General features: G+C 38.5%; 2 protein-coding genes, 2 long non-coding RNA genes and 1 pseudogene across 7 annotated transcripts; 3 read left to right on the top strand and 2 right to left on the bottom strand.

Annotated features, from left to right (window-relative positions):
• The first annotated feature begins 13,893 nt into the window (after window positions 1-13,893).
• LOC131220665 (uncharacterized) lies at window positions 13,894-15,079 on the top strand. The gene is made up of 3 exons (XR_009158768.1): window positions 13,894-14,027; window positions 14,286-14,390; window positions 14,859-15,079. It is a non-coding gene; the product is annotated as an uncharacterized LOC131220665 (long non-coding RNA).
• Window positions 15,080-70,091: 55,012 nt separating this feature from the next.
• Window positions 70,092-71,224, bottom strand: LOC131220664 (uncharacterized). 3 transcript variants are annotated; one of them, XR_009158767.1, is made up of 5 exons: window positions 71,108-71,224; window positions 70,946-70,985; window positions 70,443-70,824; window positions 70,301-70,352; window positions 70,092-70,212 (listed from the first exon to the last, which is right to left on the bottom strand). It is a non-coding gene; the product is annotated as an uncharacterized LOC131220664 (long non-coding RNA). The 3 variants fall into 3 exon arrangements; XR_009158766.1 differs by lacking the exon at window positions 70,092-70,212 and having other exon boundaries at window positions 70,219-70,352; window positions 70,946-70,991; XR_009158765.1 differs by lacking the exon at window positions 70,092-70,212 and having other exon boundaries at window positions 70,219-70,352.
• Window positions 71,225-76,559: 5,335 nt separating this feature from the next.
• Window positions 76,560-86,013, top strand: LOC131221860 (uncharacterized). The gene is made up of 2 exons (XM_058217156.1): window positions 76,560-76,650; window positions 83,255-86,013. Exon 2 carries the CDS (start codon window positions 83,255-83,257, stop codon window positions 85,523-85,525), a length of 2,271 nt encoding a protein of 756 aa, XP_058073139.1. The 5' UTR covers window positions 76,560-76,650; the 3' UTR covers window positions 85,526-86,013.
• Window positions 86,014-106,690: 20,677 nt separating this feature from the next.
• Window positions 106,691-107,337, top strand: LOC131220314 (small ribosomal subunit protein eS19-like; annotated as a pseudogene).
• A 4,681-nt stretch (window positions 107,338-112,018) lies between these two features.
• On the bottom strand, window positions 112,019-114,425 carry LOC131221858 (uncharacterized). Of its 2 annotated transcripts, XM_058217155.1 has the most exons (2): window positions 114,136-114,425; window positions 112,019-113,926 (listed from the first exon to the last, which is right to left on the bottom strand). In XM_058217155.1, the coding sequence occupies exon 2, from the start codon at window positions 113,896-113,898 to the stop codon at window positions 112,291-112,293; it is 1,608 nt and encodes a 535-aa protein (XP_058073138.1). In that variant the 5' UTR covers window positions 113,899-113,926; window positions 114,136-114,425; the 3' UTR covers window positions 112,019-112,290. The 2 variants fall into 2 exon arrangements, with proteins under 2 accessions (XP_058073138.1, XP_058073137.1); XM_058217154.1 differs by having other exon boundaries at window positions 112,019-114,423.
• Window positions 114,426-144,179: the final 29,754 nt, after the last annotated feature.

Here is a 144,179-nt window from a genome sequence, read left to right as displayed (position 1 = left end):
CCAGTGACGGCATCTCGCTGCACAATTGAAATGATAATAGAGCTAATATAAATGCATGGAAAGAATATATCAACTTAATAATCACTAGTAACTTCTTACCATGTCTTGACGAAGTTGTGTAAATGACTTTGAACCAGCTATGTGATTCACTTTCATCTTTCCACTGTTCGCAGAATTTATTTTACTCCTCTTCTAAACATATTATTCATAATACATTGTTATTAATTATGAATTTAATTGTTATCTTAAGATATCATAAATATATAAATATTACCTAAAAAGATTCAGACAAAAATCTCTCGTAGAGTATCCACCAGTCGTTAATGGTTATGTGTGGCAGTGCGGTCAGTATGGCCTCCTCGTGGCTCTTGCATCACTTGTACCGCTGGTGTAAATCACCGTGGTACTCCTTAAACCGCTCCCTGACCATGTTGTCGACGGCATGAGAAATGTACGGAACACTTAGATCCAAGATAAATTTATCTTGCAATTTCGTAAATAATGGATTAAGGCAATAAACTTATTAAGAAAATAACTTAACCGTAAATAAACTTTTATAAAATAAAATTTAATTTATTAAATTTTACCATAAGGCGCTGACAGATGTGCTACCACACATCATCTGTCACGTCTGCCCAATGGGGGGTGGTGGTGGGGATCAGAGATCAGCATAAGATATTGACCTTCGATGTAAACAATCTGGCATTGTCCCCAGCAGGTATAAGGCAGTCCTGTGGGAACTCTACAGTCACCCTACCCTCACGCATAAGTCTCTGTAAAACTAACCCATGCGTAGGTCCACGTCCTCGTCGGCTGGTCGACGATGCTATCACAAAAGAAATATGTAAGTCTACTGTATCAATAGAAGTTTTTAAAAGAAATATATGTCTAGACTTATATGCAGTGCTCGGTGTATGCGCGACTAAGGGATCAGACGCCTGTGATGCAACATGTGACGGTGATGCTATCTCCGACGCATCACTGGTGGAAGGGGTAGATCCAGTTCGCGAATGACGTGATCTCTTACCTGGTGCCATTACTAGATATGTGCGAGGTACGAACTTATAAATTTATACAATGTCAGTACCTTAACACCTTCTGAGGAATTTTCTTACGCTTGACTTCATTATACTTCCACCTAGACTCTCCGCATTCTGGACACTCTTCAATATTTTCAAGCTCTTTCCAATATAATACACAATCATTTATACATGCATAAATGAGGATTTAACCAAGGCCCAAGTCTCGCATTAAGGATTTTTTCTCGTAATGGGACTTAGGGAATGTCTCACTGTCCGGTAATGCTTCTTTCAACAAGTCAAGCAACATGTCGAACGATTTGTTACTCTAATAATTTATTGTCTTTAAATGAAGTAACCTTGTAAGAAAATTCAACTTAGAGAAGTTCTCACACCCCGGATAAAGTGGACGTTGCGCATCCCTCAACAACCTACTAAACTTTTTTGATTTTACATCACCCATAGGAGGAATATCTTGACTACTACTTGTTCTTAAAAAATTAGTATCCGCAATTATTCCCCTGAACACATTCTCAATGATATCTTGCATTTCGTCAATGTTTTCATCCTTGTCATCTGGCACAATTGGGTTAGCAAGTACTTACAGTGGCCTCAACTCTTTGGTGGAACTCTTCACCATGTGGATCCACCAAGTATAACCTTAGTCAATCCCAACTATGAACAAATCGTCTTCTATTTTGTCTAAAGTCTTATGAATCATTTTCAAGCATTTTCAACATGGACACCTAATCCTATTGCCTGAATCCGCCCGATTACGCGCAAATTCCATGAACTAGTTTACCCCTTTTATATACTCTAGGCCAAACTTATTCTTAACTCGCATCCAACTCTTATCCATCTCTACAATGAAAAGATTAGAGTCAGTTTACAAAAATAAGTTTAAGATTATAGGTCGAGGTTATAGGGTTAGGAATTCAGGTTCGGGTTCGGGTTCGTGTTCAGGTTTAGGTTTAGGTTTAGGTTATAGGTTTATGTTATAAGATTAGGTTATAGGTTTACGTTTAAGTTTAGGTTTAGGTTATAAGTTATATGTTTAACTTTAGGTTATAGGTTATAGGTTTAGGTTTAAGTTATAGGTTATAGGTTTAGATTTAGGTTATATGTTTAAATTGTAAGTTTAGGTTATAGGTTTAGGTTTAGGTAATAGGTTTAGGTTTAAGTTATAGGTTATAGGTTTAGGTTATAGGTTTAGGCTTAAGTTATAGGTTATAGGTTTAGGTTTAGGTTATATGTTTAAATTATAGGTTATAGGTTATAAGTTTAAGTTGAGGTTTTAGGTTATAGGTTTAGGTTTAAGTTATAGGTTACAGGTTTAGGTTTAGGTTATATGTTTAAATTATAGGTTATAGGTTTAGGTTTAGGTTTAGGTTATACGTTTAGGTTTAAGTTATAGGTTATAGGTTTAGGTTTAGGTTTAGGTTATAGGTTTAGGCTTAAGTTATAGGTTATAGGTTTAGGTTTAGGTTATATGTTTAAATTATAGGTTATAGGTTTAGGTTTAGGTTATAGGTTATAGGTTTAGGTTCAGGTTTATGTTATAAGTTTACATTTAGGTTTAGGTTTAGGTTATAGGTTATATGTTTAGGTTTAGGTTATATGTTTAAATTATAGGTTATAGGTTTATGTTTAAGTTATAGGTTATAAGTTTAGGTTTAAGTTTAGGTTATAGGTTTAGGCTTAAGTTATAGGTTATAGGTTTAGGTTATATGTTTAAATTATAGGTTATAGGTTTAGGTTTAGGTTATAGGTTATACATTTAAGTTTAGGTTTAGGTTATAGGTTTAGGTTTAGGTTTATGTTATAAGTTTATGTTTAGGTTTAGGTTTATGTTTAGGTTTATGTTATAGGTTTAGCTTTAGGTTTATGTTTAGGTTTATAGGTTATAGGTTATAGGTTATAGGTTTAAGTTTAGGTTTATGTTTAGGTTTAGGTTTATAGGTTATAGGTTATAGGTTATAGATTTAGGTTTAGGTTCAGGTTTACATTATAGGTTTAGGAATTCGGGTTTGGGTTCAAGTTTAGGTTTAGGTTTCTGTTAAGGTTATAAGTTATAGGTTATAGGTTATAGGTTTTAGGTTTAGGTTTAGGTTATAGGTTATAGGTTATAGGTTTAGGTTATAGGTTTAGGAATTCGGGTTTGGGTTCAGGTTTAGGTTTAAGTTATAGGTTATAGGTTTAGGTTTAGGTTTAGCTTATAAATTAAATGTTATAGGTTTATGTTAGGTTATAGGTTATAGGTCTAGGTTTAAGTTATAGGTTTAGGTTTAGGTTTAGGTTATAGGTTTAGGCTTAAGTTATAGGTTATAGGTTTAGCTTTAGGTTATATGTTTAAATTATACGTTATAGGTTTACGTTTAGGTTATAGGTTTGGGTTTAGGTTTAGGTTATAGGTTATATGTTTAGGTTTAGGTTATAGGTTATAGATTTAGGTTTAGGTTTAGGTTCGGGTTGACGTTATAGGTTTTGGTTATAGGTTTAGGAATTTGGGTTCGGGTTTAGGTTTAGGTTTAGGTTTAGGTTTAGGTTATAGGTTATAGGTTTTGGCTTAAGTTGTAGGTTATAGGTTTACGTTTAGTTTATATGTTTAAATTATAAGTTATAGGTTTAGGTTTAGGTTATAGGTTTAGGTTTAGGCTTAAGTTATAGGTTATAGGTTTAGGTTTAAGTTATATGTTTAAATTATAGGTTATAGGTTTAGGTTTATGTTATAGGTTATATGTTTAGGTTTAGGTTTAGGTTTAGGTTTAGGTTTATAGGTTATAGATTTAGGTTTAGGTTTAAGTTCGGGTTTACGTTATAGGTTTTGGTTATAGGTTTAGGAATTCGGGTTCGGGTTCGAATTTAAGTTTAGGTTTAGGTTATAGGTTATTTGTTATAGGTTTAGGTTTAGGTTATAGGTTTAGGTTTAGGCTTAGGTTTAGGTTTAGGTTTATAGGTTATGTTATAGATTTAGGTTTAGGTTTGGGTTTACGTTATAGGTTTAGGAATCCGTGTTCGGGTTCGGGTTTAGGTTTAGGTTTAGGTTATAGGTTATGGGTTTGGGTTTAAGTTATAGGTTTAGGTTTAGGTTATAGGTTTAGGTTATAGGGTTCGGGTTCGGGTTCGGGTTTAGGTTTAGGTTATTGGTTATAGGTTTAGGTTTAGGTTTAGGTTATAGATTAAAGGTTATAGGTTTATGTTAGGTTATAGGTTTAGGTTTAGGTTTAGGTTTGGTTTATAGGTTATAGGCTATAGGTCATGATTCATTTTTTGGATCGGACTAGGCATAGCACGGTTCGGACACCGAACCTTGCATGAAAAATGAAATATAAACTCGTGACGAAGTGTTGATTGAACGCCCACCATTAAAAACTTCTTGGGGCGAGGGAAGTTTTGGATCAAGTAAAAATATATATTTTTTTTCCTTCATCCAAGTTTATATGACATAATCAACTGGCTATATGCCAAATAACCATTAAAATGTGGCCTATGATTTTTTAATGGTGGAAATTCAATCACTACTTTTTCCCATGGTGTGGTCCACCTGCGGCTTAGATCTACCTCATTTTTGGGATAAAGCCCTAAAATTTTCATAAACATGGGCCTGCTCCAACAAATTCGAGCTAATACATAAACACGGTCTGTTCGAATGGCCAGGCCACTCTAATACTGTCCATTAGAAATGGACAGCTTCATCATGGTTATAACAGCGGTTCCCACCTTCCATGGACCCCCGCTCAACATCCGGATAGCTCCGACACACATCCGGGTCTGCTCCATCAATTTCGAGCTAATACATAAACACGGTCCTGTCTAAATGGCCAGGCCACCCATATTGTTGTCCATAGGAAAATGACAGCTACTCATCATAGTCATAATAGCAGTTCCCACCTTCCAGGGACCCCCGCTCAATTAAATCCTAAATTAGTTACCCATCTAAGGTTGGATAGATTGTAATACTTTCACATTCCCATTTGTTAATCCACGGTGAAAATTCGGTAGCATCTCCCCATGCCTCTCCAGATAAGTTGATCTTACATTATATTCTGATGCCAAATATCTAAAGCAATGTAAAGATATTTGGCATTGGATGCGGAATAGAAGAAACAGATCCAAAGAGAAATGAAGAGATGGACTGCGGATCAGGCATGAACATTTAAATAGATTATATGAAAGCATACTATCCACCTAACCTTAAACTGTCCAAAATGTGACAATTTGAGCGATTTCTATGCCACCAAAAACACACCATATCTATATATGGCCCTATAGAAATCCTCAAACGGGTAACTAATTATCTAACTTACAAATCACAATTACAAGTCACAACTATAAACTAACTAATCACAATAATAATTAAGATAAAAAATGTAATATATAAGCTCATTAAGGTTTGTAAGGACTATTTTAGGCAATAGAAAGCAATGAAACAATATACGCATTTTATCTTCATACTGAGAATAGAAATACAATGCTAAGTAAACAAACATTTCTAAAAAACTTTTATGTGAAAGAAAAGCTCTAGAATGTAATATCTTAAATTAACTAATGACAATTGCATTTAAGAGTTTTGGATCGTTGTGATTTCTAATTTGAAAGGTGAACAAGAGACTGCGTATCTGATGAATGGATTAGATCTCATACATATTCTACCAACATGGTAGTAGTTATACTCTATATGTTAACCAAGTTACTTCCAACTCTCCTCGCCCTCCGATCATACTTTCGGTTCCCAGATCCACTTTAACCGTTCTTATGTTTGGCCTAAAATACAAATTAATTTTGGAGCCTACCATAATGTCTTTATGACATCCAATCTATCCATCATTTGTACACCCTTATATTCTTATCCAATCTATCCATCATTTGCAACCTTTATATTCTTCTTGATTCCTAAAAATCATACTGATCAAAAACTCATGTGGACACATCACGGAATTATGGTCCGATGGAAATGCACACCATTGAAAACTTTCTAGATTGTGTGTGGGACTATCCATGTCTTGTATATGACATCTAAGCCATTAAGAAGATGCATCCATTTAGGATGAATAACAACCAGAAAGGAAATCAAGATTTTCAAAACTCAGGTGGGCCACGAAACATGGTCTTGAAGGTTGAAGGTTTTATGCACTATTTTACATATGGTGTGGCACACCTATGTTTTGGATAAATGCGTACACGATGGATAGATTATGTGTCATGAAATCATCACAGAAGCCCCACACGTACATTTCTACATTAAACATAAGGTACAACTAATGTAGAGAAGGTCGCAGACACTTTCATGTCCATGGTGATTTTGGAATTCCTATTCTTAAGTAGAATTTCCAATATGGGGATGTTTTGTGTGATTTCAATTTTTGGTCATTCTACTAAGGGTAGAAATCCCAAAATCATAAATTATTCTTCTAATGGGTTGAGCCAAACACAGATCAATTGAATCGTGCATTCAAATGATCTCCATATTGAAACCACCTTACACTCAATTTGAGTCAAAAGAAACATAACTGCATTTTTGAGGGCTTCGTCCTCATTATAATAGTAGGACACATTTTCATCATTTAAAATTGAGTGAAAAGCTGCACTTGTGGCTATACTAATTTGTGATTTTGAAATTTCTACTCTTAGTAGATTTCCAAAAATCACAAAATGGGGATGTTTTGTATTGTATTAGGAAAAAACAAAAGATTTCTTTCAAATCCACATGAATATCATTTAATTATTTTTGGATTTTCTACTAATATTGTAAGAGTAGAAATCCAAAATCACATATTAATGTGCAAGTAAAAAAGAATGTAGTGTTGTTGTCGACTTCAAGTTCTACTGCATTATGTTTTTAAGGATGTTGTATATCTAAAGGCACTCAAAGATGGATTTGTTGTATTAACAAGGTGTAGTTAAGTTTGCTTATTTTCAACTTTTTGTTTATAAACTGAGGTATATATAATGCTTGGCCTGAGGCTTTCTATGGCCTGTTTGGGTTTTCAACTTGTACAGGTGGGGCCCATGTTCAGCGAGATCCCAGCCGATGGTAGGATGGGCCTTGGTTTAGACAAATAATTCCTCAGATTGAATGATTTTAGCTACAAACATCTGGTTTTCTTTGGTTGAATATGATGTTGCTTCTTTTTCTTTCTTAAATGTCTATTTGCTGGATGACAAGCCAGACAGGATCAACTCATATGGGATATTTGTGTTGCATCATCCAAAGTGGGTCCAAATATCATATCAGTGGTTTGGATCATGGAACCATTGGGACCCACTTGTACAAACTAAAAACTTGAGCATACTGTACTCACTGTCGCACTGAGCATTATATATTATCTCTTGCAGAACACATCTAGCTACTAAAAACACCGGAATGCTAATAAGCAGATTGCTGAATAAAAGTTCAATGCAGCTCTTCTTGCAGCACCTGTGGCAAACGTTTATGCTGATTGAGGGTATTGATCTTGGAGGCCCACCAAGTGGATAAGCTATGGTTGAAACAGTGATAGGACAACTCTTTCTTTTCTTTTCTTTTTTCCTTGGTGAATATGGACTGTTGCTCTAACTGTTCTTTTTGCAAGCCACTGCTACGATGAACCAGAGTTCAATCCCCTTGCTTTGTGAGATATGGCCTGTCCATGTGGTGGCCCACAATAACAATAGATTCGATTGCTATGAGGAGGGAGCCGAATATAAAATTAATAGGCAGTGACCTGCATATTAATATTCCTCTAAAAACATACACATGAACATAAACATTCCAAGTTTTCAACAAACAACCAACTTTCCATGTAGAGAATTATGCATTTTGATCAGACATGCCTACGACGATTAATATATAAGAGGTATGGATTTCTCAAATCTTAGGAGTCATGAATGTGTCTGGAATTTCCAAATGAAAGGGATTCTATCTACATGTTTTGGTACTAAAAAAGTTCTTAGAAATCCAGTTCTTTTGTTTGGATACTTCGAAAAAGTTCTTAGAAATCCAGTTCTTTTTTTTGGATACTTGGAAAAAGTTATTAGGAGAGCAGAGGCTTTTTTATCCTTTTCAACAATAAAACGGTTAGAAGAGAATGTAGTTCCGAAAATCTTCTAACCCATCTTAAATATGAGAATCATAAAATGGGCAAATTTTCGGAATAGGAATCCCCAAATCCCCAAATCTCCAAACCCCCAAATCCCTACCCCTCACGGCGTGGGTAGGGCGTTCGGCAACGGTCCGCCTGAGAGAGTTCAGAGAGAGAGAGGAAGAGAGATACAGAGAGATAGAGGAGGGAGAGGATGCGAGAGAGAACTTGAGGTGGGTGGAGAGATCAGAGAGAGGAAGAAAGAGACAGCGAGAGAGAGAAGGTGCGAGAGAGAGAGAAGCTGCGAGTGGGTTTCTCGCTGGCTGGGATATCTCATAGGTTATATGCATTTTTACGTACGGATGGACGAGAATGCCCCTCGGTCCATCTATTTTCTATGGGCCCCACTATGATGTATTTGTTATATCCACACCGTCCATCCATTTTGAGATATCATTTTCAGTCATGAGGCGAAGAATGAGGCAAATATATAAATATGTAGTGGACCCCACCAAAGAAAATAGAGGGGAGAGTGATTCCCACCGTTGCACCTATCTTAAGGCCCATCGTAATTTTTATTTGAAATCCAACCTGTTCAAAAGTTTAAAAAAAATAAATGAAACAAGGGAAAACACATATATCATCTTCATATAAAACTTTTGTGGCCTTTAAAAGTTTTTAATGGTGGGCGTCGTTGTCCCACTGTTTTCTGTGCTGGGGTCCACTGGAGCTTTGGATGTAAATCGTTCTTTGGATATTGCCCTAAAATAATCTCTCCAAGTGGATGGAAAGTGTGGATATAAAACATACATCATGGTGGAATTAGAGGTATATAAATCTCAGGTGGACCACACCACATGAAAACAATAGTGATTGGTTATCCATCATTAAAATCGTCATAAAGTCAACTGTACTATTTATTTGACATCCACTCTGTTTATTAGGTCATACAGGCCTAGATGAAGGGGAAAAACAAAAATCATCTCGATCCAAAACTTTTATGGCCCCCAAAATGTTTTAAATGGTTGACGCTCATTCAACACTGTTTCATGTAATGTGGTCCATTTCATATTGGGATATGCCTCATTTTTTGTCTCATGCCATAAGATGATCTTTAAAAATAGATGGATGGCATGGATTGAACACATACATCATGGTGGGGCCCGCAGAGCACCAACCACCAGTCATTGGATGGTGTTAGGGGGAGCAGCCAATCCGTTCCCCTTATTTGTGGTGTGGTCCATTTAATCTTTGGATATGATTCATTTTTAGAAAAATTCTCTAAAATGATCTCAAAAAATGGATGAACGGTGTGGGTTGATCCCAAATTTTCAGTAAATCTGAAAGTCAAGTGGACCATGCCACTTGAAACAGTGTGAAATAATGATTTCAACTGTTGATACCTTTCATGGGTCCACAGTAAATTTATTTGACATCCAACATGTTCATAATATCAAAAAGATATGAATGAAGAGAAAACACAAACACATCAGCTTAATCTAAAACTTCTATGGCCTCTAAGAATTTTTTAATGGTAGATGTTTAATCACACGGTGTGGTCCACTTGGGCTTTTAATATGCTTTCTATTTCTTCTTTATACCTCAAATTATCTGTTAACATAGATTAATGGAGTGGATAAAATAAATAAACAATGGCGGACCGCACAGAATTTACTCTAGTAAGGGTAATGAGTAACTCACCTAAGGGCTTGTTTGATTTCTTATTGCAAGTGTAAATAACGAGTGAATGGGTAATTATGAACCTTTCACCTGTTTAGAAAATTTTAGAAATTTCTGCCTTGAAAACCGTTTAAAAGTGCTAGTTGAAATTTTTGAACCTCATTGTGACATATATGACATATCTATTGTAAGGCCCGTATCATAGTCTGTACCATTCCATAGGCTTCCCTAGTCCTTCCGGTCGAATTCCAGCAATCCTCAATCCGTATCCGATGTTTGCAGGCCATCCTAAGTCGAGTCCTGCATATTAGAGTCAACTTGACTTGAAACTTGTATCCCTGCGACCGCGCCGTTGCCATGGTTCTAACGCCGTGACTCGCGCACTGATCCGATACCCAGGCCAGGAGATGTGGGCTCACGTTCATTCCGAGGAAACGCCGCGTGTTGTAAATTTTGAGAGAATTTCTATAACCTGTCACCTCAATTAATCAATTAATCAATCCCATCAAGGGTCAAGTACATATCAAGTACACATTACCTCACAACCCATACCCTTCTTACACAAATTACCCCAAAAGTCAACAAATCTCTCACCTCACATACCCCTCTCTCTACTTACAACCCCCCCCTCTCTCTCATTTCTGAAACCTCCTAAGCAACACCCAACATCCAAGCCCTCTCTCCTAAATCCAAGTGTGGTCCACCTGACACGTGTGGGTGGGGCCCTCCTTGATGTATTTATTCTAATCCACCTCGTCCACCCATCCAAAACGGTGTGGCCCACGTTGATCATGCCTTTTAATCGACGCCGTCCATCTGTTTTATCCGGGCCATCCAGTGGGCCTGGATGATGAGAAAACAAAAATATCAGGTTGATCCATAATAGGTGGGCCATGTGGGACCCACCTTGATGAGGTATATGTCCACACCGTCTGTCCAACGCTAGACGTAGCAGACAGTAGAGGTGGCTAATAGTGAAGTGTTAACTGACAGTGGGGTGTAGCTAACAATGAAGTGTGAACTGATGGTGGAGTGTACCACCCAGCTAATCCTTTTCTTTCTTTTAAATATAATATAATAAATATTATATATATATATATATATATATATATATATATTATACCATCAGGTGGGCCACGTCTATGTGGAACCCGCCATGATGTTTATGTTGTATCCATATCGTCCAGCGTCCAAGGACACTGGACATCAGCCATGTAGTATAAACTGGTAGTGGGGTGTACTCGCCAGTTGCAACAGCAAAATAAAATAAAATATTTTATATTATATTAGTGCCTATGAGGAGGGTAGCCCATCACGTGGGACCCACCTCTGCTTCTCTTTTTTTTTAATACTACAGTGTACAGCAGCAGCTATGTAGTTGTCGTACTACATCCGCCAGGAACCGTGGGACCCACCCACATCGTCTATTCATTTAGATGGGCCACAGCATGATGCATGTGATGGTGGGACCCACCCCACGTGTGGGGATACCCTTGATGTATATCACTGTCTAGGCCGTCCAGGGCCTGGACGTTGGTGTATATATATATTATATTATATTATATTATATTATATTATATATATATATATATACATGATGGTGGGCCCTATGTGGGACCCATCTCTGCCTTTCTAAGTGCAGCAACTACACGTACAACAGCTATATGGCTGCCCCTTTTGACGGCAACAAGGCCGCAGGCCCCACATCTATGTATGTATTTCTACGCCATCCACTGTTTTGACGATGGGGCCCACCATGATGCATACACTGTGTCCAAACCACCTAACCATATGGAGATATCATTTTATGGCATGAGCAAAAGAATGGATTAGATCTAAATTCCAAGTGGACCCTACCATTTAAATAGTAGACAGTGGCATCCACTGTTCAAACTTCCAAGGGCCACGGTAGTTTCTAATAAAACTGGTATTTATTTTCACTTCAGCTATCTCTATATTAACTTATGAATAGGTCGGATCTCAAAAATACATAAGGGTGGGCCCGATTTGATATACATGAGGCCCATTAGTGCGACCCAATTTGATATACATGATGCCCATCGGTGCAGCCTATTTGATATACATGAAGCCCATTTGAATTGGCCCATTTGACTTGGCACATTTGAATCGGCCCATTTGTTTCGACCCATTGAATCGGCCCATTTGTTTCGGCCCATTGAATTGGCCCATTTGATTTGGCCCATTTGATTTGGCCCACTTAATCAACCCATTTGATTTATATGAGGCCCAATGAGACGTATGTGAGGCCTTTGCATGGATCGAATATGAAGTATATGAAGCCCATTGCGATGTGAGATTCCATCATGATGTATGTAATGATGTTTTTGGCGGCCACTCCTTGGGAGTAATGTTGGTTAAATGTCCACATTGGTGGACAATGATGGTTGAAAGTGCTCATTGTGACCTTCCCTTAGGCCCTTTGTCAGGCTGATTCCGATTCCGATTGTCGATACCGATTCCGATTATCGAGGTCGATTCTGATTGTCGATACCAATTTCGATTATCGAGGCTGATTTCGATTGTCGAGGCAGATATTGAGGCCGATTGATGAGGCCTAATGTGATGTATATGTGGCCTGTGTTTGAGGCTCATTGTGATGTGCATTCAGCCCATGTTTGAGGCCCATTGTGATGTGCATTCAACACATGTTTGAAGTCCAATGTGATGTATATGCGGCCCATATTTGAGGCCCGTTGTGATATGTATTGAACCCGTATTTAAGGCCCAATGTGATGTATAGGAGGCCTATGTGATGAGGCCCATTGTGATGCATTTGAGGGCCAAACGATGGAGCTCATGATATTGTATATTAGGCTCATGTGAGAGGCCCATCGTGATGTATATTAAACTCTTAAGTGAGACCCATGGTGTTGTATATTAGGCCCTTGTGTGAGGCCATGAGTCCACTATATGTTAGGCTCTATGCGAGCCATTCCTTAAAGGCAATGTTGGTTAAATGTCCACATTGTTGAAGCCGATTGTTGATGCTAGTTATTGATACCGATTATGAGTATGTGATAGCATAGCATCATGATACATGCCCATACGCATCATCTGCATATTTGTTATGAGATGTGGTTGACCATTGCATATGTCATTGGGCAGGTTGTTATGAGACTCCCTGATAGGCAGAGGTTGTCTCACATGAGCGCACGCTATTCGTAGGATTGATGCATGACTGGATTGTATGACTCATGCATCTTACATTATGTGTTGTGATTACTATACGCCCTAGCAACATCAGGACCATAGCCTCCACAGGTATATCATAGATGGCCAGATGAGACACCGAAAATATGTTACTGGCATCGGGCCGCCATAGATGGCCCTAGGTAAAAATTCCTGAACCCTCTTAGTACCAGAGGACGCCCTAACGTCGAGACCGATTAGATATATGAGCGCCCGAGTGCCGAATACCAGGAGACCGCGTCTCCCACTGTATCGTGGTCGGTTGGGAGGCGGTGTGGCCTTACCCGCCTGAGGGAGTAGTCACAGCTAGGCTGACACTACCAAAAAAATGAGCAAAGGCTACGGACTATCTGGGCTTGTGACTACGGAAATAAACCGTAGTTAAATTACTATGGCTTTAATCCGTAGCTAAAAGTGACACACTCTATGGTTCATATCTAGAGGTGGGCGATCCCTTAAGGGGCTCTATGGGCCCAACTCAATGTATATGTTTTATCTAAGTCGTCCATTCATTTTAACAGCTCATTTTAGGACATGAGCCTAAAAAAGGAGGCAGATCAAGGCTCGAGTGGACCACACTATAGGAAACAGTGGATATTAAGCACCTACTGTTAAAAATTTATTAGTAATGGTGTGGTCCATTTAGTCCTTAGATATGACTCATTTTTGGGATCATGTCCTAAAATTAATTGTCAAAAATTAATGGATGGCGTGGATACACCACATACATCACTATGGGCCCCACAGAGCTCTTGGTAGGAGCGCTTGTCTCTAGTTCCGTGCGGTGGGTTTAATACCCAGTCTGTGCCCAAAAAGAGCCCGCGTGGTTTTATTTTCATTTTCATTCTCGCGGGCTCTTCCGTTTCTCTACCCCTCTCTATCTCTCTCTTATGCTACGAAAATCTGAATGGAGAGCTCTCTCTCTCTCTCTCTCTCCATCTCATGCTATAGCAAGCTGAAAGGGAGATGGTCTCTCCATACAGTGAAGAAAGAATATCATGCTAACAGAATCTTTCGAAGCTCAACCAGCCACTCCTCCACTCTCCTTCTTACTTTGGTACTCTCTCTCTCTCTCTCTCTATTTATTAATTTCTATTTCGCCCATGGAGAATTTGGGGGTTTGTGAATCTTAGGAATTGGGGAGTTGTGGATTTTGGAAATGGGGGAATCGGGGATTTTAGGAATTGGAGGATATTGAGGACTTTCATATCGAAGGAATTTGGGGAAATTAGAGATTCGTGATTTTCAGCTGCCAAAATCTAATGTGGAATCTTGATCTAATGTGATTTGTTTCCTAGAAATAAATTCTTTACAGGTTGCCAAATGATCCCTTAGGGGTCGATTAGATGCCTGTAGGTTTGGATCTTCAGAGGTTGCTCAAGTGGCAGATCCTCGAGCAAAAGTCTATGCAATTCCTAAGGTGTTTGGATTCCCCTTTCCTCCCATATAGTAAGGAGTTGTTTGAATAACCATATTATGGGAAGAACAAATCTGATGTTTTTATGAATGTGCTAGAAGGGATGGGTAGATTCAATTAACCTCTCAGCTCTCTAATCAACTTTTCAAGAAATCAATGAGTTGTGGCAAGCCTGTTGCAATTGATAGTGGAGGTATTACAAGATCCTGCACTTTAGCGAATGTTGGTTTCCTAACTTGCAGGATTTTGTGAGTGGGGCCATGGTTCAGTGGTCCAGGTCATTGATCTGATGGTCCCCAACATGATTAATTGGGAGATCCCAGACCTTTGATCTTTGGACTGTTTTATTTGTAGGCCACTGATTGAAGGGTTTGATTTTCCAATTCAGTAGATTTCTGAGGTGTCCTCATTCTTCATCTGATCAACATTTTGGAGCAACTAATGTTTGATCAATCTATTTCTTACTGGCAGGCGTCAGTTCTGCAACCGGCTCCACACACACAACACCGACTTGAAGGGCTTGAAGTTTGAAGCTAGAATCGTGAAGTGCAATGGCTTACTCTTCTCAATTGATTCACTAGTAATATAAAATGGTCTATTTCTTTCATCTTTCTTAATGTCACCATCTATTTTGATCCTCTTATGACATTGCAATTTTTATTTTCATTTTCCCTGAGGATCTGCCACCTGAAACCAGCATGAAAATTCCCTGATCCATGTTCAAAACACAGAATTATTGTCAGCCCATATGATGCAATTGGTGACTTTAGCTTAAACACAGAGAAACAAATATGGTGATATATACATGAGGCTGTTGAAGTTTAAGGAACAGAAGTCTTAGAATTTTTTTGAATGACTATAAAGATATTTAAATTCAGTTTGTCATATAAATAGCTCAATTCATAATCATAATCATAATCATAATTTTTTTTTTTTTAAATTTTAGTTGGTTGTCCAAATGATTCTTGAACTTTTATTGAAAATGATACTCTTGTCATTCAATATTCAAAACCTTTGCCCGTACTCCAGATTTTTTTATTCAGTAGCTTAGTCAGGTCAATGGTAAGCTCACCAACTTCATAAAAGAATCAGAGATTGAAAGGTAGTCAGTCAGATAGTTTCTTTAATTTTCTTTTTTCATCATAAATTGATACTGAGTTTAAACTAGCCATTACATTCTCTGGCTCATATATTTTTAACTGTGGAAAACAGTCTTAGAATCTCCATCATACTGTATATATGTAGTTTCTCTTTCACTTGTGAATTTATTTCTCTACCTAGTTTTAAAACTAATGAGTTCTTCGTACTAATTTCATTTAGCATCTCTTGGTATCATCAGATTTTGCCTCCATGCAGTAACATCTACTGCATCAAAGTTTCTACTGAAATGGTTGTTTCAGTACAAACATGAGCACAGACAATGATCGGCCACTATCTCTTTGGGACGATATCAAGTTGTTTACATGCAATGGATTCATGACAAATTCCAAATCATCATCGGACTTCTTGAAGTACATACTAGTTCATGCATACATACAAATGCCAACATCATTGTCGTCATTATCATTGACATCACCCGACTGTGTATGGTCGCTTAACTTGTTCTTAATGTTACTACAGATTTCTCAAACCTTATACAGTGAGACAATTCAGCAAGTTCCACTTTTTCTCAAATTGAATTTGAAACCTTCAGTCTATAGAAGAGGAGGCAACCAAATTGTTGTAATTCTTATGATGTTTCCATAATGTTCATAACAATGGAGAGGAAAAATCTCTAAGCATGTTAAATACAATTAGAGAATCCTATTAAACAAGTTATATCAGCTAACTTTTCATATTCATTCCTTAGGAACCTTCAGCTATCAAATGTTGAGATTATATTACCAGATGTAAATGATCTTCTCTCATCTTAAAATCAAAGCTTATTGTTTGAATCATGGGGATTGAACCAGGAATACTTAAACCTTATTTGTTTTCGCAGCATATGAAGAACTATGAGTTATTTCTAAAGAAGATATCCAAGTGGATGAACCATGACAACCTTCTTTTTGTGGAACATATATGCCATAAAACCATGGCTTATGAGTACGAGGTATACTCCCAAGTCATCCATCAAGCTCTAGGCTTAAATGTCACCATTGCATAATTTTAGTTTTTATCTTGAATTTGATTTTTTTTTTTTTTCATCATTCATTCCCATTTTCTGTTAGCAAATTACTATGCTTTGTGTTTGTGCCCCCAATTTGAACCTACTGTGATAAGATATATCACATGTTAAATCTTGTTGACCTCCTTTGCATGCATCTTTTACAGCCGATTAGAACCTCTTACAGTTGACCACATTCCACCCAATCCATAACCTTTTTTTTTTGTGAGGCTAGTCCATAACCAAATTTGTAATAGGTACAACTAAAAAAAGGCCTATAATCCAATCCCAACTCTAGTTAGAACGTGCCCTTAATCATTTGCATTGGGAATTCAATTGACAAGTATTTTAATATCTAAAATGCCCAATTATGATGTTTAGATAATGAAGGGCATGAAAATTTTTAAATGTCCACTAGTCATTGTAATACCCAAAAAATGGTCACTAAAAGAGGATAGCATTTCACTGCAATACCCACCAAGGATTTTCCAAATCTTGTTATACGAGCATTGGACCAAATTGATTTTTTAAAGAGTGAAGAACAATTAGTTAAAGGTGCGAAGACCACATGATGGAGGGTCTAAATCAATGACTTGACCATTTTTAGTAAGATCAAGTATAAAACATTCACTTTCGTATGCATTTATTAGAGGTAAGGATTATTCAATTGAAGATTTTTTTAAAATTTTTTTTACTGCAATCTGTCCAGCATTTCTTCTAGATCATTAATCTTGATCTCTTGATGGTATGATCAGATCCTAATGATCTTTGGGCCCTCTTGACATTTTTTCATGTTAAACATGTCCATAAAAGCTGATTGGAGAATGGAACACTAGTGGTTGGATTTTTATACTAGTCATTTTTTTACCTATTGTTCATGCCTGGATTATGTGAACTGTGTGATCTTTTGAAATGTAGGCTAGCAATTGTAATACCATGGCATCCATCGAACAGACCTGATTTTGTACAAGGCTCCAATATGTGAGGCTTTTGTATTTGGGTAAACAACTATTTCTGTGATGGACTCATGGACACGATGTTTTCCCTCTTAGAATTGGAAGTTCTCATCAGAAGCATTTTACAATGGATTCATGACAAGATTTCAGTTGTTCATCATCAGGCGGATGTGCTCATCAATGCGCCACATCTATGAAGAAAATGGATGGTTATAAATACTTGATCAGTGGTCCACATTTGATGTGCTACCACATGTTGATCTACTAATTGGCCTTAGGCATCCCATGAATAATTGCTTACTAATCCCATTTCAAATCAATCATAAAACTGAAAACTATTAGCAATATTTCTATCAATCTGATGTGTACATGCTTTTGTTATTTGTGTTGTTAGAAATATTGACTGTTGAGTTAATTGCGGATCCGTCTTTTACAGTTTGACCACTAGTCTTCAGGTAGCTTAGATTTGCAGCATGGGAGTTCTGAAAGTTTAAATATGAGAGATGTTAGACAAGGTTCAAGCTCAGGTTCAAAAGTCACTAGGGGAGTATGTGTAGCATGCACTTCCATATAGCAAGATTTTTCTAACCTGAGAATGGTTTTTCCTCCTCGATGTAAGTTCTGCTCCTGCCTCTACTAGTCTATTTGTACTAAACATATAGCTATAGTCCATGCCATTTGGATTTTTTGCTTCTTTTACCAATACATTTTCTTTTGGCAACATGTATCCAATCACCAGTGTAGTATCTAACATGCATATGAATTTTTGGCTGGAAAACTTTCTTCCTACAGCTTTGCATGTTGAGTAATCAACCTTAGTCCGAGCTCTCCAGTTAGGTAGCAAGTAGCAGTTTGTCCTCCATGCTTGTAAGTTTTACCATTTTCAAGGAAGATTAAAAAACGAAGCATTCATGAATAAAATGAGCGTTCTTAAAACATTTGTGTAACATCTATGTAGTCTCTGTGTGGCATGAGGCCCACCCCACCATTTGTGTGGCATCTAATTAACCTATCCAATAGGATTGCTCTATAAGAATTGGGGTTTTCATCTTTTGATGATTTTTCAATTGGGTTGGGATGGAAATGAAATAAAGATGGTATCCATCTTTCCAGATGAAAAACACTGACAAATGAATGGTATTTCCCATTCACTGCAAGGACAAGAAAACCATGAATATCATACATTTCCTTAAATGAAAAGATTTAGTACAAGACATTCTAAAACCTGATTTGCTTTGAAAGTTTATAACTTGTATGGAGATTTCTTACTCCATTGAAGCACCAGAAACATGGATTGTTGCATCAAAGAAACAACAGCAATCATGCTAAAGGTCTGTGGAGATTACCATGTTGTGTAAGTAAATCCAATTCGTCAAGGTCTGTGGAGATAACTTTTTGGCATGTATGCTTGCAGGTAGGTGGATAGTGTCACCGTTCAATCTGAGCACATGGCCACATGTGTAAAGAATGGCCCCGTTTCAATTAAATGTATTCGAATATGTGAAATGTCAATCACACAGCCATACATGTAGTGAATGGCTCCATTTTAATTAAACGTGTGCAAATATGCAAAGTGCCGGGTATTGCTAGAATTGTATTCGACTTGAATTAAATTGAATATCGTGTAGCCCTAGGTACTAAATCAGTTGGATTATGACCTGATCTGAGAAGATTGGTTTGACTATTTAGCCACCTATTGTTAAAGCGATCAAGCATTTATGAAGGAATGGGTTAGCCATTCCTACGCATCCTTTTTTACTATTTACTACGCGCATATTGTTCAATTGTGCAGGCTGAGGTTGAAGGCCAAAAGATTACATGGTTAACACCACATGCCCTACATCAAGTCTTGACTGATGGTGTGGACTTCAATGTCATGCTAACCTTTTTGGAATTCTATGAGGTAAGACTATAATGGGCACTGGTGCACCTTATATGTTAGATTTTGTTTTCAAATGCAGTTGCTATTCCCCATCTTATACTTTTACTTGGTTTATTTGGGGCTTAAAATATTGGCGGATGGGTTTTGTGAGGAGCTTACCATGAGGGCATTTGTTCATGTGGGGTCGACTTGTACAGCCTGCTTTTCTGCCTTTTTTTCCTCGATGAATGATTACTTCAGAGTTAAAGTGAGAGAGTGCAAGTACCAACTATAGAAAGTTACAGAGCTTGTACAATACAAAGAGACACTCCAAAGGGTATCTCTTTAGCTAATGAATAGGCAATTCATGTGTCTTACAATACATGAAAAACCTACTGATAATTGCATAAAATGTGAAGTGAAGCCGCAAATGATTCGGGTGCAGGAGTGGGAGGCATCTATTAATGTTAGCATGCATAAATAGTTCAGAAGTGGGAGTGGGAGTTTGGAAATGCAATTCGAAGCAGGAGCAACACCTAGTTAGAATGATCACGCAACTTAGTTCTTACCTTATAACTCTAAAGATCTTAACTCTAAACTTCAATAGCTTGTTCAATGAAAAAATTTTGTATATTACCTATCATCGTGTTGCTAGGTCTACCTAGATGTACTTCGAATTATTTTGTTAAATGCAAGAGCAACTCAATGCATTATGCCTATTAAACAGTAAACAATATGCATAAGATAAGTGTTCGATGCATTTGATTCGCTAAGAGGATCTCCACCAATACTTAAAATTATCCTAGAGAAAATTGCAGAAAATGAAGAAATGAACTATGAGGATTGTCTGAGGAGTTAGTTTTCCTAAATTCTTCTGTAATGGAAACTAACTAGGAGACTGACCTTCCATTGTTTGGCTACAAGTGTTGCATCTACTTCTGTTCCCCGAGGTTACTAAGAAAATAGAGGTGCAAGTACTTGATTCTAATATAGACATTCATTGGTCAATATAAATATTAGTGAGCTCTGGAGAATATAAATTTCTGATTTTTTTTTTTTTTACCTTACAAAAAAGAGATGAAGATTTTATTTTTAATTTCACTTATGCAATTGCTTATCAAGAGATTAATATTATCTGAAAGCTGTCTCCAAAGTAATGGTGTGCATCTGTATTAGAGAGAAGTACAGAAGCCTCCAGTACCTTTCCCTTTTAGATGTCTTAAAGCTTGATTAATTTGAAAAGTTGACCATGCAGACAACAAAACCAACAAGTATATCATTAGTCATCAGTTAGTTCTAACCATTTAATCAATATCATTTCATATCCTAACCATTTAATCAATGTCATTTCCTGGTGTAGGAGTCACTGGCTAAGGCATCATAATCTGAGACATGACCTTCAAGAACACAGCAGACCCCAAAATGTCACAAGCAGTCACCTTCCGATCAAACTCCGACCTCTCAGTCTACTATCGGTGTGGATTCCATGGTTACCAAGACACTCTCTATGCTCACTTTCTTTTGATTGAATGATTATGCATGGTTACTAAGACACTCTCTATGGTTACCAAGACACTCTCTATGCTCACTTTTTTTTTATTAAATGAAGGATTGTAATTGATTCATTATTGAATGAATGATTGTAATTGAATGAATAAATGATTATAATTGATTCATTATTGAATGAATGAATGATTGTAATTAAATGAATGAATGATTATAATTGATTCATTATTAAATGCATGAATGATTGTAATTGAATGAATGAATGATTATGCAGGTGGTAATTGATTGAATGAATGATTTTATATATTTTTTAAATGTAGGCAATGGCTACAGATATTAACCATAGCTGGTACTCTGACAACCGTATCTATTATAAAATTCGGCATATTACTATGGATCCAACACTACTTTTAGCTACTAATAATATCTGTAGCTGTAGGTACTTTTGGCTACAGAAATATTTGCTATGGATTAGATCTGTACCTATTTTAAGCTATGGCTACGGATTAAAATCGTAGCCATAGGTTTTAGACCTATTGGCTTGGCACCTATGACGACGGTCGTGCTACGGATCTAATCCGTAGCCATAGGTCTATGGCTACGGATTAAATCCATAGCCTTTACCCATTTTTCTAGTAGTGTGAGTCTAACCAGTTCCTAAATGGATCCGCTATAGACGAGTTGGGTAGGCATTGGTATACTGCTAGTAGGCTGGTAGTGAGGTCTTTTCTAGTCGCTAGGCTGCGCGGCCTGTAAAGGCGGTAACTAGCTTGGAGTGTACTAGACCCTGGTGATGATCCTAGAGATGTACAGTACTAATTTGTGGAGCAGGAGTAGCATACTCAGCATTATATTCATTCATTCATTCATTCACTATCCACTCAATCTAGTGGTGCGCAACTAATTGTTATGTGTACTTTCGCAATGGCCAGGATTTTGGTTAGGGCGCGCGACTAACCTGAGATCAGGAGTTTACCACATTGAGTCCGACTATCCAAATTTAGGTATGGGACTAGTTTGGATGAAAGTTCCTTGTGATGGACCCCTTAGCCTGCGATACTACGTACTATCATCCTGACTTCACACTGCAGCTTGGTCATTTCATTCGCACTACATATTGCATATTGCATTACATCCACAGGCATATGACATTTTGGATTGCTATGTTTCTGCACTTATATGGCCTAGACGGACTTAGCAGGATTTACATATTGCATTGTACCCTCAGCATCTAATATTTGGCTCTCTATGACTCCTCATTTGTATAGTTGATCTGTGTTGCGTACTCTGCTATTATATGATTTATAAACTTACAGTATTTCCGCTTACTCTAATATTGTATGATTCATAATCTTGCAAGTAATTCTAATATTGTACGATTAAGGCATTGTATTGAATACTTGACACTTATCTTGTGCACACACTTTCATCACCCTCTAAGCTTTTTATAAGCTTATGCACGATAAATGCATGCAGGTGGCGTTAGGTCATAGTAACAGTGTTGAGCTTGGAGCGTGAAGTGGTTTTCTGCAGCTTTGAATTTGATATATGTATTTCCCTTTCAGCATTGTACTCAAATGATTATATTAGTGGATATGTGATGATGATATTGCCTTTATGATTTGGGTATACTTGTGGTTGTGCTTCTTACGAGATAAATGTATACTGAAAAATTCTCTTTACAAGATCCCAGGATCAAAATCTGGCGTATGGACGATGGGAGCTGAGAATGGGGTACTACGGAGGCTGTCGGCACCGAATTCGACGGTCGAAAATTTTGTGAGCCCAGTTTCTAAATTTGAGGTGTGATAGAAGATGGTATCAAAGCATAACTTGGGAATACCTGAGGATAACATCACATATCTGCTGATAGCTACCCTGCACTCTATGGTTGTTGAGAACTTAGAATGATTAGATCCCCGAGTTCGAATAACTTAGAAACGTCCTGATATAGCTCCCCATCATGTATGCATTCGAAAGTGCTCAAGGATAATAGGCCCTTGTTCCTTCATGTAGGATATGACACCCAAGCAAGTAAGCCGAGCGACTTCCGCTTCCCCGCTTGAGATTCCTGTTCCCCCACTTGAGACTTCTACACCCCTGTTCGAGTCTAGCATAGCACCAACCATGTCTATGAGTGCAGACCAGCTGCAGCTGATATTGTAAGCTATAACTGCCATTTTTTAAGGAGAAGGCCGGAAGAGGCGGGCGCCCTCCGGTAGCTCTCGACAACGTCGACAGCAGCAGAGACACGCAACCTACCAAGCCGCCATATTACTAGTAGGACCTTCGGCACCACCTCTGAGGCAACTTCCGGTGCCTGTTATGGATGCAGTGGGATAGGACACCGTAGGTGGGTGTGCCCCCGACCGCAGCAGCAGCAACAGCTGAGGGCACCAGTAGTACCTTCTGCACATTTTCTGTGTCAGTTCATAGGTACTTACTTTGGATGCGGTGGGATAGGGCATCGTAGGAGCGAGTGCCCCAGTCCTCAGCAGCAGCAGCAGCAGCGGCGGCGACAGTATCTGCTGCTGAGATCCCAGCAACAATAACAAAAGCAGCAGGATCCTTAGGCATCAGGAGTCAACGATGATTCGTGCAACTTGGCCCCTGCATCATCTTGCTAGATTGCTCATGGAGGAGAGGTCGTGGAAGTAAGAGGCTGAGATTCGCGAGTGTTATCCCCATCTCCTTGTTGTTTGACTACACTCGTATGTTATGTTTCTGATTTTTCATAGTGAAACAATTTCCCCTCTTTTATAAGTTATGTTTATTTATGACGTTAGTAAATTTTGAGGATAAAATTTTTATTTGGAGGGGAGAGTTGTAAGGCCCGTATCATAGTCTGTACCATTCCGTAAGCTTCCCTGGTCATTCTGGTCCAATTCCTGGGAATCCTCGACCTGTATCCGATGTTTGCAGGTGATCCTAAGCCGAGTCCAGCATATCAGAGTCGACTTGACTTGAAACTTATACCCTTGCAACCGTGCCATTGCCATGGTTCCAACGCCATGACTCGTACACCGATCCGATACCCAAGCCAGGGGATGTGGGCCCACGTTCATTCTGAAGAAATGTCGCGCATTGCGAATTCCCAGAGAATCTCTACAACATGTCACCTCAATCAATCAATCAATCCCATCAAGGGTTAAGTACATGTTAAGTACACATCACCTCACAACCCATACCCTTCTTACACAAATTACCCTAAAAGTCAACAAATCTCTCACCTCACCCATCACTTCATTACCCATCCCTCTCTCTACTTACACCCCCCCCCCCCTCTCTCTCTCTCTCATTTCTCAAACCTCCCAAGCAACACCCAATGTCCAAGCCCTCTCTCCCAAATCCAAGTGTGGCCCACCTGACACGTGTGGGTGGGGCCCTCCTTGATGTATTTATTCTAATCCACCTCGTCCACCCATCCAAAACGGTGTGGCCCACGTTGATCATGCCTTTTAATCGACGTCGTCCATCTGTTTTATCCGGGCCATCCAGTGGGCCTGGATGATGAGAAAAAAAAAATATCAGGTTGATCCATAATAGGTGGGCCATGTGGGACCCACCTTGATGAGGTATATGTCCATGCCGTCTGTCCAGCGCTAGACGTAGCAGACAGTAGAGGTGGCTAATAGTGAAGTGTTAACTGACAGTGGGGTGTAGCTAACAATGAAGTGTGAACTGATGGTGGAGTGTACCACCCAGCTAATCCTTTTCTTTCTTTTAAATATAATATAATAAATATATTATATATATTATAGCATTAGGTGGGCCACGTCTATGTGGGACCCACAATGATGTCTGTGTTGTATCCATATCGTCCAGTGTCCAAGGATGCTGGACATTAGCTGTGTAGTGTAAACGGGCAGTGGGGTGTACTTGCCAGCTGCAACAGCAAAATAAAATATTTTATATTATATTAGTGCCTATGAGGAGGGTAACCCATCACGTGGGACCCACCTCTACTTCTCTATTTTTTTAAATACTGCAGCGTACAGCAGCATCTATGTAGCTGCCGTACTAGGTAGCCAGGAACCGTGGGACCCACCCACTTTGTCCATCCATTTAGATGGGCCACGGCATGATGCATGTGACGGTGGGACCCACCCCACGTGTGGGGATACCCTTGATGTATATCACTGTCTTTTTTATGGTGGTATATATATTACACATGATGGTGGGCCCTACGTGGGACCCATCTCTGCCTTTCTAAGTGCAACAACTACACGTACAACAGCTATATGGTTGCCCCTTTTGACGGCAGCAAGACCGCAAGCCCCACATTGATGTATGTATTTCTACGTCATCCACTGTTTGGACGGTGGGGCCCACCATGATGCATACGTTGTGTCCAAACCATCTGACCATATGGAGATATCATTTTATGGCATGAGCAAAAGAATGGATCTGGTCTAAAGTCCAAGTGGACCCCACCATTTAAATAGTGGACAGTGTCATCCACTGTTCAAACTTCTAAGGGCCATAGTAGTTTCCAATTAAACTAGTATCTGTTTTCACTTCATCTATCTCTATATTAACTTATGAATAGGTCAGATCTCAAAAATACATAATGGTGGGCTCAATTTGATATATATAAGGCCCATTGGTGCGACCCGATTTGATATACATGAGGCCCATCAGTGCGGCCTATTTGATATACATAAAGCCCATTTGAATTGGCCCATTTGACTCAGCACATTTGTTTCGTCCCATTTGTTTCAGCCCATTGAATCGGCTCAGTTGATCGGCCCATTTGTTTCGGCCCATTGTATTTGGCCCATTTAATTCAGCCCATTCGATTGGCCCATTTGAATTGGCCCATTTGATTCGGCCCACTTAATTAGCCCATTTGATTTATATGAGGCTCAATGAGACGTATGGGAGGCCTTTGTGTGGACCAAATATGAAGTATATGAAGCCCATTGCGATGTGAAATTCCACCATAATGTATGTAATGATGTTTTTGGCTGCCACTCCTTGGGAGCAATGTTGGTTAAATGTCCATATTGATGGACAATGATGGTTGAAAGTCCTCATTGTGACCTTCCCTTAGGCCCTTTGTTAGGCTGATTCCGATTCCGATTGTCGATACCGATTCTGATTATCGAGGTCGATTCCGATTGTCAATACCAATTCTGATTATCAAGGCTGCACTACCAAAAAATCGAGCAAAGGCTATGGAAGTTGAAAGCATTTAGCTACGGATTAGCTACGGATTTAATCCGTAGCTAAATCCTAGTTGATCTGTAGCTAAAGCGTAACCCCTCTCCTAAACGGTATTAAACATAAATGGTGCTTATGGGGCTCCATGGGGTCATCTAAGCCGCCCGTTAATTCTGATATATAATTTTAGTAGATGAGCTCAAAAATTATATAAATTAAATGTTTAAGTGGACCACACCATAAGAAATAATAAAAATTAAATATCTACTGTTAATATGTTGTTGGTTTCCTTACAGATTAGTTCTGACTCATTTTTTGTATCAGCGTTTAAAATAATAATGTAAAATTAATGGATGGAGTGGATATATAAAATACATATCCAGTGGGCCCCATGGTCCTAAAAATCAACTCCCAAAGGGTCGTCCGTCATGCGCCCTTTCAGAAACTCCCTTAATGGAGTTGCATACTGAGTTGTATGCTCTTATTGTACTGAGTATACTCAATTGGGCCCACCGTGAATGCAATTGTCGTATCCGCTCCATCCATCCATTTTTTTCAGATCATTTTAGTGGTTGATACCAAAATTGAAGTATATCTAAAACTCAAGTGGATACATACCATAGGAAACCGTGGGAATAATGATTTCCACCGTTGAAACATTTCTATGGCCCGTAGTGATGTTCATTTGTCATCCAACCTATTCATAATATCACAAAGACATGGAAGAAGTGAAAGCACAAATATCATATTGATCTAAAACTTCTATGGCCCCCACGAAATTTTCAATGGTATATGTTGAATTCACACTGTTTTCGGTGGTGTGGTCCATTTGAGCTTTGGATATGCTTCATTTTTAGGCTAAAGACCTAAAATTACCTTCTAAAATGTATGGATGGAGTGGATAAAATTTACGAATGACTGTGGGACCCACAGAGTTTAGTCAGTACGCTTAAGCGTACTGCGTTACTCAGTACACAATCCTCTTCCAAAAGGCCCTCAAAACCTTTCCGTCCGCCATTTTCTCCCACGCGCAGGTAGACGAAAACCCATCTGTCCATCTCTCTCTATCTCTCTCTTGCACTCAGCCTCTCTATTTCCCTTGCCCTCTCTCGATCTCCCGCTCTCCCTCACCCTCTCCCTGTCTATTGGCCGCATTCCCCTATCTCTGTTATTAAAACCCCCTTTCACCGCAAGAAGGAGAAGAAGAAGGAGAAGGAGAAGAAAAGGGACGGTAAGTTTCTCTCTCTCTCTCTTTACTTCTGAAATCTATGGTGAATTTTTTTTTACACACGCACACACACCCCCACACACTCACACCACACGCACACACACCCTACACACGCACGCCGTGGGATTTCACCGCTGTGGTGATTGAATGCCCACCATTAAAGCTAAATACAGACCACTGCTATAATGGGAGGGCTTGTATTGAGGGGATTTTTGGGTATGGCCCGTCTGATGGGTTAATGGTTACTGCTAAGGGCCAATGCGAACCGTATTGGCCTATCTAGTATGGTTCATATTGGCCAATGCGAAACCGTATAAACCTAATACAATGCCAGAAATGCATTGCAAATAGGACGCCCTGAAAACTAATTTTTAAACACTGGTGTAAATCTCAAGTGACCTATATGACATGAAACAATGTTAATTGAATGCCCACCATTATAATTACACTTGGCTGCCTTGAAAGTTTTGGATCAAATTGATATTTGTTTTTTCCCTTCATCAAGTCCTTATGACCTGATCAACAAGTCGGATGTCAACCAAACATTACAGTGGGCTGGAGGTTTTTAATGGTGGACATTCAATTACTACTGTTTCCCTATGGTGTAGTCCAAAACACCTACAAGATGGTCTGCCTCACAGGGCACTAACCAGTAGCCGCCACATGGCTATACCAGTGTCATCTAAAGCCTTGCCAGATATAAAAAACATTATATTAAAAAAAATGATGAAGAGAGGGTTTTAGGGCATCCCTTTAGTGTAGCTGGAGAACTTATTGGTTGCTGCATCATCCTAACTCACTTTTTTGTAACTAGGGCTGAAAGTCCTAACATTAGGCTGGGCTCGGGCAAGATGTATTGGGTTTGGTCTCAAGCTTGGGTATATAAACACCAACCTGATAAAACTTGGGTCTGGCTCAGGTTGAGGTATCAGGTTGCCCGAACCCGATCGATATATAAATTATAATTGAGTGCGGATTGTCTTTCTTGAAGGCACATGAAATTTTTGTCTTAATATTGATATTCTTAATAGGAAGAATTTTTATTTTTATTTTTTTAAAAATTCTCCACTCTAAATATTTTCTATTCGGATTTCTTCCTTGTATCCCTAGCTATATAAAATGATATGGCTTCAGGCGTGCTGTAATTATATTGAATCTCTCATCTCCCAATTACTTGTAATGGCGATCTATAAATATATGAGCCCTTTCTGACCTCATAGGGTCTCATTGGTCCATGCCATTTCAGATGACTTGAGCTAACAAAGTATGTTAGATTTCTCTCTACCAAATAAATTGCATGCTACACAACATAACTTCTAAAGGAGTAGTTGTCCTGTATTTTACCTTGTTTGTTTAGAAAAAAATGAAGCTTTTTTATTATAAATAAATGAATATATAATTAATAAAATCATAAGTATAAAAAATAAGACGGGTATTGAAATATAACAGATTAATTTAATAACAAAAATTTTAGCATGTATCCACCTGACCAATCTGACCCGACTTTCAGCCCTACTTTGACTTTTTTACATTTTACAGAAGTAAAAAGCATCCAAACGGCCCCTACAGAGTTATAAACCTTTTAAATGAAAATCCTCAAAAGAAATCTCTCTCAGTGTCTATAACTGCGGATGATTTATTTTTTGTTCGCGCTGGATGGTAAGATTATTGGCCTGTTATAATGAGTCTTGATAGAAAAAAGAAAAAGAAAAGAAGGGGTGTGATGATGTAATAGAAAGGAAGAAGAGAGAAAATTGGAACATGCCTAGGTACCCCGCATGGTACCTTGGGTTTCTTTTACTAGCTTGGAGGTAAACATTTTCGGCTTTTATTCGAAAAATCAGGCTGTTTCAACTCCTAGTCTGGCCACTTATAAAATTATACCTAAAAATTCTAAATATACACCGTATGGTCCACTTCAGTCTTGGAATAATACAATTTTTGGATAGTTTTTTTCATCATGATGAGTCAATACTATATGAATGGATTGGATGCAGAGGAAACAGTGGTAATTCACCATTAAAACTTAATGTGGGTTGAAGAAATTTTGGATAGAGTTGATATTTGTGTGGTTTCTTCATCCTAGGTCTTTGTAAGCATTCCATTGCCCTTGTGTGGTGAAGTTTTTAACTGGTACGATCCATCATTTAGCTTGATATATTAGAATTGCATGCGAGACTTTTCATCTATGCAAGTGGTTTAAGATTTTTCTTATAAATTACATTATTAATTTATTGTAAAAATACAATGATTGCAAACTCCTTAATACATTGTATTTGGTAGATAATATCTGTATGGGTCCAATCATCTGATAGCACTTCCTTCATTCCAACTTTTGAGGAAGATGGTGCATTAGGTTAATTTTCAACTTTAATTTTTGGTAAGGTGCAGGTTGAAAATGGACCCGTTGGTTAATCAAGATTTGGTTGTAATGAATAGAGAGTGGATGACACTAAGTTTCCCAGACCCACGTTTTCTTTCTGGAATCAGAAGTTTTTCAAAGTTTGTACAAGAAAACCTTCCTGGTAGAGAATTCGTTTGTTGTCCATGCACCACTTGCAGATGTGCACGTTTTTTGGTTTCTTATGATGATATGGAAATACATCTAATGAAAAATGGATTCGACCCAAGCTATAGGGTTTGGAACATGATGGGGAGCATGTATCACCTAAGTGTACTGTACGTGAATCAAGTTCCCAACAATACCATAGTGTCTTGAACTTAAATGAGGTTCACAATGCGATTGTTCAAGAACTTGGTAGTAATAACCTAGATGAAGTTGTATAGGATGAGCCCAACATGACCCCTATAGTTGAAGGCGTCTTTGGAGAAAATGAAACTAATGAGTTTGAAGCAAATCTTCGAGACGCAATGGCTGAACTATACCTTGGGGCCCAAGATTTCACTGAGCTGACTTTCATTGTACAGCTTTTCAAATTAAAGGTGAATCATGGATGGAGTGAAAAAAGCTTTACAGAGCTCCTTCAACTACTAAAGAAGGTGTTACCTTCCGGTAACAAGGCCCCAACTAATACCTACCAAGCGAAGAAGATCATTACAAAGTTGGGTCTTGATTATATGAAAATCCATGCTTATCCAAATGACTGTATCTTATACTGGAGAGAGAACGAGATGAAAACCATTTGTCCAAATTGTAAAACTTTTAGGTACAAGACTGAAATGAATTCTGAGAAAAAATAATCTACAATACCTAGGAAGGTATTAAGGTATTTTCCATTAATACCAAGGCTACAAAGAATGTTCAATATGCCATGGTTGGAGAAAGAAATGTCTTGGCACTCAACCAGGAAATTTCAACATGAAAAGATGGAGCATCTAGCTGATTCTATTGCATGGAAGAATCTTGATGACAAGTATATATATTTTTCAGCTGAGCCTCACAATGTTCGATTGGGTTTGGCTACAGATGGGTTTAACCCATTCGATACTTTCAGTATGTCGCATAGTTCATGGCCCGTTATGTGTGTGACATACAACCTTCCACCAAAGCTTTGCATGAAACCTCAGTTTACTATGTTGACTTTTCTCATTAAGGGACCGTGACAACCAGGAAAGGATATTGACGTTTATTTATAACCATTGATTGATGAACTGCAAAAGTTATGCCGAGAAGGGGTCACGACGTTCGATGCATACCATGAAAACAAATTCAACATGCATGCCGTTTTGCTTTGGACAATCCATGACTTTCTAGCATATGGTAACATTTCTGGTTGTAGGACAAAGGGTAAGTATGGTTGTCCTGTATGTGGTCCTAGCACAGATTCTTTACGACTCCAATATGGAAAGAAACATGTTTATATGGGCCACAGACGATGGTTGGCAATGTTAGAACAGGCTAGGAAGGACACAAGTGCTAGCACGTTCACAAAAAAAAGTGGAGATACGACGTCAACCAATCCGTCTGGATGGGATTAAGGTCAAAAGACAAACCGCGAACTTGAATATGCAATGGGGGAAGACTGGGAAGAGTAATATAAGGGGTATTGATGGAGGCTGACAAGAGCTAGCGGATGATGTTAAATCACCGTGGTTCTTCAAACGGTCTATATTATTTGATCTGGAGTATTGGAAAGATATTCCCGTGCGTCACAACCTTGATGTCATGCATATTGAGAAAAATATGTGTGAAATTCTTGTTGCCTTGATGTTGAACATGCCTGGCAAAACCAAGGATAATGCTAATGCACGCAGGGACGTAAAACAATTGAGAATTAAGAAGTGTCTATGGCTAAAAAAGAACAATGGCAAGGTGATTCAGAAACAAAGTCCTTTCTGTCTAAGAAAAGAAGAGAAAAAACTTTTCATCCAGACTTTACATGAGTTGCGTGTTCTGATTAGTTTTAGTACGAATTGGAGGACCATTGTAAAGGAAGATTGCGTGGATTTAAAGAGAATGAAGTCTCATTCTTACCATGTGTTGATGCAACATCTGCTCCCAGTTCTCATCCAGCATGCATTCAGGGATAGAAAGGTCATTCGTCCTATAATTACAAGCTTTTGCACCTTCTTTAATGCCTTGTGCTCGACAACCGTAGACCTTCAAACACTCCTTACTCTCGAGAGGGGCATGGCTAGGACGTTATGTCAGCTTGAGACTATATGCCCGCCATCGATATTTGTCATTATGATGCATTTATCAATCCATTTAGCTTACGAGGCTCACATATATGGTCCTGTATACTATCGATGGATGTATCCATTCGAAAGGTACGTTGTGAGCTTAATAAGAATAAATCGGCTTAACATCTACATTTGCATGTATATATAATCTATCATTAACTTTGTCAAGTTCATGAAGACATTCAAGGCCTATGTTCGTAACAAGACATGACTTGAGGGTTGTATTGCAGAGCAGTACATCCAAGAGGAGACAGTTATATTCTGCAACCAATATAAAGGAAAACATAAAACAAGCCTACTAGAAAAGCTAGAAAAATGGTTTAACAGAGTTATTCCAAGACTACGTAAGTTGGAAGATATCGTTGATGATGACCTTAATGATGACGATGTTGGTCCAGTAGGTTCGGGTCAAAGTGTTATCCTAGCGGGTATCGAATACGAACAAGCTCGTAGATGGGTACTAAAGATTCATCCCAGCTATGACGAGTGGGAATGGTATGTATAATAAGCTCATATATATATATATTTATATTTATATATATATATATATATATATATATATATATATATATATATATATATATATCTTCCTTACTTTATGCGATTTCAATATAACAATGTTATCGAATATCGCGTAGGAAGCACAAAAATTTCTTGCAGCGATGCTATAAGAGGACCAACAGGGTGCCTAGCGAGGACGAATTTATATCTTGGTTGAAGACGCAACCAGAGTTCATTGAATTTGACGATAATGAATTTAAAGATGTTATGAGAGGACCTTTAGCTTTTTCTATGCAATACAATAAATATTGTATTAATGGTTTTCTCTATCACTAAGGACTATGAGGAGAATAAAACGAACCAAAACAGTGGGGTTAGGACAAAGGGTATGACAACCTTTCGATCAAGTGCTAAGGATATCAATACAGTGGATGAAAATCAACCTTACTACGGAGTCCTTCATAGAATTATCCAATTGGAGTACCGAACAGGGTACAAGCCCATCCTATTTAAGTGTGATTGGGTGAAAGTGACACATCATGGTGTTTCTTTTGATGTAGAAGCGAATTTGAGATTAGTATATTTAGTTAGTCTTTACAGTTCAGACAAAGTCGGTGACGAGCCCTTCATTCTTGCAGAGCATGCCACGCAAGTTTTCTACTCCAGAGATCCAAAAAATCCTGACTGGCATGTGGTCTTGGAGGTTCCCAAAAAAATTTTGTCGAAAAAGAGACGTGCGTTCTATCGGAACAATTAAAAGATGTAAGTAATGCCGATGTAGGACCTGATCTCACCTTGTTAGCAATGGTTGATGAGTTGATATTCAATGAATCTGAAGATGTCAGTGTTGTGGTCGAGAAAACAAAGAAAAGAAAATGATCGAAAAGAATCTACTGATTTGTTTGTATTTTCTAAGCATGTAACAGAATGATATTTATTGGAGGAAATCTAAACAAGGTTTGGATAATATAGTGATTTTTTTATACTTTATCTGTGATCTAAATTATTTCTTAACCATTAGCTTTTTTTTTCTTTTCTTATCTTTTCATATTAGGGAAGAAATAGGCACATGGATTCACAACCAGAGGTATTGGGTGCGCAGGTGCTTGGGAGTACAAATTCAAGCAACACCAAAGGTAATAAGATACTTCTCCTTAATTATATATGTAAATTTCCTTTTCCTTATATATTGACAGTAATCAATGATGTGTATATATAACTTTTATTCTTTTTATTAATTGTATCAGCTTCTTCTTCATCTAAAAAAAGAGGCATTACTAGGGGGGTCTCTTTACTTGTGCCACCTAATAGGAAAAAAGTCCTAAAGACGAATGAATTCGGACAACCGAATGAGGACTGTTCCGATCACAGAGACTTTGCATCGCATGCCGGTGTCCTCACCCGTTCTCATATTCCGATCATATACCTGGACTTTTGCCAAGTGCCTCATGAACAAATTCATATGGTCACAGAAACATTGTCACAGTTTTATGAGTTTGAGGGTCAAAGTTGGGCTGCAAGTCTTGATTACGTTACAAAACGCATCAATGAAGTATGGAGGAATTATAAGAGAAGATTGACTGCAAAATATATTACAAACAAGGATCCTATTGTTGTAAGAGATGGTCCTGCACCCCAGGTATCCCTATGGAGGATTGGAGGGCCTTCATGGATCAACATACCACCAAGGAATTCAAGAGGGTAAGCGCAAGGAATAAAGTCAATCGGGCCAAGCTAAAAGGACCTGCGTGTCTTGGGAGGCACAGCATGGCTGTTACTCGCCATAAGATGGTATGTATTTAAAAATAGATATTATAGTTTAAAATTAAATTTAAATTTGAATTATTATTTATCTAGATCTATTAATGTTGTGTATTTGAATGATATGTAATGTGCCAAAGGTGATGGAGAAGAATCTTACTTCTGATGTCGAGATAGGTAAATGTGAAGTCTTCTTAAGAGCCCACATAAGAAAGGACAAAGTTGTCCAATATCCTGACCTTGCTGTAAGTGCATCCCTCATACCACTAACTAATACCCTTATGAAAAGCCTCTGTATAACTTTGAATTATATTGCAATCATTTGTATTTTTTCACAGGAAAAACTAGATGAGCTTTATAGTAGCAATCCTGCTTCTAGGATGACCGGCATGGATGATGCCCTTACAGAGGTACTAATAAAATTTAAAAATTACTTAAGTTTTATGGTAATTATGAATATCCTAATAACTTGATTGACAATGTTTTACAGTTGGTTGGTTCTGACAATAAAGGGCGAATGCGGGGTCTAAGTTGCTCAATAAGCAAGGTAGGACTGAAGAAGTCAGCCCCTACTCGTTCAAAGGTAAAGAATATGACAAAAGAAAAAGAGAGCGTAACTCAAGAGTTATCTCAGGTGAAGAAAAAATTTGATGGTATGACTCAAGATATAGTTGAGATGAAGAAAACATTGGTGGATATGCAGAAAGATAGACAGTATACTCAAAATCTCTCATCACCAACAGTCGCTAAATCTACTCAGGCATCATCGCTATGCAAGTATAAATTTTTTACTATAATGAGCTTACAATTATATTATAAACGCTAACAATACCAATGTCATTTTATGTGTAAATGTATCCGGATATTATATATATCGGTAAGAGATGCGACTTATTTGGTTTTGGAAAATGTGGTGTAGTTGCTCGTGGTGAAGTACACGAAGTTAATCCAAATGCAACTATCCATTGCGAGTCGTTGGAGGATGGAGCTTTTGTTGTTATCCTGACTGAGGTTATACAACCTCACGCTCCTTTGTGAAAAGAAGATGGGTTCGCATCCACACTTGGAGAGGCCAGTCCAGGATCATTTGTGCAATGGGGGAAAGAGGCTTTGAGAATTCAATAATTTGAACAAATTTGGTACTGTATAATTGAACATGTGTTGTGTACATTTTGAACTAATTTTGAACTTGTTGTGTGCATTTTGAACTAATTTGGCACTTATTTTTTAATTTTTTTAATATTGAATGAATTTTGTACTCTATATTTGAACGTATTTATAGTCTTAGGCTCCATTTGGTCATCACATTAGTATTTATGAAAATATTTTTTTTTGAAAACCAAATGGAGCCTAAGCCCTTTTTTAACTCTGCCAATGCAACTCCTTACATTGCCAGTCCCAAGCCCAGGTAAAGGAAGAGGGAGAAGGGCTTTAGAGTGAATCGTCAACTATGGAGGAGATCCTGAAAATGCAGTGAGTATCTTTGGTTTTATGGTTTTACTTGTACATTCTATATTGATTGCTCAAGCATGACGGTTATGCGCATTCTTTCAGGTGGATGTTGCATGTGGGAGGGTTGGAGCTGCATATTTCAAATTCAAGCATCTGGTACGTCTCTTGTCAAGAATGCACATGTGTAGTTCATCAAAAAATACATTATGTGATATCATGTGCATGATATCTATGTTATAATTTTCCTCATGTATTTTGCTTAAAATCCATGTTTATGCATGATTCTCATGCATTAACATGGATTTGGGCCAAAAAAGATCGAAATGAAAAATTAGAGAAAACAGAAAAAATTTTCTTTTATAAAGCAAGTATTTGGGGGCAAGTGGTTATGTATTTGCTCCATTAAATTTGCTCAAAATTAATGGAGCAGACTCGAATGTGCGTCGAAGCTATCCGGATGCGCGGGGTCCATGGAAGGTGGGAACCGCTGTTATGACCATGATGAAGTTGTCCATTTCCTATGGACAACATTGGAGGGGCCTGGCCATTTGGACAGACCGTGTTTATGTATTTAATCGAAATTAATAGAGCAAACCCGAATGTGTGTCGGAACTATTCGGAAGAGCAGGGGTCCTTGGAAAGAGGGAACCGCTGTTATGACCATGATGAAGCTGTCAATTTTTTATGGACAGCATTGGAAGGGCCTGGCCATTTGCACTGGATGACCGTGTTTATATCTGTATTTGTAGGGACCATACCCTTAGCCTAAACCAAAACCTATGACCTAAAACCTTAACCTATAACCTAAACCTCAACCTTAACCTCAACCTAAACCTTAACCTAAAATCTAAAACCTAAACCTAAACCTAAAACCTAAATGTATTCTCAAATCCCTAAACCTAAACCTACACCTAATCATAATCTCAACTCCCTAACCTAAACCTATACCTAAACTTGAAAACCCAAGCATAAACCCGATCCCGAACCTGAACCCGATTTCCTAAACCTAAACCTTAACCTATTCTCAATTCCCTAAACCTATAACTTATAACCTAAACCTAAACCTTAACCTAAACCTTAACCTATACCTATAACCTTAACCTAAACCAAAACCTATGACCTAAAACCTTAACCTTAACTTAAACCTAAACCTTAACCTAAACTTATAACCTTAACCTAAAACTTAAAACCTAAACCTAAAACCTAAATGTATTCTCAAATCCCTAAACCTAAACCTACACCTAATCCTAATCTCAACTCCCTAACCTAAACCTATACCTAAACTTGAAAACCCAAACATAAACCCGATCCCGAACCCGAACCCGATTTCTTAAACCTAAACCTTAACCTATTCTCAATTCCCTAAACCTATAGCTTATAACCTAAACCTAAACCTATAACCTTAACCTAAACCAAAACCTATGATCTAAAACCTTAACCTATAACCTATAACCTAAACTTATAACCTATAACCTAACCTTAACCTAAACCTAAAACTTAAACCTTAACCTAAACCTTAACCTATAACCTAAAACCTAAACCTAAACCTAAAACCTAAATGTATTCTCAAATTCCTAAACCTAAACCTACACCTAATCTAAATCTCAACTCCCTAACCTAAACCTAAACCTAAACTTGAAAACCCAAACCTAAACTCCATCCCGAACTTGAACCCGATTTCCTAAACCTAAACCTTAACCGATTCTCAATTCTTATAACCCTAAAGCTTATAACCTAAACCTAAACATAAACCTAAACCTAAACCTAAACCTAAACCTAAACCTATGACCTAAAACCTATAACCTAAACTTATAACCTAAATCAAAACATATAACCAAAACCAAAACCTAAAACCTAAACCTATAACCTATAACCTAAATCAAAACATATAACCAAAACCTATATCCTAAACCAGAACGCATTCTTAAATCCTATAACCTATAACCTAAACCTAAACTTAAACCTAAACCTAAACCTGAAACCTATGACCTAAAACCTTAACCTTAACTTAAACCTAAACCTTAACCTAAACTTATAACCTTAACCTAAAACTTAAAACCTAAACCTAAAACCTAAATGTATTCTCAAATCCCTAAACCTAAACCTACACCTAATCCAAATCTCAACTCCCTAACCTAAACCTATACCTAAACTTGAAAACCCAAACATAAACCCGATCCCGAATCCGAACCCGATTTCTTAAACCTAAACCTTAACCTATTCTCAATTCCCTAAACCTATAGCTTATAACCTAAACCTAAACCTATAACCTTAACCTAAACCAAAACCTACGATCTAAAACCTTAACCTATAACCTATAACCTAAACTTATAACCTATAACCTAACCTTAACCTAAACCTAAAACTTAAACCTTAACCTAAACCTTAACCTATAACCTAAAACCTAAACCTAAACCTAAAACCTAAATGTATTCTCAAATTCCTAAACCTAAACCTACACCTAATCTAAATCTCAACTCCCTAACCTAAACCTAAACCTAAACTTGAAAACCCAAACCTAAACTCCATCCCGAACCTGAACCCGATTTCCTAAACCTAAACCTTAACCGATTCTCAATTCTTATAACCCTAAAGCTTATAACCTAAACCTAAACATAAACCTAAACCTAAACCTAAACCTATGACCTAAAACCTATAACCTAAACTTATAACCTAAATCAAAACATATAACCAAAACCAAAACCTAAAACCTAAACCTATAACCTATAACCTAAATCAAAACATATAACCAAAACCTATATCCTAAACCAGAACGCATTCTTAAATCCTATAACCTATAACCTAAACCTAAACTTAAACCTAAACCTAAACCTGAAACCTATAACCTAAACCAAAACCTATAACCTAAACCAAAACCAAAACCTATAGCCTAAACCCAAACCCATTATCAAATCCAAAAACCTATAACCTAAACCTAAACCTTAACCTAAACCGTTAACTTATAATCTAAATCAAAACCTATAGCCTAAACCAAAACCAAAACCTATAACCTAAACCCGAACCCATTCTCAAATCCCAAAACCTATAACCTAAACCTAAACCTTAACCTAAACCTATAACCTATAACTTAAACCCAAACCCATTCTCAAATCCCAAAACCTATAACCTAAACCAAAACTTTCACCTAAACCTATAACCTATAACCAAAACCTATAGCCTAAACCTAAACCCATTCTCAAATACCAAAACCTATAACTTAAACCTAAACCTTAACCTAAACCTATAACCTATAACCAAAACCTATAACCTAAACCTAAACCCATTCTCAAATCCCAAAACCTATAAACTAAACCTAAACCTTAACCTAAACCTATAACCTATAATCTAAATCAAAACCAAAACCTAAACCTATAACCTATAACCTAAATCAAAACTTATTACCTTTCCCTAAACCTTAACCTAAACCTATAACCTATAATCTAAATCAAAACCAAAACCTAAACCTATAACCTCTAACCTAAATTAAAACATATAACCTAAACCAAAACCAAAACCTATATCCTAAACCCGAACGCATTCTCAAATCCTATAACTTAAACCTAAACCTAAACCTATACCTAAACCTACAACCTATAACCTAAACCAAAACCTATAACCTAAACAAAGCCAAAACCTATAGCCTAAACCCGAACCCATTCTCAAATCCAAAAACCTATAACCTAAATCTAAACCTTAACCTAAACCGTTAACCTATAACCTAAATCAAAACCTATAACATAAACCAAAACCAAAACCTATAACCTAAACCCGAACCCATTATCAAATCCCAAAACCTATGACCTAAACCAAAACTAAAACCTATAACCTAAACCCGAACCCATTCTCAAATCCCAAAACCCAAACCTAAACCTAAACCTAAACCTAAAACCTAAACCTAAACCTATAACCTAAAGCCAAACCCATTCTCAAATCCCAAAACATATAACCTAAACCTAAACTTTAACCTAAACCTATAACCTAAACCCAAACCCATTCTCAAATCCCAAAACCTATAACCTAAACCTAAACCTAAACCTAAACCTTAACCATAACCTATAACCTATAACCTAAATCAAAACCAAAACTTAAACCTATAACCTAAACCTATAACCTATAACCTAAATCAAAACCAAAACCTAAACCTATAACATAAACCTATAACCTATAACCTAAATCAAAACCTATTACCTTTTCCTAAACCTTAACCTAAACTATAACCTATAACCTAAATCAAAACCAAAACCAAAACATAAAACCTAAACCTATAACCTAGAACCTAAATCAAAACATATAACCAAAACCAAAACCAAAACCTATATCCTAAACCCGAACGCATTCTCAAATCCTATAACCTATAACCTAAACCTAAACCTAAACCTAAAACCTATAACCTAAACCAAAACCTATAACCTAAATCAAAACCAAAACCAAAACCTATAACCGAAACCCGAACCCATTCTCAAATCCAAAAACTAATAACCTAAACCTAAACCTTAACCTAAACCGTTAACCTATAACCTAAATCAAAACTTATAACCTAAACCAAAACCAAAACCTATAACCTGAACCTGAACCCATTCTCAAATCCCAAAACCTATAACCTAAACCTAAACCTTAACCTAAATCTATGACCTATAACTAAAACCTATAACCTAAACCCGAACCCATTCTCAAATCCCAAAACCTATAACCTAAACCTAAACCTTAACCTAGACCTATGACCTATAACCAAAACCTATAACCTAAACTCAAACCCATTCTCAAATCTCAAAACTTATAACCTAAACCTAAACTTAAACTTAAACCTATAACCTATAACCAAAACCTATAACCTAAACTCGAACCCATTCTCAAATCCCAAAACATATAACCTAAACCTAAACCTAAACCTAAACCTTAACCTAAACATATAACTTATAACCTAAATCAAAACCAAAACCTAAACCTAAAACCTAAACCTTAAGCCTATAACCTAAATCAAAACCTATTACCTTTCCTTAAACCTTAACCTAAACCTATAACCTATAACCTAAATCAAAACCAAAACCAAAACCTAAAACCTAAACCTATAGCCTATAACCTAAATCAAAACATATAACCTAAACCAAAACCAAAACCTATATCCTAAACCCGAACCCATTCTCAAATCTTATAACCTAAACCTAAACCTAAACCTATACCTAAACCTACAACCTATAATCTAAACCAAAACCTATAACCTAAACCAAAGCCAAAACCTATAGCCTAAACCCGAACTCATTCTCAAATCCAAAAACCTATAACCTAAACCTAAACCTTAACCTAAACCGTTAACCTATAACCTAAATCAAAACCTATAACCTAAACTAAAACCAAAACCTATAACCTAAACCTGAACCCATTATCAAATCCCAAAACCGATAACCTAAACCAAAACTAAAACCTATAACCTAAACCCGAACCCATTCTCAAATTTCAAAACCCAAACCTAAACCTAAACCTAAACCTATAACCTAAACTCAAATCCCTAAACCTAAACCTAAACCTAATCCTATAACCTAAACTCAAAGCCCTAAACCTTAACTTATAACCTAACCTAAACCTATACTTATAACCTAAAAATATTCTCAAATCCCAAAACCTATAACCTAAACATAACCTTTTCCTAAACCTATAACCTAAACTCAATTCCCTAAACCTAAACCTAGACCTAAACCTAAACCTATAGCCTAAACTCAAATCCCTAAACTTCACCTATAACCTAACCTAAACCTATACTTATAACCTAAAACTATTCCCAAATCCCAAAACCTATAACCTAAACCTAACCTTTCCTTAAACCTAAAACCTAAACTCAATTCCCTAAAGCTAAACCTACATCTAATCCTAATCTCAACTCCCTAACCTAAACCTAAACCTAAACTTGAAAACCCAAACTTAAACCCAATCTCGAACTTGAACCCGATTTCCTAAACCTAAACCATAACCCATTCTCAAATCTAAAAACCTATAACCTAAACCTAAACCAAAACCAAAACTTATAACCTAAACCCGAACCCATTCTCAAATCCCAAAACCTATAACCAAAACCAAAACCTATAACCTAAACCCGAACCCATTCTCAAATCCCAAAACCTATAACCTAAACCTAAACCTTAACCTAAACCTATAACCTATGACCTAAACCAAAACCTATAACCTAAACCAAAACCAAAACCTATAACCTAAGCCTGAACCCATTCTCAAATCCCAAAACCTATAACGTAAACCTAAACCTATAACCTAAACCAAAACCTATAACCTAAACTTGAACTCATTCTCAAATCCCAAAACCTATAACCTAAACCTAAACCTTAACATAAACCTATAACCTATAACCTAAATAAAAACCTATAACCTAAACCAAAACCAAAACCTATAACCTAAATCCGAACCCATTCTCAAATCCAAAAACCTATAACCTAAATTATAACCTAAACCAAAACCTATAACCTAAACCAAAACCAAAAACCTATAACCTAAACCCAAACCCATTCTCAAATCCCAAAACCTATAACCTAAACCTAAATCATAACCTAATCCTATAACCTAAACTCAAATCCGTAAACCTTAACCTATAACCTAACCTAAACATATACTTATAACCTAAAACTATTCCAAAATCCCAAAACCTATAACCTAAACTCAATTCCCTAAACCTAAACCTACACCTAATCCTAATCTCAACTCCCTAACCTAAACCTAAACCTAAACTTAAAAACCTAAACTTAAACCCAATCCCGAACCTGAACACGATTTCCTAAACTTAAACCATAACCCATTCTCAATTCCCTAAAGCTATAACCTATAACCTAAACCTAAACTTAAACCTAAACCTAACCTAAACTTATAATCTTTCCCTAAACCTTTAACTTAAACCTAAACTTAAAACCTAAATGTATTCTCAAATCCTTAAACCCAAACCTACACCTAATCCTAATCTCAACTCCTTAACCTAAACCTAAACTTGAAAACCCAAACCTAAACCCGATCCTGAACCTGACCCGATTTCCTAAACCTAAACCTTAACCTATAATCAAGGTCCCAAAAGCTATAACCTAAACCTAAACCTATAACCTAAACTTAAACCTTAACCTAAACCTAAACCTAAACCAAAACCTACCTAAACTTTAACCTATAACCTAAACTTAATTATAACCTATAGCCTAACCTTAACTTAAACCTATAACCTAAACCTAAACCAAAACCTATGATCATATGGTGAGACCATTTCTTTTGTGTCAATTTCATTCCTCTTTGAGTTTTTTTTAATTCATTAAGAAAAAAAAAGTGGTTACACGTGATGCACTTCTTTCACTGTCTTTCTTTTTTCAAATGGGTATTTTAATTTATGAATGACATAACTGTTTGTAGGATGATAGAATATACGAAGCTGTTAAAATTTCAGGGTGAAGTCAAGCACATTTCTCTAATGAAGCCAAAGATTTGTATTTTCAGCATTATTGTAATTGTAACTGTAATTGATTGAATGAATTGGATTGTAATTGATTGTAATTGTAATTGATTGAATAAAGGATTGTAATTGAATGAATGAATAATGTAATTGATTGAATGGAGGATTGTAATTGAATGAATGAATGATTGTACAGGTGGTAATTGAATGAACAAATGATTTAATTTTTTAATGTACAAAATAGCTACGGATATTGACCGTAGGCACTAAATCAGATGGGTGTAGCCTTTTCAATTTTGGCATATTGCTACGGACTTTTAGCTACATATAATATCCGTAGCTGTTTCAAGTTTTCGCTACAGATATAATTGCTACAGATTATATCTGTAGCTGTTGTAACCTATAGCTACGGATTAAATCCGTAGCCATATGTTCCAGACCTATTGTTACAGCACCTACGATGACGGTCGTGCAACGGACTAGCTACGAACAAAAATCGTAGCCATAGGTCTATGGCTACGGATTTTATCCGTAGCCTTTATCCCCTTTTTTTGGTAGTGCTGATTCCGATTGTCAAGGCAGATATCAAGGCCGATTGATGAGGCCTAATGTGATCTATATGTGGCCCGTGTTTAAGGCCTATTGTGATGTGCATTCGGCCCGTGTTTGAGGCCCATTGTGATGTGCATTCAGCCCGTGTTTGAGGTCCAATGTGATGTATATGTGGCCCATATTTGAGGCCCGTTGTGATATGTATTCAGCCCATGTTTAAGGCCTAATGTGATGTATATGAGGCCTATGTGATGAGGTCCATTATGATGCATTTGAGGGCCAAGCGATGGACCCCATGATGTTGTATATTAGGCCCATGTGAGAGGCTCATCTTGATGTATATTAAACTCTTGAGTGAGGCCCATAGTGTGGTATATTAAGCTCTTGTGTGAGGCCATGTGTCCACTATATGTTAGGCTCTATGCAGGCCATTCCACAGAGGCAATGTTAGTTAAATGTCCGCATTGTCAAGGCTGATTGTCGATGTTGATTATTGATACTGATTATGAGTATGTGACAGCATAGCATCATGATACATGCCCATATGCATCATCTGCATGTTTGTTATGAGATGTGGTTGACCATTGCATATGTCATTGGGTAGGTTGTTATGAGACTTTCTGATACGTAGAGATTATCTCACATGAGCGTACGTTATGCGTAGGATTAATGCATGACTGGATTGTAGGACTCATGCATCTTGCATTATGTGTTGTGATTACTGTACCCCCTAGCGACATCAGGGCCGTAGCCTCCACAGGCATATTATAGATGGTCAGATGGGACACCGAAAATGTATTACTAGCATCGGGCTGCCATAGATGGCCCTAGGTAAAAATCTCTAAACTCGCTTGGTACCAGAGGATGCCCCAATATTGAGACCGAGTGGATATATGAGCGCCCGAGTGTCGAATACCAGGAGGCCGCATCTCCCACTGTATCGTGGTCGGTTGGGAGAGGGTGTGGCCTTACCCACCTGAGGGAGTAGGCATAGCTAGGCTAAGTCTGACTAGCTCCTAGATAGGTCTGCTATCGACGAGCCGAGTAGTCATTGGTATACTGCTAACAGGCGGGTAGTGAGGTCTTTTCCACTCGCTGGGCTGCGCGGCATGCAGAGGCGGTAGCCAGCTTGGAGTGTATTAGACCCCGGTGATGATCCCAGAGATATACAGTACTGATTTATGGAGTAGGAGTTGAATACTCAGCATTATATTCATTCATTCATTCATTCACTATCCACTTGCGCTGGTGTGCAACTAATTGTTATGTGTACTTTCGTAATAGCGAGGATTTCGATTGGGGTGCGTGACTAACCTGAGATCAGGAGTTTACCACATTGAGTCTGACCATCCAAATTTAGGTATGGGACTGGTTTGGATAGAAGTCCTTTGTGGTGGACCCCTTAGCCTGCGATACTACGTACTATCATCCCGACTTCACACTGCAGCTTGGTCATTTCATTCGCACCACATATTGCATATTTCATTACATCCACAGGCATATGTCATTTTGGGTTGCTATGTTTCTGCACTTATATGGCCTAGACGGACTTAGCAGGATTTACATATTGCAAAGTACCCTCGGCATCTAATATTTGGCTCTCTATGACTCCTCATTTGTATAGCTGATATATGTTGTGTACTTTGCTATTGTATGATTTATAGACTTGCAGTATTTTCATTTACTCTGATATCGTATGATTTATGATCTTGCCAATAATTCTAGTATTATATGATTGAGGCATCGTATTAAATACTTGGCACTTATCTTGTGCACACACTTTCACCACCCTCTAAGCTTTTTATAAACTTGTGCACGATAGATGCGTGCAAGTGGCATTAGGTCATAGTAGTAGTGTTGAGGTTGGAGCGTGAAGTGGTCTTCTAGAGCTTTGAATTTGATATATGTATTTCCCTTTCAACATTGTACTCAAATGATTATATTAGTGGATATGTGATGATGATATTGCCTTTGTGATTTGTGTATACTTGTGGTTATGCTTCTTATGAGATAAATGTACACTGGAAAATCCTCCTTGTAAGATCCCAAGATCAGAATCTGGTGTATGGATGCTGAGAGCTAAGAATGGGGTACTACGGAGGCTGTCGGTGCCGGATTCGGCGGTCGAAAATTTTATGAGCCCGGCCGGTTTTACGAGTTTGGGGCATGACATCTGTTTCGTCCATCCGTTTTACCACAACATTTTGAGACATGAGCTGAAAAATTATGTAGATCCAACACTTAAGTGGGCCACACCAAAAGAAATAATGGCCCTAAGAAGTTTTTAATGATAAGTATTTTATTCACTTTTTTCTGTGGCGGGGTCCATTAGAGCTTTGGATATGCCTCATTTTTTGGCTCATGCCATAAATTCATCTAGCATAATGGATGAACGATGTAGATAAGCAACATGCATCACGGTGGCGCCCACAACCATTTTGCAGCCTTTTCGATTTTTGTGTACAAAAAGTAAGCGGTCAAATCAAATACAGGGAAGAGTGTTGTAAATAGACAAGGAAATAATCATTATGCAGTTACACTGCATTTACCTCTGAATTGGAAAATCAAACAAGCCCTAAATGTAGTGGAGAGAGAGGTTTCCTTAAAACGTTCATAATCATATATTGGGCCTACCTAAATGTGATTCAAATATCCAACCCACTCATTATGTGTGTCCCACTTGGATGAGGGGTCAGACCAAGTTTCAGCCACATCCGAAACTCACGTGGGCCCCGCCAAGTTCTTTTATATTTTTAAGGACATCTTCACATGGTTTTAGATGGCATGGCCCACCTGAGTTTCGTATATGGATGATTTTTTACATATCTCATAACCTGAAGGGGACACATTAAATTCACGGTGTTGATGTTTGACACACATTATGATGGGGCCCACAAAACTTGCTAACATCAACACTTAGGTTCTCACGAGGTCAATAAAGTTGGGTCACAATTTTGACCAAAATATTTGCCCCATTTTACATGTCTAGTCCATTCACTCTATTTTTCTGATCAATACTCAATTTCACTAGTTACTCGTCCCGATCAGGTTACATATGAAAAAGATATTGGGCATACAAGATTGATCAACAATTTTAGTGAAATTTGATTTAAACATCTGAAGTTATTTACTCTTCAATCTGGACTAATTAGATTGTCCAAAAATGGTTAAAGGTACAATTAGTGGATGTGGCTAGTAATTTAGTAATTTTTCTTTTCAAACATAAATTTCAATTTCCATTTAAAAATAACATTCTTTTTCAAAATGTATATTTTTGAAAACATTTTAACAAAATAACATTTTTATTATAAATTATTTCTAAAAAAAAATTAAATACAAATTCTAAATTTTTATTTTCAAATTTTTAAAAATTTTCTCATATTTTAAATTTTTTCTTAATAATTTCAAAATGTCGATTTTTTTTCTTCAAAAGCATTATTTTGTTTTTAAAATTTTTCTCAAACATTGTTAAAATTTTTAAACTTCTCAATATTCTTTTTCATGTGATATTGATGGGGTTTTCCTCGTCAGTTTAGGGGAGAGAGTGCAGCGGGTTGAAAATTTGGTGTAGTTCACCGCGCTGCTCGACTGATCGAGTGGGATGCTCGACCAGTCATAGTGGCGCTCGACCAGTCGAGTGGGGCTCCACTCAAAGTACAACGACCATCTGATGTGTTTTCTTCGAGGTGCTCGACCAGTCGAGGGAGGTGCTCAATTGGTCGAGTGGGCCACTCGACCAGTCGAGGTTACGCAGATTTGAGTCTGAATCTTGTGCGGACTACAGAAATTTGAGGCCTTTCGCGACAGGGTGCAGAAGGGAGTCTCCTAAACTATAAATAGGGGTGCCTAGGGCCTTTCTAGGTAATGCAAGAGGGTTTCCTAAAGCTTTGTAAGGGTTTGAAAAAGGGTTTAGGGCTATCAAAGGTGAGAGAGTGAGAGAAAAGAGAGAGAGGAAGCTTGTGGAAGGAAGTCGACATTTCGGCGCTTCTACGTCCTCGTGATCAGTGAGATCTCTCTGTTTTTTTTAATTCTCTTATTGTTTATCTACTCCTGCGTGAGTGAAGAAGATTTGATCCAAGCAGTGTGTGCTTGTGATCGATTGTAACGTTCTACTTTATAGCAGATTGTTGATCTGGACGAGGTCTCAAGGTTTTTACCTCTTTGAGGGTTTTCCATGTAAAAATCTCATGTGGTGTAGTTTATGCTTGGATTTATTTCATTACTTTATTATCCCATAATTATGGTTTGATTTGGGAGGCTAGATCCTAAGGTTTTGTGTAAGGCCCCCAACAAAGTGGTATTAGAGACAGGTTGATTAAACAGGGTGGGATCGATTCTGAATTATGGAAGGTGGCTCATCAAAGATGATCAACCTCAATGGTTTTGACTGGACCATATGGAAGGCTTAGATGGAGGACTTACTTTATTGCAAGGACTTATATGTTCCAATCCTTGGCATATCAGCGAAGACAAAGAATAGGACAAATGATGATTGGAAGAAGATAGATCGGAAGGCGGTGGGGTTTATTAGACAATGATTGGATGATTCCGTATTCCACCATGTGTCTACAAAGACCTCAGTCGCTAGCCTATGGCTAATTATAAGAGCTGTATGAGAGGAAGACAACCGGTAATAAGATTTTCTTGATACGACGACTTGTGAATCTCAAGTTTAAAGATGGTGGCTCTATGGCCGAGCACATGAATGAGGTCAGTAATATAGTGAACTCCGCTATGAAGATGGTCCTGGATGATGAATTGCAGGCTTTACTATTGCTTAGTTCATTACCTAACAGTTGGGAGACATTGGTGGTGTCTTTAAGTAACTCTGTGCAAGATGGAAAGATATCCATGGAACAGGTAACCAGTTATCTCTTCAATGAGGAGACAAGGAGGAAGTCTCAAAGGTCTACTCAGTAAGAGGCCCTTATGACACAGTAGACCCTTGTGACACAGGAACGGGGGTGAGGAAAGAACAGGAAGGGCGGGAAGGCCCGAGATAAATTAAGAGGTAATTCGAGTACCAAGAAGGATGTTGAATGCTGGAATTGTGGCAAGAAGGGCCACTACAAGTATGAATGTCGTGGTAAGAAGAACGACAAGAAAGGAAAAGGAAAGGAGAAGGAAGATGAATCAGATTCCACTACGGTCACTTCAGATGGCAATGTTGTAGTTATTCTTTCAGTAGATCACGATGTATGTCTCACGGCTATGAGTCAGGACACTAATTGAGTGATTGACTCAGGAGCCTCTTTTCATGCGACTCCATGCAGGGACTTCTTCACGAGCTACATGTTTGGTGACTTTGGGACCGTGAAGATGAGAAATTCTAACGTATCAAAGATCGTAGGGGTCGGTGATGTTTGTGTGAAAACTGATATGGGCTGCACATTGGTTCTCAGGGATATGAGGCATATTTCATACCTTCGCCTTAACTTGATGTCGACGGGAAGGTTGGATGATGATGGCTATGAAAGTCAGTTTGCTGGTAAGCGATGGAAGCTCATCAAGGGTCCGTTGATCACAGCTAGAGGAAAGAAGTGTTGCACCCTTTACAAGGCAAGTTTCAATGTGTGTAATGGTGGATTGAATGCAATGGAAGATTCAGCTATTGACATGTGGCACAGGCATCTAAGCCACATGAGTGAAAAAGGGTTTCAAGTACTAGCAAAGAAGCGGCTCTTTCCAAACGTGACAGGTATACCTCTCAAAACCTATATTGATTGTTTATCAAAGAAACAACATAGAGTTTCATTTGTTAAAACTGCTTCTCATGTTAATAAAGTGCATGCATTAGATTTGGTTTATTATGATGTTTGTGGTCCTATAAGGATAAAAACCTTGGGTGGGGCATTGTATTTTGTTACTTTTATAGATGATGCATTTAGGAGGGTTTGGGTTTATGCTTTGAAATCCAAGGACGAGGTCTTTAGTGTGTTTAAATTATTTCATATTATGGTCAAGAGAGAGATAGGTAGATCATTGAAGTGCATCCACACTGACAATGGTGGTGAATACATCGGTGACTTTCATGAGTATTGTAAGTCCTTGGGTATACGACATAAACAAACGGTTCCCAAGACCCCCCCAGCATAATGGTGTGGCTGAGCGAATGAATCACACCATTGTGGAGAGAATCAGATGCATGTTATCCCATGTGAAGTTGCCCAAGACGTTCTAGGGAGAAGCAATGCACACGACAATGTATTTGATAAATAGGTCTCCATCAGCCCCATTGAATGGAGAAGTACCTGAGAAGGTGTGGACTGGACAGGACCCATCGTACAATCATCTCAGGGTATTTGGATGTAGGGCATCTATTCATGTACCAAAGGACGAGAGGTCCAAGCTCGATATGAAGATCAGGCAGTGTGTGTTCTTAGGGTACGGTGATGAAAAGTTCGGTTACAAATTGTGGGATCCAACCGAGAAGAAGCTCATAAGGAGTAGAGATGTGATTTTTGATCAATGTATAGAAAACATTGGTAAGCCAGAGAAGAACCAGCCTAGTGCAAGTGAGCTAGAAGACATGAATCCGATTATTCCTCTCGTGGTGCCTGATGACGAGGGAGTACAGCAAGGTGCAGAGGATGAGGGAGTTCCTTTAGAAAATGGACCAGGGGAGCAGCCCCCACTTGATCCACCTATTGAGCCACAGGTGAGGAGGTCATCTAGGGACAGATAGTCATCCAAGAGGTACTCACCACATGAGTACATTATGCTCACTGATGGAGGAGAGTCATAAAATTATTCTGAGGCCCTAGCCGATGAGCATAAAGGGAAGTGGTTGAAAGTTATGTAAGAGGAGATGTAATCCTTGCATAAGAACCACACCTATGATATGGTGAAACTACCTAAGGGAAAGAAAGCTCTGAGCAACAAGTGGGTGTTCAGAAAGAACACTGAGCGGAAGAATTCATAGATGAGGTTCAAGGCCAGACTTGGGGTGAAAGGGTTTGGTCAGAGGAAAGGCATAGACTTTAAGGAGATATTCTCACCAATGGTGAAGATGATATCCATACAGGTGTTGCTTGGGTTGGCGGCTAGTATGAATCTGGAGATAGAGCAGTTAGATGTTAAAACTGCCTTCCTCCATGGTGACCTGGAAGAAGAGATTTACATGCAACAACCAGAGGGGTTCGAAGTCAAAGGCAAATAGCATATGGTTTATAGGCTGAGGAAGAGCTTGTATGGGCTGAAACAAGCTCTACGGCAATGGTACAAGAAGTTCGACTCATTTATGTTGAAGCCTGGGTATGACAGAAAGGAGTCAGACCACTGTGTGTTTATGCGCAAGTTCTCAGATGGTGATTTCTTAGTTTCGTTGTTATACGTTGATGACATGCTCATCATGAGAAAAGACATCAAGAAGATCGACGGGCTGAAACAGTAGTTGGGCAAGTCGTTTGCAATGAAAGACTTAGGCCTGACTAAACAAATCATAGGAATGGAGATAACCCGTGACAGAAGCAGTAGGAAGCTTTGGCTGTCACAAGAGTTGTAATTGAGAAAGTCCTAGAGCAGTTCAATATAAATGCAGCGAAGCTGGTCAATACTCCACTGAATGGTCATTTCAGATTGAGTGACAGGCAGTGTCCCAAGATGAAGGCAGAGGTGGAAGAGATGCAAAAGATACCCTACGCGTCAGTTGTAGGAATTTTGATGTATGTTATGGTGTGTACACGCCCAGACATAGCATATGCGGTTGGTGTTGTTAGTCGGTATCTTGTTAATCCTAGCAAAGAGCATTGGGCAATGGTGAAATGGATACTGTGGTATTTAAGAGGCTCATCCAGGTTGAGCCTATACTATGGTGATGGAAAAGCTATATTAGAGGGCTACATAGATGCAGATATGGCAAGCGACATAGACTCCAGGAAGTCTACATCAAGGTTCATGTTCACTTTTTTAAGGGGAGCGGTTTCTTGGCAGAGCAAGCTACAGAAGCCCGTAGCATTGTCGATGACAGAGGCCAAGTACATTGCAGTCACAGAGGCATGTAAAGAGATGCTTTGGATGAAAATGTTCCTACAGGAACTTAGCCTGAAGCAGGAGGAGCGCATGGTCTATTGCGATAGTCAAAGTGCTATACACTTGAGCAAGAATCCAAGTCAACACTCCAAGTCGAAGCACATAGATATTCGGTATCACTAGATCAGGGATACTTTGAAACAAAAGGTGTTACAACTTGAGAAAGTCCACATAGACGATAATGGGTCAGACATGATGACCAAGGCTTTGCTCAAGGGCAAGTTTGAGATTTGTAGAAACCAGTCTGGCTTGAAGAATGTGAATTCATCCTTAGTCAAAAAGGGGGAGATTTGATGTGGTTTTTCTTCTCAGTTCAGGGGAGAGACAATGCAGCGGGTTAAAAATTCGGAGTAGTTCACCGTGCTGCTCAACTGGTCTAGTGGGATGCTCTACCAGTCATGGGTGGTGCTCGACCAGTCGAGTAGGGCTCGACTCAAAGTCCAGTGACCATTTGGTGTGTTTTCTCTGAGGTGCTCGACCAGTTAAGGGAGGTGATCAATCGGTCGAGTGGGCCACTCGACCGGTCAAGGACTCGGCTCGACCAGTCAAGGTTACGCAGATTTGAGTCCGGATATTATGCGAACTGCAGAAATCCGCGGCCTTTCACGACAGGGTGCAGAAGGGAGTTTCCTAAACTATAAATAGGGATGTCTAGGACCTTTATAGGTAATGCAAGAGGATTTTCTAAATCTTTGCAATGGTTTGCCAGAGGGTTTAGAGCTATCAAAGGTGAGAGAGTGAGAGAAAAGAGAGAGAGAGAGAGAGAGAGAGAGAGAGAGAGGAAGCTTGTGGAACGAAGTCAACGTCCCAGTGCTTCTACGTCCTCGTGATCGGTGAGATCTCTCTATTTTTCTTTTATTCTCTTATTGTTTATCTACTCCTGCGTGAGTGAAGAAGGTTTGATCCAAGCAGTGTGTGCTTGTGATCGGTTGTAACGTTCTTCTTCATAGTAGATTGTTGATTGGATGAGGTCCCGTGGTTTTTACCTCTTTGAGGGTTTTTCAAGTAAAAATATCTTGTGTGGCATGGTTTACGCTTTGATTTATTTCATTGCTTTATTATCCCATAATTCTTGTTTGATTTGGCAGGCTAGATCCTAAGGTTTTATGCAAGGCCCCCAACAGATATTACAAATCATTTAAATATTACCTTTTAATTATAAAAATTAAAAAAATTTCCACTCATATGATATAAAAACTATATATACACACACACACACACACACACACACAAAAACAGAGGATTATTATCGACAACTTTTGTTCGTCGGTAAAAACCATTAGCGATGGCTATCAGTCGTCGGGAAAAATTTTAATATTTATTTTTAGCAATGAAAATAATCATTGGTAAAAACACTGTTCCCGAAGAAAATCATTTTGTCGGTAAAAGTGTGTTTTCGGTCGTGGCGGGAATTTTTGGTCCTTGGCAGGAACCTTTTCCCGACGGTTTTAGTTCGTCGATAAAAAGCAATATAATCGAAACACTTTTACTGGCGAAGCTAGTTTTCGTCGGTAATAACATCATACAAGATTTTTGTTGACGCTTCATGTCCATCGGGGAAAACAGTTTTATTAACGAAAGTGGTTTCCGTTGGTAATAACATTGTGTCAAATTTTTACTAACGGTTGATGTCCGTTGGGAAAAACAGCTATACCGATGAAAATATATTTTGTTGATAATAACTTTGTATCGGATTTGTGCTGATGCTTCATGTCCATCGGGAAAAACACTTTTACTGATGAAAGTAGTTTTTGTCGGTACTAACATTGTACAGGATTTATGCCGACAGTTTATGTTCGTCGGGCAAAACACTTTTACCGATGAAGATAGATTTTGTCGGTGATTACATCGTACCAGATTATTGCAGATGATTCATGTCCGTCAGGAAGAACACTTTTACCTATGAAAACTAAATTTCGTCAGTAAAAGTAAATTTTTTGAATTTTTTTTCAAAAATTCAAAACAGCCATTGTCGACGAAAATTTTCGTTGGTACAAAGGACTTTTACCTACAAAATTACAATTTCATCGGTAAAAGTAAACTTTTACCAACGACAATAATTTTTGTCGGTAAAAGTCCTTTTTACCTATGAAAAAAAATTCGTCAGTAAAAATCCTATTTCTTGTAGTGATATGTGACATTTACTCTTTCTTAAGCCGCATAGGGTTTTTTTAAGAGGTTCATTAATGACTTCAATCAAATTTCTATACCATTGAACAGCCTCTTGCAAAAGGATATCCCATTCAAGTGGACTGATGCATGCCAAAAGACTTTTTCGAAGCTTAAGGTTATATTAACAACCACACCAATCATACAACCACCCGATTGAAGCATTCTTTTCTACTATGCAAGTAAAAAGCTAAATAATGCTTAGATAAATTACTCTACTGTGGAAAAGGAACTCATTAACATGATATTTGTAATTGACAAATTCAAGTCCTACTTGATTGGATAAATAATTATTATCTTTATTGATCATGCGATGCTCAAGTTAATTACCTTCTTTTAAAAAAAGATGTTAAGCCTCATTTGCTTAGATGAGTCCTCTTACTCCAAGAATTTGACCTAGAAATATGAGATAAATAAATGAGTAAAGAATGTGGTGGCTGACCATTTATCCAAACTTGTGTTATCCGATGCCAATGAGACTAGACTAATCAAAGACACATTCTCAGATGAACAATTATTCTTAGTTTTCTAAATACCTTGGTATACTGATATTGTTAACTATTTTGCGACAAGTAGCAAATGAAAGAACTAGGAGGACCCACATCAGTGTGACAGAGCTGCGTAATGGCACGCAATCGGAAGACTAGACTCAGATGAAAGAAGAAGCGGTGAATTTCTTCGCCGATCTTTATTCAGTAGAAGCCATAGATCCCATTGGGGACTTCCTACAATGGCTTCCCTCTATAGTGTCCTCAGAGGACAACTCTTTCCTCTTATTAGACCCTTCGATGGAGGAAATCAAACAAGTAGTTTCTGTAACATCCTAAATTTTCATAGCTCGAGTACATACTCATGCCCAAGAATTTCGGGTGTTAATAATGTAAAATTTTGGATGTTCCCAAATGATAAATAATTGATGGTGGTAAATCAAACAATTGTAGAGAGAATTCACAATAACGTGTGAGCATGTAAAAGGAAAGATAAAATCATATCAACTTAAATTAATGTAAGCTTAAAGGAATTCCTCACCTTAGCCTTAAATTTAAACCCTAGGTAGATATCCATGTAAGAAAGCCTCTACATGAATTACGACATCATTTGACCAAGAGGGAGATACCATATGTTTGGAGAAGAAAGCGGATGATGGATGTCTAGGCTTCTCTTTCTCTTTCTTTTCCTCTCTCTTTCTCTTTCTCTTTCTTTTTTTTTCTTTCTTTCTCTCTCTCTCTCTCATTCTTTCTCTTTCTCTCTCTCTTTCTCCTTCGGTGTTGGGCATGTGAGTGGAGAGGGGAACACATACCCCTTTTTAAAAGGAGTGGGCGAGTGAAAGGGGAGTGTTTCACATCCAACTTGGATTGGATTTCTCCAATTTTCTCTTTTCTAACGATATTTCTTTAAATCTAATGCATCCATTACATTAGGGTCATCGATTATAGTTGGGGTATGTGATTTTCTTGGTGATTCAAAATTTAGATTGGCCTATCTTGAAAATTCTCCTAACGGGTGCCAAAATGAACTTGATCTTAATTAACAGTCCACACTTAATGATCAGGGCCCAATTTTGAGAAAAATGGGTAGTCATGATAGGCAAACGGTGAAAAAAATTTGGTGGTTGATTGATAGTAGAAAAAGACTAAATCTAAAATTTCACCTTTTGTACCAAAATGAAAGAACTAACATTAACCTTCAACGGTATAGGATCATAGATCAGAGTCTAAATTTTATATAACCTTGTAGTCATATGAGACCAAAGTGTGGTCCAAATTTAAGTTACGATGGACGGCATGAAGTAGTTAAATCATAAGATCTAGATTTATAAGGACTTAATAAGCCTTTAAAGGATAACTTCGCGCCTAAGGAAAAGCCTTAACAAAGTGGAGTCTTAATATTTCATACTTGGTTCATATGATGGGCAATCTAAGTCACTCATTTGAAGGAAAATATCCTACTAAGACTACCCACGAGGTTTCTTCACTAGATAGACACCAAAATCAATGGTGAAGGGGCTGATTTGTCAATTGGGTCACTTTTACAAAGATATAATGACTGAAATTTAACATATATAGTTAATTTATGATACATAGGCATGGTATAAAATTTTATATCAAACGGATCGGGAGAACCATATGATCTAGAATTCAAAGGTCTAGGTTGATGGCATTTTTGTAATTATTGTTGATATGAGAGTTTTGGAAAATCTAATGATTCTACATGGTTGTAGGCATGTTTCTAAGTAATTCTTATAAAAGGACTTATATCTAAATCCTTATGAAAAAAGATTAATTCACCAAATTAATTAGAGAATGTATATATATCAAACCACACAATAGATGGTCAGAGGACATGTTTAAAATAGAAAAAATTGATGGTTAGTAATTTGATCATGTATGTAGGTGGTAGTATGATTGGTTTTGTAAACGGATGAACACAAGTGGGTTTTGGAGTGATCAAGAGGTAGAACATATATACCATTAGATTCAAGTGACTTGTTCACATGTGTGAGAATTGTAGTTCTAATGGTGGGTTAAGCATATTTCTAGGTGGTGAATAAGATGAACGGATCAAAATCTCAATTTGATATGTGTACAAGCAGATGTAGATATCAAGTAGTTAATTTACTATGATCAAATGGTTCAAAGTCAAAGTGGATGGTCAGATATCTTTACCTATTGGTGGATAGTTGACTGAACAGTTGGTTATGATGGACAAGTGGAAATACTCAGGTATATAACGATCTCATCTCAAAATCAATGGTTAGATGACTTGATCTATAGATGAGGATTATTCCCAATGGTTAGATTCGTGTTGGAGAATAGATGTAAGGTTAAGATAGCTAGATTGGTATCGTACACATATACATAACAAGTTAAATTTCATGGTAACACTCGATAACTTTCAATACTCGGGTATTGAAAAGTTCGCGGTGTTACAATCTACCCCCCTTAAACAAAATTTTGTCCCTGAAATTTAATTACTTCTATCATTTTCACTGATTCATTGTGCTTAAGTTTTCAATGTATTCCTTACAATGGAGATATATATGTCTAGGTGCGTGTATAATTGACTAGATGAAATTGGGACGCTAAAGTTTTAGCCTCACCTGACGATGGTGCGCCAAGGCTTGATGGCTTCTCGGCAGCCTTCTTCGCTTCCTGCTGGGAGACAGTGGCCCTGACCTCCTCCATGCGACAAAATATCTCTTCCAAGGAGGTAACATGCCTAGGGCATTTTTTGCCTCTCTTTTATGTTTAATCTCAAAAAAATTCTCTCTAAAAACATTCTTAGATTTTCTCCCTATAAGTCTATGCAACTGTGTATACAAAATATTTTCTAAGGTGATTGCAGCAAGGCTCAACTCGCCCCTGCCCAAATTGATCTCTAAGGAGCAGATGGCATTTGTCCAAGGGAGGTCAATTGCGGATAGCATCACCCTAGCCCGACAGCTTCTACGAGACATCAATAAGAAGGTGAGAGGCAAAATATCATCATTAAGATCTATCTGGAGAAAGCCTAGATAAAGTTGACTGGAATTTCCTCAAGGCAGTGCTGCTTAGGTTCAGATTTAGTCAGCAATGGATATCCTTAGCAGAGAAATGTTGGTCAGGTGTCTGGTTCTTGGTGCTCTTCAATGGCAAAGCCAATGGCTTTTTTAAATCCAATAGGGGCCTTCGCCAAGGAAACCCCCTCTCCCCGAGTCTCTTAATTCTCGTGATGGTGGCCCTCATCAGGGGCCTTCAAACTCTAATTGAGACCAACCAATGAAAGTCGTTCAGGACCACCCGTGGGAGCCTTTCTATCTCCCATCTCTTGTATGTCGACGACACCACCATATTCACCAACGATAGTACGAACTCCCTCTCGGCTATATTGAAATTCCTGAACAAATTCTTTAGGATTTCAGGCCTAAAAATCAACAAAGAAAAAGTAGTATCCTGCTATCATCTAAGATGTTTGAAGGCTGCAAAAGATCAGTGGAGAGATTGCTTGGTATCGCAAGAGTAGCAACTCCCTTTATTTACCTCAGGGTACCCCTGCCGAAAGGAAAAATCAAATCCACAACATTCTAGCCAATGATTGATAAGGTCCTGAACCATATTGCAGGATGGAAAGGGAGATTCCTCAACCTCACGGGTAGAGCGATCCTCATTCAACACGTTCTTTGCAGTGTCCCTATTCACATGCTCCCTGCTGCAGAGGTGCCAAAAGGCACTCTATCTTCATTAGAAAAGGGACTTGCTGACTTCCTATGGGGGTGGACAGAAGGGAAGAGGAAGCTCCATTGGGTTAGCTGGAAATCGATAACAACCCCCAAACTAGAGGGAGGCCTGGGCATTAAGGCCATAAGGAAATCATGGAGGCAATGAGACTAAAAAGGGCTTGGACAATTCTGTATAGATTAAAAAATAGCCAGTGGGGCAACTTCATGCGGTCCAAGTATGGTATGGGCAACCTTTCCTCAGGAACCCATCCAATCGCTCCTCTAATTCCCCCTGCTGAAAAGAAGTGAAGAAGAGGCTCCATCTGGTAGAGAATAAATCTTGGCTACTTCTTGGGGAGGGAAGCAACAACTTCTGGACCTCCAACTAGACGGGTTTGGGCCCCCTTCATGGCTGGATATTGGGTCCAATCCCACCCAACCTGATCACCTTGAAGGTTAAGGACATCATCGAGTAAAATGGCATTCTGCCAAATGCTCCAATCCCACCTTCTCTCCCCTCCTGTGTTCTTCATCATGTCTGCTCAAAGGTGATCACCACTCAACTAGGAGAAGATCAAGTCGTCTAGACTAGGGAGAAAAATGGGGAGTTCTCTTTCAAATCAGCATGGGGGTTGATTCGTCCATCTGTTCCCAGACGTTCTTAGGCCAAGTGGACATGGCATGCCTTGATTCCCCCTAAGATGGTTGTGTTCTTATGGAAGCTGCTTCCCAAAGTGATCTCGATTAATTTAAGTGTAAAGAAGAAAGGAGTGACCATGATCTCTTGATGCGTCTGTTGTGATTCCAATACCAGCTGACTGGAGGAATCTTTGGACCACCTATTTGCGGGTGGCCTGCTCACTAGAAACCTTTGGAGACACTTCTCTTCCCTCCTCTAAGTTTCTTTCTTGGAAGGGCAGAATGCCATGGGAAGGGCAACCCAGCGGTGGTTGACGAAAAATGGCTTGTCAAGTATTGGGGTCCTCCGTGGACTAACCTCGACCTCATTTTCTGGGAGATCTGGAGGGTCAAGAACGAGATTCGGTTCAATAAATCCCATATCAAAATGGAACAATCTCTTCTCAGAATACGAAGATGGCTCTCTCTAATTGCAAGCATATTAACACTTCGAACAAGCTCAAATACGATCATCCAGGAGGCTGTTAGAGATCTAGGCCTCTCCCTAAGCCGCCAAATCAGGCCGACCTTCTCTCTTATCAAATGGATCAGACTGAAAATGGGATGGGCAAAGCTGAATGTGGATGGGTCATCCTCGGGAAACCCAGGCCCATCAGGTAGCAGAGGTGTCTGTAGAGACGAAAGAGGCGAGGTCATCTTCGCCTTTCACAAAGGGTATGGAACCGGATCCAACTTCTTAGTCGAAGCTAGAGTAGTGGTGGATGGCCTAAACCTTTGTTGGGACCATAGTCTCAGCAGGATATAAGTCGAAAGCGACTCCTCTTCAGTGGTTGCCTTATTCTCCATGAGAGAGTGAGTCCCCTGGAGTAGCTATTACTGGAAGAAGTGGTTTGGTATTATTCAAAGTAGCTCCGAAGTGTCATTAAATCACATCCCGAGAGAGGTCAATAGAGTGGCGAACAATCTGGCTGACGCAGGGGAAGACGTGAGGTCGAGCACTGTCTTCCTCAAGAGGATAACTATTCCGAATCCATGGAACTTCTCTGGACTCTTCACAGAGACTTCTCGAATCCACGAAGAAAGAAAGCAGAAAATAGAAATAAATTCTAATAAATTCGAAATTGATTAATGAATAATTGATAATTCTCTAATGCGTCTCCTTACACCATTAATAAAGAAAAAATAAAATAAATTTTGTAATTACCAAAAATAGCAAAATTCTAACTCTAATAAAAATCCTAATTCTAATAAAACTCTTTTAAGGCCTAATTTCTAAAAATAAAAATTGTAAATAACCTTTCCCTAGAAGAGTCCTAGTATAACTAAAAGTTATTTCTAAAAGGAAAGAAAATCTAAAACTTTAAAAATATTTAAAAAATCAAAATTACAAAAAATAATAAAATTTTCCTAAAAAATCGTTTTTGAGCTGAAAGCGCGCGTTTTCTGATGAAACAGACAGATGCGACCCACTATGTGGGTTAGTTCACATCGGATGGCCCATTTCAGTAAAGATTGATGGGTTGTGCGCCCCGTAACAATACCCGGATCAAAAGTTATGGTCAATTTACGGTCCATCTTCTTTTGGCTCAACCATGTTAGAAACGTGTCTGTGACAGGTTTTACATCAGACCCCTCCACTTGAAAAAAAACTCGTCCTTGAGTTACGCAAGAGACTTGGTACATGAGTCTGAGATAACTTTTGACGCCGATATTCATTAACCCTTTTTTTGTACTTGGCATTAAGCTCTTAAGCCAACACAATTCATATATACTTATGCTTTCCTTGACTTGACTAATATCGATTAGTTCCTTCACACCTGTCTTCAAGATTTCATATTTTTTCTAATAATGTGGGCAATTAGGCGGACTTGCCCCTGAGACGGGATTAACGTGATTTTGTATATCTCGTATGGGAGGTAATTTATTAGGGAGCTCATCGAGCATAACCCCCTTGAACTCTTGCGATATCGGTTCCAAATCCTCTAAGATATTTACAGGCTCCACATATTTTTTCTCTTCAACTAATGCATATATATCTCCTGTTTCCTCATATTGTTTAACAAAGGCCTGTTCAGTCATGAGAGATTGTCCCTCAACTTTAGAAGTCTTGAGTTGGTTCACCATTCCCATAGGGGTCACATGTTCACCCCTGATGAATCCAGTGGTCTGTTTTAACTCCATTTTGACTCGGTCATCTCTCGTCGACAAATAATAGGATTTCTCTGCATAACCCTTTAATGATTGGTTATCTTGCCAATAATTTTGATTTTGTTAGAATAATACTTGATCATAATTGGTAGGGAAGAATCGCATGCATAATAACTTCTTCATCCGCGACCACATGCGGATTGGCGTCTTCATCCATCTCGTCCGCTCGAGTTGAAGTTGTTCCCACCAATCTGAAGCTCTGCCTGTCAACTTGTAGGCCACAAGTTTAACTTTCTTTTCTTCTATGATGTTCATGTAGTCGAAGAAACGTTCGACTTCAAGCAACCAATCGAGGAAGTCCTTGAAGTAGAGTTGGCCATTAAAACTAGGAAAATCGACTTTCATCTTATATTCGTGATTCATCTTGTGGTTCACTGATAGTATCGCCCTAAGATCAGTGTAATTACGAATTCCAGCAATTGCTAGTGGTGGATCACCACCATGAATACAGATCTGCCCTAGGGCCTCCACCAAATGATCTACCATGCGATTGATGGAAGCCTGCAGCCCTTGCATGGCTTGCCGATTCTCTCGCCGTGCTGCTTCGAAAGCTGCCGCCGTTAAAGATAAATTCCCTGAAGCATCGCCCATGGGATTGTTGCCCGACATGTCGTTAGAAGCCATTAATCCGAGGAAAAAACTTGCTTTGATACCAAACTGACACAGGGGAGGACATGAGGTCGAGCACTGTCTTCCTCAAGAGGATAACTATTCCGAATCTACGGAACTTCTCTAGACTCTTCACAGGGACTTCTCGAATCCACGAAGAAAAAGCAGAAAATAGAAATAAATTCTAATAAATTCGAAATTGATTAATGAATAATTGATAATCCTCTAATGCGTCTCCTTATACCATTAATAAAGAAAAAATAAACTAAAATTCGTAATTACCAAAAATAGCAAAATTCTAACTCTAATAAAAATCCTAATTCTAATAAAACTCTTTTAAGGCCTAATTTCTAAAAATAAAAATTGCAAATAAACTTTCCCTAGAAGAGTCCTAGTATAACTAAAAGTTATTTCTAAAAGGAAAGAAAATCTAAAACTCTAAAAATATTTAAAAAATTGAAATTACTAAAAATAGTTAAATTTTCCTAAAAAATCATTTTTGAGCTGAAAACATGCGTTTTCTGACGAAACGGACAGATGCAACTCACTTTATCGGTCGGTTCACCTCGGATGGCCCATTTCAGTAAAGATTGATAGGTTGTGCGCCCCGTAACAATACCCGAATAAAAAATTATGGTCAATTTACAGTCCATCTTCTTTTGGCTCAACCATGCTATGAACGTGTCTGTGACAGGTTCTACATCACTGGCCCGCCTAGGTAGCTCCAATCAGTCAATCCAGGTCTTCACACCCATCATGGAACTTTCTATCGCTTCTCGAGAGGAAATTGTCCTACATAGGACGGGCTGGGTTCCATTAAGAAAGGCTAACTCAGTTTTGTTCCATCCCGCGCCATGGCCAAAGAGTAACCCCCAGGCCTATACGATAGGCTGCACTTGGAAAATTTTTTCCCCAAGCCACACCCCGAATGTAATCCTCCCTTTTATATGTGAATAAAAGGTTTGAAAAAAAAAAAAATGTAGAAACGAAAGACGAAATTGAATGATTAGAATGTAGCCAATGTAGCCCATATGATGACTGTCCTGGAATGATTTTATTTTATTTTTTAATCCAACCATGCCAATTGGTTCTACACCTAATAAACTGCCCCGGTCAGATACATAAGTCCCACGTTGGCAGGTGTGCCCGGGGAGAGAGAGGGAGCTTACTCACTTTTATCTCCGTCAAGTCACTTGAAAAGTGTTAAAGTGGTCATTAAGATAAGGAAACGAGGGATAAAGAGAGATAAAGAGAGAGTAAATGCTTTCGTGCATCGGAGGGAGAAGAATACCGATAGCCATCTTTACAAATTGATGCCATCCTTTAGACCCGTATGGTTGGTTCCCGCAGTGAAAATGGTTTTGCTATAGTTGGGATATCAATTTCTAATTAATGTGAAACGATGCTACGTGGTTAACAACAACACGTAATGTATTTAAAAAATAAAATAAAATTGTATAATGGTCTACAGGCCTGTTTGGATAGTTATCCTGCATAATCAGGAATGAGTCTAATCCCAATTTCAGCGGCCAAATGCCCTTTGTGCCATATCTACTACATTGAAACCAATCTTTCCTCGGTAGGCTTAATTACTTTTTCCCCAACACCACATGGCCCACCTCACCTGAGATATGCAGACCTTACCATGGGTCCACCTTGATGGATGTATTCTATATCCACGCCGTCCATCCGATTTGCTAAATCAATTTAGGGCACATGCCCAATAATCAACCAGAACCAAGTCTCAGGGTTCAAGTCCCTGCCTTATGGTAGACTTTTTTCAACATGAGGTCTCGGGATAACTACCTATATATAAGTGGTGAAATCCCACTATGGCGTGAGTACGGGAGTACGTGGGGTACCGTGCGTGTGTTAAAAAATAAAAATAATAATAAAATGCTCTAGGAAGCTTTTAATGGTGAGGGTGTACAACCACCACTGCGGTCCACCTGAAATTTGGATCTGCTGCGTTTTTAGGCTCATGTCCTAAAATAAACTGGAAAAATGGATAGACGGAGTCGATTTAGAATTCATACATCAAAGTGTGCCCCACAGTAAGGGCGGCACCATCTTGGCTGATGCTTATTGAGCGAATTAGCGTAATATTTTTACCACCAGGATCTTATCCAAGTGGTGACCAGATGGAAAGCTCAGGTCTCAGAAAAATGTGTTATGTTGGCACGTGTGATTGTGAGTAGATGAGATATGGACTACACACGTGTGAAACTAGGAAATCTGCACTTTTTCAGCTGGCACATGGGAATAAAGATGCACATCTTCCTTGCTTGCGGGGAGAAGACTCTTTCCTCTTACGTTTGGCTGTTCTGCTTTTGGCGTGCTATAAATTAATATACGATGATGCTTGATAATAAGTCGTAGATTTGGCTCGTTTGGTGTGGTGACGTCAAAGCTTATCTTTGAAGGGCGCAAAACACTTGGAGAGTGGGCCACAAGATCCGGCCACCGTTGAATCTAGTAAGTGACCCATCTCAGCCCCTTTGGCCACAGACGCGGATTGCCTAGTGATGCTGACAGTAGCTGGCTACTGCTCCGTGCTCTGATGTGCCCGCCAGTATGCATTTTATACATAGCGTACATCCATTTTTTAATATCACTTTATAGCATGGACCCGAAAATGTGTCAGGTCCAAATCTCAGGTGAACACACTACTGGGATCACCAACATTTTGGATTAAGCTGATATTTCTGTTTTCTCTTCATCCAAGTATGTCTGACCTAATCAACAGGTTGGATGGCAAATAAACAGGTTGGATGGAAAGTCTGTAGTAAGCTTTTAATGGTGGGTGCTCAACCACCACTGTTTTCCTGTGGCGTGGTCCCCCTGATACTTGGATCTGACTCATTTTTTGGATCGAATGCTAAAATAATCTGAAAAAAATGAAGGGACAGTGTGAATAAAACACATACATCATGGTGGGGCTCAAAGAGCACTGATCGGTAGCCAGGGGGCTACTAGCAGTGTCAGCTGGCAATCCGCGTCCTTTGGCCCTGCTTTGAAACTTTGAAAGCATAAAAATTCAAATCTGGAACACGTCAAAGCCATGCATTAGGTTTGCTGCACTTTGTAGATGGGCTACTCCTTAATTCAAGGACGCCCCGTTAGCTGCAACTTCAGATCGTGCCACACTGACCGTGGGGCCCACCTTAATGTATGTATTGTATATCGACACCGTCCATCCATTTTACCAGCTAATTTTAGGGCATGGTCGAAAAACTGAGGCAGATCCAATTATCAGGTGGACCATGCACACAATGGAGGATTGGATTCTCATCGTTAAAAACTTATTGGGAGCCAAAGAGGGTTTGTATCAAAGCTACTATTTGTGTTTTCCCTTCGTGGAGGTCTCTATGACCTAATCAACAGTTTGGATAACAAATAAAAATTACATTGGGCCCTAGGAAGCTTTTAATGGTTGCCGTTCAATCACCACTGTTTTGCAGTGGTGTTGTTCAGCTGAGATTTGGAACTGCCGCATTTGTGGGACCATGTTCTAAAATCTGCTGAAAAAATGTATCGCTGCATTGATATACAAGTCATACATTGAGGTGGTCCCCGCGGTCAGGGTTGCACCCACATGGCTGGATCCTGGGTGGAAGCTATTCTACGTCCAAAATTCAGTGATGTTAGTTCATCATCATCATCTTCTTCTTCTTCTTCTTTTTTTATTTTATTTTATTTTTTTTAATTTATTAAAATTTTTCTTTTTAACACACGCACCCGAAACACACACCCACCCACGCACACTGCTGTAGCGGGATTTTACCATTTATGAGTATTGAACCCAAGACCTCGTGTTGAAACTCCTCAGAGTCTACCACTGAGGTTAAGGATTCAAACCCGGTGAGGTTAGTTCATCTGATAAGCCACAAACGTATGAAAAATGGACAGCTTTAGAAAATATGCCAACAGTCCACGCAATACAACAATTCAGTCTTTTCACAACAAGTCAACTCGTCGCTAAAACCTTTTAGCGACGACTATGCTCGTTGCCACATTTGATGCAGATACGGTATCACTAATTCTATTTAGTGACGAAAACGGCAACTCGTCACCAATTACTCAACTATTTGCGACGACCTAATAACTTGTCACAAAATATAGTTAATTAGCGACGAGTTGACACGTCGCCATTGCATATTGTAAAACGTCGCTAAATATGAGACTCATCACAAATAAATACGTGTTGTGACGAGTCCTCGTCGTCGCTAAAAACTTTTAGCGACGACTGTACTCGTCGCCATATTTGATGCAGATACGACGACACTAATTCTATTTAACGACAAAAACGGTAACTCGTTGCCAATAACTCAATTATTTGTGACGACCTAATAACTTGTCGCAAAATATAGTTAATTAGCGATGAGTTGACACGTCACCATTGCATATTGTAAAACGTAACTAAATATGAGACTCGTCATGAATAAAGACGTTTTGCGACGAGTCCTCGTCATCACTAAAAACTTTTAGCGACGACTATGCTCGTCGCCACGTTTGATGCAAATACGGCGTCACTAATTCTATTTAGCAATGAAAACGGCAACTCATCACCAATAACTCGACTATTTGCGATGACCTAATAACTTGTCACAAAATATAGTTAATTAGTGACGAGTTGACACATCGTCATTGCACATCGTTAAACGTCGCTAAATATGAGACTCATCACGAATAAAGACGTGTTGGGACGAGTCTTCGTCGTCGTTAATAAACCCAAATTTGTCACAAAAAGTTTTTTTACAGCATTGCTACTTGTCGTCAATTTTATTGCAAATAATAACTATTTGCAACGACTTAATACATCATCACTAAATAGAGCTTATTAGTGACGAGTTAACATGTCGCTATTGTATATCGTAAAACGTCGCTAAATATAAGACTCGTCATAAATAAAGACGTGTTGTGACAAGTCCTCGTCGTCGTTAACAAACTCAAATTTATCATAAAAAGTTTTTTGCAGCGAGTATTGCTTATCTCCAATATTGTTGCAAATAATAATTATTTGCGATGACTTAATACAGCATCGCTAGATAAAGCTTATTTGCGACGAGTTTACATGTCGCAATTGCATATAAAGTCATTGCGAATAAAGACGTTTTGCGACAAGTCTTCATCGTCGCTAATAACTTTACACTTGTCGCAAAAGCTTTTTTGCGATGAGTATTGCTTGTCGCTAATTTTGTTGCAAATACTAATTATTTTCGACGACTTAATAAATTGTCACTAAATATAGCTTATTTGCAACAAGTTTACACATCGTCATTTCATATCATAAAATGTCGCTAAACATAAAACTCGTCGCAAATAAAGATGTATTGCGACGAGTCCACTTATTATTAAAGAAATCATAAAGTCATTGCAAAAGCCTTTGTGGCGACGATTGTTGATCGTCATCAATTATATCACAAACACAATGTCACAAATTCTATTTAGTGACAAAAACAATAAGTCGTCGCTAATGATTTAATTATTTGCCACGACCTAATAACTTGTCACAAAATATTAGCGATGAGCTAACATGTCACCATTACATATCACAAAATGGCATCAATATTTTTTGCTTGAACCAACTTAATCAAACAAAATAACATGTATTAATCGATATTCATCATCATCCATTGAAATATAAAAAGTAATGAGATCAAACAAAATAATTAAATTTATAATTATCCGGAACATAAAAAAGTACACATGTTCAAATTGTCCAATAAAAAAAAGAAATGTGTGTCATCGATAATGTGGTGCGGCCTAGGAAGATAACACCAATCCGCAGAAAAATCTGTAAAATTATTAAAATAAAATATTATTAGTGACTATTTTATACTACTTACATAATTTAAATATGGCATTCAACTTACTACTAAGGATGTGATTGGGGTTGCTGTGACATGAGGGTGTGCAACATTTCCTCCAATTGAGTCTGCCATGTCTTCATATCATTTATCATTTCTTGCAACTCAACCAACATTGCCTCTGCCTGCTCGGCCCTCCTTGTAGCCTTATCCAAATCAACATGGATACGATGGGTCGATGCAGGCACCTCCCCATGCCCAAGACCACGGATGTAGCCAGATCTAGAGCCAAGGGCCCTAAAACATGCTTCGTCTGCTATCAATAGTGTAGTGTCCTCTGACTGAGATTTAGTATGGATTTGTATCATTTCATTCTGTAGTTTTAATAAAACATTATTAGTATGTAAAGTGACGCACATGTTAAAGATCTAGGCCATTCATTAGTTAAGACTCATTAAAGAGAAATTATGTACCAAAAACTAGGAAACTACGCTTGTAAGGAAAGTACAAGTGAAAGTATGTATGCATGTTAAATCCAGATCGTTGGACTGTTTTATTAGCAACCAACACTTTTCATAAGTATTTGACATGATTGATCATGAGATCATCAAATTCTTTTTTGCCCCTGGCATGTTGACGTGTAATCTATCTAATGCATGGATCTGATTTTAAGTTGGATGGTCCAAATCTAAAATAGCATACAACCCATCTTACATTTACTCTCCCTTCACACGTCTCCTCTTCCTAAATATTAGTATAAAGTTTGCATGAACCTACAAAGGTTAACGGGGAATTGCTTTCGTAAACCTAGAAGGAGAGAATTCATGTTGAGTAGATCCATCCTGTCCATCATGTGGGCCACCTCATGTTTGGACAAGGGCTTAAAAATAAGGTAAATTCAACACTCGATTGGGCTACACCATGGTAAATAGTTAAGATAGAAATTCCCACCATTAAAATCAACCAAATAGAAATAAATTCTAATAAATTTGAAATTGATTAATGAATAATTGATAATCCTCTAATGTGTCTCCTTACACCATTAATAAAGAAAAAATAAACTAAAATTCGTAATTACCAAAAATAACAAAATTCTAGCTCTAATAAAAATCCTAATTCTAATAAAACTCTCTTAAGGCCTAATTTCTAAAAATAAAAATTGCAAATAAACTTTCCCTAGAAGAGTCCTAGTATAACTAAAAGTTATTTTTAAAAGGAAAGAAAATCTAAAACTCTAAAAATATTTTAAAAATTGAAATTACTAAAAATAGTTAAATTTTCCTAAAAAATCGTTTTTGAGCTGAAAGCGCGCGTTTTTTGACGAAACGGACAAATGCGACCCACTTTGTGGATTGGTTCACCTCGGATGGCCCATTTCAGTAAAGATTGATAGGTTGTGCTCCCTATAACAATACCCGGATCAAAAGTTATGGTTAATTTACGGTCCATCTTCTTTTGGCTCAACCATGATAAGAACATGTCTGTGACAGGTTCTACATCACTGGCCCGCCTAGGTAGCTCCAATGAGTCAATCCAGGTCTTCACATCCATCATGGAACTTTCTATCGCTTCTCGAGAGGAAATTGTCCTACATAGGACGGGCTGGGTTCCTTTAAGAAAGGCTAACTCAGTTTTGTTCCATCCCGCACCAGGGCCAAAGAGTAACCCCCAGGCCTATACGATAGGCTGCACTTGGAAAAAAAAAATTTCCCAAGCCGCACCCTGAATGTAATCCTCCCTTCTATATGTGAATAAAAGGTTTGAAAAAAAAAAAATGTAGAAACGAAAGACGAAATTGAATGATTAGAATATAGCCAATGTAGCCCATATGATGACTATCCTGGAATGATTTTATTTTATTTTTTAATCCAACCATGCCAATTGGTTCTACACCTAATAAACTGCCCTGATCAGATACATGAGTCCCACGTTGGCAGGTGCGCCCGAGGAGAGAGAGGGAGCTTACTCACTTTCATCTCCATCAAGTCACTTGAAAAGTGTTAAAGTGGTCATTACACTACACCAAAATCGTCGTTAAGGAACGGTTTTAAACCGTCCCTAAATGATTCAGGAACGATTTAATTCCATTCCTAAATGAGGCGTCGCAGAAAATCAGGAACAGTTCAGAACCGTTTTGGGTACCGTTTTTGGAACGGTTTTAAACCGTTCTGGTGCCAACGGTCACATTTTAGGCACAATTTCAGAAACGGTTTTGAATGCTTATTAATGTTGCCAACGGTCAGATTTTAGGACAGAATTTTAATAACAATTTTAAACTCCTTTGTTCATTGTATGAGAGAGAGAGTGGTGTAGTAATCTACTTGTATGTATGCCAGATAATTAGACAAATAGAAGAAAAAGACAATAGAATGATTCACACACATAATAATCTTTAACCACAGATTGTGGTAGCAACTAATAACTCTCTATAGCTAACCAATCAATATAAAATCCACCAACCACATCCATCTAACCGTCCACCGATCTACTTGAACATCCTGTCCCTCCATCAATATACCCCACCCAAGATAAGTACAAAATACAACATACAAGATTTCCCATTCCCAATTTTTTAATTCCATTTATGTCCTCTGCTCCTGGAATCTTCTCAGTACCCCTTCCAGGGAAACATCAAACGCATTCTTCATACCGGCCAACCCCTCTTTGGGGGTGGTGTACACAAACTTCGGTATATAGACTATCTTATCTCTCATCCTCTTCACTCTTTCCTCTCCCAGCCTTTCCAAAAGGGCTTGAATTGAGGTTTTGTTGTTCACAGCCCTTCTATCAATGAAAACCACTTGTACTGCAGGTAGGCCGTACGCCTCCAGAAGAAAACCAGTAAATGCCACTTGTACTACAGGTAGGCCATACACCTCCAGAAGAAAACCGGGATCGAACCGGCGATCATACAGTCGAAGATGGACTGTCTCATGAAGCTATCACCTCACGGCTTTACCTATAAACGTGTTGAAGGAAACTAAACGTGTCAAAAGCACATATGGACATATATCTAACCATAGGGAAATTAGATTTGTGTGCTTTACCTATAAAGGCTGCTCTCTGGTAACTCTGGGCTCTTCAACTCCGGCATCACTCCTTCCATCAACAAAGAGATAGACATAGACTTTATTTTTAGAAGCTATTTAAAAGAAACTGAAAGGAAGAGATGGAAGAAGAGAAACATACCTTCACCTTGTTGTGATCTTGTAAGAGCTTCCATAATACAAAGGGAGTTATCAGATTTCAGTGGCATTACAGACAACTGGGAGTAAAGGGCCCCACCTTGTGTTTCCATCTGAGGAGGAGCTAGAAAGAAGCTGGTTGGAACTGCAGGAGAAACAGTAGCTGCAGCTTGTGTTTGATAATAATGATGATGATGTTGCTGACGATGGTGTTAGTGATGATGATGATGATGTGGGTCTGTAGATGCATCCATGTTCATGTGAGGAGAGAGTGAGAAACCCAACCAGTTACTGTTATCATTATCATTATCATTCATGCCCTCTCTCTCTCTCTCTCTCTCTCTCTCTCTCTCTCTCTCCAAAGAGAGTTAGATTCCTACCAGGATCTATTGTTGCAAGGAATCCCAATCAATGGAAAACACAGACAAACCACATATCTTAGCAGTCAGGCCAACAATTCAAAAAACTAAACCAAAAAACAAGAGGAGAGAGAGGGCTCCTACTGACCTTGTAACACCTCTATACTGTGATACCGAGTCTCCTTTAACTTTGCCTGTAACATTGAATGTAAATACAAGGCCGTATTAAAAATCTGTAAAAGGATGCTAACAAAATTGAAACTAAAAATTGTAGCTACTAAAAGGATTTTGTAGAACTTAAGAAACTTACTTCTGCAATAATTTCAGCTGACGTTATTCCAGTTTCTTCTCTTAATTCTCTAAGGGCTGCAGCTCTTGGTTCTTCACCATCTTCAATACCACCCTACACAAAGAAATGCCAAACCTGTATTGAATTGTGCAAAATTCAAAGTTTAAATTATCTAACCAGATATTAGTATCGTTGGCCACATTGGTCTTCAGAAACAATATTTTCAACCATGAAACAGTCCATCAATAGTTTAAATTTGTTGTAAGTTGACTGATTACATCAAAAAAAATAAAAGGTGTTTCAATGATTTACATTAGTAGCTTCAGGCCTGTAAAAATAAAAGTAATAATAAATTATGAACGTAGAATTTATGTAAAAACAGAGTGGTAGGAAAATAAAAGCACACATCAGAAGGAAATCTCTCAATCATGCTTGTGTTTTAATATTCAGAAACATCACATATTTTTCTTTCTTTTATAAAATGTTACATATGACCACTTACTTCTTCGAACGACTCTCCTTTGGCTCTCAAAAGAACAAGAAAACCACTGATCATAGAAACAAAAGCTATTAATAAAGACAGAAAAACCATAATAACAGCACACCAAAGTCCAAATCCAACTCAGAAGGAATGGCCAACCCTCCAGATAATGATATTATCCAGAAAAGAGTGATGAAGGTAGGACACTAAAACTGATCATAAGATTTTACAACTCACATGATTATCAGTTGAAATTTTTTCAAAAAAAAGCTTAAAAATCAAAACCCATGACGACATTCTGCAACATATGATAACAAACTAAAATAAAAATGAAGTGACAAAATTTAAATGGGGGATGCATTGCTAAACCACTAGGTAGCCTAAATACTAATTAACAACATCAGTTAACAAAGAATCATAAATATAAACATTTAAAGAATAAATATCGAAATATATAAGAAATTGCTTAAATGTGTACAACAACACTTATTTAAACAATTAAATGTGTTTGTACAACATCACTTATTTATATAAATAATTAAAATTAAAAAGGAATTCACTGATCCATGACAGTTCTTAAAGAGATGGAACTTGCTGGTTCCATGAAAGGTAAGAAATTGTGAGTAAATGACTAGTTACGTTCCAACCACATCTTGTGTGTGGTGTATGATACATTTATTTATCCAACTCTTTAAGCAGGCGAGAAATGTTGAAATTTTCTGAAAATCTTAATTCTCTAGTTACATAATAAGCTAAAGAGAACAATTAACATTGGCAATGTAATTAATACAAACCTACTTTTTTTAAAGTTTTTCTGTTTGTATACCATGCTCAGTTTTTCTGTTTGTACAAGTCACATCCATGCTCAGTTTTTCTAGCTGTATACAATTTATGTAACCACACATGTAGATTGTATGAGTTAATGCCTGACTTATAATTTCTTAAAAAGTTATGCTAGAGCCAAATTAGTGTCTTCATCTAAACTTATAGATCTTTTTTTTTTTCCTTTTCTTTTTGAAAGGTATAAGACCATATTTATTATAGATAAATAAATCGTATAGACAAGATTCAATATGAGATGAATATGGATATGGATTTTCAGATGAATGTTCAGCTTCAATATGAGAATATACTTCCATGCAGTCTTGTGCTTTGCATTTATACACAATTTGTAATCTATTTCAAAGGCTACTTTTATCAATCAGCTGGTGCCACTTTGATTCTTTCTAGGCACAGAACAAGATGGATTTCATACTGTATAGAATTGTGCAGCAGTTGGTTTGATCAGTGGAATGTGAAGTAGGGACTGAAACAGTTATGTACGTCTAATGCATGCTCATCTATCCATCTTATGTAAGAATTGGCCCTTTGGGTCCATGTTTATCATATTTTCTCTCTTCTAATTTATAACAAACTACAATGTTAATTTAGCAACATATAAAAAAGAAGCATTGGAGTCAATCCCCAACAATGTTTTAATGATCAGATGGGACCAAACTGTCTTTTCTAATCAGATTATGAAGTTGGTCATCTATGCATGATGAATTAGTTCACCAAAATTCAAATTTGTCATTATGCACAATGGATCAGTTCACCAAAATTGTCTTCGATTTTAAATGGTACTATGAGTAAAAGGTATACTTGGATAGGAATATGTGTACTTTCCAATAATTGGAGAAAATTATAGACAGATAAAAGATTATATGAAGTACAAAATTTTGAAGAACTATCAATTATATAAATCAGTCTTTGCTGCACATCTGCATATACCTGGCATTCCGAAAATGCTATTTAGTTGCGTATATGAAACATACAGCAGTATCTCATGATAGAGCACTTACTCAACGTATACTGAATCAGAGTGTACTAAATTCATTTTTCAGAAGATGATCTCTGCTGCACAACAAGATCATCAGCAAAGTAATAGTCTCATTTTGCTATGTATTATATAAATTTAAAAAAAAATAAAAAAATTGCCTTCTGGAAAATTGAGTTCATCTCATTTTGCTATGTATTATATAAATTGTTGGTTATATTTTTAATCCCTACTAAATGTCATTCACTAATTCATATGATCAAATGAGATGAATGTATATATTCAATCAAATAAAATGAGTTGAACTCATTTATACGTGGCAACCAAACAGATCTTAAAGGATTTAAACGGTACCAACTTCTGGATACACACCTACATGCTTGAGATTGTGGTAACTCATCTAGCTTCCCATGAAATGCTAATGCTAGGTGCCCCTCCAATCACAATGCACCACTTGTTTTCAAGATCAAGAGCTTTTGTAAGAGAGGGACTAAAAATCTAGCCATTCCATCCATGAGGCGGCCACACATGTACACAGAAGCAGACAGACCAATGGTCTATATTCAACGTGCGTGCATGTGCCACTCACCCAATGACTGGGCCAGCTAGATTCTAGTATAGAACATCCACTGAGAAGACATTAGCAGGATAGAACCCACACAGAAAAGGTTACTGGATCCCCCAGATGGGCCACATCGACCCGTATGATGCAACTCTGTTTTGTGCTTGGAAGATGAATGATCCGGATTTAGCATTCCTCCTGCCTTCGCCAACATCTAGACGGGGCGTATGCAAGCGCCAATGACATTCTTGCAATGTCTACTGTTATCATCTCGTCTGCTAATTTCAACTAGTAAGGCTGTGAAATGTACTTTCACTAGAGAACGGATCACTCACCTAAAGCTTCAGCAAATAGTTTCGAGACGAGATCCTTAGGATGACAGGATGGATTGCAATGCAAGCTCCTGCTTGGGCTGCAAGGAAGACCAGGTCGATGCAAGGGTCGAAGGTGGCAATGTCTGCTGAAGCTGCCTCAGGAGATTAATCATCCGGCTCGCAGTTTGTTCAGTTGCCAGATCTTAGCCTGCACATATAACCTCAACAAAAACAGCATCAATCATCCCATTACAGATGTGTTACTCCAGCTCTGGTTAAACTTAAACAATGGTCATTTAGTACTCCCAAATCACAAGATTTACCTAAAATCACAGACCGTGTGAACGGCTCCGATGTCCTTCCTAGGAGAGCTTCTCTCCTCAAACCTCTCCTTCTCTTCTAATTCCTTCTCCCTCTGCCTTTGCCTCTCAGCGATCTCATCCAGCTTGGCTTTCTGCTCTGCATCTTCCTTCTTACGCCGTTCGGCCTCTGCCGTACAAATCAAACACTCACCATAGATCGGGAGAGGGAGGGAGAGTGAGAGGGAGATCGAGAGAGAGGGTTGAGATCGGGAGAGGGAGAGGGAGATCGAGAGAGAGGGTTGAGATCGGGATAGAGGGTTGAGATCGGGAGAGGGAGATCGAGAGAGAGGGTTGAGATCGGGAGAGGGAGATCGAGAGAGAGGGTTGAGATCGGGAGATCGAGGGAGGGAGATCGAGGGAGCTTGAGAGAGGGAGAGCGAGACAGAGAGGAAGACGCAGACGGCGGTGGATGTTAAATGAGGGATTAGGGCGTTTTTGCGTATGGAAATGAAGTAAAACATTTGGTAGTCTACAGTACTTTATAGTAATATGGCTCTCGAGCCATTTGAGGTCCACTCAGAGGTTAATAATAGAATCCATTCCGTCCATCTGTTTCAAAATAAAACAATAAAGTATAATAATAATAAATAAGAACATCCAAGACTCAATTAGGACACACCAACAAAAAAATTGAAATAACAGCGTATAGCAGCAATTAGTCCAGTACGGCTGATTACCATTTCAAATAGAAACGGCTTAGAGCCGTTTCTGAACTAAAATCCCGACCGTACCAGACGGACAATTTTGGTGTAGTGAATTAAGATAAGGAAAAGAGGGATAAAGAGATAAAGAGAGAGTAAATGCTTTCGTGCATGGGAGGGAGAAGACTACCGATAGCCATCTTTACAAATTGATGCCATGCTTTAGACCCGTAGGGTTGGTTCCCGCAGCGAAAATGGTTTTGCCATAGTTGAGATTTCAATTTCTAATTAATGTGAAACGATGCTACGTGGTTAACAACAACACGTAATGTATTTAAAAAATAAAATAAAATTGTATAATGGTCTACGGGCCCGTTTGGATAGTTATCCTGCATAATCAGGAATGAGTCTAATCCCAATTTCAGCCGCCAAATGCCCTCTGTGCCAGATCTACTACATTGAAACCAATCTTTCCTCGGTGGACTTAATTACTTTTTCCCCAACACCACACATACACACCACATGGCCCACCTCACCTGAGATATGCAGACCTTACCATGGGGTCCACCTTGATGTATGTATTCTATATCCACGCCGTCCATCCGATTTGCTAAATCAATTTAGGGCACATGCCCAATAATCAACCAGAACCAAGTCTCAGGGTTCAAGTCCTTGCCTTATGGTAGACCTTTTTCAACTTGAGGTCCTGGGGTGACTACCTATATATAAGTGGTGAAATCCCACTATGGCGTGAGTGCGGGAGTACATGGGGTACCGTGCGTGTGTTAAAAAATAAAAATAATAATAAAATGCTTTAGGAAGCTTTTAATGGTAAGGGTGTACAACCACCACTGCGGTCCACCTGAAATTTGGATCTGCTGCGTTTTTAGGCTCATGTCCTAAAATAAATTGTAAAAACGGATAGACGGAGTCGATTTAGAATTCATACATCAAAGTGTGCCCTACAGTAAGGGCGGCACCATCTTGGCTGATGCTTATTGAGCGAATTAGCGTAATATTTTTACCACCAGGGTCTTATCCAAGTGGTGACCAGATGGAAAGCTCAGATCTCAGAAAAATGTGTTATGTTGGCACGTGTGATTGTGAGTAGATGAGATATGGACTACACACGTGTGAAACTAGGAAATCTGCACTTTTTCAGCTGGTACATGGGAATAAAGATGCACATCTTCCTTGCTTGCGGGGAGAAGACTCTTTCCTCTTACGTTTGGCTGTTCTGCTTTTGGCGTGCTATAAATTAATATACGATGATGCTTGATAATAAGTCGTAGATTTGGCTCGTTTGGTGTGGTGACGTCAAAGCTTATCTTTGAAGGGCGCAAAACACTTGGAGAGTGGGCCACAAGATCCGGCCACCGTTGAATCTAGTAAGTGACCCATCTCAGCCCCTTTGGCCACAGACGCGGATTGCCTAGTGATGCTGACAGTAGCTGGCTACTGCTCCGTGCTCTGATGTGCCCGCCAGTGTGCATTTTATACATAGCGTACATCCATTTTTTAATATCACTTTATAGCATGGACTCGAAAATGTGTCAGGTCCAAATCTCAGGTGAACACACTACTGGGATCACCAACATTTTGGATTAAGCTGATATTTCTGTTTTCTCCTCTTCCAAGTATGCCTGACCTAATCAACAGGTTGGATGGCAAATAAACAGGCTACTATTTATGTTTTCCCTTCGTGGAGGTCTCTATGACCTAATCAACAGTTTGGATAACAAATAAAAATTACATTGGGCCGTAGGAAGCTTTTAATGGTTGCCGTTCAATCACCACTGTTTTGCCGTGGTGTTGTTCAGCTGAGATTTGGAACTGCCTTATTTGTGGGACCATGTTCTAAAATCTGCTGAAAAAATGTATGGCTGCATTGATATACAAGTCATATATTGAGGTGGTCCCACGGTCAGGGTTGCACCCACATGGCTGGATCCTGGGTGGAAGCTATGCAACGTCCAAAATTCGGTGATGTTAGTTCTTCTTCTTCTTCTTCTTCTTTTTTTAATTTTTTTCTTTTTAACACATGCACCTGACACACACACCCACGCACACTGCCGTCGCAGGATTTTACCATTTATGAGTATTGAACCCAAGACCTCATGTTGAAACTCCTCAGAGTCTACCACTGAGGTTAAGGATTCAAACCCGGGGAGGTTAGTTCATCTGATAAGCCTCAAACATAGGAAAAATGGACAGCTTTAGAAAATATGCCAACAGTCCATGTTCAGGCTACATGTGTGGACCAAATGATGACTGGACCAACACGATTTGTGGGACAAACCCACCTGATACGGACCAATAAGTCTTGTTGATCCGGAACGGAATAGGACCGGCGAATGCGTCGATCAATTTGTACTGACCACCTGATGGGCTATTAGAGAGGTGGCAGAACTCATGGCAATCAGCTGTTTCTGGCTGTCGGATCCATGTATCATGGAACCGATCTTACTGTTAAATGTCATCACCACCTCTCTTGAATATTTCGGAGTCTTCCGGAAACTTCCAAACATTTTTGAAAAATTTTAGAATTTTCTAGAACCTTTTGGAAACTTCTAGAGTTTGATAGAGTTTTCTTGACTCTTCTGAAATGTTCCAGACTATGCTAGAACCTTTCGGATTCTCTTAGAATGTTCCGGAATATAATAGAACCTTATATGATATTTGGAAGCTTCTAGAACTCGTTAGAGTTATATTGATTCTAGAATCATCCATAGCTCTCTATAAATATGGAAAGAGTCTCATTTGTATATAATACAAAAACATAAAAACAACAAAGAGTGAATTCAAGAGTGAAAGCAAGGTGTCCAAGTATTAAGAGTTCAAAAGAGTTTTTCCTTGTGTGTAAGAGTTGTTGTGTATGTTGTAAAGTATACTCTTGTTGTGTATAAGTATTTGTAATAAATAAAATTATATTTACTTGTCGTGTTCAACTCTTCAATTTGATATCAGAGTAAGGTTTGGTCGGGATCCTTTTTTAAGGTGATCGTGCACAGTTTAGAGACTGTGAAGTTTGTTGGCTTGCTTGGTAAAGGGAGTGATAATCATACCAAGTCACGATGGCGGATCTTGCGAACACAACAAGCGGAGTTACGAGACTTAACAACCACAACTATCAAAGTTAGAGGATTCGCATTATCTCCTACCTTAAAGGGCAGGATTTGTGGGAGGTTGTTAATGGGAATGAGATTACCCCACCTTCTAAAGAAAATGCTGAAGCACTCCGAAAGTGGAAGATTAAGGCCGGGAAGGCAATGCACGTGCTCAAGTCAACCATTGAGGATGAGTTGCTCGGGCAAATCAAGGATGACGACACACCCAAGATGGCATGGGACACCTTTGCATCATTGTTTTCAAAAATAAATGATGCTTGACTTCAATATTTGGAGAATGAGTTAATGTTCACCACCCAAGGAGATTGTTTAGAGAAGGAGATAGATTTTGATGAACTACTCAAGCAGTCTAACACAGTCACTGACGAAGTAGTTGCTTCCTCAATAGTGACAGAGACGGGTGAAATAGTCCTTGCCGCAGTTTCCAATCAAGGAGCTATCAACTACAATGATGATTAGATCATTGATTCAGGGTTCTCAAACCACATGATAGGTGATAAGAAGAAACTGTCAAGTTTATCTGCCTACAAAGGAGATCGGGTGGTGGTAACAGCTAATAATTCAAGGTTGCCGATAACTCACGTAGGCATGACTACTATCACACCTCGATTTAGCCCTAATCAAGTAAAGTTTCGAGATGTTTATCACGTGCTAGAGATGAAGAAAAACCTGTTGTCAGTATCACAACTGACATCTTCTGGGAATTATGTAGTATTTGGACCGGAGGATATTAAGGTGTACTGAAACTTAACCCATTAGGTACGCCTATCATGGAAGGACGACGCTTGGAGTCAATCTACGTAATGTTAGCTGAATCAGCTTATGTAGATAAGACTCGGAAAAATGAGACTGCAGATCTCTGGCATGCACGTTTAGGGCACGTGAGTTATCATAAGCTAAAGATAATGATGAAGAAGGCTATGCTCAAAAGTCTTCCCTAGCTGGATGTTCGAGAAGATATAATTTGTGTAGGGTGTTAATATGGCAAAGCACACCAATTGCCATATGAAGAATCAAAGTTTAGAGCTAAAGAACCCTTGGAGCTTGTCCACTCAGACATGTTCGGACAGGTAAAACAAGCATCGATTAGTGGCATGAGTTACATGGTGACCTTCATTGACGACTTCTCAAGGTATATTTGGGTTTACTTCATAAAAGAGAAGTCAGAAACTTTATTAAAATTTAAAGAATTTCGGGAAAATGTCGAAAGTGAGTTCTATAGAAGGATCCGATGCTTGCGAACGGATAATGGTGGAGAGTATACGTCGAAAGAGTTCTCAAATTATGTAATATAAGTGTAGAATTCGACGACAATTGACTTATTCGAGCACTCCATAACAAAACGGCGTTGCTGAAAGAAAAAATTGTCATCTTGCAGAGATATGTCGAAGCATGCTACATGCAAAGAATGTGCCCAGCCGATTCTGGGCAGAATGCATGCAAACAGCAGCTTATGTGATCAATAGGCTACCACATGCAAAACTAGGCTTTGTCTCACCCTTCAAGGAACTATGGAACATAAAGCCCAAGGTGAGTCACTTCCGAGTCTTAGGATGTGTATGCTATGTGTTTGTGCCTGATCACTTGCGTAGCAAGTTTGATAAGAAGGCGATTTGTTACATCTTTTTGGGCTATAGCAGTGAAAAGAAAGGGTGGAAATGTTGCAACCCTACAACTAGTTGGTGCTACATATCTAGAAATGTTGTCTTTGATGAAGCCTCATCATGGTGGTCGCCACTGAAAGAGTAGCTGCCAAACTCTCAAGACTTAGAAGATGATCTACATGAGAAGATGGGGGAGACAAGGGAAGGTGAAGAATCTCCTAGTTCAACTAATGAGTTGATGCCTACAGTAGGAGATGGTGAGCAAGTGCCTAATCTGTCTGGAACACCAGATAAATCGATGAGTCCTTGGCAAACTGGAGTACATTAAAGTAGTTCAGAAGAGCTTCGGCCGAGTCAACAGGAGGTTGCAGTAGACAACTCACCACTTAGGAGGTCGACTAGACAGAGAAAGCCTAACCCAAGATACGTGGAGGCTGCCTTAGCAGAAGAAGAGACCGTGAAAGAGCCAACAACATTTAAAAAAGCATCCCGAGACATAAAATGGCAGAAGGTGATGGAAGAAGAGATTAAGGCATTGAATCAAAATCAGAATTGGGAACTAGTTCCAAAACCCAAGGATGTGAAGATCGACAACCAAGTTACAAACATACTCACGAAAGCAATGCTAAGTTCACCAAATTCAAAAAAGCAACTTGACATGATGACCAAGGCAGAATTGTGAGAGTTGGTGCTGAGGGGGAGTGTTAAATGTCATCACTACCTCTCTTGAATATTCCGGAGTCTTCCGGAAACTTCCAAATATTTTTAAAAAATTTTAGAATTTTCTAGAACATTCTGGAAACTTCTAGAAGTTGATAGAGTTTTCCTGACTCTTCCGAAATGTTCCGGACTATGCTAGAACCTTCCGGATTCTCTTAGAATGTTCTGGAATATAATAGAACCTTATAAGATATTTGGAAGCTTCTAGAACTCTTTAGAGTTATATTGATTCTACAATCTTCCATAGCTCTCTATAAATATAGGAAGAGCCTCATTTGTACATAATACAAAAACATAAAAACAACAAAGAGTGAATTCGAGAGTGAAAGCAAGGTATCCAAGTGTCACGCCCCGAAATCCGGGTATAGAGTGTGCACCCTCAGACCTGAGTTTCAGTTCGTAACTCGTACACAAAGTGTACTAATTTAATTCATTAATCAGTTTAATCAGAGATGATACCTATATTCAGTATAAGGTCTATCATAATCTCAATCACACATGCATAATACTTAGCACCAATCAACTAAACATATATAAATCTTGACGACTCTTAAAATAAAATAAACTTTAAAATCATTCATTTATTATACCATTATAATATAATGATATTTATTCCATGCTAACATTATTACAAAGAAATAAATCTAAATAATTGCTTAAAATCTCAAAATAAATGCCAGTATGCATTATTCGTTAATTAAACTGTGCTAACAAAATAAAATATATAATAAAAAATTTTCTAATGCCACCACTTCATCCTCGGATAAGTATGGTCATGTTTCAGGTAGGTCGTGTTCAGGTATAGTAGATCCTTCCGATTCTTACGGCACATCATCTGCTAATAGCTCCTCTGTACGATTTTTCCATCAATAAAAATGTAAGCTGGGCAGGCTTAATGATATAACCCAGCATGGTTCATAATCATAACAATTAAAATAATACATAAATACATGTACAAAGATATGAATGTAAAATGATGTATGAATACATCAGATGGGATGATCATCCATCTGCTTGGGTTGGAGGTCGTCAACCCGCATCCACCCGTTGGGTAGGCTTCCACTTTTCGGTAGGCTTGGGCATAGCCCGCATCTAGTAACGCTCTACTAAGATCGACATTTCTTTCAAGGAGGGCCCCTAAGATCGACCATGTATTATGCAATACAATGAATGAGGGATGATATGTAAATGCATATTTTTCATATTTGGCATAGTTGTCTCGATTAAAATATTCACATATAAATTTATCATACAATTATCATATCAAAATATTCAAACCAGTAAATCAATCAAACAATCACAATGATTTATTTTAATTTTAATGAATTATGAGACAAGTTAGGTTACTCACCTGAGTTTGGTAGTATTGACTTTGCAATGTAATTAGGTTAATTTGAATTCCGGGGTCCTATCAATTATATCAACGATATTATTATTCATTTATTTGTATTACATGGTGGAGCCCACCTTTGATTAACATCTTAAAGCTAAAATCTAAAACCTGAAATTGAATGTCAAATAATTAATCGGGGTGGCCCACCGGATGATTGGATCATCCAGATTCTTGAGGTATTATCATATTTTGCCTTTACACATTAGATGGATGGTGTGGATCTAACCACACATACACCGATGGCCCAACTCGACCTTCTACACCAAGTGATACCAACACTTACGTAAAAATCTAAGATTCCTTTATTAAACACTTTTAGATCCGACTAATATGGCCTATCTGATTGTTAGATTGATCTAAAAATTATGGCCCTTGTATATTTTGGCCTTAGGGATCATATATCTGTAGAGATCTATCTTAGCATAATCAGATTCTATCCATTTAATTTATTCCTAAAATATTACTAATTAGACCGAAATCATAAAAACATCACTTTTTTAAAATTGACTCTACACACCTATACAATAATGGTGTGGATGATCCACGCCATCCATTGTATAGATCAAGAAAAAATTAACAACAAAATAAAAAGTTAAAAAGATCTAACGATTGGAACTTACCTGATCGAGCCTTCTTAAAATTTCTTCTTCCTTTTACTTTAGGGCTTCCTATCTCTTTTTTTTTTTTTTTTAATACAGAAACTTTTCGTATCCATTTTTAAAGAAAATTCTCATAAGATAGGATGAGCACATCCTCCCTTATCCTGAATTTGAATTTTTTTATGATATTTGATAAAAAATTTATTATTATTACTTTAAGAATCGATTCCTAAACCTCTCTCTCAATTAAGAATTTCACTACCAACTCAACTATTGACTTGTTTTTATTTTTTATTTAAAAATAAAATTTTTAGATATTTAATTTAGTTTTTTTTTATAATGTACCAAAATTTAGGGTTATTACACCAAGTATTAAGAGTTCAAAAGAATTTTTTCTTGTGTGTGAGAGTTGTCATTCAAGAGTGATAGTTGTGAGTGTTGTAAAGTGTACCCATATTGTGTACAAGTATTTGTAATAAATAAAATTACATTTACTTTTCATGTTCAACTCTTCACTTACTTCTAACATGTTTGATATTTTTGCCAAGATGGAAGAAGGAAGAGTGGAAGTATTTTCTAAGCCTGTGAGAAACTTGTGGAATAACTGGGACGTTCGGGTCTTCGTTCTCTGTAGTCTGTTGGTGCAAATCCTTCTCATCTTCTTGGTGACCCTACGCAAACGGACGGCATCAAAGCCACTCATCATATTCACATGGTCCCTCTACCTGCTTGCCGACTGGTTGGCTGTTTTCGCACTGGGCCTCCTCTCCAACAGCGTAGGGGACACGTCAGATACAACCGGTGGCAACAGCAAGCCCGGCGTCAAAATCATGGCCTCTTCTGGTGGTCCAAAGCACAACGTTGAAAAATCCTCCAACAACAACGCTCTAGCCTTCTGGGCCCCCTTCCTTCTTTTGCACCTCGGTGGACCTGACACGATCACGGCCTTTGCGATGGAAGACAATGAGCTGTGGCTTAGGCATTTGCTTGGAGTGATGTTTGAGGTTGGCTTGGCTGGTTACGTTTTCTTGCTTTCCGTGCCAAAAAACAAGCTCCTAGCCCCGACTCTATTCATGTTTGTTGCTGGGATTATCAAGTATGGAGAGCGGACGTATGCGCTCTACCTCGCGAGCATGGATGGCTTCCGGGACTCGATGCTTGAAAAGTTGGGCCCCGGTACGAACTACGCCAAGCTTATGGAGGAACACCAGTCGAAAAAAGAGGCAGGGATCCCCGCGCAGATAGTGAATAGCACAAAGCCCGAAGCCCATGATATCGAGATGCAGCAACAGGAAATGGACGAATTGACGAGAATGTACAAGGCTCACCGCTTCTTCAAGAACTTCAAGGGCCTTATCATTGATCTCATGGCCAGCTTCCACGACCAGGTAGAGAGCCGCAACACCTTCCTGAGGTGGTTCCCAGAGGACGCGTTCCGGGTCGTTGAGTACGAGCTCGAATTCATCTACGATGTGCTCTTCACTAAGGCTGCCGTGGTGCACAATATCGTCGGCTACATCTTACGGGCCATTTGCTCTTGCTCGATCATGACTGCTTTCTTGCTTTTCTTCTGCACCAACAAACGCGACTTCCTCCCACTCGACATCGCCATCACCTACACGTTGCTAGGTGGCGCTATTGCCTTGGATTTTGTGGCTTTTATCATGCTCCTGATCTCCAACTGGTCTGCCGTCAAGATTCCAATGCTCGGTCCCATAGTCTTTAAGATCATAGCTAACTTACTGCCTCATGATCGATGGTCCGTATCCATCATGCAATATAATCTGATAGACACTTGTATCCCTCAACATGATCAGTACCTGAGACGGATTGCTAATCGACACACCCTCTGTGGGAAGTTCTTTGAGGCCTCGTACATCCAGAAGGCCTTGGCTGTGCTGCCATGCAAAATGTTGGGTAACCTCATGAAGGAGATGCAATACACCTACCATGTAGCTGTCTCCGAAGATATGAAGAATATCATCTTTCACGAGTTGAAGAAGAAAACCGAGATCATGAAACAGCCCAAGGCCGTCCGGGGCCAATGGGCCCTCGAGCAGAGGGGCTACCTCAGTCAGTTTGGCGACAGCATCCAGGTCGAATTCGATGAGAGTCTGCTAAGGTGGCATATCGCCACCACCATTTGTTATTACACCAACGAGGACGTTGGCAAGACGCCTCCCACAAATAACAACAGTAAAAACAAGGGACCAAACGACCTTAACCAAGAAAATGAAGCAGTCAACCAAGAAAATGAGGCAGTCCCCATTTCAACAACCATACATCGCCGACTAAGTAAGCTTATATCTGATTACATGATATATCTTCTCGTCATGCAGCCTTCCATGATGTCATCATCGGCCGTGATTAGGTTCCTGGAGACCAGTGCTGAAGCCCGAAAATTCTTCCTCCGAAAGCCATTTAGGGAGAACCCGTACCTTGCATCCCCCATTTTCTGCTCTTCCCAATATTCGGAGGAAGAACGGGAAAAGGAACGACAGTCCGCATGCGAAGATCTACTATCGGTGAATACGGTAGCAGATCCCATCGAAGTGAAAGGAGACTGGAGCAAATCGGTGTTGTTCGATGCATGTATTCTCGCGAAGAAGCTGAAAGATAAAGTGAAGGTGACGCAGAGATGGGCCCTGATCTGTGAGGTATGGGTTGAGATGCTATCCTACGCTGCATGTAACTGTAGCGGGATAGCCCATGCTCAACGCCTTAGTAAAGGTGGAGAGCTTCTCACGTTTGTATGGTTTCTAATGTCTCACCTGATAGACCCGGGCCCTGGTAGGGCTAAACTAATTGTAGGTAAGTGATCATCTCTTCTATTTGCTACACCAATACAGTAAGATTTGAACGACTATTATTCGACCAAGATAAATGTGGACAGAAATTTTCTTGGCCATCTAAAAGGCTACCACGGCTTTGAAGATCATGTGTCACACTCATCAGGTTGGCCACAAATTCGATTATGTGCAACTGGTCATACTTTGGATGCACTATATTGAGCCCAAAGAAAAGTATCATATGTGCCCATCATTCATCAAACCACGTACAAGAAGTAAGGACTTGTATAAAGTGAGATCTGGATTACCTACTGACGCCAGTAGCGACTGGATGGTTCTCTGTGGGCCATCATGATGTATGGTTCTCTGTAGGCCCATTATAATGTATGTGTTTTATCCACGTGGTTCATTCATTTTTTCAGATTATTTGAAGGCATGGGCTAGGAAATAAAGTAGATACAAATCTCATGTGAATCACAGCACAGGAAAAAACGGTGACTCAACACCCACCATTAAAATCTTTCAGGGGGCATAAACGTTTTGTATGAAGCTGATGTTTGTGTTTTCCTTTCTTCTCATTCCGTGTGACTTAATCAATAGGTTGGATGGAAAATAAACATTACAATGAGCCTTATGAAGTTTTTAATGGCGGGCGTTCAATCACCACTATAATCTTGTGATGTGGAACACTTCAGATTTGGATGTACTTCATTTTTGCGCTTGCTGTAACAACTCAAAATTTTATGGTTCCCTAAATTTTAATTTTAATTTTTTTAAAATTAAAAATAGATGAAATCAATTGCAACCACCCTCACTGTTATCTTATCCATCTTACTCAAGGAACTATCATTTTTTTATAAGAGCGGTGAAGGAAAAAAAAAAAATCAAGAGAGAAAAGATAGGGCAAAGAGATGGATAAATGGGAAGAACGGCTTGCAAGATTAGTATTTAATTTAATTTAATTTTTTTAATGTTATTATGATTTGGGCTGTATGATGGATGGTGTGGATTTCCTATGGGTGTAATGTATGTGCACATATATCAATAAGTGTGTATATGTATAATGCACCTTAGAGCACCTAACGCATGTAAATAAGTAATAAAATCAAACAATTAAAGACTTGATTTTACTTGAATTACGTGTTAAGCTTATTATTGCATGTATGGCTTGATCAATTCGGTCCATTAGATTCTCATGACCAAAATATGACAAACCTCTAAAAATTAGGCCAAATCAACATTTGGATGGGCCATAAGAATCAAATTAGAATTTATGATATATCGGCCATTGGAAGATCTATCAGGGCTATAGGGACTTTCGATGAAGATACTAATTATTTCGACCATCCAAAAATAATTGGGTGAACCAACAAATAACTCGGATCTTAGATAGACACTTAGGAGGGTCCAAGATAAGGAATATATATATATATATAGATTAATGGTGAAAGAATGGTCGGTGTTGTTCACGATGGTACAGGCCACCAGAATCACGTATCTTGTTCATTTTTTACCAGTGTCCTAAAACGACATTGGTAAATTGGTGAAGGGAATAGATTTAATGTATACACATTATGTATGGACCACCAGGAAAAAATATAATAATATAAAATATAAATAAAACACTCTAGTGTACAAAAGTGAAGTTTATGTATTTACGGATCTGGAATTGATCCGGATTGGTGGGCCTTCTATACGGGGCTTTCTTAATGTAAGTGACAAATTTATAATATCTATTGATCTTGTCACTTAATAAGAGACTTAGAGTTGGAAAATTTATTCGAAAGAAAACTCATGTGAACCATAATACCTTAAATAGTGAAAAATAAATGGTTATCATTGAGTAGTCGTGTGGGCTATAGAAGTGTTGTTTTGATGAGATTTTTGGGCTCACCTTTATGTGGGGATTACCCGTCTCACCCATGGCTTAGATTATCTTAGGACCCATTCAAAAATAATAATAAATAAATAAATACAAATAAAAAGTTTGGTTCTAACGTTGAAACGAACTGCAGTTTCTAACATTGGAGACCATCTTGGGATATGAGCTTGTGGACACATAGTGATATATGTATTATATCTACCCCAATCTATTTCATTTGGAAGGCTACTTTGGGATAGGAGTGTAAATTTATGACATATCCACAAATTGTGTTGCCTATATAGTAAGAAAACAATGGAGGTTGTACCATAAGCTTTTAGGTTATTACATGTCCCACATATTTCGAATTGGATTGAAATTTGTACCCAATGGTCAATACGGTCATTTAAAATATATGTATTTTATATATAATAAGATATAATATTATATTGTATATATGTGATATATATATATATATATATATATATATATATATATATATATCTATATATATATATATATATATATATATATATATATCTACACACACACACACACACACACAACAAAAAAGAGGGTTTTTACCGATGAAACCTTTAGCGACGAAATTTTTTTTCGTCACTTAAAGTTTACTTTTACCGATAAATTTTTTTTTCTTCGCTAAAGGGTGTTTTGAATTTTTGAAAACACAAAAAGTTGAGAAGTTTCCTTTTAGCGACGAAATTAATTTCGTAGCTAAAAGCCACCTTTAGCGACGAAACTTTTCATCGCTAAAGGGTATTTTAAATTTAAAAAAAAAGCAAAAAAGTCGAGAAGCCACCTTTAGCGATGAAATTAATTTCGTAGCTAAAGGTGGCTTTTAGCAACGAAAATTTTCGTCTCTAAAGGGTGTTTTAAATTTTTGAAAAAACAAAAAGTTGAGAAGTTTCCTTTTAGTGACGAAATTAATTTCGTAGCTAAAAGCCACTTTTAGCGATGAAAATTTTCGTCGCTAAAGGGTGTTTTGAATTTTTGAAAAAAATAAAAAGTCAAAAAGATTCCTTTTAGCAATGAAATTAATTTCGTAGCTAAAAGTCTCCTTTAGTGACGAATATTTTCGTCGCTAAAGGGTGTTTTGAATTTTTGAAAAAAACAAAAAGTCGAGAAGTTTCTTTTTAGTGACGAAATTAATTTCATAGCTAAAGGTGGCTTTTAGCGATGAAAATTTTCATCGCTAAAGGGTGTTTTGAATTTTTGAAAAAAACAAAAAAGTCAAGAAGTTTCCTTTTAGCGACGAAATTAATTTCGTAGTTAAAAGTCACCTTTAGCGACGAAAATTTTCGTCGCAAAAGGGTGTTTTGAACTTTTGAAAAAACAAAAAAGTCAAGAAGTTTCCTTTTAGTGACGAAATTAATATCGTAACTAAAAGTCACCTTTAGTGACGAAAATTTTCGTCGCTAACGTGTGTTTTGAATTTTAGGAAAAAACAAAAAAGTCGAGAAGTTTCCTTTTTGCAACGAAATTAATTTCGTAGCTAAAGGTGGCTTTTAGCGATGAAAATTTTCGTCGCTAAAAGGTGTTTTGAATTTTTGAGAAGACAAACAAGTCGAGAAATTTCCTTTTACTGACGAAATTAATTTCGTAGCTAAAAGCCACCTTTAGCGACAAAAATTTTCATCGCTGAAGGGTGTTTTGAATTTTAACAAAAAAAAATTCGTGCTGTCTTGAAAATGTTCGCGGTAAGACTTTTACCGACGAAAATGTTCGTCGGTAAAAGTGTTTTTCCTAAATCTTTTTCCCGACGGCTGAAAACCGTCGGTAATAATGTTCAATGTCTGGATCAATAGACATACTATTTGATATATATATATATATATATATATATATATATATATATATATATAGAGAGAGAGAGAGAGAGAGAGAGAGAGAGAGAGAGAGAGTTTTTATATATATATATATATATATATATATATATATATATATATATATATATATATATATATATATATATATATATATATATATATATATATATATATATATATTAAAAGGTAATGTTTAAATGATTTGTAATATCACATGAAAAAGAATATTAAGAAGTTGAAATTTTAACAATATTTGAGAAAAAATTTGAGAACAAAATGATGCTTTTGAAGAAAAAATCGGCAATTTGAAATTTTTGAGAGAAAAAAAAAATATGAGAAAACTTTTGAGATTTTGAAAATAAAAATTTAGAATTTGTATTTTAAATATTTTTTGAAATATTTTTTAATAAAAATGATATTTTGTTAAAAGAAAAAAAATATACATTTTGAAAAAAAATGTTATTTTTAAAAGGAAATTGAAATTTATCTGTGAAAAATAAAATTACTAAATTATTATGCACATCCACTAATTGAACCTTTAACTGTTTTTGAACAATCTGATTAGTCTAGATTGAAGAGTAAACAACTTTAGATGTTTAAATCAAAATTCACTCAAATTATTGATCAATTTTATTTGCCCAATATCTTTCTCATATGTAGCATGATTGGGGCGAGTAACTAGTCAAATTGAGGGTAATGATCAGTAAAATAGAGTGAATGGACCAGACATGTAAAATGGGTCAAATATTCTGGTCAAAATTGTGACCCAACTTATTGACCTCGTGAGAACCTAGCTAAGAATTGATGTTAGTAAGTTTTGTGAGCCTCATCATGATGTGTGTTAAACATCAACACTGTGGATTTGATGTGTCCCCTTTAGGTTATGACATATCTCAAAAATCATCAGTAAATGAAACTCAAGTGGGCCATACCATCTAAAGCTAATTGAAGACATCCTAAAAATATATATAAGCACTTGGTGGGGCCCACATGAGTTTTGGATATGTGAATCACATTTAGGCAGGCCCAATATATGATTATGAATGTTTTAAGGAAACCCCTCTCCATTATATTATGTGGTGTGGCCCACATTTAGGCTGATGTTTGTGTTTTCCTTTCATTTATATCTTTTTAATATTATGAACATGTTGGATGACAAATAAACATTACTGTGGGCCCAAGGAAGGTATCAACGGTGGAAATCATTATTCCACACTGTTTTGTGTAGCATGGTCCACTTGGGTTTTGGTTTTTCCAAAAATTTGGGATAAACCCACACCGTTCATTCATTTTTCGAGATCATTTTATAGAATTATCCAAAAAATGAATCATATCCAAAGATTAAATGGACCACACCACAAATAAGGGGAACAGATCCGCTCCTACACCATCCAATGGCTGGTGGTTAATGCTGTGTGGGCCCCACCATGATGTATGTGTTTAATCCATGCCGTCCATCTATTTTTAAAGATTGTCTTATGGCATGAGACAAAAAATAAAATTACTAAATTATTAGGCACTTCCACTAATTGAACCTTTAATCGTTTTTAGTTAATCTAATCAGTTCAAATTGAAGAGTAAATAACTTAGATGTTTAAATCAAATTTCACTGAAATTGTTGATCAATCTTGTTTGACCAATATCTTTCTTATGCATATGCACTATGATCAAGGTGAGTAACTAGTCAAATTGAGGGTAATGATTAATAAAATAGAGTGAACGGACCAGATATGTAAAATGGGCCAAATATTCTGGTCAAAATTGTGACCCAACTTATTGACACCTTGAGAACCTAAGAATTAATGTAAGTTTTGTGGGGGCCATCATGATGTGTGTCGAACATCAACATCGTGCATTTATTGTCTCCCCTTTAGCTTATGAGATATATCAAAAATCATCTGTATATGAAACTCAGGTGGGCCATACCATCTAAAACTATGTGAAGACATCTAAAAAAATATAAACAGTATAATATTGGATGTCATACCATTTTGGGGCCACAAAAGTTTTGGATCAAGCTGATTTTTGTTTTTTCCCTTCATCTGGCCCTGTATGACCTAATCAACATATTGGATGTCAAATAAATAGTACAGTGAGCCTTAGGAGGATTTTAATGATGGGTATCCAATTACTATTATTTTCATGTGGTGTAGTGCACCTGAGACTTCTATGGTGGGGTCCACTACAGATTTTTATCTGCCTCATCCTTTAGTTCATGACTTAAAATGATATCTTAAAATGGATGGACGGTGTGGATATAACAAATACATCATAGTGGGGCCAACAAAACTTAGTGTCGTCACCATATGGCGTCCAAGAGGGAAACGAATTGGCTACTCCCCGTGACACCAGACCCATGGCTGGTGGTCGGTGCTCTATGGGTCCCACCATGATGTATGTGTTTCATCCATGCCGTCCATCCATTTTTACATATCATATTAGGGCTTGATATAAAAAATGAGAGGGATATAAATCTCGGGTGGACCACACCACATGGAAACAATAGTGATTGGATATCCACCATTAAAACCCTCTTAAGGCCCATTGTACTTTTTATTTGACATCCAATCTGTTGATTAGGTCATACAGGCCCAGATGAAGGGAAAAAAATATCTGATTGATCCAAAACTTTATATGGCCCCCAAAAGGTTTTTAATGGTCAACGCTCGTTCAACACTGTTTCCTATAATGTGGTCCAGTTGAGATTGGGATATACCTCATTTTTTGTCTCATACAATAAAATGAAATGGAAAAATAGATGGATGGCAGGGATGAAACACATACATCATGGTGGGGCCCACAGAGCACCGACCACCAGTGCGTTAGCCGTAGCCCTAGCCCATAAATCCATCCGCGAAGAATGATTTTTGATGGTGGACGTCCAACCAATAATGTTTTATGATTGTGTGGTCCAAAAAAGATTTATTTCAATCTAGTTTTTTGTGATCTTGTACAAAATGATTTCTTGAAATCGATGGACGGTGTGGATGAAACAAATATATCATGGTGGGGCCCGTAGAGCAATACTAGGTCCAAAGATCGGCTTACCGTTTTGGATTTCAAGTTTTGAATTGTGAGTCTTGTATTTTGTGTAAAATGGTGGTGACTCGTCCATAACAATAGTGGATAAGATATAGAGTTATCCAGACCATTCAAATAATTGGTCTAGTTTTAAATAGTAAATTTTTATGCATTTTATTATGTAAAAAAATCTTAACCATCCATAAAATGGTCTAATGTATGTACAGTCGTTAATAGAGTTTGTGTTGTAAATAATGGTAAACTCGCAATATACAGATATGAAATTTTTATCTAAAACCATCCAACGCCCGCTCCCCTTATCCCTCTTTTCATCTTTTTCCCTCTTTCCTTCATCTTCCATCGACGAGAAATCCTCCCAGGGCTATTTGAGGATCATCTTCGATTGACGAGAAATCCTCCTAGGGTCGTTTAAGCTTCATCTTCCATCGAGCATCACCTTCAAACGGAAGGCCCTGCGTTCCGTTTCACCTCCACTGAGGTATATTCTACTTTCCCATTTCATCCCTCCCTCGAATTGTATTACAACAGATTTCTCTAATGCATCTCTTCCTTTTCTTCTCCTTAATTTCCTTACAAAATCTCCTGCATGCATTTCCATCAAAATGGTGGACCCCACAGAACGCCTGACAACACCGTCCACGTCTAGTTTTTTTTTTTTTTTTTTTTTAAATTTTAATTTTTAGGTGGATTTGTTGCGGTTGGCAGGTTGTCCAGATGAGATGAGTGGGCGCAGCCTATTCTATTGATTATTTTTAGTCCAGGTTATTGAGATGCTGCCAATGGCATGGATCATTTCATGGTTCAAAGCTGGATCTACAATGGGTTTTGGGCTGCCTATTGCATCTGAGTCTGAAATAGTATCCATCCATATGCTTATCAATGCAACCCATTGTTTAAGAGAATGTATGCTATCTCAAGGGGAAAGTTGGAAATAAAAAATCTCGAGGGGATTGGTCCTTTTTAATATAGGTGTGAAGTGATTATATACTATATTTGTAAGGACAGGTAATTCCCAGTTAAAAGAGGTCTCAAGTTCAACTACTTAGTCTATCAGTTGGCACACCCACCAGGTAACTTCTAACTTTTATGTGTGTGTGCCACAAGAACCGTCCAACATGTTAGCCCTTTGATGAGGATCACCTTGTAAAAATAGGAATGACGTCATGAATAGTATGGATATGGGGGCATTGCTGGTGGATGGATGGAGAGGAGAGAAGGGAAGAGCAAATGATCTATTTTGGGATTGTAGAGGGAAGAACCCCATGTTTTGTTTATAGTAGAAATGCAAGAGATCTGGATCCATGAGCAGCTTCCTTTTACTTTTATATATGTGACTTCAACTTATTAAAAATTGAACAGTTGTTCATATGGACTTTGAGGAAAACTAACAGTAATTTAATAAAAAGTCAGGACTTTTGGAAAGGGGGAAAAAAAAATCTTGGTTGTCTTCGAGTCAACCAGCACACATTCATCTGCCAAGCTTCATTCATTCTAGACTAAATTCAAATGAAGGAGAAACAATGGTATTAAATCAACTATATAGTTAATGCAGAGATCAGTCTTGTATTTTCTTTTTAAAATAGAAATATGATTGCTAGGAGTTAGAGCTGTACACGAGCAGACTAAGGCTCGAGTACTCGCTCGACTCGACTCGGAATGCTCGACTCGTACTCGACTCGTCTGAGTTAGAGCCGAGTACGAACGGGTTTCCACGACTCGTTTAGATTACGAGTAGAGTACGAGTCTAGAAGTACTCGACTCGGTACTCGACTCGGTACCTGTGTATATAACTCCGCCCGAAAAAAAAAAGCCCTACCCGCCCGTCATTTTCCACAGCGCCCAAGCCCCAAACCCTACCCCCACCGCCCCACGGCCCCACCCGTCCTTTTCAAGCAGCGCCACCCTTCCCTCCCAACCAGCATTCAAAAAAATCTCTCTCTCTCTCTCTCTCCTCTCCCTCTCCCAGCGGCCAGCGCCCGTCCGGTCGTCCCTCTTCTTTCCTCTCTCTCTCTCTCTCACTCGCCAGTCGCCCACTCGCCCCTATCCCCTGTCCGGCGGTGCTTGGTTCGAAAAAAACTCTCTCTCTCTCTCTCTCCTCTCCCTCTCCCAGCGCCCGGTCGGCGGTCCCTCTTCTTCCCTCTCTCTCTCTCACTCGCCCCTAGCCCCTGTCCGGCGGTGCCGCTAGTCCCTGCGGCCTATCAGGTGCCCCTGTCCGGTGACGGAGCTCATCCCTGCCACTCGTCCGGTGTGCCGCAGCTCGTCCCTGCCAGGCTGCCACTCGTCCCGTCGTCCGTCATCGCCCTGCCCTGCACGCAGCTGCCGGTCGTCCCTCTTCTGCTCGCCCGGTAAGGTGTGGCCGTATGGGGTTTATTTTTTTAATTTTTAATTGCTAATATATGTTAGAAATTGTTAATATAGTTTGAAATTAACCTGATATTTGTGTTTTCTCTTGATATCATGGTGAATTGCTAAGTTCAGTTTCCATTTGCATACATGTTGTATCATTGAGTGAATGTAAATATTTTGTAAATATTTATATTAAGTGAATGTGATCCGAGTTGAACTGATTTGAATCGAGTCAAGTTTGAGTCAAGTTCTAAGCCTACTCAAGTTCGAGTTAAGTTCTAAGCCGAGTCGAGTTGACCGAATTAACCAAGCTAACTCAGTTCATGTACAACTCTAGCGTACAAATATAAAAGTGGGGCATTTTAAATTGACTGAAAATGGATCACAGATCTAAGGGTTAGGATTTTCCACGATAGAAGATGCTTGTGCATCCACCATTCATGTTTTAGCCATTAGATCAATTGTCTGAATCATGAACGTGGGACTCACTCCAAAAGCTCAGACAACGATGCACGTAGAGTTCGTGCATATATGTTGTATCATTGACTGTATTGGTCTCATTGTTGATTTTCCTTTTCTCCAACTATAATTTACATTACATGTACTTGGTTTTCTATAGTACGAAATATATTGCAACAACCCCAGTTCATCGCGGTAGGCGGTAGCCCACTCTTGATTATCGCCGTTCATCATTGTACACAGGGCAGGGCTGTGGATTTGAAAAGGTAAATTACACAGTCCTATCACTTGATGTACGTGAGAGTGCAAACCCAGGACAGTCCGGATCCATACTGATAGGAATGCAGATTAAATGGTATTGAATTTCATTAGGTAGAATTAAAATTGTATATGAGTCAAACCAAGTTGGCCATCAAAATTCCTAGCCTGCCCTCGGTCTCAAATTGGCCATGTGGGCCCAGGTCAAAATATTCAATTTGATCCTGTATGGTCAAAATATAGTTTTGGGATTAACCTGATATGTTAATATAGAAATTGTTTAACATATGCTAGAAATTGTTAATATAGAAATTTTTTAATCAAAGGTGAACATCTCACTCCCAATTATTTACTTTAGTGTGTGGCCCACCTCAATTACAACTTACAAGTCATCATTTTGTTTGTTTGTTTATTTCTAAGCCTATCGTGGGTCTTCAATTAATATCATGGTGGGCCTATCAAAGTCAGAGTAGCTTTTGTTTATAAAGATCTTTAAATGTGATCCACTTAATAAGTGGATAGGGCTAACAATTAATGAAACTGTTAGTGTTGAATGCTACCACTTTAAGATGCCTTTGGTTTTTTATTTGACATTTTGTTATTAGTTAGTTAGATGATAAATGTCAATTTCAGCATGCTCCATTGTTTGCATAGATATGAATTATTTGTATTGTTTTAGTTGTAGACTTGTAGTATAAGATAATCGGTTGCCCATTTGAGGATTTCTATGTTGTCAGACATAGATTCAGTGTGTTTTTGGATGCATAGAAATTCTCAAATTGTCCCTTTTTGGACAATTCAGGGTTAGATAAATTGTAATGTCTTCATTTATTCCAATTTAAATGCATATGCCTGTTCTGGTTTCGTCTCTTCTTTTTCTCTCTGGATATATTTCATGTATTTATTTCCGTCGTCAAATGTCCACACTTTATGTTGATGATTGACATGAGAATCAAATACAAGATTAATATATTCTGGAGAGATAAGGGGAGATGCTGCCGGAATTTCGGCGTAGCATTTAAATTGAAAAATGAAGCATTACAATCTATCTAACTTTGAATAGGTGACTGATTTAGACAGTTAAGTAATTATGCCCGTCTAGCGGTCGGTCTAGCCATCTAGGACCCTAACCCCTAGGTATAGCCGTATAACATATCGAGAACTTTATTTTATAGATGGCTAGTCAAGACGAAAGCCCAAATATCCCTGGAATGGGTGCATCGGCCACATCTCCTCTAATAGTAGAGGGTGACACAGACACGTCAACCGCATGTAAAGGGAAGAAGAAGAGATCAGCAGTGTGGGATGATTTCGAAGATGTGACAGTTAACGGTGTACTGAAGATAAAGTGTAATCACTGCAAAGGGTTATTCAACAAGATTCCAAGAGGATCTACGACACATCTGATTAGACATTTGAAGACGTGTCCTAAGAAAGCAAGACTTCTTCCTCCTGGCCAACAGATACTGTCATTTACGAAGTCAGAAGGGGACGACTCCCTAGGCATAGTGTCCACTCATAAGTTTGACAAGGAGAAGTTGAATGAGTGGTTTGCTAGATTAGTGATTTTGGAAGAAAAACCTTTCAGAATGATTGAAAGTAAAGGATTTAGGGCTTTCTGTCAATTCCTTAATCCTCGGGCCGAGAATGTCTCCCGCGTCACAGTGCAGAGAGAAAGCATGAAGATGTACGCAAAGGAGAAGATGAAACTGAAAGAAGTTTTGGCTTCAGTGACTAGAATAGCTTTGACTTCTGATTTATGGACGGCATCCAATCAAAGAAAAGGATATATTTCATTAACCGCTCACTATGTTGATAAAGATTGAAAACTATGCAAGAGAATTTTGAACTTCAAACACCTTCCTCCTCCACATACTGGTTTACTTATTTCAGATTGCATCTACAGTTGTCTAGAAGGCTGGGACATTGAGAAGCAAATTTCAGCAATAGCTTTAGACAATGCTTCGGCAAATGACAATGTCATTTCATGCTTACGTAACCAGTTCAAGGCTACAGGAAATTTTTTTTTTGAAGAAAAAATATTCCAGGTCAGATGTTGTGCCCATATTGTAAATTTGATTGTACAAGAAGGGTTGAAAGCAATTGACAACACTATAGAGAACATAAGAGAAAGTATGAAATATATAAGGGGGTCACCATCGAGACTGAGTGTATGGAATGACATCATCCAACGTTTGAATGTGCCATCTAAAAAAACGTTGAAGTTGGATATCTGTACACGTTGGAACTTGACCTATGAAATGTTAGATGCGGCAATGAAATTACAGCTTGCATTTCCTGAATACGCGGCACGTGACAGAATGTATTCTTGGTTGCCGAGCACAGATGATTGGGCCAAAGCATAACAAGTTCACACATTTCTCAAAGTTTTCTACGATTGCACGAAGATTTTTTCTGGGAATCAGTATCCAACTGCGAATCTGTTTCTTCCGTCTCTTTGGAAAATTAAGGATGCTCTACAGAAAAATACCAGTGCGGGTCCAGATTTCATACGCCAAATGACAGTTGGTATGAAGACGAAGTTCGATAAATACTGGGACGAATGTCATCTGTTGATGTCCTTGGCAGTTGTTCTTGATCCTCGTTGTAATATGGGGTTGGTTAGCTTTATTTTCATGAAGCTTTATCCTACTGAAAGAGCGGCAGCAGAGACGTCTAAGGTTCGTCAAGCCCTTGAAGATTTGTACAAATCGTATGTTAATACTTTACCTGCAGCGGGTGTTGAAGAAATTAGAGATGCGGATATTTTTGTACCTGGTAATCCGGATGTGCTAAATGAATACATATCATACTTAGCACAAGCACGAATGGGAGTTGATACTAAAGAATCAGAGTTAGAAATGTACCTCAAGGAGCTAATCGTAGTGCGATCCGAATTTGATGTGTTGGAATGGTGGAAGATGAGGGTTAGTGAATCAAAATACCCTACATTATCTGTGATGGCACGGGACATATTATCTATACCAATTTCAACAGTGGCATCAGAATCCGCATTCAGCACAGGGAGCAGGGTTGTGAGCAAGTATCGAAGCTCACTTTCGCCAAATACAGTTGAGGCGTTGATTTGTACGCAAGATTGGTTGCGCCCAATATGGGGAGGAGATATGAATGATGATGATGATGAAGACGAGGAGATTGAGATTCGTGATGAGTCTCTACCTACAGATCAGTAATTATTTTCGGTTTTGTAATTTTTTTTGGTTGAATGTTGAATGATCTGTAATATTATTTCACTGTAATTGCAAACACGAAAGTGTTGGTCCTTTTGGAATGTGGTTTGGAAAACTTTTAATCTTTGATATTTATTTACATATGCTTGTTCATTTGCTTTTATTTTTTACTTTTGATACATTTATATTGCTTTCTTTTGTTCCTATATCAAGTTCAATTTATTTATCAATATTCTGATTTTTAAATTAAAAATTGAATGTAGATATGTCGTCATCTGAGCCATCGACAAACATTTGGGACTATGCTTCTCTAGTTGAATCACCACCAAGGTCTGGAAAAATAAAGATTAAGTGTGGTTTGTGTGGTGCAAAGTTTGTAAACAAGACTAATCGCTTTCACTTACACTTGTCATGTCGAGGTGGTGATGCAAAACCATACCCCAATGCCCCTAAGGATGTCCAAATTCTTTTTCAAGCTCTGTTAGATTCGAATAGAAAACCTTTTACTCCATCCAAACTTTCTGCTTCTGGATCTAGTACACGAATGACATCTACAGAAGATGCAGAAGAGGAAGCCAGATTAAAAGGCTTGGAGGAAGAACAATTCCAACTCGCCTTAAAACGCAGTATGGAAGATGTTTCTAGACTTCAGCGATATTCGAGTCAAAGACAACATGATGTTGAAGCAAGGTCGAGTTACTCGAGTACGACAAATAAGAAGAAAAAAAAGAGTAACAAATTCAAATTCCTGACTCGTCTCGGTGAATTTTATAGGGCACTGGGTACTACATACAATTCTTCATATAAAGCAAGTTTGAAAAATCTAGTTCAAAGTGTAAAAGAGCACGAAGGAAAAATCTCTTCGCCTTCTGACTTAGAGGAAGTGAACCAATTTGTATATGAAAAAATAGATAGCAGTTTCGATGGATCAGATGACAATACAGGAAGACACTCCTCTTATGGAGGTTATTAGTTATAAATTGTCATTTTGAAGTGAACAATGTAATATAAATATGTTAATGTAATTATCAAAGTTTTTTAATCATAAATTATGTGCATTTTATATCTTTTATTGTTTAGTTTAACTTCGAATTCCAATTGACTCGAACTCGCCTCAAAAACTCGCACTCTACTCGACTCGATTTCTACTCGTACTCGAACTCGCCTCGAAAACTTGGACTCGACTCGACTCGTTTAATACTCGTACTCGGCTCGTACTCGGGCGAGTAGAGTACGAGCAGGGAGTCCATGCTCGTCGGCCGAGTAGAGCCGAGTACGAGCAGCACTCGGGCGTTAAGAGCCGAGTGCGAGTAGGGCGATACTCGACTCGACTCGACTCGTGTACAGCTCTACTAGGAGTAGAAAAGAGAATTTGGTTTTAAGCTGTATTTGGGAGGCGGACGGTCATGTGAACAGACTTGCTGCGGGTGACTGGATTGGATCTAGTCATCTCCGAGGCAATGCCTCTGTTATATCTGAGCCCCTGTCAGCCCTCTCTATATTTATGTTTCTCTTTTCTTTAAAATAAAATCATCACTGATGTTTCGGAGAATGTCCTTTCATCTGCTATTGGAATGCAGGTTGTATAGGCACCTCCTCACTGTAACTTTCTCTGTTTGAGGTCCCACCTCTTCATTGTAAGTACTAGCAAATTTCTAGATGTAGCAAGTCTTATAGTTCCCCTGAAAACCAAACTTTTGCAGGTTCATCTTTTAGATGTTTTTAAAGAAGTGCCATCTTTGCCTTGAATTTGTTCATTGTTTGTCTACTTCGGGCTGCACTGAGTTTGTTTTCTTCCAAGTTCTTCCAGGCAGTCTCATCTGTCATTATGCATTTTTTAGTAAAACTTTTATGTAATTATGTTAAAATGCAAACCTTTCAACAATTACGGCCATGCTTTGAGAATCTCACCTAAATCTCTCTTTTCTCTATTGAATTTCTTACTTATTTGTAGGTCCTTATGGTTCATGAAGACATCTCCCATGTACAACTTGAATTGATTCCCATGATTTAGGAAATACTTACTCAATGGATTATTCTCTACTTGGTGGGAACAACACCATCTGAGTCACCACTTTTGGAGGATTTTAGCTCTCGCCTTTCGTCATTATGCATTGGTAACTGCATGTTATGCTTCAAAAAAAAAAAAAAAAAAGAGTTTAATATTGAGTTATCCATATGGCACTACCCCAAGCCCTTATCCTCTATTACTGGAAGTTCTAAAATGAAGATTACCACACCTCTATAGGGTGTTTATATATGTCCCATTTTCTTTGTATTTAGTTAAAATTTTATGATTATTTTATTTTATTTTATTTTGTGCTTATTGTACAGCTGGAGCATTTTTCTCCTAGTTCTCAGTTTCCTCATTGCTCCAAAACTTAGATCACCTAATAGACAATTTGAAATTACTAGAGCCTGTTGGCTGAGACAATTTCTATGCAAGTACCTATTAGCCTTGTTATTTTTTTAGGTTCTTTTTTCAGGTTTGCTTGTGGCATTAATAAATTTTTGATTTGTGGTGTAAATGGACTTTCTTGGATGTTGGGTTCTGCTTTATCAGTTATTTGCTTGAGGAGGAAGATCTCTTTTTCCTAATGAGGTACCATAAGAAACTTCTTTTGCCTTTATACAATGCATAAAATGTATCCTTCTTGTTGCTAAAGCGGGGGTCAAATTGGGTTGGGTCTGGAACCTTTATTGCAGTACATATGGACAAAACTAGACAAAACTCGGGTTCAACTTCCGAATTTGAAATGTTGTGGCATATTTTTGCATATGGTATTGTTCAAAAGTTAAGAGAACTTTTAATCATCACATGTGGCATATTTCTGCATATGGTATTGTCAAATTTCTTAACTCAGCTCATTGTTGAATCTTGCAAATTTCTGTTACTACTACGAATACTATACTCAGAAAGTTGTGTTGGTGTTTTTTTTTTTTTTTTCCTGGTTGTATTTATTAAATAGGTATGATATGAGTTGCACTAGTAGGAGCCTCACCTACTTTGAATTGGTTGTGTATGGATGCTATCGAATTTGGTTGCAATTAAAAGTATACTAAAGTGGAAATAAGCAAAAGTACCTGGCAATCATATTCAAGGACTTGGCTTCCAGTTGCAACTATGCTACTTTCAAGTCAGATTGGAAAGGAATATGGTTCCAGTTTGAGGCTTTCTTCTTCATTACAATCATTTGGGAACACCATTAGCTTAATTGTACATACAAACATGGGTTTTTTTTTTTCTTCTTAAATCTTATTTTCATAAATGTTGTACTTCAATTTTTAAAGACAGTTGGAAACATATTCTCATGTGTCTTTAGTGTTTGTGGTTGATAGAAATTAAATGTAAAAGTTGATTTTTATTTTTCATTATTTGATAGAAATGATGTACACATTTGGGACTGATCTGGTTTTCGTTGTTGCAGGTTGGTGTAGGTGTCACTTTAGGGGGAGTTAACCAGATAAGTTTATATTTTCCTTTTTGGTTGCATTTGAGTGTCTAATTACCTGCTTGCCCTTTTTTTTTCTTTCTTTCTTTTAACTGCAATTCTCTTTGACTATTTTAGATCAATAAAGGACGTCCCTGTATTCAAGGAACGGTTTCAACATGACAATGACGGTAAGCTTAACTCTAAATATCACCTTTATAGTCAGAATTTGTGATCTTTATTGTCTGCTTTTGGACTATAATTTTTTTTTATATATAATTGACACCTTTTATCTCGGAGTATGATCTATGAAGTAGCATATGAACGCAATCCCCATCAAAATCCACACCTAGGGGAGCACAAATAATAGGATTGATCTTAACAGTATGGTCGTCATGCACATAGACAAAAAATGCTTGCAATGAATGTTTACGAGTATTAGGTGGCCTATTAATGAAAACAATGTCTCTGTCCATAAATAACGCCTGTTTATGATTTGACAAACTTTCAAATATGTATGTCCTTTTGAACCTTCCTTAATTGCATAAGTGGCTGAACCATCTCTATATGTTACACATAATTTGTCATCCACTAGTTTTTGTAAATGATCCATGTTGTATGTAGTGACTTTCTTTTCAAATGTGATCTTTTGAGCAATTTCTAATGGTAAACCGATTTCATGAATCCCTTTATATGCATCCCCAGTAATCACACTACGAGAAGAGAACCCTGATCCCTTCCTGATAAACATTGTGCGTATCTTTTCAAGCCATGCCTTTGTAGAAGAATCATCAACCTCTTTAACAGCCCCATACTTCTTAGTAATGTCATGAGGTGCCTTGTAGGATGATAAATGAAAATAAGATTAGGAAATACCAAAAATAAGTAGTTGTCATGAGGTGCCTTATTTAGATATGCCTTATGGATAAAACACATACATAGTATTGTCACTCAATGCATTGCGCCTCAAAGAGTCAATGACCAATGCCTGAAAAATGTTCTTTTAAAGATAAATGCCAAGGTGAGCTGTCACTGAAATATCATGTCCCTTTCCTATGGACTTTCAGGTGTGATCTCTCTATCTAGCTAACAACCTCCTTTCCTTTCTTTTCAACAGCTTGGTGGAATGAATTCCTTAATTGCAGTTGAACACTCACTTTCCATTCCCCTAATTTCTGGAGTTCCCACAATCATCCTGGGGATGGATGTATCACATGGTTCCCCAAGCCAGTCCAACGTGCCGTCAATTGCGACGGTAAGATAAGATGCATGATTTTCCTTTTCAACTGTTAGTCATAGAGTCACAGTACTTGTTTCAATTTTCTTGGATGGATGATGAATGTATTTGCGAATGTAAATAAAAATAAAGAATTTATAATATATATATATATATGTTATCAATGGAGGATACCTTGTTTAAGGGGACATGAAATTCTTGTAGCTTATGGTGTGGTGGCCCAATATTGGTTGTATGTTACTAGTATGTAGTAGATAATACTAGGTTCATTAGTAGATAATACTAGAGAATACCTAAACCCGATCCGAACCCAAAACCAAACCTGATTCCCTAAACCTAAACTTAAACCTATAACCTAAACCTAAATCTAAACCTAAACCTACAACCTAAACCTAAACCTATGACCTAAACCTAAACCTAAACCTAAACCTATAACCTAAACCTATAACCTATAACCTATAACCTATAACGTAAACCTAAACCTAAACCTATAGCCTAAACCTAAACCTATGACCTATAACCTAAACCTAAACCTATAACCTAAATGTATTATCAAATCCTTAAACCTATAACCTACAACCTAAACCCAAACCTAAACCTATAACCTAAAACCTAAAACCTAAACCCGAACCCGAACCCAATTTCCTAAACCTAAACCTTAACCTATTCTCAATTCCCTAAAGCTATAACCTATAACCTAAACCTAAACCTAAACCTAAACCTAAACTTATAACCTAAACCTAAAACCTAAAACCTAAACCTAAACCTGAACCTAAAACCTAAATGTATTCTCAAATCCCTAAACCTAAACCTACACCTAATCCTAATCTCAACTCCCTAACCTAAACCTAAACCTAAACTTGAAGACCCAAACCTAAACCCGAACCCGAACCGGATTTCCTAAACCTAAACGTAAACCTAAACCATAACCTATTATCAATTCCGTAAAGCTATAACCTATAAACTATTCTCAGTTCCCTAAAGCTATAATATATAACCTAAACCTATAACCTAAACCTATAACCTACAACATTAACGTAAACCTATAACCCAAAACATTAACCTAAACCTATACTTATAACTTAAACCTATTCTCAAATCCCAAAAAATATACTTATAACCTAAACTTAAACCTAAACCTTAACATATAACCTAAACCTATAGTCATAACCTTAACCTAAACTTATAACATTAACCTAAACCTATTCTCAAATTCCAGAACCTATACTTATAACCTAAATCTATAACCTATACTTACAACCTTAACCTAAACTTATAACTTTAACCTAAACCTATTCTCAAATCCCAAAACCTATACTTATAACCTAAACCTAAACCTTAACCCATAACCTAAACCTATACTTATAACCTTAACCTAAACCTATAACTTTAACCTAAACCTATTCTCAAATCCCAAAACCTATACTTATAACCTAAACCTAAACCTTAACCTATAACCTAAACCTATACTTATAACCTTAACCTAAACTTATAACCTAAACTTAAACCTATTCTCAATTCCCAAAACCTATACTTATAACCTAAGCCTAAACCTATACTTATAACCTGTAACCTATAACCTAAACCTAAACCTAAACTTTAACCTATAACCCAAACCTTAACCTATAACCTAAACCTATAACCTATAACCTATAACCTAAACCCAAACCTAAACCCGATCCCGAACCCGAACCCGATTTCCTAAACCTAAACCTTAACCTATTCTCAATTCCCTAAAGCTAAACCTAAACCTAAACCTATAACCTTAACCTAAACTTATAACCTAAACCTAAACCTATAACCTAAATGTATTCTCAAATCCCTAAACTTATAACCTTAACTTAAACCTATTCTCAAATCCCAAAAAAATATACTTATAACCTAAACCTAAACCTTAACCTATAACCTAAACCTATACTTATAACCTTAACCTAAACTTATAACCTTAACCTATTCTCAAATCCCAAAACCTATACTTATAACCTAAACCTAAACCTTAACCTAAACCTATAACCTATACTTATAACCTTAACCTAAACTTATAACCTTAACCTAAACCTATTCTCAAATCTCAAAACCTATACTTATAACCTAAACCTAAACCTTAACCCATAACCTAAACCTATACTTAACCTAAACTTATAACCTTAAACTAAACCTCTGCTTTCATCTTTGTGATTTTTTGTATTTTTGTTTTTGATGTTAAGCTTATATGTATTTATGCGTGAATGAATGTGATGTGGATAAGATTGTTTGTGTTTGGATGAATGTAGTTTATGTTTGGATGGATTTACTATTTGGGCTTAGATGGATGTGAATGTGAATATGATGAAATATATTAGATAACAAGTGTTTATCAGGATGAATATGATGAAATATATTGTAATAGGTGTATATCAGGAATTTTGTGTGGAATTTTGTGCTGGAATATTTTTTTTAAAAAAAAAAGACTTTTACGTACAAAAATTTTTCGTAGGTAAACGTTTTGTAAATATTTTTATCTACGAAAATTTTCATCGGTAAAAGATTTTTATATATTTTTTAGCGACGAAAATGTTCGTCACTAAAAGTTTTGTAATTATTTTTAGCGACGAAAACTATCGTCACTAAAAGTTTAACATTTATTTTTTAGTGACGAAAACTATCGTCATTAAAAGTTTAACATTTATTTTTTAGCGACGAAAATGTTCGGCGTTAAAGTTTTGTAATTATTTTTAGCGACGAAAACTATCCTCTTTAAAAGTTTAACATTTATTTTTTAGCGACGAAAATATGCGTTGCTAAAAGTTTTGTTATTATTTTTAGCAACGAAAACTATCGCCGCTAAAAGTTTAACATTTATTTTTTAGCAACGAAAATATTCGTCGCTAAAAGTATTGTAAAAGTTTTTTAGCGACGAAACAATTCGTCGGTAAAAGTTTTTTTAATGACGAAAAAATTCGTTGCTAAAAAGCTTGCCTTTGCCGACGATTAAAATTTTTCGTCGATAAAAACCTTTTGCGTCGGTCTTTTAGCGATGAAAATTTTTATCGGTAAAGGTGGGATTTCTTGTATATATATATATATATATATATATATATATATATATATATATATATATATATATATATATATATATATATATATATATATATATATGGATGCTTTCATTCAAATAGCAAAAAGATGTACAGAGAATGAGAACAAGCACCCACGATTCGTATCGTCAGAGCATGCTAGTACAAGATCTAAGTCATCCATTTGGTGGGTCATCTTATAAGAAATCTAGCATTGTCCTTTTTGATTGGGATAGATAAGATAAACCCAATCTATTAGGTACATTACCTTGTAAAACCTACGCATTACTCCCATTTATGGCCTTAGTAATTGAAATTAATCAAGGGCTTTATGAACTTGATATTTTTATCCATTCATTTTAATGTTATGGTGTATTGCATATGGATTATAGGTATTATCTGATTTGCTCCATCGGATTTCTCCCTAAATCATCACGTGAGTAATCCCAATATGTTTCCTCTCCCATATGATTAAAATAAATAAAAACCCTAACCTTAATAGTCGTAACAACAACAAAGAGATAGAGGCGGCGAGAACAGTGAAGGACGTTTCCCCACATGACTTCATGAAAGCTTACTCTGCTCATCTCAAGCTCTCTGGAAAGGTTAAGCTTCCTCATTAGATTGATATTGTGAAAACTGCCACATTCAAGGAGCTTGCTCCCTACGACCTGGATTGGTATTATATCGGAGCTACTTCCATCGCAAGGAAGATCTATTTGAGTAGGGTATTGGAGTTGGTGGTTTCCAGAAGATTTATGGTGGGCGCAAGAGAAATAGGGATCGTCCATCACATTTCTACAAGAGCAGCAGTTCCATTTCTCGTCACATCCTTCAACAGTTGCAAAAGATGAACATAGTTGACATTGATCCAAAAGGGGGGAGGAGAATTATCTCGAGTGGTCAGCGTGATCTTAATCAAGCTGCAGGTCGGATTGTCATTGCTCCTTGAGTCCACAACTGGGCACGTGTGCTGTTGTTGTCATGCTTTTGGACATTATATATGGTAGCTATTTTTCGAGCATAATTTTATAGGATTGTTTTCAAATTTAGCGGGGCATATTGTTATCAAAGATGTTCTTAGCCAAGTTTTTCAGTTTTTTAGTGTTTTATTATTATTATTATTATTATTATTATTATTATTATTATTATTATTTGTTATGAAATATGGTTTTTGAATATGATTTTTATTATTAAAAAAAAAAAGAAAAATAAATTGTTGTATTGTTATGATTAATTGTATTATGATTTCTAATGTATTAAACATTCATGTCTTGAATCGTTAACACTCTTGTACGATTTCCTAAATGACAACCTATTGTACCCAACAAAAGCCTACTATATGTGGAAGCTTACCCAATAGGGGATGCGAGCCTTGCCGATGCCTACTGATGGTAGAAGCCTGCCGAGTGCAGATGCGGGTTGTTGATATCCGACCTAAGGAAGTGGATGGTTTCTATTTATACCCATTTGATGCGTCATCAACACCATCCACATCATTCACATTAATTACATTATTTGCATTGTATTTTTGATTTTTATGCTTTACTTGTGTGTATATTATTTTAATTGTATCTTACATGAACCATGATGGGTTCACTCATTGGGCTTGGCCACCTGACGGTGTATTGATGGAAAAACCATACAGATGAAATTAAAGCAGATACAATGACTCAAGAATAAGAACATGAAGCCAAACCATTTGATGATCCACAGGAACAGTGACCATATTTAACCGAAGACAAGCTTGCTTCACTGGATTAGTAGAATAATTAAATGGGACATGTGTTTGCTATTATTATTCTCATTTATGTTTTAAAATGACTTCTAATTTAGATTTTTAAGATTTTTGAATAACTTGATGATTTTGAACAAATAAAAGTTTCAATTTGGTGGACATAAATGTTTTAGCTTGTATTCTTGAGTATCATGAATGTATGGTAGTGAATGTTTGTGGATGAATTAGTGGTTGATATGAGTGTATTGATGGATGTTAATGAGAATATAAATTTCATATTATATTATGTCTCTATTAAATAATGTGACTCACTGTTTTAAGTATACTAAGTGTGCAAGTCATGGATCATAACTCAGGTATGAGGGTACACACTCAGTGCCTATATTTCGAGGCATGACACGTGCCCTACGATGATTTGGAAAAATAGATGAATGGCATGGATAAAACACGAGTATCATAGTGGGCCCATAGAGCACAACCTTATTGGGCAATCCTATTACTATAAACTAATGTTTTTTTTTTTTAAATTTTATTTTATTTAAATTTTACTTTTATTGTGGATCCATGCCTGTATTTGTGCACGTGAGGCTTTTTTCGTTGGGAATGGATAGAGTATGTTTGGTGTTGTGCCGAATAGAATCCACTTCCACTAGCCATAGAAGGCTTGCAGTTGACTATGGACGACACTCTGTTGACCAACAAGATTGTCCAAATTTTTTAGATTCAAAACTAGATCGTTGTCAATTCATGAGAAGGTCTCACGTTCAACTGGTTAGACCATAACTCACTATTCACCCCATGGATAACTTCTAACCTTTATGCGTGCGTGGTATCCAACCTGTATGATAGATTGGCTCCATTAGAAAATCACCTTGTGCAAAATTCAAGACTCAGACTACCTAAGTTAGTATACAGCACCCACGTCGGTATTGTATGCTACTAAAAAATTTGTGAGCCCACCATGATGAATGTATTTTATCCATGCTGTCTATCCATTTCATATTAGGGCATGAGCCCAAAAATGAGGTAGATCTAATCCCAGCTGGAGCACATCATTGGAAAGAATGGTGATTAAATGCAACTGTTAAGGTCAGAAAGACATGAATGAAGAAAAAAAAATACAAATCTCAACTTGATCTAAAACTTTTGTAGCCCCCAAGAAGTTTTTAATGATGGGCCTCTGATCACCACTGTATCATGTGGTGTGGTCCACCTGAGATTTGGATCTGCCTCAATTTTGTGCTCATGCAATAAAATGATCCCTAAAAATGGATGGATGGCATTGATAAAACACATACCACATGGTGAGTCCATGGAGCTTTTCCAATAGCATACAATAGCATTGTCTATGGTGTGTGCTATCCCACGCAATTCGGATCTCTTTTGCCACAGCCAGTGCGAGCAAATAGGTCATTGGCTTGGGTGGGCTCCACCATAATGTTTATGTAAAGTCAACTTTGAGCACGATGTGTATCATTTCATGTCAAGTCATGGGTCCAAAAATCATTTCCATCTATTATTTATTATTCATGTTGGACACTTAATTGGAAATCATGCACAAGCCAATGCTCACCTTTTGAAATGTTTCATTAGTGTCGCCCAAGTAATTCATCTAATGGTACAAGTTTTTGGTGAGATGTTTTTTTTTTTTTTTTTTTTTTTAAAGTAATGTAAGTGGTTAGAATGGATTTCATATATAAAAGCATCATAGAACCATATCACTTTACTTAAGAGAACCGCATCACCTTATTTAATAGAACTTCATCAATTTGTTTAATGGAACCATGTCACTGTCCAGTAATCCCAAACTTAGTCTAGTGGAACCCTATCACTTTGTTTGATAACCCTCTCACTTTGTCTTGCAACCCTACCACTTTATCCTGTGGAATTCTGTCACTTTGTCCAGCAACCCCATCACTTTACCCAATATAACCCCGTTAAATTGTTTAGTAAAACCTTGTCATTTTATTTAATAGAATCCTATCACTTTAGCTAGTATAACTACACCACTTTGTCTAGTAATTTCACCAATTTATCTAGTGGAACCCATCATTATGTCTAGTAAACCCGTCACTTACTACGACACCCCATTACTTTGTCTTACAAAACCACCACACTTTTTCCAGCAACCCCGTCACTTTACTTGGTAGAACCTCGCCACTTTGTTGGGTAACGCGGTCACTTTCTCTAATAAAACCCATCACTTTATTTAGTAAAATTCCATCACTTTATCCCGTAATCCCGTCACTTTGTCTCGTGGAACCTTGTCATGTTGTTTAGTGAAACACCATCACTTTGTTGAGCAATCTCATCAATTTATCTTGTAGAATCCCATCACTTTGTCTAGTGGAACCCTATCACTTTGTCTAGCGGAACTCCATCACTTTATTCGGCAATCCGGTCACTTTGTCTAGTGGAACTCATCACTTTGACTGGTAGAATCTCTTTAATTGTATATGGAGTTTGCTTAGGAAAAAAAAATTGTATGGGACACAACTATTGACTTAAACAGGGCCTATCGTGATGTTTTTGTAAGATCCATCATGGCCATTTATTATTAAGTCTCATATTGAGCATAAAGACAAAAAATCATATTAACCCATGATTCTCTTGAGCCGCACTAAAGGAAATGATTGGGAGAGATATGTATACCCTTGATTTTTAAAGGGTGCACCATGATCCTTGTATGAAATCCACTTTAACCATTAGATTGCACTTGTAACTGGACATGAATCACTTGGGATACACTAATGGAAATAGTTTGGCAGGCCCTATATATTATGTACAAGTCAAGCGTGAATCATAAATGGAATTGATTTTTGGGCCCATGGCCTAACATGCATTGAAATACCTAGTGGCTGTGGTTTATTTTACATAAATATCACAGTAGAGCCCACCCTGAGTCACCAATTAACAATTTGTCCTTGTATGTAGCTGTGATGGACGGTACTCAAATTGCCTAGGATAACATGTAACATGGACGGTTGTGTGCTACGGGAAAGACTTTGTAGGCCCTACCATGATATATGTGTATTATTCAAGACGTCCATCCATTTTTATGGATTATTTTAGTGCATGAGTGCAAAATTAAGGTAAATTTATATCTCAGGTGGACTATACCACAAGAAATTGGTGATTGGATGCCTACCCTAAAAAAAACTTTTTGGTGGTTACAAAAGTTTTGGATCAAGTTGATATTTATATTTTCTATTCATTCAATGGCAAATAAACATTACAGTGGGCCCTAGGAAGTTTTTAACGAGGAGCTTTCAATTACTATTTTTTGGGTGTGATATACTTGAGATTTGGATCCACTTCATTTTTGGGCTCATGCCCTGATATGAGGTGAAAAATGAATGTACAGCGTCAATAAGACACATTTAGGCTTATGGAGATTGTTTAGTAGCACATGACCCGACGTGGGTACTACTTGCTACGCAATTCAATCTAGTCTTGAAAAAGTAATGCATCTTTATTGTAACCTCGTGTCCTGGTACGTGATCATAAGGCATACTTTATATATGCATTGTATATCTATGCCGTCTTTTTGTTTTGCAGGCTCATTTTAAGGAACGGACAAAATTTGAAATGGATGCAAATCTCAGGCTGACCACACCACGAGAAACAACAGTCAGTGCCGATTAAAATTTTCATGCGGACTACAAACGTTCTGAATCCAGCTGATATTTATATTTTCCCTTCATCTGGTCCCTGTGACCTCGTAAACAACAGGTTGGAAGACAAATAAACATTGTGGTGGGCATTAGAAAGTTTTCCATGGTAGCCTGGACATTATTTTCTGTGGTGTGGTCCGACTAAGATTTGTATCCGGTTCATTTTTCGGACAACCAATGTGGAAAAAACGGATGTAGAGCGTAGATATATAAAGCATACATTGATGTGGGCCACGGTCAGCTCACATTGACGTCACTGGATCCTGGGTCGCAGCTACGCGTCCGGTGCAGTAAACGTAACATTTGTTATTAATGAGGCAATATTTTGTAAACAGTTATTTATTTTATGATGACGTCAGCATAAATGACGTGGGCCAATTAAATTCAAGGAAACGGGAAGCAGCTTGTGTTTCTGATCTTCTCTTGAGTATGCAAGATTCAATTCAATTGCACATCCAAACGCGTCTTTCATTAAAGTAATGCAAATGCCTACAAAGAAACTCACACAATCAACCCACCAAAAAAAAAAAAAACCCCTAACATAGATCGTTTTGTCGACGATCTGATAAGATTACAAGCCAAACAATCCATCAGATGAAAGCGAAAAGCAAATGTAAATGAAAACAGCTAATCGAAACGCAAATAGCATAATGAATCAGCCATCGTGATCGGAGCCTTCTTCCACAGCATCATCCACTTTCTGTTTCTCGGCTTGAGCTCCATCACGAACGGCATGACTAGAGCCTTCCTCCGCTTTCTGTTTCTCAGCTTGAGCTCCATCACGAACAGCGTGACCAGAGCCTTCCTCCGCAACAGTATCCTCTGTTTTCTTTTTCTCTGCTTCTTCTTTCTTTTTATCAGCTTGCGCTCTATCACCAACAGTTTGCCCGGAGCTTTCCTCAGCAACAGCATCCTTCGCTTTCTTTTTCTCAACCTTTTCTTTCTTTTTCTCAGCTTGAGCTCTATCACGAACAGTTTGCCTGGAGCTTTCCTCAGCAACACCCTCCTCCACGTTCTGTTTCTGAGCTTCTGCTCCATCACGATCAGCGTGAGAAGATCCTTCCTCAGAAATATGATCATCCTCCGCTTTCTGTTTCCCAGCTTGTGCTCCATCACGAACAGAGTGGCCGGAGCCTTCCCCAGTAACAGTGTCCTCCCCTTTCTGTTTATCAGCTTGCTCTCCATCACGAACAGTGGCCTTGTCTTTCTGTTTCTCAGCTTGCGCTTCATCTTGAACAGGATTCTTATCTTTCAGTTTAACATATTGCAACATCTCCATCCCAACATTCTCCCGTTCCGTCTTCAATTTCTCATGGACCATCTCCTTCCCGGCTGTGATCAATGCCAACGGAAGGCCACCGCACTTGATAGTGATCTCCTGTTTCAAGTCTTTCAACGACTCAAGGGTCAACGTCTTCGCATCTTCAGCCGGTAACGTATTCACCTCTTCTTCAAATGCGCTCTTAAACAAGGTCCACCCATCATCTCCTATAAGAGGTTTGGGAGTATATATCTTCCCCTTGCCGACCATCTTCCTCGCATCGTCTTCCTTCCTACTCGTGATGATGATCGCGCTCCCGTTACCCTTTGGCAGCCCATGAGCCAAATGGTCCCACTCCTTATCTTCGGGTGGTTCATCTTGCAAGTTGCAGTACCAACCATCGAGGTTCCAAACGTCATCAAACACTATGAGATACCTCTTGTCTAGCAGCTGGAGGTAGAGGATGAACAGCAACACGCCGATCTTGTTCTTGGTCGGATCGATCTCGAGAGTCTTTTCGATTTCCTCCTCTTCCACTCCAAGATTATCAAGCATCCTACGAACGAGCTCTTCTTTTGTGCATTGTGGCGAGACCCACACCCATAATCTGAGCGGGAAGGTGTCGAGCACGTCCTCGCTCACGAATATCTTCTGGGCCAATGTGCTTTTTCCACTGCCAAACATGCCGACGATCCCGACTTTGTTGAGATCGGTGCCCTCCTTGATGAGTTCCTTGTTGATCTCCTCCACATCCTTGTCCCACCCATATATCTTAGTCTCGTCGATGGCGCTCGAAGTCCATTGAAGACGTTTTTCTTTTGTGTCTGGTGCACCACCGCGGATGGAATCCTCCAGCCCAGGCGGTATATTACTCCGGATGCCGTGGAGATACTGCTTGATCTTTTGCAATTTCTCATTGAACTTGCTTAGAGTGCACAGCTCGTGGGGAGAATACAAATTCATGCAGATTTTCCCCCTCTCCTTGCGCTTCTTGGACAGCATCAGGCACTCCCTCAAGATCTCGTCTAGGCTGTACATAGACTCTCGTAAATCGTCAGCTTTTACTTTGTAGTGAGCAGATGCATCATCGGTCTTTTCTTCGGAGAGAGCAGATGGATCGTCGGTCTTTACTTTGGAGAGAGCAGATGGATCTTCGGTCTTTGCTTTGGAGAGAGCGGATGGACCTTCGGTCTTTACTTCGGAGAGAATCGATGGATCATTAGAGATCCAGTTGCTGACCTTTTTTAGATCATCCTTGATCTTCAAAAACATGCTTTTGTAGGGCAAGTTGGATGTAGTTTCCTCGTTAACAGCATCCACGAACTTGTTTATCAGAAAAAGGAGGATTAGCTGTGACATTTTAACAACAACTTGCATGGTCTCGACTACAAGAGGTGCATGCTACTTAAAGAGAAGCTTGAAGAGAAGGTGACAATGGAACCAGGGCCGGGTTAGATAATCCACACCGGGCCCAAAGTGAAGCCCGGGCCCGGCCCCTTATAATCGAACCTCTCCACGTAATATCATAAATGGGCATGTAATGTTCTCGCTAGGGCTGTCAATCGTACCAGATCCGTGGGGACCAGATGCACCCAACCCAGTTTGATTTAATAATAGAATTATTTACTCAGTATCATATATTGATTATTCGAGGAAAAGTTCTTTGAGGGGACGCGGTTTGGCTGGTAACCCCAATAGCTAGCTTATGTGTATTGTCGGCGCTGTCCATCCATTTTTTCAGATCATTTGGGGGCATGAGCTAAAAAAAAATGAGGCAATTCCAAGTCTCAGGTAAGCCACACCATGGGAACCAGTGGGCATTAGATGTTACAGTTGAAAACTTCTTCAGGTCTATATAAGTTTTGGATCAAGCTGATATTTGTGTTTTCCTTTAAATCTAGGTTTGTGTCACCTCATGAACAGGTTAGATGACAAATAAACTTCACGGCGGCCTCATGAAGTTTCCAACCATAACATTCAATTCCCACTGTTTCCTGTGGTGTGATCCACTTGAGATTTTAATCGGCCTCATCTTGAAAAATCGATGGACCGTGTGGATAAAACATGCATGGTGGAGCCCATAGAGCTTTGACACCAGCTAACTGGCCTAGTGTTGGGGTCACCTGCAAAAGCACGTCCTCTTTGAGGTCGACCTCATGGAAACTTCCTAAGGGTTGAGCTCTACATGCCTCATCATGATGTGTGTGGGGTATCCACTCCATCCATCAGATGTGTCCTTCATATGGTGAGCCATGGGATAAAAAATAAGGCTAATTCATGACTTAAGTGGGGCCAATAAAGGAAATAATTGAGAGTGGACGTTCAACTGTTAAAACCTTCTTGATTATCTGTTGAGCCATTGAGATGCGGTTGGTAAATCCAACCATGAAGAGTCACAGTACTAATTTTCCTGTAGTGTGACACACCAAATGCATGGTTCAAATGTCCAACAGATGGGGTCCGCAAAGCTCCAATGAGGTTCACCTAGTAGTATCATTTTCCAATTCCTCTAGCAAAACAAATAAGGTTCCTAAAAGTCACATGCATGTCAGAGAGCCTGTTTAGAGACCATGCACATGTAAAGGTGACACATGTGTGTGCAATCTAATACTTTCATCGGGTGGGCGCAACCATGTAAATTATATTAATTTGAGCAGATCCAGCCTGTGTCTTAAAGGACTAGACTCGGACCTGAAACGACCCGGACATATCAATACCTGAACCCGGTTATCATGGGTATGGATGCTATAGGACCCAACCCCAATTTGACTCATTGACACCCCTATGCCTTCAGTCTTAGGTCGGCCCTTGAAAGTATAGCAAAACCAAGGCCCGGCCTACTTCAAATTCAGGTCCGGCCCGGTCTAATGCCACCTTGAAATGGGGCCCACATCTTGCCTTGTGATGGAGGCAAAGGGAGGCATCTTCGCAATACGAAAAAGATAGGTAAATAAATTTTAAAAAAGAAAAAGGAAAAAGAAAAAGAAAGAAAATAAAAGAAAGGAAAAGGGAAAGGATCATTTGGATGGCTGAGATTTCAACTTTGTAATCGAAAGAGGGGCAAAGATACAGAAGATTGGGTTCCAACTTCTTAGCACGATCATGCATTCTATTATAACCCTTTGTCCTCCTAATGGTCCAAGCCACGACAGCGCAATTGGAGTGGCCCACCACTCCTTGGATCAAGGGGATAATGGAAGGGAAATGGAGAAAATTAATAATTAAAAAAATTAACTTCAAGATCCCCTTCATCCAACGGCTGTTCATTTATCTGTCTTTTAGTCAAAAGTTAGATTTTCATGAGCATTTACATATGCCTGTGCATGGCATGCAGGTGCACGTGTATGCAGATAACAGTATGCGTTGGTCCGTTGAAAGGGTGGACCACCCTTCGCGTGGAAATTTTATATGGTGATGAGGACCACAATAATAACGTGGATTGCTAGCTTATAGCCCATAAAGAAAGGCCATTCGGCCATTATGGTCATCTTGCCATTGGCTTCCTTAGAAAGCTTTCAGTGGCTTCAACATGCACAAATCTACGGTCAAGGTTGCGATTTCTCCATGCTTACTGGACCATGCCTCATTCAGTGCCTTTCTATTTATTTATTTTTATTTCTTTCATGCTTACCATTGAGCTCGAGGTTCGGGCAAGTTGAACCGTCGATCGTTTGAAATGGTTGCTACTCATCCGACCATCTCTCTACGTGGGTCCCATCATGCGAGTGATTATAATGACAAAGCTGACTTCCTTTAGTAAAAGGAAAATATATCATGTGCTTTTCCTTTTCCTTCCGTTTCTCGGGGGCGTATTAGATACTGACAAGGTCAGTAGCCAAATCGCTAGAAGTCCCGTCAGCAAGCTCCATGGACCCCACTAAGCTCCGTGGACACACTATGATGTATGTGTTGTATCTATACCGTCTAACCATTTGTAGAGATCATTTTATGGCATTAGAAAAAGAATAAGATAGATCTAAAGTTCGAGTGGACCCACCGCAGAAAACCATGGGATCAGTCACACCCACCGTTGAAACATTTATAGAGCCCACCATGATGTATTTTTAGATCCAACCTATTCATAAATTAACATAGAGATAAATGAAGTGAAAACAAAAATATAAGCTTGATCGGAAACTTCTGTAACCCCTAAGAAGTTTTGAACGGTGGATGTCACTATCCCCATTGTTTTCTATGGTGGGTCCACTTAAACTTTAGATCTATCTCATTATTTTTATCATGCCACAAAATGATCTCTCCAAATGGATGGACGGTATGGATATAACACATGCAACAGGGTGGGGCCAACAGAGCTTGGTGACGTCACTTCAGTAGCGATTTGGTCACTGACCTTGTCAGTATCTAATCCGCGCCCCTAGAAGATGGACAGGTCCAATCATCAGACAAATCTCCAACGTACTGATTGAGTAATTTATCAACTTCGACTGTTGGCCCCACACAGGTGTAATATTCTTACACCAGTGACGTATGACTGATCGTCAAGCATTCAATAAGAGCACGATTCGTTGCGACCCCAACCGGCATGGGCGAGACCATGTGAGCGAGACCATGACCTAGTTGATTGATGTCTTAAATATGTAATTTAACATGGTTGGGGATGAGAGTTGGAAGCCATTGAAATCCAGCTCGATATCATGGAGAAATTTTGAATTTTCTCATGTTGATCACTAAACACTTTGGTAACTTGTTCGATGCCTTTGAAGTTAGTTTCAATGACATCGAGGGCATGCTCAATGCCATCAGAAACATCCAGGAAATCTATGATTATTTGTTGGAGTGTTTTGGTATTAGTTTGATATCATCAAAGTGGGTTTAATGTCATTGATGGTCTATTAATCACTACAAGAAATCCCACCTTTAGCGACGAAAATTTTCATCGCCAAAAGCAAAATTTTCGTAGCTAAAAACTTTTAGCGGAGAAAATTTTCGTCGTTAACTTCGTCGCTAAAAGGCCAACACGAGATTTTTATCGACAAAAAATTTGAATCGTCGACAAAGATAAGCTTTTTAGCGACGAATATTTTCGTCGTTGAAAAAACTTTTAGCGACGAATATTTTCGTCGCTAAAAAAACTTTTAGCAACGAATATTTTCGTCCCTAAAAAATGAATGTTAAGCTTTTAGCGATGATAGTTTCCGTCACTAAAAATAATTACAAAACTTTGCGGGATTTATTTCTGATTTCGATTGTGATTCTACCTAAAGCTATAAATAAGGGGTAATCGGGATTGGGGTGTATATATATTGGAGCTTCCTAATTTGTTCCTAGAGTTCTTAAGGGTTTGTAAGGGAAAATTTGAGGCTTGTTCGAATTGGGTATTCTTTTGATCTATTATATTTTCTGTTTTCATAGTGATATTTGTCGCTTTGTACCATGGTTTTTTTTTGAAAGGAATTTTTCATGTTAAATTTAGAGTCTTTGTGATTGTGCTTGATTGTGCTATTGAAATTCTCTACTTGGTTCTTCTTTGTGTGCTTCCGCAGTTGCTTAACGAGTGGTATCAGATCTTAATGTTGGGGCGCAAGTTGAATCTGAAAGTAGAGTATCAATGACATTTAATATTAAGTTCGATGTTGAGAAGTACTTTGGGAAAAACAATTTTGAATTATGAAAGGTCAAGATGATTCGCCTATAATTAGTTGAGCAAGGATTGAACGAAGTCTTTGAAAAGCAACCAGAATCTATGTAAGATGATGAATGGAACAAATTGGATAAGAAAGTGAGAACCTCCATCCAATTGTGTTTAACGATGAGGTCCTCTATAATGTCATGAGAGAGAAATCTACAACAAGTTTATGGATGAATTTAGAGGACATCTATGCGAAGAAATCTCTTGAAAATCGCCTATATTTGAGGTTGCAGTTGTTCAATCTTAAGATGACAGAGGGAGATGATGTTGAGGTCCACATTAACAACTTTAATAAGATGATTTGTAAATTGTTGGATGTGGAGGAAATGGTTAAGGATGAAGATCAGGCATGCATCTCGTTAAATTTTCTCTCGGCTTCATATGAGTCTTTCAAAGACACGTTGTGCATTGGTAAAATGTCCCTTAATGTTGATACTGTTATCTCAACCTTTCAAGGAAAGGTGATGAGAAAGAAAAATGGTAACACGGGGGCCTTTACTGATGCATTATTTATGAGGGGGAAAATTTTTTAGCAAGACAGTGGATCTTCTTAATTGAGATCCAAATCCAAGGGCGAGGGTAATGAAAAGTTGAAGTGAAAAAAATGTGAGATGTCATGGCACATAAAGAATGATTATACAAATCCTAGGGCAAGGAAAGAGAACAAAGAGGCTTCTTCTATGGAAGCCAACACTGCCGAGTCTAATGTAGGTATGAGCAATAGTGATGTGTTGCTGGTGTCTATCATCAGACACTTGTACGATGATCATAGGGATGAGTGAATTTTGGACACTGGGTCTTCATATCACATGACTCTTCATCAGAGTTGGTTCACTAGTTACAGAGAGTACGATGATGACCAGGTATTTATGGGCAATGATAATGCCTATAATGTAGTGGGTGTTGAAATAGTGTACATCAAGATGTTTAATAGCTAGGAGCATAACTTGACCAAAGTGAGACACATTCCTGAGATGAGGATGATCTTGGTATCTCTTGGAGCACTCGAGGCGCTTGGGTGTAAGTTCGCTGGTTTTAATCTCGTCTTTAAAGTTTTAAAGGGGGTGCTCATTGTTAAGAATGCATAGAGGAGCAGAAACCTTTATAAGTTGATCGGGAGCACTTCATTGGGTAAAACTACAGTGTCTGCAGTAGATTCCATATTTACACGTATATGACATGCATGTCGGGGTCACATGAGTGAGTGGGATATGAAGGTACTTTCTAATCATTATTTAATTCTATCTTTTAAAAGTTTTGTTTTAATTATATGCGAGCATCATATATATGGTAAACATTCAATATTTTCTTTTAAATCTAGCAAACATGTATATAAGGGAGTTCTTGATTATGTGCATTCTGATGTATGAGGATCGTCGCCTATGGTTTCCGTTGGAGGATTGTCAAAGTTTATCACATTCATTGGTGACTATTCTAGGAATGTATGGGTTTATTTCATGAAAAGTATATCCAATGTTTTTACTAATTTTAAGCAATGAAAGTGATGATGGAAAAATAGTCAGGGCGAAAGGTGAAAGTTCTAAGGACAGATAACGGTGGTTAATTTAATCAATACTATAAGGATGAAGGGATTGTAAGGTACAACACAGAGCACTACACATTTGAACAGAATAGTTTGGCTGAGCGGATGAATTGGACTCTCTTGGAGAGGGCCTGATGTATGATTAGTAATGCTGGGTTAGGCAAAAAAATGTGTGCTAAGGTCATTAACATGGCTTGTTACTTGGTGAATCAGTCCCCTTCTACGGTCATTGATTGTAAAATTACAGAGGTAGTATGCAGTAGTCAGTAGGTAGACTACTCGGGACTATGTGTGTTTGGTTGTGAAGCTTACTCTCATTTACCCTCAGTTGAGAGAGATAAGATAGACCAAAGAGCCAAAAATTACATCTTTGTTGGTTATGCTGGTGGTGTGAAGGGATATAGGTTGTATGACTGAGTCACACAGAAAATCATCTTTAGCCGTGATGTCAAATTTGACGAAGGATTCTTATTTCGTAAGGATAAGCAAGAGGAACCGGAAAGGTTTATTACGGACATTCAGGTTGATAAAGATGATATTTAGGTTGAGACAGAAATTCAAAAAGAGGTATAAGAGCAGGTGGAGTAACCATTTATGCGAAGGAATCTGCCTCGAGATCACAGGTTACCAATGAGATATAGGGATAACTCAAATATCGCATATGCCCTCATTATATATGAGGGGGATTCGTTTACTCTTCAGGAGGCTCTTGACGAGTCAGATGTAAAAAAGTGAAAAGCTACCATGGATGATGAGATAGACTCCTTGTACAAGAATGAGACGTGGGAGCTAGTGGAGCTTCTAGTTGGCTGAAAAGCGATAAGGTGCAAGTGGATCTTCAAGAAGAAAGGGGATAGATACAAGGCAAGATTGGTAGCAAAGGGATACGCTCAAAGGGAAGATGTCAACTTCATTGAGATATTCATGCCAGTTGTAAAGCGAGTGTTTATCAAATTCGTATTGGCACTGCTTGCCCAATATGATCTCGAACTGGAACAAATAGACATGAAGATTGCATTCCTACATGGGGAATTGGAAGAGCAGATCTACATGAAGCAACCAAAAGGCTTCGAAATGAAAGGGGCAAAGAACAAGGTTTACAGGTTACAAAGGTCGTTGTATGGCCTGAAACAGTTGCCTAGGCATGGTACAAAAAGTTTAATTTTTTTCATGTTGAGTCAAAAGTTTATCAGGAGTAAGTATGATCACTATGTCTATTATAAGACACTAAGTGATGACAAATTCACTAGTTATAGCATGTCTAAAATCAATGTACTGAAGACTCAATTATCACGGACATTCGAGATGAAAGACTTGGGGGTTGCAAAGAGGGTTCTCGACATTAAAATCCATAAAGACGAGAAGAGGAGCAAACTTTGGTTATCTTAGACAATACTATGAGAAGGTGTTGATCAAGTATGTGATGGATAAGGTAAAGTCGGTTAGCATTCCCCATGTGGCTCACTTTAAGATTTCTTTGGAACAATATCTAAAATAGATGAAAAAAAGCAGGTTATGTCTCATGTGCCTTATTCGAATATGGTGGGCAGTTTGATGTACATCATAGTTTGTACTAGACCGGATATTTCACATGTGGCTAGTGTTGTTAACAAATATATGTCCAACCCTGGAAGGAAACACAAGGAAGTAAGGAAATGGCTACGTTGATACATTCGAGGTACACAAGACTATGTCTTGTCTTTTAAAAATCAGGGGCCAAGTTAGTTGGTTATGTGGATTTTGATTACGCATACAATGTGGATTTTAAAAAGTCAACTTCTAGTTACTCGTTTGTGCTAGCAGGTGGAGTGATCGATTGGATGTTGAAGCTTCAATTTATGGTAGATCTTTCCACAATTGAAGTAGACATAGTAAAAGATGGCAGTGATGGAGACATTCAAGGAAGGTGTTTGGTTGTGGGGGATGATAAATTAGTTGGGACTTTAATAGGAGTCTGTGTCGGTTAATTGTGAGGGCGAAGTACTATCGATTTGACTAAAAGTTCTATTTATCACTTACTACCAAACACATTGATGTTTGTCACCATTTTATCTGACAGGTGTTAAAGGAAGGAGGTGTGACTCTGGAGAAGATTCACACCAGCATAAAACCACCGAACATGCTCACTAAGGTAGTTTTCTTAGAAAAGTTTAAGTTCTGTGCAACTTCTCTGGGCTTGGCGAAGGCATAAAAGGAGGACAGAGTGTGTACAAGAAGCAATGATGGAGCTATGATATAAGGTGGAATTAGAGATGAGAGAAAAATAAGCTATAGAAAAGGAAGACGGAGTGTGCACGAGAACCAGAAGATTGCATGAAAAAAGGTAACTTGCACATATCTAGGTGTGGATGCCTGTGCAACTTGATTAAGTCCAAGTCGGTGTAGTGAGTTTCTTGTAAGGCTGATTGCAGGGCGGCTTACCATTTTGACAATCAAGCAAAACAATTACTCTTAGGGTGATCTAGGAAGCAACATCCATTTTAGTTTGGGTCAATACCCTCGTAAGGCGCCATATAAAGCATAACGACTCTACTATACATTTACAATGTTAATACTGATAAGGAGAGAAAGGGTTGCAAGTAGCGGGCTGCGTAGGGACAATTGCAAAGTTTTCCTCAAACCCTCATGACATATGCGAGTTATCTATTTCCATTAACCAGATGACACAGATACAAAGGTAGGCAATGAATCCAAACCACAATTCATGACTGACCAGCAAAGGTGAGGGTTCACTCGCTTTTACATTCGGTTGAACATAATCTCTGCCAAAGAGGAGCATCTGTATACACCCCACCCCAGCCTAATAAGCTTATTAAGTTTGTACTGACAGATGATCAACCAAACCCCAATCCTAAACTCTAATCTTAGATGCCTAAAACTTAGGAACCTCAATCATAAACCCTAAACTCTACTCAATTAACCCATTCAAACCAGTCAACCTAGTCAACCCAGTCAACCCAGTTGATCTAATCTTGAATCCTATGAACCTAGAACCCTAAAGCCTTGACTTAACTCGACAAGTTAACTCATCTAATCAACTCGTTGAGTTAACTTATCCGGTCTAATCCTGAAGCTTATTGAGTTTGCATTAACGGATGATCAACCAAACCCCAATCCTAAACCCTAATCCTATATGCCTAAAACCTAGGAACTTCAATCCTAAACCCTAAACTCGACCCAGTCAACCCATTCAAACTAGTCAACCTAGTCAACCCAGTCAACGTAGTCAATTTAATCCTGAAGCCTATGAACTAGAACCCTAGAGCCTTGACTTAACTTGACAAGTTAACTCATCTAATCAACTTGCTGAGTCACTCATCCGGTCTGCCAACCCAATCAACTCACCTACTTAAGCCCAAAAGTACGACCAATTTGAGTACCATACAAAACCTCTACATAATGTCCTTCACAGCAGAGCTTCCACATGAGTGAGGGAGGCTTCTTGCCAACGCAGGAAGTCCAAATGGGTACCAATGGCAGATAGCTTCCCACTGACCATGTGTCATGCCCCCTCTTTTAAGTGGCATCCCTGTAGCATGTGGGATCACCCCTTTCCAGACCTTAAGTGTGTGAGTGATGTACGTTTACTCTGATGCCCATCTCCTTGCTTAAAATTATCCTTTTACCATATCATCCAACCCATGAGATGATGTCATCTAGCAATCTCTAATTACAATCTTTTAATTGCCTTTTACGCATGGACTTTGAAGGAATTATAAGAAAACTGAGTTTGGAGGCTATAAATAGCCCCCTCCACTTCTCATTTTAAGTATCCACTCCCATCCTAGAAACATCCAGTAGATTCAAAGGGCATCTAGAAGCCTCATCCCTTAGGGATTTAGCCATCTAGTCATCCCATCCCTCTATCGAGGAAAGTGACAGTGAGAGAAAGAGAGTCCAGTGTTCACAACCCCAAGTGTAAGGTCGCGATGTAGTAATAATCAAGGTAAGACCGAGGTCGAATCCACAGGGATTGAACTTATATGTCTTCTGAAAGCAACTAGAACTAGAACTAGAAGAAGATGAAAAACTAAATCTAGAATATTTGAGAGAGTAATTATGAATTATTTAACTAAAACTTATAAATTCAAAGGTGGGAAACTAGGGTTTCCAAGGATCCACTTGTAGAGGTCAGGGAGATCTATGCTTAATTCACGAACACAATTGTAATGATCAGAGTCCCATCTTCATCCTATTGGAAGAGATCTCAATAAAAATCAAGTTTAAACTTTCTTTGATCTAGTTCTCAATGGATGAAAGGTATTAGAACTAGAAGTGATTCCATCACAAAACCATGCCCATGAGACAAAGCAAACAACAGAGTTTACCAATCCACAACCATCTGAGAGAATTGTAAAAGTTAGGGAGGATTCTATCATCTAACCATGCCCAGGGGACGATGGTGAACAACAGGATTTCTTAATTTCACACTCTCAATAACGAAAAGAACATACTCAGCGCTATCATAGATCCATTGTAATTTAAGTCACAATAAATCATTAAAAACTAAAAGTATTTCTTATAATCAAACTAAAATCAAAGAGAGTTCAATATAAGCATAAATCAAGGCCATAGAAAACATTCCATCACGCTACAAGCTTCACCTCTTAGCCCTATCTAAGAGGTTTAGCCAAACATTGATGTGACTGAACTAAAACCTCTTAAGAAGAACATAAGAACAATGTAAGGAAAAGGGAGAAAAAAAGCTCTATGTGATGGCCTCCCAGGCGTGTTGCTCTCCTCTCCACTTGCTCACGTCCATTCTCAGCTAGAAGAATAATCGACCAGCCCTCTCTCTCTCTCTCTCTCTCTCTCTCTCTCTCTCTCTCCCTTTATAGGAGTGATGTCTGTAGTCGGCTGGAGTCGGAGAACCAACCCTGTTTCTGCACCTCTGCTCCTTCGTAGTGAAAACACAAAAACATGTTGCATTTGATCCGATTTTGGGAAGAAAAGTCATCCAGTCCGCTCAATCTGACTGCATAAGAAGGGTTGAAATCCTCTTCTCCGGCTTTTGAACGGTCTGGATCATCGGTCCGATCCTGGCCATGATCATTTAACGGTTCGCAGCAGGTCGGGTGGCGTCTGCTCTTGCCGTTCGCACCCACTTGCGCACGATCTTGCCCTGTGATGTTTGGTGGGCCCATGATCAGTGTCAAAGAAGAAATCCACTCCATCCATTGGATTCCCCTTGGAATCTTGGCCCAGGAAACCATGTTTTTTATCCGAGTTTGGTGCGGCCCAAGGAATTAAACCCGCTGCAACTGCTTTGAACGTTGTAGAATGGTCTTCTTGTGACTGCTGTAGCAGGCACGTGCGCATGTATGGGTGCACAGGGTTAACATTGGTTTGACCATTTCGAGTTCCTCTATAAGATAGACGGCTTGGATTGTCCACATGGGCCATGATGGTGGCCCACAACATCTCTCAAGAGAATGCGGTTCGTCCGTTACACAGCAGGAGAACGGGTGGATTCCGTTTACAAGGAGAAGTCGGCTCAGCATGCGCTGACCGACTTTCTTATTTTGGTGCGAAGTGGGAGCACGTGCAGGATGTGCACGTGCTTCCCAGGTGGGGCCCACGAGATGTCTATGGGAAAATCTATTCCATCCATCCGCTTTCCCATCTAATGTAAAGGGTCACCCCTAAAGTTGAGGCATATTCGAGGATCCGATAGGCCCCAAGATCAAGGATTTATGGTTGATTTTTCTGTTGGACCACTTTCAAAAATATCTAAGGGCTGAAATTTTACGTGTACAGTTACTTTATGATACTCAAGTCGGATATAAGGTTTTGTGCCAAACAGATGGTGGGAATCCTGTGATCTTGAATTCAGGATGATTTTCAGGCTTCCTTATCTTCAATTCTTCGATTCTCTTCCTTCATCACTTAGTTTCCATGAATCTTTGGCATGCGAATTCTTCAATCTTGGTTTCCTAAGATACATCCTTTGCCTTGGTGATTCTTGAGCATTAAATCTATGCTTTAGTATTCTTTTCAATCCAAGTTCCTAAATTCACCTTACAACACAAACATGATTAAAATAGAATATTAAGCATTATCATGTATATAAAACCAAGTAATAACTGAGGTTTAATATGCAATATTTGACCCTTAACATCCAGCCTTAGTCTAGCCTAGCCTAGCCTAGCCTAACTAGAGAGTAAGTCTCCTGAGTCACCCAAGTCCTAATCCAAGCTAATCGATATAACCTTTGTGATACTACCATCCATCCAACCATTTAAGTTTCAATTAGCTGCATTTAAGTCTGAAAATTAGCATTGTGCCATACTTATCGTTACTGCATTACATTTCATCGTTTTCTCATATCTAATTAGCGAGCATATGCTCTATAGCTTTAGAATTTGCCCACCAAAAACCTAGCCATTTAGCCGTCATTTTGGCATAAGTAATAACATAGCATAGAATATCTTAACATCACATTTTTTACATTCTTTGCACTCTATACTTGATCTCTTTAAATGTATGCTATGCGGCTTGCCGATATAATTGGATCTTGTCCATTAGAAATTCAGATTGATTAGCTATCATTAACATTGCATTATATTTCAATCTTTTGTGTGTGAGAATTAACTATATTCTTCAGAAGTTAGTCAGTGAAGTAGAGACCATACATCTGTACAGGTAGAGTGGGTACCTAAAACCGCCCATCTCTGTAACCGTGGTCCCTTACTTAGAATCTATAGAATGTAAATTTAAGAGTTATCTTAGAGTTAAGGATCTTCAAATTCTAAATCGTAAGTGTTTCTAGAGGGTCTAACCGACTACACGATCAAAATAATTGGTTAGTAGTGACTCTAGTGAAATATATTACCCTCTTAATCCCTAACCAAAAAAGAATCCCTAGAGCAACGTAACCCATGGAAAAGCGAGTCATTCCCCCCACCCAAGATCTAACATCCACACATCTACTCAATGCATACTCATATGTGATTCAAGTGACATCATTAATTAACTAATGCACCAAAACGTATCCATCAATGACATTTGGTCATCAAAATTTGCAACATAGATTATCCCTCTGATATCCATATGGCCAGTGTATATAAAGCTCATATTAATTTTCCAGGGCACTAGTATATCTATCACTAACCCTCAAAATCAATTTGTACTCAAATCCATTGAACACACATATACAATATGACTTCTTAAGAGGATTATAAAGTTATACTAGCCATCTCATAGTTCAAACTATCTCTTTAACAATAACTCCCACTATTTAACCCACATGGCTAAATGTCATATTAGTTCCCTAGTTGTTATATACCCTCTTTGCCTTTTTAACCCTTGTGATTAAAATAAAAATAAAAAATCTATCACCTTACAGTTTTGGTTTAATTAAGAACCTCATGATCCATTAAAAGCATCCCTTGATCAATCTTTTACACTTGGATAATTTTAGAACTCATTAGCATATTACATGCTAGCTTGACCGTGTTAACATAGAGTGACATAACTAATTCAATATCTAAGATATTATCACCGCAACCAATAAATCAATCTAATTGTAACTAAAGCATAAATTCAAGTGGACCAAGATCCAAGGTTATTCTAATTCAAACTTCCTCTATAATCAACAGGTAATTGGTGTATCCTTTTCCTTCCATTGAAAAATGCATGTCTCCAAGCATATACTCTGAGGCTGAAATATTCAATCTAATAGTTTTTTTAAGACATCCCCATTAAACTGTTTGGGTCACCCAAATCTAATGGTGAGAGTTCTGAAGTTTGGGATATTTAATTTGAGCATAAACATCTTAAAACAAAATAACATCTTTATATATAATACTAGTAATTTTAGACAATGTTGCCATCCAAATTAGTTTTTAGGAGAGCTCTAAACCTTACTATTTGAAAGGACATAGTAGAGATTTCTAATATAAGCAAGTATTTGGGGTATTAAAAATGCAAGTCATCAACTGAAGACATTTTTATTTTATCATTTCAAAAGTCCCCCAGCACTTACTATTCCTCTCAATGATACTCCAGCACTACTCTCTCTTACCTCCTCTCTCAGTTTTTGTTTTTTTGGTCAGGTTGTTAGTTCACACCCCATTGTTAATGCACACCACACCGTTAGCCATCCCCACGAGGGAATCCACACTAAGACCTCAGTGTTGAAATGAGGTTATCTTCACTCAATGTACCACTTAAGCTTTGGATCGAGTTATAAATACCAAGCCATTTTTTAAAATCTTCACTCCTACTTCTCTCATCCCTCTCCTCTTTGTTACACTTGCCACAACTCTAGTGACATATAAAAAGGTAAGCTAAGTGCACACACTAGCCAATCCTACCTCATCCACAAGCAACCACACATGCAAATATTGTGAACGTTTGTTTATTTGTTTGTTTGTTTTTTTTTTTTTTTTTTTTAAACAAGGGAGAACTCACCTCCAATATCTTTATGAATAAACGTAAAAGAGATTAGCAGTCATTGAGGCAGCCCTACCTATCATTTGAACTCCCCAACCACCATCACCAAAAGAAATTACAAAATAAACAAAACTAGGCCTCAACATCTTCAAAACGAATAGTCAAGACCTCAAAATCCTGGCACCTGCTGCTCCTAATCCGAGGAAAAAGCCTTTCAAGACACCACATGCAAATATTCATGAGTTCTTCATCAGGTCGGCCGCACAGTTTTGGTCAGATGGCCCATAAATCATGCCATTATTCTTCTTTAGGTGGATCGTACCATATGAAGAAAATGAGGCTAAAACATTTTTTTTTAAAAAAAAAGCCAAAGTATGGCTGCCCGCGAAATGATGGAAGGCTTGGATCTCATGCCATGCCATATATTGGCAAGTGACACACTTGCGGTGTTAGAAAATTATGCTCTTTTCGGAACAAAAAATAATAAATAAATAATATTTATTTATGTAAATGAGATGTAAAGGTTAGAAGAACACCGTATAAATGCATTCATTCGACTTATTACACAAAAGTATCATTATTGAAATACTACATAAAGAAAAGAGATAAAACCCGCAAATTCCTGACTTATTCAAGAATAACAGACAAAAATTAAAGAAATGGCAACTACACGACCACTTTTTGAGATGTGCACCCAGTCATACTTATTTTTGTTATTATTACCATCAAGTATCCTAATCTCATCCATTGCGTACGAGCTATAAAACACATCACTTGCTCTAGCTGTATGAATGAATGAATGGCTAAGACCGTCAACATTTCACCTTGCGAGGCACTTCAAAGGACTAGGGATGTTGCTGACGTCCTCATGAGGTGTGGAAATTAGTCGAAGCCATGCATAAGTTCCTCGGGAAACCAAGCAGGACTAAGAGAAAGAGAAGAGGCCATTGAAGGGGATTTTTATTTTATTTTATTTTATTTATTAAGGTAGTAGGATCGAGCCCAGGCGGCGCGGAAGCCAGAGAAATTGCTAGCTGAAGGTCGTCCAGATCGTAGAGAGAGTATGCATATGTGCGAAAGTGCGGTTAGAATGGATGAATGAAGTAACAATCGGAGATGAGGTGTGGAAAAGCGAGGAGGAAAGCGGAGAAACAAGGCTGGAAGTGGTAGGTGAAGCACCATATATTGAGATGGACAGAAGAAGAAGAAGTCTGCGGAGATGGAACAGCAATAGTAGTAGATGAAGTTGAACGTTGGTCTACACCAGGAGTCGTTCATGGTGTAAACCAAGTAGCGGGCCAGAATCAGAAGTTTGGCGTGGAAGTAAGAGCGGTTGTGGATGCAGATGGAAATCTTTTTATGTGGTAGTAGGAGCGGCGGATGCAGGAGAAGCTTGGGTAGTAATAGGAGCGGCAGATGCAGGAGTAGCTTATGGGGTGGTAGCAGGAGCGGCGGATGCAGGAGAAGCTTCTGGAGTGGTAGCAAGAGTGGCGGATGCGGCAGAAGCTTCTGGGGTGGTAGCAGGAGCGGCGGATGCGGTGGTAGTAGGAGCGGGGGATGCGGTAGGAGCGTCTGGGGTGGCAGTAGGAGAGGTTGATGTGGAAGAAGCTTCTGCAGTTCTAGTAGGAGTGGTGGATGCAGGAGAAGCTTCTTGGGTGGTAGTAGGAGTGGGGGATGCGGGAGGATCTTTTGTGATGGTAGTAGGAGCGGTAGATGTAGGAGAAGCTTCTGGGATGGGAGTAGGAACGGCGGATGCTGGAGGAGCTTCTGAGGTGGTAGTAGGAGTTGCAGATGAAGGAGCAGCTTCCGGGGTGGTAGTAGGAGCGGTCGTTGCAGGAGCAGCTTCTGGAGTGGTTGTAGGAGCAGCGGATGCAGATGAAGCTTCTGGGGTGGTAGAAGGGGTGATGGATGCCGGAGGAGCTTCTGGGTTGGTAGTAGGAGCGGCAGATGCAAGAGGAGCTTCTTGGACGGTGGTAGTAGGAGCAGCGGATGCAGGAGGAGCTTCTGGGGTGATAGGAGAAGCAGCGGGTGTAGGAGGAGCTTCTGAGGTGGCAGTAGGAGCGGTGGATGCAGGAGAAGCTTCTGGAGTGGTAGCAGCAGCGGCGGATGCTGGCGTAACCGTAGTAGACCCGTCCAGCGCCTCTTTTACCCACACCCCATCGCTGTCGAGCTGGTAACTCTCATCAGTCAACTTAATGTTGCCGCATTTGTACACCTCTAAATATTCGAGCTGCGGGAACAATGCCTGAATATCGACGTTTTCTAGCTTCATCTCTTTTAGAAACTTCAAGCGTAGCATTTTTATCTTCCAGCTGGTTTCTCCAAAATGGAGCTTCGCCATCTTTCCTCCTCGGATGTAGAGCTTCTCCAAATTTTCTAAATGCATGGAGTTGAACGAGGGCGACGGATCGGATTCAGGGAAGCATCGGAGGTCCAGCTTGACGATGCTTTTAGGAAAACTAAGACCCGTGAACGCACCCGAGCTCCATGTTATCGCAATGGATCTTAGACCATCTATTTTGTACAATTCTTTCAAATCTACGTTGTCTGCGTTCACCTGTTTCCCGATGCTGATGCTCAACTTCCTCAACTTCTTCAATATCTGTAAATCGGCAAGCTTACACGGATCACGGCTCCTATGGCCCCCGAACACGAACCCCTTCAGCACCTGGAGCTCTGATAGGGATCTGAGCCCCTTTGGCATCCATTCGAGCATGTAACAATCAGATACATCTAAGTGAGTAAGCCTATGTAGCCACTTTATCTCCTCCGTCAATTTCTCGAGGTTCTGGCACCCTCTGAGATCCAAGATCTCCAGATTCTGGAGTGCCTTAATCGAACTCGGCAGCTCCGTGATCCTAGAGATGCCTCGCAGGCTCAGATATCGTAAGTGCACTAAAACGCTGAGCCTATTTAACATTTCAGGCTCTTCAATCTCAATGTGATGGCCGGGATCCTCTTGGTTTTTTGGATCTTTCACGCTGGGATCGTCTTGGTTTTTTGGATCTTCCACGTTCATGTGATCGTGGGAGGAGCCCCGCCAACTCCCCAGTTGCAAAACAACTAGGGTTTTCAACTTCGGCAAGAATTCGACGCCGTATTTAAATTTAAGATACCTTACGTTCACGTTGAACAGCGTTAGCAAGGTGGAATCTTTTCCTTGGGGTTCTTTTTCTTTGGATTCTTTGGGAGTTTCTTTGAGTGGTTGTTTGGTTTCTTTGGATTCGTTGGGTTTGTTTGATTGAGGCCAGTAATCTTCATCGAGCTGCCCATCTTCGTTTTTGGTCATTATGCATGCATGGCGAGATTTGGAGGGAGATGAAGAAGGCATACCTGATTCATCCAAGTTGAAGAACTGTTCGTTCCTGGCCAGATTGATGATCATCCAACGGATCCAAGGGTGCATCCTGCACCGCAGGATTTTCCCCCGGCGCCTGTTGTAGACGGGCTGGATGAAGTTGAGGTCCACTAGCTTTTCGAAGCATTCTTCCCCGATCTTCTCGGCGGTATCCTCCCCTTTCGCTGTCACGAACCCCTCTCCAATCCACCAATAGATCAAGACCCTCTTCACGATCTCGGCATTCATTGGGAAGATGGAGAAGCATAGCAAGCACATTTTCAGTTGCTTGGTTAGGCCTTTGAATTCCTCCTCCTTACTCTTGATGGACGCGTCTTCCAGAATATTCTCCAGCTTCGTGTCCATATCTGGACTTTTATTCTTTAATTGGTACTCAACAACAACCTTTACCTTTCCCTTTGAAGCTGCTTCCCGAGATTTGAGATCGGAGGGCGGATTCTTGAGTTTCAGATTCTTCAGACAAGCCTCCACATTCATCTTTATAGTTTCCATTTCCTCGATCTTCTTCACCAACTTATCTAATTTGATTGCTACGGCATTGCTGTCACTGCTTTTAATGGCTTCCCGAACTTCTTCGACGATAACCTGAGCACCTTGGGTTGTTTCTCCGAGCTCTTCCTTCACAAATCCTTCGTACGTTGTGAAGAGCTTTGCTATTTCTTGACGAACATTCGCCATTTTCCGTTGTTCTGCGGTCATCATCATGTCGGCCATTTTCGTCCTATTCTCCGTGGCCGCCATGATCGTCGGTTGTGAGGGTCCGAAGATAATGCACGTATTGGTGTTACACCATGCAAGTCAAGAAGAGAGGCCCATGAAAAATCTTAGTACATGTATGAAGAGCAATTCAAAATGCTTACTGCACTTGCACATATGGAATTTTTGGTCTTTATTACGTGGGTTGCAAGAAGAAAAATTTGCTTTCCCTTTCTTTTCGTATCAACGCAAAGAATCACTTCAAGAAATTGCCAAGCAAAGAATTATTTGATACTCCGGCAAAGAATTATGCTTCATACTCAGGCATTAAAACATTGTCCAAGTGGCATGGTCTAACTCAAGTTTCACGTACTTTCCGTAAGCAACAATCCTAAAATCAAATTGCTTGTCGGTCGTAACCTCTGGTCTATGGAAACTTGTTTGTTCAAATAGGACCATTGGATATTTTCCATTTTTACAGTCCAAGAAATGCCCACCATTCGATATTGAGATGATGAACTAGGCTTAATTTTGGTTCATCGTTCTCTATTTCGCATTAGGAAATTCCTATGAGCTCGCTTCACATTGGTAAACGTTAGATGATGACAGTAGAGAAAGATTAATTAAAAAAAGAAAGCAGGTGTTTCTAATAAGTTGTTTTTTGTGGGAGACCACAGGCGGGGAAGTTTCGTGAGGTAGGGACGAACGTGATGAGGTCGACCACTGTCTTCCTAGAGGATAACTACTCTGCATAGCTGCTTTGGACTTTTCACTAAGACTTTTCAGATCCATGGGGATGAAATAATAATAAAAAAATAACAAAATAATAAAAACGAAAATAAATATGTACCCATACGATGGAATTTCACAAATTCGTATGTTAGTTGGCTAATTAAGTAGGCTTCTTATACTCAAAATCGTATATTGTACATCGAGTAACTAATTTCGGCTTATGAGATGTCCATTTTAAAGTCACTACGGTTTTCATAACTACTGCTTTCTACTAAGCCTTTTTTGGTGCATTTTGGTCATGAAAGTGTCCGTGACAACCCGGTCTACATCATTTCGACATTTTGAGCTTATGTGTGCTTCGCCACCAATATGTGTTAGATCCACACCATCCATCCATTTTTACGGATCATTTTAGTATATGAGACCAAAAGCACAGGGTATATAACTAGAATAATAGAACACACTACAGGAAACACTACTAATAAAACATCACTGTTGGGCCTAGCATGGTTTTAACAGGGATTCATTATCCCCACTGTTTCCTGTCAGTGTGATCCACTTGATCTTTGGATTTTCTTCAATTTTAGGCTCAACCCCTTAAATTAGATGGAAAACAGGATAGACGGAGTAGATAGACCACGTATATTCAAGGTGGGTCCAACTGAGTTTACTCAGTGCGATGAGAGCCAACTGAGTAACTCAGTACGCAACCGATTTCTCAAATTTCAATCGCTTGTCTGCCGTAGGAAAATAATATTTCACTAACGCAAAAACCGGTGGCCGGCTCAGTTGGACCATATCAAAGTGTTTATGTGAAATCCATCCTGACCAAATTGGAAACAGCGTGCAACGATTCTCACCCTCCAAACTATTTCTACTCATTTGGTTCACATGAATCATGGATGAACCTGATATTTCGGCCCCAAACTTATGCTTTGGTGTGATATCTATTGGTTGTAGTGTATTTTATATAAGCATCATGAGAGCCGTATAAATATAAGGGTGAACGTCACGATCCCAACTATTTGGTTGACGTGGCCTACCTAATTCATAAGTCATCTTTATTTTCTGTCAATTGACACAACGTGAGATTACACATTTAATAGATGGAGTGGATCTCACATGTACATCGCAGTGGGCATCTCGAGGAGAGATTTTGGTATCTTTCCTCAAAAAATGGGTCACAACTTGGTTAGGCTCCAAGGGTATTGACATGAAATCCACTCTAGCCATAAGGTGTGTCACACTGTGTTAGGCATTGGGCTAAAAAATCATCCCATTTATAATTCAAGTGGGCCACACAATTGAAAACAATATACAAACAACGCTTACCCTCCACACCGTTTTCCTTAGTGTGACCCGTCTGAATAATGGATGGGCCTAATTTTTGGGCTCTATTTCTAAATATTGGTGTGGCATTTAATGGATAGAGTGGATTTTATATTATCACCATGGTGGCCTTTGTAAGATCAAGGGTGGACATCTCTTTCGTTATTTCCTTTCGTGTGGTCCACTGGAAGCGAAAAGCAATCTAATTCTTCCACCATGAGCATAAATTGGGATTGCAAACAAAATGATTGAAGTTGATCTCACATAGACATTATGGTGGGCCTAAAAAAAAATCAACCATTATGTTCTTTTTTTACTTGCTCACCCACTCATACCACTATAGAATTTCACTACAATGGGTAAACTCATGACCTCATGTTCAAACTTTTGTGAGTAGAGGTAGGCACCGAATGACTCTATCCGGCTAACTCGACTTGTTTCGATCCGACTCGACCCAAACCGAGTAGGCTTTGCCCAATCCGAACTCAAACCAAGTTGAGTTCGAGTTACCTAGTAACTTGACTCAAAACTCGATCCGGTTAGACTCAACTCGATCCAAAACTTGACTCGACCCAACTCTCTAACCCTACCGGCCGCACCTTACCCCGACCCAATTCCAAACTCTCTCCCTCCCTCCCTCATCCGCTCCCTCTTCCAAGCCCGGCAACCATCCACCACCATCACCCTCCTTCTCCTCTTCCAAACCCTCCTCTCTCTCTCTCTCTCCCTCCCTCATCCTCATCCTCATCCTCTTCCAAACCCGGCAACCACCTACCACCATCCTCCTCCTCCTCCTCTCTCTCCTCTCCACTCCCTCCCTCCCTCATCTCTCAATTTGACTCAGTGCCAACTCGACCCGACTCGGTACTTCTAACAAGATGGGACTCAGTTCGGATCAGACCAGGCCAGATCGAACTCGGACTGAGTTAGGCATGTTGGACTCAGTATCGAGTAGGATCGAGTTCGGGTCAGGCCTATTTCAAAACCGGATCAAGTTGAGTCAGCCCTAACTCGGTCCAACTCGACTTGATGCCCAGCTCTACTTGTGAGTCTACCACAATAGTGTGTTTGTGCATGTGCATGTAGCCACTTTTTTATCATTCCTCTAGCTCAGCCCAAGCCCTTTATGAGCAATCCGGGCCATGGTCAGGCTGGATTATTTTGCCCCGTCACAGGCCTAAGCTGGAATATTTGAGCTCAGGCTAATCAACGCAGGCCGGGCTTAAATAGAATTTAGCCCAGCCCAAAGAAATTGGTTGACACCCAAACAATTGCATAACACTGCAAGCAACGGGAGCAGATTACGTGCACCCTGACTTCACAAAAGATGGTGCAGCCCTTACGATGGGGCCCGCCTTGATGGATTTATTCTATATCCACACCGTCCATTCATCTTTTCAGTTCATTTCAGGGCATGCCTAAAATTAAGTAGATTCGAATCTCACGTGGACCATGCCATGGGAAGGAGTGGTGATTGAACAATAAAAATGTGGTCTACAAAAGTTTTGGATCAAGCTAATATTTGTTTTTCCTTTAATCCAGGTCTGTTTAACCTGTTGGATGACGAATAAACTTTCGAGAAATATTTAGGTTAGCCCTAGGAAAGTTTTAACGGTAGTGCGGTCAATCACTACTGTTTCCTTTGGGTCCTTACTCTTGCTCGGGTGGTAGACTCCCAGGAGTTTCAACTCCCGGTCAAGGGTTCGAGTACCCATAGGTGGTGAAATTCCACTTGCGTGAGTGTGTGGGGGTGTGTGTGCGTGTGTTATAAAAAAAATAAAAAAAAATAAAAAAATCACTACTGTTTCCTAAAATATGGTCCACTTGAGATTTTGATATTATTCATTTCTTGGCTCATGCCATGAGTGATCTGAGAGAATGGATGGATGTCCACGACATTGAATAAACAAATCAAGGTGGGCCTACGATAAGAGAGGCATCATGGGTGGCGTGGGAGTAGTACCTTTTCCTCTCCCACAAGCAACAAAGATTGTGACGTGTAGAACTACAGTTGCCCCAAAATGATGTATATGTGTTAGATCCATTTTTCTAGATCATTTGAAGTCATGAATATTCCAAAAATGAAGTAGATCTAGAGCTCAAGTTCACCAAACCCTGGAAAATAGCAATGATTGAATGCCTACCGTCAAAATTTTCTTGGAGCCATAGAAGGCAGTGATCAGCCTGATATTTGTATTTTCCCTTCCTTAAGGTCTGTCCTTTGTTTGGCGTGTTGTGCGGTACGCAATTCGACTCCGGACAAACCCACAAAGAAAGAAGAAAACCGGACTGTTTGCACGAGTGGAACTTTATTGGCCCCACCATGATGTATGTGTTAGATCCACACCGTCCAAAATATTTTCCATATCATTATAGGGAAGTAACCCAAAAATTAGGCAGATCAACATCTGAAGTGGATCACACCACAGGAAAAAGTGGAAATTCGACGTTCACCATTGAAAAATGCTTTGGGCCATGGAAGGCTTGGATCAAGTTGATATTTTTGTTTTCTCTCCACCCATGTCTATGGTGGGCCGTAAGAAATTTTCAACGGTAGGAGTCCAATTTCCACTGTTTCCTATTGTTTGGTCTATTTGAGCCTTTAATTTGCCACAAGATGAACGGACGGTGTGGATCTAATTCATAGATCATTATAAGGCCAGAGAAGTTCTACACGTCAAAACTTCATTTGTTGTGTTGTATTTACTTTGTGTATTTCTTTTTTCTCTCCCTTTCCTTTTAATTTTTCTTAGATATTATTATCTACGCATATCTACACCCAGCTCCATAGCTCAACTGACTAAGGACCCATTTGTTAAATCTGAAGTCTAAAGCCTGAATCTGAAATCTGAAGCCTAAATCTGAAATATGAAGTCAAAAAACTTGTTTAGTAATTATGGCTGAAGTTTGAAAATTAAGTACTAGATTTGAAACAATATGTTTGTTAACAAACATCTGAAATGTCTGAAAAATGTTAATATAAAACATTTGCCCTTATCTTCTATTTGGAAATGTTTTACATTATAAAGAAACAATTTTTTATTAAATGAAAATAAAATTATTTTATTTAATTTAAATAAACTATAAAGTACGTAATAGAAAATTTCAATATCATTATTCATAAAAACAGATAAAAAATTAATGATTTGCACGTATAAGTGTAGCGGCAATGTCTTCATTTTTTGGCCTAATATTCTAAAACGAGTTCACAAAACGGGTGGACGGTGTAGATTTCTCACGGAAGTCGGGGTGGGCCTCATATAGGTTTCCAGCGCAGGAACTTCCTGCGAAAGGCTTTCCCACGTGTACATGCGTATATGGGTGTACATGGGTGCCGATTAGATACTGACAAGGTAAGTAGCCAAATCCCTACAAGTGATGTCACCAAGCTCTGTGGACCCCACTATGATGCATGTGTTGTATCCATACCGTCCAACTATTTGTAGAGATGGTTTATGGCATGAGAAAAAGAATGAGATAGATCTAAAGTTCAAGTGGATCCACCACAGAAAACCATGGGATCAGTCACACCCATCGTTGAAACATTTATAGGGCCCACCATGATGTATTTTTTAGATCCAACCTATTCATAAGTTAACATATAGATAGATGAAGTGAAAACAAAAATATAAGCTTGATTGGAAACTTCTGTAGCCCCTAAGAAGTTTTGAACGGTGGATGTCACTGTCCCCACTATCTTCTATGATGGGGTCCACTTGAACTTTAGATCTATCTCATTATTTTTCTCACGCCACAAAACGATCTCTCCAACTGGATGCACGGTATGGATACAACACACGCATCATGGTGGGGTCCACAAAGCTTAGTGACGTCACTTCAGTAGCGATTTGGATACTAACCTTGTCAGTATCTAATCCGCGCCCGGTGTACACATGGAAAACAGATTGGCTACTCCCACTGCCACCAGCCAATGGCCGATGGTCAGTGCTCTGTGGGCCCCACCATGATGTATGTGTTTCATCCATGTTGTCCATATATTTTACCAGATCATTTTATAGTATGAGACCAAAAATGAGGTATATGCCAATCTCAAGTGGACCACATTACAGGAAACGGTGTTGAATGAGCTTTGTCTATTGAAAACCTTTGGGGGCCATAAAGGTTTTGGATCAAGCTGATTTTTGTTTTTTCACTTCATCTGGGCATGTATGACCTAATCAACATATTGGATGTCAAATAAACGGTACAGTGGGCCCTAGGAGGATTTTAATGGTGGATATCCAATCACTATTGTTTTCCTGTGGTGGTCCACCTGAGATTTATATCCCTCTTATTTTTGGGATAGATACTTAAGATGATATGTAAAAATGGATGAACGGAATGGATGAAACACATACATCATGGGGACAACAGAGCACCGACCACCACCCATCGGGTTGGTGGCAGGGGAGTAGCCAATTCGTTCCGTATCAACACCTAGTGTAGATACGTGTCGTGCGAAGACAAGCGCCGACGCTCCGAGTTGTACAAACGGTTCAAAGGAGATCAAATTTACATGGGCCTTACAATAATGTATTTATTATATCCACACTGTTCATCAAAATTTCTAGATCATTTTAGAGTATTATCCAAAAATTGAATCATATCCAAAACTCAAATGGACCACACCAAAAATAGCAGCGGGATAATAATTTTCACTGTTAAAAAATTTGTAGGGCCCACTATAACATTTATTTTCCATCTAATCTATTCATAATGTCGAAAATATCTGGATGAAGAGGAAAAACAAATTTCATATTGATCCGAAACTTCTGTGACCCCAAAAGGGTTTCAATGGTAGACGTTCAATCCGCCACTGCTTTTTGCAGTGTGGTCTGCTTTTTGCAGTGTGGTCCAGTTTATCGTTAGATCTGTCTTATTTTTTGGCTCAAGCCTTACGACGAGCTCGAAAAATGGATGGACGGTTTGGATATAACAAATACGTAATAATGGTACCCACGGAATTCTGACATCAATACACCAGCCAATCCGCTTCCCAATCCCGTCCGCTTCAAATGCGGATTGCGTCCTACCCCCACCCGAACAGTTTACTGTCCGAGCAGAGCTCTGTGGGGCCCACTGTGATGTAAGTGCTTTATCTAAGCTGTTCATCATTTTTCTCATATTATTTTAATATATGATCTTAAAGATGAAGCAGGTCCATAGCTCCAGTGAACCACACCAAAGGATGCTGCAGTGATAATGACATCCACCATTGAAACCTTTCTAAGGGCCACTGTATGTTTTCTTTACCATCCAACCTATTCATTAGGTCATGTAGACGTGAATGAAGTGAAAACACAAATATCAGCTTTATCCGAAACTTCTCCCGCTCCCAAGAAGTTTTTAATGGTGGACGTTCAATCCCACCTTGTGGTCCAATTAATCCTTGGACTTGCCTCTTTTTTTGGCTCATACCTTAAATGATCTGAAAAAGTTGATGAATGGTGTGGATCAAACACATAAATCATAGTGTGGCATAAAGAAGTTTTACATGTTAAAAGTTGGTTTTGTATTGCACAAACAATTTAAAGGGGTAATTTTGGAAGCAATTTTTTTTTAATAGAAAACCTTACAAAGTGCATTCCACGTCACCATTAATTAAGCTAGACTCCTATTGCAGAAAGAATTCAGTGAAAAACCACTTAGCGCTTTCCTTCTTCCGCATTAATAACGCATTAACAAACACCACTAAACGCGGAACATCTTCCCAATTTCGCATTAAGTGCAAAAATTCAGTGTTAACAAACAGGCCCTAAGTGGAGATATCTCGTTTCAACACTTGAGGTCTTGGTATCGATCGCTAGTGGGGGTGGCTAATATAGAGTGTGTGTACTGACATGGGTGTGTACTAACAAGCTAACCCTTGAAAAAAAATTAAAATAAAATAAAATAAAATAAAATAAAATTATCTACGCGTATGATCAATTTAAAGGGATCACACAAGAATTCCCTTTTTCTTCAACACAAACTATTGGCACTCGTATCAATTCAAAGGGATCACACAAGAATCCCCTTTTTCTTCAACACAAACTATCGGCACTCATCCTTGAGCCGCATTTGAACAAAAGACATCTGGTATAGTAATTTGTTGTAATCCACAAGTTGGATAATCTACAAGAATTATTAGAATTGTTATGGATAAAATTGAATTGGTCTACTATACGGGGAGTATAACCAACCATGAGAAAAGTATCTCGAAGTCGAAGAGATTCGAGGACTAGGATAGACTTCTGTCTCGAGCCGATAGCGCACAGAGCTCGGAAGACAGTGCAAGTGACTCTCTTGACAAAGAAGAGACCTGAGCCGACCTCGAGCTGATCTGTCTGAGGATATAGCTCGGTGGTGGAGACTCATCTCACAGAGTACATCTATAAACATGGGTAAAGAACCCGTAAGGTAATGAGCTTGGACTACGAGCTCCTTAACATCCCGAGCTGACCAGATCGACCATGACCAGGGGTGGGACGTTAAATCCAAAGAGAATCCCACCTTGAACCTAAAAATGAAAGATTCAAACCAATCCTACTCAAAAATCATGCCGGCCTCAGTGGGTTTAGCGATATTTTCAAAAGTAGATTCTCATCCAAATAAGGACATCTAATGTATGTGTATCCCATGAAGATACGTGGGTCTTGAAACTACCCAAAGACCTTATAAGTATAGCCATGGCTATTGAAAAGATGTTGGCGAATAAATCCAAGATCAAATCTTTGATTTGGTTTTATTAGTCTAACTTAGGCATCAAAGGGTCCACGACCATCATCGACATCCCTTGTTACGCATATCTTCATATTTCTTTGCAAGTCCATTGGTGGGCACACCTTCACAACCGATCATATTTGTTCGCCGGATTCCTGCGACAACAAGAACCATTCAAGAATATGAATTGCTATAGGCAGCCATAACATTTTGATTTTAGTGAGAGTAAAAAACCATGGAATGAGCAAATGTTTTTAATGAGGTCCATTTTCTTGAATGCTTGAGATTGCTTCAACAAGGAAAGTGGACCGTCCATGGCCTCAACAGCATGGGGCCAAGGTCCTGAAGTTGGTCTTTAGTGAAGCCAATAAGAGATCATTTCTTACAGTTATTGTTTAGGCATTACGGCTAGCATGGTATCAGCCATCAGCGAGGAAGAGGTCTCCGTGAAATGGAACATATCGACATGCTACTCCAATTGCCAACATGGCATCGGCATACAAGATCCAACCCGTGCATCAGGTGGGTCCCACATGTAAACGCCATTGCCTAAAAAATTAGGCCATTTCACTGATCAGGTGAGCTACCATTTAAGAAAACAAATGCATGTATAGAAAATCGTTGGCCAACAAAGCCACCCTTGTTAGTTTCTAACATTGTGGCCGATCTGATAAGTGGACCGACCTCATTTTCTGAGCAGTGCCATTCATACATTATGTTGGGGGGCCAACCTCACGGATGGCTTGGATCTTGCAAACACATGCTACGTAGGTGCATATGGTGCAACGATTGTAAAATTGTGCACTCCTACACCTACCATTAGTAGTTAAAAATTTAATTTTTTATTTAAAAATAAAATTTATTTGTAAGTGAGTTGATCAAGATACTCTTGGTTGAGAGAGATGATGTGGGATTAACTCTTACAATTTTGATTCAGGTGAGGTTATCCTATCTTATCTCTTTAAAAGGATACTGGAGAGATTTCCAGTAGAAAAATTAAAAGAGAGATGCGATTTTTGGATTTATTTCATTTTTTGTTATTTCGTTCATCTTTGCCCGATTTATGCAACAGATGGTGTGGATTAGCCATGTAAAAGAATTTTAAGAAATTTTTGATTGGAATTTCATATCTTGGCAATAATAATTTAGGAATGGATTTAATTGATTACATTTGACTATGATAGGATTGACCTGAAAGGATCATTTGATCCTAATTAAGGGCAAAAATATACCAGTGCCTTAAATTTCAGATCAATTTAATCAATGAATGAGCCATTTGTATTAGATCTAATTATAGAGTTGTTGTGGTCCATCAGTAGCATTAGATTTAATTTGATCTTTTTATATAAGAAAATTGATCAAATCGTGTGATGGCCACGCCAATTAGATATGAATGTAGGAATCATTTGTACCTTAGATTATAAGATAGTGATCGAACGGATCAGATCTGATTTCCACCATTTATGTATATTTGACCATTTGATGGCCATATAAAGATGAAATGGTAGAATCATACCTATTACACTTTGAATTACATTTTGAAAGTATGAATGGATCGAATTTAAGCGATCTATTGGCTCATTCCCAAATCGGGTACTTTGTGATGTCAATGGATGACTTAGATCTGTCCTATATGATCAATGGATCATTTAAAATAAGAAAAATAGGAAAAATAAGGAAAATTATAAATTTTAGATTGTTTGGGCAATGTAAACAGGGTAGGTTTGATCAGTCGATCAATCATTTTGGCCGGTCAAAAATATCACAAATGGTCCAGCAGCTTAATTTAGAAAATGAGAACGTTTTCAACCGATCGACAAGGTATTTCAACTGATCAAGGGGTATTTCGACCGATCGAGGAAGTAATGTCAACTGATCGAAATAGACAAAAAGTGTCCAGTGAATTTGTTTCAAAATCGGATTTAATTTGACCGATTGAACTAGGTTTTGATGGAATCTTGACCGGTCGAAGGTAGTGTTGACCGATCAGTCGACAATATCCTAGAATCTTCTGTTTGTTTATAACTGTGATATTTTAATTTTGTGAGGTAAATTAGAGATAACCCTTGATCATCTAAAGATAATGGAATGATCAAATCGCTTTGGTTGATCAAGTGGACCCCACAAAAAAGATGACTAACTATACGTACTATGGATGGGATCTAAGAGAATTCTTAATCAAACGGTTAATTTCTCCGTATGGGTTGCCACGAGTTAAAGAATTGATTAACCAAAAGTGAACTAATCAAATAAGTTAGGTAGATATAATTAGTAAGCTAATTGAGCTACGTAATTAAGTATTTGCCAATCGATTGATATTGAGATAACATATCAGAATCTACATCACCATATTTCAGGTGAGTGATCTCAACATGTTTCATCTAAGTTGTAATTAAAATAGTCATCTCATTGTTTTAATGTTTGTGATTCCTTATAATGAGTGTTTTGTTGATTTTTCGTAGAATTGAAATTCCACGTGTTGTTATATGTGTATGTGATAATTGTTAATATAATGCATTAGTCATTCTCATATAGTCATTGTCATGCATCCAATAATTGTACTGAATACCTGGGGTCACTACCTAGATGACCGGTAGCTAGGTACTTATAGCACCGAATAACTTAAGGGACCATCCTTGAATGCCCATAATATGTGGAAGCCTACCAAGATAGTGGAAGCCTATCCCCAGAAAGAGAGATGCGGGTTGATGGAATCTAACTCAAGCGAGTGAACTGATCAACCCACTTGATGCATTCATTTATCCATTTATTTCATGACATTAATGCATGCTTATTTTATTCATGATGTATATGAACCATGAAATGTTTACTTAGTGGGCCTGGTCAGCTGACGTTATATTGATGGAAAAATCGTATAA

This window comes from Magnolia sinica, chromosome 12 (assembly GCF_029962835.1).
Source record: "Magnolia sinica isolate HGM2019 chromosome 12, MsV1, whole genome shotgun sequence".
Lineage (NCBI taxonomy): Eukaryota > Viridiplantae > Streptophyta > Magnoliopsida > Magnoliales > Magnoliaceae > Magnolia > Magnolia sinica.
This window is presented reverse-complemented; position numbering and strand designations above follow the sequence as displayed.

What these genes read in the sequence shown, in the direction of transcription:
- LOC131221860 (XM_058217156.1), top strand. Translation starts at nt 83,255, where the DNA reads ATGGAAGAAGGAAGAGTGGAAGTATTTTCTAAGCCTGTGAGAAACTTG.
- LOC131221858 (XM_058217154.1), bottom strand. Translation starts at nt 114,273, where the DNA reads ATGCAAGTTGTTGTTAAAATGTCACAGCTAATCCTCCTTTTTCTGATA.